Consider the following 143438-nt stretch of genomic DNA (forward strand, 5'->3'; position numbering starts at 1 on the left):
ACCCACTCCAGTATACTTGCCTGGAAAATTCCATGGACAAAGGAGTCTTGCTGGCTATAGTCCATGGGGTCACAAAAGAGTCAGATACAACAGAGCCACTGAGCATGCATGCACTAAGTCAATCATGGCTCAGACAGGGACCTCCCAGCTAGTGGCAGCCAGAACAAATTAAAAAATCACTCACAAATGAGCTGGTAATTATTAGAGGGATTGAATGAACGATTTGTGTTACAATGTTTATTCGTAAGACGAAATGCCAGCATAATTTTAAGTTAGAGACAGAAGGTAGGAGTCTGTTTTGGATTTACGTAAGGACCAGGTGGCACATATTTTGCATATTCCCTTACGCTGGGCTCCTCCCAGGAATCCTCCTCAGGGTCCCTCTTCAGTCCTGCAGTCACTCAATCCCACTTGGCTTTGTACCTGCTCTGACCTCAGAGTGGGGAACCTTAAAGATAGTCAGGCCTTTCCTGGGTCAAAGGCAACTTCTCCTGCATAGCGCTTTGGTGTTTTTATGCTAAGTATCCTCTGTTTTTCTACGTTGAGCCCTGTGATGGTTAATTTTATGTGTCAACTTGACTGGGCCACAGGTTGCCCAGATATTTGGTCAAACATTATTTCAGGTGTGTCTGTGAGGGTGGTTTTGGGTGAGATTAATATCTGAATCCACAGATGCTGGAAAGCTGATTACCCTCCTACAGTGGTAGGCCTCATCTAAATAGTCGAAGACCTGGGTAGAATGAAAAGACTGACTCTTCTGCAAGTGAGAGAGAACTCCTCCTGCCTGACTGTTGAGCGCGGACATCAGCCTTTCCCTGCTTTTGGACAGGAACTGAAGCATCAGCTCTTCTCGGGTCTTCAGTCTGCTGGCTTTCAGACTGGAACATTCACCATCAGGTGTACGTACATGTCTCTTGATTCACAGGCCTTTAGACCACATGTGCATGTCTCCAGTTAGCTGTTTCTCTGGCGGACCCTGACTAATACCAGCCCTAGCTCCTTAGGCTCCCTTTTGCTCTCCCAGTTTTGGTGTGTGTGGTGTCCGTCAAGGGTTATGAGGAGGAAACCCTCCCACCCCAGGAATCTGTGGGACTGGCATTACACCTCTTGTTTCTGCTGCGTCCTTCCCCTCTGGTCACCTTCCTGTCATGCTGCTGAGTCCTGCTCTGGGCTGGGCAGAACGATCCCCAAAAAGATGGTGAACTGGCCCAGATGGGTCATTCCCAAAAGCACTCTCGGGGGTCACAGGGAGACTTCCACAGGGCTAGGCTTAGTGGGTGTTGATTTATGTTGCTTTTCCCAAAGATGAGAGGCTCAGCAGTGTCAGGGCTGCTAATCCGTCTCCGAATGGCTCCTGGCTCAACCCACATGGAATTAAATCCAGAATTAAAATTCAGAGCTTGTTCTGGACTTGAAGGGCAGACTTAGCTGTTTTCCTCAGGGATAAGGAGAGGCCTGAGGCTGGCTTGGGAAGCACTGTCATGGTTGTTTGGAGCCCAGGGGCCGCTGGAATGGTGGATTGTCTGCTGTGTGTTGAGAGGAGACAGAGGTGCTGTCAGCAGGGGTTTACAGATGTAATGGGGGAGCCTGGAGGGGGCACAGGAGGCTGACGGGCCCTCAGACAGGAACAGCCTCCTGGTCTCCCTCTTCCGGAATGTCAGCTTTCCCTGTAGCTGGGGTACCCCTACTGCTGTCTTTGAAGCTGCCACCTCCCCCTTAGCTTTGCTTTGCATGTGTGCATGCTAAGTCACTTCAGTTTTGTCTGACTCTTTGTGACCCTACGGACGGTAGCCCACCAGGCTCCTCTGTCCATGGGGATTCTCCAGGCCAGAAAACTGAAGTGGGTTGCTATGCCCTCCTCCAGGATAGCCTTGTTTGAGTGTGTTCAAAAAAAAAAAAATTCAAATGGGTAAAATTGAAGATCTAACTGGTTTTATTCAATGATTCAAGAATGCAGCAGCATCCCACCTAGTGAGTAGAGGATGCTCAGAGGAATTACACAAAATGGATGGTTTTCATAGACAGGAGGGGGGTGAGGCAAGGAAGCTCTCAGAAAAAGACAAGAAAGGATTGTTTCAGATCAGGTCACCTTCTTGGGGGCAGAGGCAGGGGACGAAGGTCTGTTATGCAGGTTACCTCGGTCATCCTTTGGTGGGGGAAATGGAGATGGCCCTGTGATAGATGATCTCACTGGTGCTGAGCAGGAAATTCCAGACTGGCTGAGTACCATCACCTTCCTGGGGAAGGGCAAAACTATAGCTGTCAGGTCTGTCAGCAGAGGCTTTAGTACACGTGATGTCATTTGGGGTCTTGGGGTTTCTCTTTAACAGGGGGCGTCTGTTTCTTTCCTGATTTTCTGGTAGTGCTCACAGAGGCTGCCTGTGGCCACGATGAGAAAAAGGCAGGAGACAGGGATCCAGGTGGGAAGCTGATCTATTCTTCCTTCACCCCAGCAAGCCTGCTTTTCACTCTACTCAGCCGAGCCGTTGGGCCTGTGCCCGGCTGATTCTCAGTCCAGTTTCCCCAGTGCCCAGGGCATAACCTAAGCCTGGGGGACCCCACACGGCAGAATCCACTCAAGTGAGGAGGTGGGTAGTGGGGTAGATAATTCTGGAAGGACTATGTGGGTTCAAGTCCCAGCTCTCCCCTCTCAGGAGCTGTGTGACCCCATGTCAGTGCATGTGTATGGGCCTCACTTTCTTCCTCCCAGCTTTGGGAGTTGTTCCAGTTAATGTCATTTACAGATTGAATGAGTCAAGACCATAAAGTACAGAGTCAGATTTATCATAAGCACTCAGTTATGTCAACTATGACATCATAATAAACCGTGCTCAATTATAGGAGGGCCACCATGTCCTTCTTCATTGCTCAATGAGATGATGTACTTGCCAGGTGTTGCAAGGGTCCTGGGCCAGTTCTCTGAATTCTATTTCCTTCCTTTTCTCCTTAATGAATGCCCTTTTCTTTCATTGTTGGTTGTAAGAGACTCACTTAATCAATAAACCTGCAGAAATGTAATCAGGAGAGGAGGCATCCTGGTCTAAGATGTTACCTTGTCTTGAAAGGCTCAGCAGCAGGGGCCAGGTCCTCCTTGGCCCCAGGTAACTGTCCAAAGGCCTGGCTTTCTAATGGTCCAGGCCCCAAAGGCCTTTCAATGTTAGCATGACTCCATGGCATGCTCCCCACTGCTGCGGGACCAGGAGGAACTCACAAAAGGGGAACCCCCAGCCCTGGCACAACCAGCAGCCTGACCTGGGGCCTGCCTGGGGCAGCCAGTTTCTCTGCTCTCCCTTGCTTCTGAGTGAGCACCACTTTTCCCTCCTGATTTGCCTCCCTTTTGCTTGGGTATCTGTGTTGAGTAGTTCTGTGTGTCAACTTGCCTGGGCCCCAGGGCACCCAGACATTTGGTAATACATTATTCTATGTGTTTCTGTAAGGTTATTTCTGGATGAGGTTAACATGTAAATCAGGCTAAGTAAAGCAGATTGTCCTTCCTATACGGGTGGGCCACATCCAATCAGTTGAAGGCCTGAAGAGAACAAAAAGGTAGACCATCTCATGAGTAAGACCGAATTCCTCTCATCTGACTAAGATGTTGGCTTTTTCCTACCTTCTGAGGGAACTGAAGCACTGGTTCTTCCTGGCCCTTGAGTCTGCCAGCTCTTGGGATAGAACTTATATCATTGGCTCTTCTGGTTCTCAGGCCTTCAGACTCGGACTGGAGCGACACCACTTGCTCTCCTTGGTCTCCAGCTTGCCGACTCACCCTGCAGATCCTGGGACTTGTCAGCATCCATGTCACGTGAGCCAATTTAGTGGAATAAATCTTTGTATGTGTATGTGTTGTTGCTCAGTTTTGTCCAACTTTTTGCAAGACCCTGGACTGTAGCCCGTGAGGCTCCTCTGTCCTTTGGGTTTTACATGTAGGAATACTGGAGTGGGTTGTCATTTCCTTCTTCAGAGAATCTTCCCAGCCCCGGGCCTGAACCCACATCTCCTGTGTCTCCTGCTTTGGCAGGTGGATTCCTCACCACTGTGCCTCCTGCGAAGTTCCTTACTATGTACATGTACATCTTATTGGTTCTATTTTCTGAATTACCCTGACAATCACAGCACCCTACTCTGGTAGTGCAGGGACCTTCCTTCCAGGCTCCACAACCCTTTCCCCATTTCTCCCGTGTGGCCCAGGAGCCCCGCTGCTGAAAAGGCTACTAGCCCTCCCAAAGGGGCATGTCATTTGATACCCCTGGGCCTCTGACCCCTCCTGATCTATAAATACCCACATGTTTCGGGCGCTCTGCTTGGCATCAGCAAGAAGACACTGCCAATCCCGACTCCATCCTGGCTTCACTTGTTAGAGGGAAGCAGAAAACGTGATGAATAAAATCCATCCGAGAGCCCTGACCTGGGTGTTGATCAGACCTTGTGTCAGAAGCAGCAGTATTACAATTAAGTAAATGGATGACCTCAATTCAGAGGCAGTGTTTGTTGAATTGAATCTTCAGCAGGTTAACTTTCCTCAGATGAGTAAAAATGATATTTGGGATTAAGTTTTCACTGTGCTGAATGCATTACTGGATTTCTGCTCCACGTCATTGGAAAGGGGACGTAACCTTCACTGAGGAGGTCTGTGGGGACCAGGACAGGTGGCTGGCTGTGGAGCGCGGAGTGACCACAGGGGATTAAGGCCGCGCACGACTCATTTCACACTGAGAATAAGCTGATTTGTTTTTGTTTTTCAATAAGCCTTATTAAACTGTCTGCCACTCACGCTGGATCTGCAACAACATCACGAGGCAGGGCTTGGCTGGCAGAAAAACCACTTGCCAACAACTGCGCCTTCCTGCGTCAAATCAGGCATGACCTGGAGAGCATCGCTGCTGGGGGCCAGGGAAGGGCCGGAAGGCGCACTCTTGGGGAGCCGTTGCCAGGCTGCAGGGGCCACTGTACCAGGTCAGGTGGGCACGGCTGGCTTGCCCTGCTGGTCTCCCTGTGTCTGTCAGTCTTTATGGAGCTCCTCCTAGTGAGGCTTTCCTGACTGTACTTGATTTCCTGTTCAGATACCCTCACTTCCCCTTTCCCATCCTCTCCACTGGCCCCTCTAGAGACCCTGCCTTAGTGGTCTCTGGGGGGCTTCTCTGGCGGCTCAGTGGTAGAGTCTGCCTGCCAAGGCAGGAGACAGGGGTCCGATCCCTGGGCCAGGAAGATTCCACGTGCAGAGGGATAAGCCCCCGTGCTGTAACTACTGAACCTATGCTCTAGAGTCCAGGAGGTGCAATCACTGCGCCTACACGCTGCCACTATTGATGCCCACGTGCCATAGCGCCTGTGCTCACAGTAAGGGAAGCGACTGCAATGAGAAACCGGTGCCCCACAACGAAGGCTAGCTGCGACTCGAGAAAGCCTGAGCAGAGCAACAAAGACCCAGTGCAACCAAAGCCAAATTTAAGAGAAAGTATGTTCTGGGAACGTTCGAGCATCCTCTGGATCCTTTCAGGAGACCCAAAGGGTCAAAACTCTTCTCATCAGAGAATACTATGCTGTTATTTGCCTTTTCCCCTTTCATCCTCTCACGAGTGTGCGGTGGGGTTTTCTGGAAGCCACCCGGTGTGGAATGATGTCATCCCCCTGATGGACTGTGCACCTCTGTGTTCTTGTTTGCTGCACATGTCTCAGCTCTAATTTTGAATGTGGAAAATGTCAATAGATACAAACCCCATGAGCCCTATGGGATTCTTCAAAATTCTTTAAGAGTGTAAAGACTAAAAAGTTTGAGAATCTCTGTTCTGTATCTTTCCTGTTTTTTTTTCCTTCAAGGTGAAGTACCATGTTTACTGTCATATTTATGTATGTTTTAACCTTTTAACACATATAAAACTGATACTGTTTTGTTAGGTTCAGAAGTATTTTTAAAATGTGTAATCAACCAAGTTTTTGTGTTATATCCCAACTCCATTTTCCCCATGAACTCTATTTTTATTATGTGATTTTAAAAAATTGTTTTAATTGTGGTAAAATATACATAACATAGGGCTTCCCTGGTGGCTCAGATAGTAAAGAATCTGCCAGCAATGCAGGAGACCGGGGTTCAATCCCTGGGTTGGGAAGATCCCCTGGAGAAGGGTACGGCAGCCCACTCCAGCACCCTTGCCTGGAGAATTCCATGGGCAGAGGAGCCTGGTGGGCTACAGTCCAGGAGGTCACAGAGTCAGACACAAATGAGTGACTAAAACTTTCACTTCCTCTGCTTTTAAAGCTATGAGGACTTAAATGCTCTGTGCCTTAGGCTCTTCCTCTGTAAAACCAGGATGAACCACCCTCATCTCTGGGTGGTTGTGAGGATGAAGAAAGCCCCTGCAGGGACGACAGGGAGTTGTGCAGGAGGTGTCTGGCTGTGTGAAGGCCTGGGGCAAGGGAGAGTCTGGTACAAGGAGGACTGGAAGGTAAGGAGGGGGCAGCACCTCAGTTTGGCAAGTGAGGAGCGGATGGTGAGGAGCGGAGAGAAAAGAGGAGGAGAAGCCATGTCACGATGGGTCTCATGGTACTTGGAAAGTTTGGACTTTGCTCAGAGGCAATAGGAAGCCACAGAAAGTTTTAGGCAAAAAGGGACAGTCAGATTTGCATTGCATAAAGGTCCTTGGACTACAAAGCGATCCAACCAGTCAATTCTAAAGGAAATCAGTCCTGAATATTCATTGGAAGGACTGATGCTGAAGCTGAAACTCCAATCCTTTGGCCACCTGATGTGAAGAACTGACTCCTTGGAAAAGACCCTGATGCTGGGAAAGATTGAAGGCAGGAAGAGAAGGGGACGACAGAAAATGAGATGGTTGGATGGTATCACTGATTCGATGGCCAAGCTTCCAGAGTTCGTGATGGACAGAACTGGCATGCTAAAGTCCATGGGGTCGCAAAGAGTCGGACACAACTGAGTGACTGAACTGAACTGAAAGGTCAGTGTGAGCGTGTGTGGTGAGCGCACTGGTAGGGGACACGGTGGGAGATGGTGAGGACACTATTGTGGCAGCTGGGAGAGTCGCATCTGGGTGTCTTGACAGCAGAACCCCAGAGAAAGGCCCTTGGCATCTCTGATCTTTCCTAGAAGTTTCTCTTCCCTGCTTCGTGTTGCCTCTTCCTTTTAATGTACAGTCTCCCAAAACTTCATCATTATCCCGAGCAATCCTGGACCCACTATCAGCACTCACCCCCTCTCGAGGTAAGCCAGACGGTTAGCAGGACAGAGACCACTCCCTGCCCCTCGAGCATGCCCCATGGGGTGCCTCCATTCAAGGGCTTATCAAGGTATTCAGAAACAAGCTGGCTGTCTGGCTAGGGTATCTTTGCCAAGAGAATACGAGCTGATGCAGTCACTACAGTGGTCGGTGGTCGCTTCTGGCTCCTCCTGTCCTCTGGTGCCCCTCCCCAGGGGCCGTCGGACCATCTACCCAAGAGAGATCGCTGTCGTAACACAATGCAGAGAACAAGAGCTCAATTTTTGCCTTTTCAGTTTTGAAAGCCAAGGTCCAGTGATGGAACAAAAGATCTGGAAGGCTGTGTGGCCAACCCAAGCCAATTCCCACATGCCCAGGAGAGAAGATCCAGTGAGTCCCAGTGAGGACTGGGTAGTCGGGGGGTGAAGGGGAGCAAGAGGCTGAGGTGGGCTTGTCCTCCTTGGCTGAGTTCCTGTGTATACTATGAGCGGGGAGAGGGGAGGCAGGGAACACAACAGAACCTAAGTACGTTTGAAGATCTGTGAGCAGAAATGAGTACGTGCCCAGCCAAAGGACGCAGGAAAGGGCGTGGGTCTGTGCCCAGGAAAGGGGTTTGGATTCTGTTCTAACAGCTTTGGGAAGCCAGTGGGGATGAACCAGGGCTGATGAAGTCTGACTGGCAGTTTTTAAAGACACTTTGGAAGAACTGAATCTGAAGTTCCAATACTTTGACCACCTGATGCAAACAGCTGACTCACTGGAAAAGACCTTGATGCTGGGAAAGATTGAAAGCAGAAGAGGGCAACAGAGGATGAGATGGTTGGATGGCATCACCGATGCAACGGATATGAACTTGGGCAAGCTCTGGGAGATGGTGAAGGACAGGGAAGCCTGGCAAATTGTATTCCATAGGGTTACAAAGAGTCGGACACGACTGAGTGACTGGACAACAAAGACACTCTGTTCGGGGTGGAGAATGGAATAAAGCAATGAACCTTTTGGTGTGGAAAGGAGAGAAAACTTTTTGTTACTTACAACCCACGATCCTTCCTAGGAGAGTGAACTCCATTATGTGAAAGACCCTTCTGTCCCCCTGTCAAAAAATCTAGGGGCAGAGGCTGGAATAAATTGAATTTCAGTGTATAAGAAAAGGGAGGGATTTTTATTTATTCTTGGCAACTGTTCTTCTGAGACAGGACAGAAATATGGAGAGAAAAGGAAAGATCAAATAAAAGTCCAAAGATCACAGCCCCAATTTAGAAATGTTTGGGGGAATTTTTAGCAACAGGCATACTGAACTCTGAATTTTAAGTTATACGTACCTTAAAGTGGGCTTCCCAGGTGGTGCTAGTGGTAAAGAATCCCCCTGCCAATGCAGGAGATGCAAGAGATGTGGGTTTGATCCCTGGGTTGGGAAGATCCTCTGGAGAAGGAAATGGCAACCCACTCCAGTATTCTTGTCTGGAAAATTCCAAGAACAGAGGAGCCTGGCGGGCTACAAAGAGTCAGACACGACCCTTTGGGATCACAAAGAGTCAGACACGACTGAGTGGCTGAACACAACACATCTTAAGCTATAAATCCTTTCAGTTCCCCTAAAGTTTCGGTAGTCTGCATGCACAGTAAGAGGGTGTGTGTGTATATTACAGAAAAGGGCTTCATCTGGATTAACACGGCACAGGAAAAAACAACATGTGTGGGATCATTAACAGAATTTCAGGGTTGCTCAGACTGTGGAATCAGTGGTGTCCCTAAAACTTCAACTACTCACCCTTCTCTCAGAAAACACGGCAGGGCGCTGACCTGGGAAGATCTGTAGAATGGAGATTGGAAGCATTATTACTTAGAATTTAAGGAGCAAGTCATCACCAGCTGGTATCTGATCTGTAAACACTTAGGTGTTTATAAAGTAATTTTATGTTTTACCTAAAACTGACATGACATTTTAAAAAAGGCTGTCCTTGAGAAATTATCACCCTCTGGTTTTGGAGTTGAAGATTATTCTGAGTAAGAACTGCAAGATCTTCTTAAGAAGTGATCAGGCGGTGTCTAGTACAATTTAAACACATACTTCCTCTGACTCTGCAATAAGGACTCTGCCCTACAATATCAAAACCCCAGAATGTCAGGAGAGATGCATAGTAATTATTAGAGGATCCTTTATAATAATAACAAAATATAAACAAAACCCCCAACAACAACAAAACCTAACCTGGAAACAACTTGAATGTCCATCAACAGAAGACTGGTTATTAAAATCATGGTTACTGTAGACTGAATGTTTGTGTCCTCAAATTCGTGTGTTGAAAACTAACCCTCAACATGATGGCAATTGGAGCTGGGGCTTTTGGAGGGTGCTTGGTCATGAGAGTGGGGCCCTCATGAGTGGGATTAGTGCTCTTATAAAAGAGACCCCATGGAGCTCCCTCCCCTCTTCTGCCACATGAGGACACAGTGAGAAGGCCATCCCTGAAACAGGAAGCAGGTCTTCACCAATCACTGGACCTGCCAGTACCTTGATCTTGGACCTCCTAGCTTCCAGACTGTGAGGAATAAATTCCTGTTGTTTATAAGCCACCCGGACTGTGATATTTCTGTTACAATGGCCTGAAAGGACTAAGAAGACAATGGTACATCCTCACAAAGAGATGCAACAGAGCTGTTAAAGAAGAATGGCCCAGATCCATCTCATGAGCTGGAATAATACCTGGACATACTGCTATATATATATTTTTTTTAACAAAGCAGGTTTAAGAATACTATGTTTCCCCATTTCATCTGGGAAAAAAAACCCAGCAGGTCAATGTGTTTTTATAAGCATTAAAAAAAAATTAGTGTACATATCAAAATAGCAATCCTCAGACAGGATTAAAAGGAGAGAGGGATGAACTTAAAAATATATATACCTATATAAATCTACTTCTGCTTCATTGACTATGTTAAGCTTTTGACTGTGCAGATCACAACAAACTGTGGAAAATTCTTCAAGAGATGAGGATACCAGACCATCTTACCTACCTCCTGAGAAATCTGTGTGCAGGTCAAGAAATAACAGTTAGAACTTGACATGGAACAACAGACTTGTTCCAAATAGGGAAAGGAGTACGTCAAGGCTGCATATTGTTACCTTGCTTATTTAACTTATATGCAGAGTACATCATGCAAAATGCCAGACTGAAAGAAGTAGAAGTTGGAGTCAAGATTGCTGGGAGAAATATCAATACCCTCAGATATGCAGATGACACCACCCTTATGGCAGAAAGTGAAGAGGAATTAAAGAGCCTCTTGATGAAAGTGAAAGAGGAGAGTGAGAAAGTTGGCTTAAAGCTCAACATTCAGAAAACTAAGATCATGGCATCTGGTCCATCACTTCATGGGAAATAGATGGGGAAACAGTGAAAGCAGTGTCAGACTTTATTTTTTTGGGCTCCAAAATCACTGCAGATGTTGACTGCAGCCACCCTTGCTGGACCCTTGCTCCTTGGAAGAAAACCTATGACAAACCCAGACAGCATATTAAAAAGCAGGGATATTACTTTGCCAACAAAGGTCTATATAGTCAAAGCTATGGTTTTTCCAGTAGTCATGTATAGATGTGAGAGTTGGACTATAAAGAAGGCTGAGTGCTGAAGAATTGATGCTTTTGAACTGTGGTGTTGGAGAAGACTCTTGAGAATCCCTTGGACTGCAAGGAGACCCAACCAGTCAATCCTAAAGGAAATCAATCCTGAATATTCATTGGAGGGACTGATTCTGAGGCTGAAGCTCCAATACTTTGGCCACCTGATGTGAAGAGTTGACTCACTGGAAAAGACCCTGATCCTGGGAAAGATTGAGGACAAGAGGATAAGGGGACGACGGAGGATGAGATGGTTGGATGGTGTCATGAACTCAATGGACTTGAGTTTGAGCAAACTCCAGGAGATGGTAAAAGACAGGGAAGCCTGGAGTGTTGCACTTCATGGAGTCACAAAGAGTTGGACATGACTGAGTGACTGAACAACCATATGATACTTTTATATTGTGTGATTTGGTTCTATACTTGCACAATGAAGTAGGAAAAAATCCTGAATTACTCTGAGCAAGTGCTATCATTCCAAGCAGTGAGGTGAAGGGGTGTCCTGGGGTTTTGTGCATACCTGATATTTCCCTGGGGCACAAAGCAGGACAACACAGTACTTGATTCTCTAAGGGGCCACCCCCAAGTATTGCCTTTTGCACAAGAGTGTGTGAATATGGGTAGGTAAGTGGGGGCGGGGGAGGAGGGGTATAACTTCAGCCAGTCCTTTTAAACCCATTACCCTATGCATCTTCATCCACAAACCCTCCTGAATAACCAAGAGTTGAAAAAGGACAGTGTTGAAGATGTGGTTTCTAAGATGGAAGCTGACTTTCCTTATGCAAACAGAGTAGGTGGAAAATTTGACAAAACCTGGAGATGGCTGGCAGAGTCCCAGGAAAGCTTAAATTTTCCTGGTAGAGACTTAAGTTTTCCTCATCCTGTTGCATGGAGAATCCAGCTGGCAAAGGAATCCCGAGTAACATGGGCCCCTGCTGGCCATTTTTCTTTCCCTCTTCTTCCCGTCTCTCCACTTCCTCTGTGTGTGTGTGTGTGCACGCGCGTGTGTGCACACACGTGGGTGCTCAGTCATGTCTGACTCTTTGCAACCCCATGGACTATAGCCTGCCAGGCTCCTCTGTCCATGGGATTCTCCAGGCAAGAATACTGAACTGAGTTGCCATTTCCTCCTCCAGAGGATCTTCCCAATCATAGGATCGAACCCACATCTCTTGCATCTCCTGCACTGGCAGATGGATTCTTTACCACTGTGCCACCTGGAAAACCCTGAGGTCTATCTATTTCTGCATTTCCTGTCTCCCCACTTTCCTTCTCAGTCTCTACTTCCTGTGTCTACTTCTTGCCTGTCTCTCCTCATCTAACCTGTCTTAACTTGCCGCTTAATGCCCCGGGGCTGGCCTGGGAGTGCAGACCCCTCTTGGTCTCAGCTCTTCCAGAGTTGGCCCCTTAGGGGGAGGGCTGTGCCACGTAGCCTCCTCTGTTTTCACAAGGCAGTGGGACTTGGAGTTTTATCAGCTGGGTTTCTTTCTTGATTTAGTTTTCTCTTTGCTCTACCCCTTATCAGTTCCAGTGTGAGGAAGGCGAGGAGGCAGACATGGCTTTGGGAAGCTTCTTCATCAGGTGAACCAGGACTTGGACTGGAAAGAAAAGGCTGAGAGGGGGTCCAGGCTCTGCAAATGGGGCTGGGCAAGTTCCCTCGGTTTCCTCAATCCTCAAGATTTAACAAGAGGCAAGTGGCCACTGGCTTTTCAAACAGTGCCTGCCAGGAAGGTTTGTAAAGCACACTCCTTCAGGGTCCTGGCTAGAGCTCCAGCAGACTGGGCTTGGGCCATTCAGTATAAAAAATATTAAATGAACAATGACTCTCTGCACACAAGTGGCAACTTTCCACTTGGGGAGGGGGTGAATTTTCCACTTGAAAATCTAATGAAAACCAGTCATGGTGAAAAACCCAACCAAAGAATGAATTTCGACTTTCTTTTCTTTAAGAAGAGACCACCACCAAGTTCTGGGTGGTTCTCTGTGGAATCTAGACTCAGGGAGAAGAGGGGACTGTGACTTTTGGAGTCCCCCAGACTCCCATTGGAAACTGGGCCTTGGGGTTGGACAGGAGGCTGAGTGGGGTTGTCCATGGCTGGTGAGGCAGAAAACGTGTTCAGTCTTTAGGGGGGTGTGGGGAATGTCTGGGCAGAGATTTTTGGAACATCTAAAAATAGTGGGAAACTCGGAGTTAGAGAGCTGGAGAGAGACAGGAACTCAGCTGTTTTAATAAACTTGACACATTCTTAGCTGTTTCTTTTTTAATTCCTGTGCTGAGGTGGCTACAGGAGGAATCTGGGCTGAGTCTAAAATGCTCCAGGTGTGATATTCTCTGTTCATGGCTTAATGAGACAAATGGCCTTTCCTTCTCAGCATGCTGCCTTCACTGGGGCACTGGATCTAGACGGATCCTCCCATCCGCCAGAAACCCCTGCCTCCAGGAACCTTCTGAACTCATCCCACCCTGGCTCTCCTCCTCCATCCTCCAGGGCACTGACAACATGACTCATTTCTACTGCTTCTATGTCCTGTGATCTTTTAGATGCTCTCTCGCTTTCCACTTAACATTTGATGGCTCCCTATTACTTCCAGAAGTTTCAGTTTTTAGGTTGCCATTCAAAGCTCTTTAAAATCTTGCCCCTGCCTCTAGCTGCATCTGCCATCACTACCCTGAAATCCTCTTAACTTCCAGAATGAAGCCAAGGATGTATGCCCCATGTGTACTCATTTACACCCAGGTGCTTTTGCATATGTGCTCCTGCTCCAGGAGTTCCTTTCCCTTCTGTTTTGCCTGCTGTGGATTCTCTGAGTCCTTCAAGAAGCAGCTCAGATCCTGTTCTGCCCTTACTGCTGCCTGAACTACTTTGAAAAGTCAGTCCTGAGCTCCCAAGGCAGAGTGGCAGGCTCCAGTGGGAGTGCTTTGGACACCGAGTGGCAGTTATTCAGACCACGGCCACATACATCCTTCAGAGTCGCAGGGTCCTTGTCTGTAAAATGGAAATAATGGGACCTCCGGCATGAGGGGAGGGGAGGGTTACAAATGAAGCAAAGTCTGCAAGGCCCCTGGAAGCACCCTGTTAATTGCTGATTTGTTGTTGTTCAGCTGCTAAGTCGTGTCCAACTCTTTGCCACTCCATGGACTGCAGCACACCAGGCTTTTCTGTCATTCACCAACTTCCAGAGTCTGCTCAAACTCATGTCCGTTGAGTCGGTGATGCCATCCAACCATCTCATCCTCTGTCGCCCCTTCTCCTCCTGCCCTCAATCTTTCCCAGCATAAGGATCTTTTCCAATGAGTCAGCTCTTCCCATCTGGTGGCCAAAGTATTGGAGCTTCAGCTTCAGCATCAGTCCTTCCAATGAATGTTCAGGACTGATTTCCTTTAGGATTGACTGGTTTGATCTCCTTGCAGTCCAAGGGACTCTCAAGAGTCTTCTCCAGCATTGCAGTTTGAAAGCATCAATTCTTCATGGTCCAGTTCTCACATCCATACATGACTACTGGAAAAACCGTAGCTTTGACTATATGGACCTTTGTCGGCAGAGTGATTATATTACTAGATGGTGGACATTTGGAGAATTTTAACATATGAATTTGGGGGGATACTGTCTAACTCATAATAAAGGCCTGTCAGGAATCCCACCCCCTCCAGGGAGCCTTCTGCAGTCACACAAACTCATCTCACCTCCCTTCTCTGGAACTCCGACAGCCCAGAATGTCTGAGTAACACAGTGGTCAGGGCATGCCTGGCCACCTTGGGTGTTCACATTCTGTCTTTCCGAATCCGGACTTAACTTCAGGTGGATAGCATCTGTGATTTTTTAAAACAAGCAGAGCACGGCAGAAACTCCTATCTGATGGTATCAGGACTGGAGGTTAGGAGGTAAATTGAAAATCTGAGAAGAATGCCTGCAAAAGGCTTCCTAGCATCATGGGCCCAGCGGGCAGTGGACGGCAGGTTTACATGGGGCTGGAGAGCTGAGGTCAGCCACTGTAGGGTTAAATGGAAGCAGCAGCCCCCGAGACGAAGGAAGACTGAGTGCAAAGGGGTCCAACCTTTGGGTTGGGGGTCCAACCTCCCACTGAGAGTACATTTCAATTTTTTTTTTAATTATGTTTTTAATTGAAGTATACATAATTGCTTTACAATATTGTATTGGTTCCTGCCACACATCAACATGAATCAGCCATAGGTATACCTGTGTCCCCTCCCTCCTGAACCTCCCTCCCACCTCCCACCCCGTCCCACCGCTCTAGGTGGTCACAGAGCCCTGGTTTGAGCTCCATGAGTCATACAGCAAATTTCCACTGGCTATCTATTTCACGTATGATAATGTATATGTTCCCGTGCTACTCTCTCCATTTGTCCCACCCTCCCCTTCCCCTCCTATGTCTGCAAGTCGGTTCTCTATGTTTGCATCTCCATTGGTGTATGGAGATTACTTTAAAAACCAGGAATAAAACTACCATATGATTCAACAGTCCCACTACTGGTCATATACCCTGAGAAAACCATAACTGAAAAAGACATATACACCCCCCTTTCACTGTAGCACTATTTATAATAGCTAGGACATGGAAAAGCTTCCCTGGTAGCTCAGCTGGTAAAGCATGTGTCTTCAATTCAGGAGACCCTGGTTCAATTCCTTGGTCAGGAAGATCCACTGAAAAGGGATAGCCTACCCACTCCAGTATTCTTGGGCTTCCCTAGTCGCTTAGTTGGTAAAGAATCCACCTGCAATGTGGGAGACCTGGGTTTGATCCCTGGGTTGGGAAGATTCCCTGGAGAAGGGAATGGCTACCCACTCCAGTATTTTTGCCTGGAGAATTCCATGGACTGTATATTCCATGAGATTGCAAAGAGTCGGACATGACTGAGCAACTTTCACTCTCACAACTTGGAAGCAACCTAGATGTCTATCAACAGATGAAACCTATTATACAGAATGAAGTAAGTCAGAAAGAGAAAAAGCAAATATTGCATAATATCACATATATATGGAATCTAGAAAGATGGTACTGATAAAGCGATTGAGAGTACATTTTTAAAACAAACAACCAGCAACACTCCAGACCATTTTAGACTTCTTTTATCTGATACCCGTGTGTCAAGGGAAGGGGCCACACAACATGGGGGCTTTAAAAGTGGAAAAAATCCTGGACCAAGTGAGGAGCCCCAATGGAACTTGGCTTCAGAGAAATAAGGTAGTCTTCTGAGAGTTAAACTATGAAACGAATATAATAGTTCAGAGCAGAGAGGAGCAAAGAACTTTGTTTTACCTGATTCATAGTATTAACATAACCAAAGGAGAATGTGGTCCTCAGAAGCATGCGTGTGTGTTAGTATGAATATATGTGTATATGTGTGCTGTTGTGTGTGGTTGTATGTATGTGGATGCCCGAGAGTGAGCATTTGTGTGGTTGTGCATGATCATGTGTGTGTGTGTATACAGCTAAGCAGACCCAGGCAAGGGACAGCAAGCCTTAGCAAAGCCAAGTAGTGTGTTCTTGCCTTTCTCCAGGGGAAAAAGAGGGCCCCTGGGCTAGGAACTTGAGTGGTCTGTGCTGAAGGTCTGTCCATTCAGGGAGATGGGTACATCAGTGGTATCAAGTTGTACAGTGCGATGCCTCTGTGGCTAATATCATCCCCATCAGCCAATGCTCCAGTCATTGGATTTTGAGCTCGTTCAGCCACTGACTGTCATTGGACTTTCCAAGGACTCTCCCCACAGAGAGGGGATGTGCCCATGAGCAGAAGTGCTGACCCAGCCCATGGGGACAGAGACTCAGAGCCTGGACTGGCGTTGGCCTGCCTAAGAATGAATCCCAGCTCCTCTTCTCACTAGCTGGTGTCCTTTGGAAAGTTTCCTAACCTCTTTGGGCTTCAGTTTCCTCATCTTTGAAGTGAATTTAATAATAGTACCTGCCACATAGACTGTTGTGAGGATGAATGAGATGATCCATGTAAAAAGTTTAGCACCGTGGCAAGTATATCCCAGGCTTTTTAAAAAACATAAGCTATTATCATCCTAATTATAAATATTATAATAAATAAGCATGTGTGCATACTAAATTGCTTCAGTCATGTCTGACTCATTGTGACCTTATGGACTGCAACCCACCAGGCTCCTCTGTCCATGGGATTCTCCAGGCAAGAATACTGGAGTGGGTTGCCATGCCCTTCTCCAGGGAATCTTCCCTATCCAGGGATAGAACTGGCATCTCTTACATCTCCTGCATTGGCAAGTGGGTTCTTTAGCACTAGCGCCACCTGGGAAGCCCCAATAAAGCCCCGGTTTTATTTTTCATACATCAGTCATGTGCCCTCGAGAAACTGATCCCTTCCCACGGGCTGGCTGTGCAGTAAACTTCATGAGGACATTCTGCTTCTTCATCTGGACCCCCAGGGCTGGGCGCTGGGTCTGAGATAACAGATGCTCACTTAGTGTTTGTTGAAGAAATGATTGGGTGTGTTAGTGGTGGTCGGGGGGAGGGGAGTTTGGAAGCCCATAAGTCCAGGGATTCTTTACTGCTGAGCCACCATTAGCAGGCAATGCAGGAGGCACAGAAGATGCAGGTTTGATCCTTGGGTTGGGAAGATCCCCTGGAGAAGGAAATGGTAACCCTCTCCAATATTCTTGCCTAGGGAATCCCAAGGACAGAGAAGCCTGGTGGGCTGCATTTCATGGGGTCGCAGAGTCGGACATGACTGAGCGACTGAACAACGTCAACAAGGTCCAGGGGTGCAGTGAATTCATGAAGGTATGCTCCCTACACACTTGTGCCTGGTGACCAGTCTCTTTTTCCCTGGGGATGGCTGACCCCAACCTGCCCCACACAAGGCTCACTCTTAGGGGAGAGAGCCGGGGAGTCTGCAAGAGCTCCTGGTGCAGTCACTCAGCCAACAGGCCAAGGCTGTCGAATTGAGTCGTCTACACCTGCTATCGTTTTAGAGCCGTCCAGAGGCAAGTGGAAGTGGTGCTGAGCCACGACACATCCTCCCATGCCTCGTTACTTATTCTCAGTGGGTTTCGTGGACCAGCAAATCGCCCTCAGCTAGGAGCTTGTTAGAAGTGCAAACGCCCAGACCAGACCTACGGAATCAGAGCTTGCATTTCAACAAGATCTGCAGGGGCCGTGTGTGCGTATTAAAAGCACGAGAGCGCTGCTCAAGGGCAACTGCTACAGGGAAGCCGCGGTTCAGTCACCTCTGGAAGAGAAGCCAGTGGCACAAGAGTCACTGTTTCTCCCCCACTTCAGAAAGTGCTCTGGGGTCTGAGCAAACAGATGAAGCCTCTGAGGGCGTGCACTCACACTAGTGCCTTCTGGCCACAGGATCGCCCTGCTCCTTTCTGAGACTCTCATTCTTCTCAACAGTCTTGCCTCTCCCCACAATGGTAATGAGAAACCTCTGCTGTTTGTGGATGGAATCAGTCTTTGTTTCCTGGAAAAGTGTGTTTTTAATTCAAGGAAGCTATTAACACAAGCGGTACTGCTGTGAGTTTTAAGCACCCCTCTGTGGTACCACCCCAGGCAGTGGCATGCACCCTCTGGCACTTAAGGAGAAAAGGGGATGCTCAGATGCCCAGATGATCTCCGCCCCCCTCTTCCGCATCTTTCTGCATCTGCCCAGCTGTGCAGACCTGGCATCCAGGAACACCCTTCCTGCACTCTCCCCACCGCTTAACCTGCTCAGAAAAGAAGACAAACATATGTCAGCGACAACGCAGTAAAACCCAGTGTAGCCCAAGAACCCCTAAATCTTCCAAACTGCTGTCTGCACTTCTGCTAACGTTATACCCTAGCATGCCTGAGGGGACCCGCCCCCCCGGGTCCAGCCCCAGCACCTGCAGTCCAGCACTGCTCATTCTGGCTGCTTCGGGAAATGCCAGGTCTCCAGGTATGAGGCTCCTCCTGGCTGCCCCTTCCAGAGCTGGGGACAGCGAAGGAGCCAGGGCCGACATGGGTTGGAGAATAGAAAACGGAACCCAGAACTCTCACAACTCTTGTAGGGCTCCTTTAGTTTGCACGTGGAAAACCAACCTACCAGCCAGCAAACGAATACATTCTGTGAATTGGACACGGGAATCCCAGGGCAGGACAAGGACAGTTCCCGGTGGGTAGGGTTGTGGCAAAACAGTGGCATTTCTTCCCCAAGCGGCCCTATGCTGCAGAGCTAAGCTAGTGCCAGTCGCTCAGTCGTGTCCGATTCTCTGTGACCCCACGGACCACAGCCCACCAGGCTCCTCTGTCCCTAGGGTTCTCCAGGCAAGAACACTGGAGCAGGTGGTCACTGCCTTCTCCAGGGGATCTTCTCGACCCAGGGATGGATCAAACCCTCATCTCTTGCATTGCAGGCGGATTCTTTACTGTCTGAGTCACCAGGGAAGCCCTCTGTGCTACATATGGGAACCCAAAAGAAAGGTTTGGAATTTTCCGTGAGCAGCTAGAAACTGTGCTTCTGTCCTCAGGCTCAAGTTGAAAACAGTGGTTGGAATTCTCCCTTGAACCAGAGAAGTTCCTTGTGGGTGATGTGACATCCTGGTGGTGTCCTGTGGCCCCGGCGTTTGCAAAGGGCTTTGTGAAACAGAGGCTCTGCGGGGCCCACTTGCTCCTCCTAGGTGCAGACAGGCAAGTGCTTTGCCTGCAATTCTTTTCTACCCTGGAGTTAACTCCTCCAGAAACAAAGTCATTTAAAAATTCATTTCTTAATGGAGGATTGATCATTTTAAAGCATCCTGCCTCTTTTACCAACTGACTCTATAAAAAGACAAAGCATGATCATTTCTGTTCTACCGCTGACTCCCCCAAGCAAGACAGTTAGTTCGGGGGTCTGTCGGGAGAATAGATGGCATGCTCAAATTGGAAAAGATGTGGGTGGGGTACAGAGAAACCAAGGGAGGCAGTGGAGGATGCGGAGGCTAATCCCTGACTGTGGGGCTCTTACCACACCTGGATCTGAAGGAGCAAGCGAACAGAGTGTTACAGAAATGTGCAAGCAGACTGTCAAGTGGGGAGGGTCACTGAGAGGAGCTGAGATTTCAGCCCAGGGGTGCAGCCAGTCGGAGCATACCTGTGAGAAGGCAGTCAGAGGCATCCCCATTTCAGCTTCACTGTCCTCCCTGCTTCCAGTCTTCTGCTGAGCGCTCACCCTGCCCCCCATGTTGTCTCAACCTGATCAGGAGCCAGGGCAGAGGGAACCTAGTCAGGTGGTACAGACAGGTCAGTGTGGCCAGGCCGAGAGTAAGGTGAGAAGGGTAGAGGGAGATGGTGGAGGGGCCAAGAGATGATACCAGCACAGGAGGCATCCTCACATTCATCCTAAACCCCACCAACTAATACCTTCTTAAGGCTGCAGCCACATAAACATCTCGTCACTTGCCCTTGAACTGTCCACTCGTGTCATTATCATGCTCTACTGTCTAGTTATCTAATCTGCCAAACCCGCTTGTAAACTGGGGACAGAAATTGCATCTTACTTTGTACCCCCCAATTCGCCCATGGCCCTGGGTCCCTCCCCTCGTGCATGCATAGGTACTCAGCAAGTGTGTGTGTGTGTGTGTGTGTGTGTGCATGTGCACATCAGCGAGGATGGACTAGGTTGTATTGCAGTAACAACCACCAGATCTTAGCAGTTTTACACAGTGAATGCTTCCCATTCATGCTGTCCATTACAGGTCAGCAAGCGGTGATCTGCATGATACAGTTGTTTTAGGACCCAGAATGGCTTCATCTTTCTCTTTTTTTTTAACTGTCTTTTTGTATTGGAGTACAGCTGATTAGCCATGTGATAGTTTTAGGTGGACAGCAAAGGGACTCAGCCATACATAAAACGGTATCCATTCTCCCCCAAATTCTCCCCCTACCCAGGCTGCCAGACAACATTGAGCAGAGTTCCTTGTACTGTACCGTAAGTCCTTGTTGGTTTTCCATGTTGAATATAAGCAGTGTGTACATGTCCATCCCAGACTCCCTAACTACTGCTTTGTCCCACCGAACGGCCTCATCTTGACACACACATCCACAACCACAGCAGAAGAGGGAAGACAGAGTGAATTACACACTGGCCTGAGGTTTCTGCCCAAAGTGTCACTTTTGCACACATTTCATTGGCCAAAGCAAGACTCATGACCACATCTAAGTTTACACATGGGGAAGCAGAACCCTTGCACCCTCAGAAAGCAGACAGCCTGAACTGTTTTGCAAACAGTCTCCACAGTGGTCAAGGGTGGTCTCCATTGGACAGTCCTGGAGGAACAATTGAGGTTTTGCATTTAACTGAACAGTAAGTGTCAATAAAAATCAAATGACTAAAGAGATCTATGCCTTTTGACATATGCAGTTCAAATAGGTCAGGTCAGCAACAGCAACAAAATCAGAAGAAAAAAAGAGTCAAATGAGGTGCCCAGGAATTATGGAAATCAAATGATTTTTAAAATGGACAGACTGGTTTATATCACAATATTTTATCTCTGGCTCATTTCAACACAGAAATTGCCTGTGCTATTTGATATGAACGGTTACTAGGTGTGGTTTCTTGTTCTCCCCCATAACTCCATCAGGTTATGTCATTATGTTCTAGATTCTCATGGCCTTGGCTATTCTTTAAGACAAGTCGATATGGATATGCTTGTTGATTCCCATGCCTTCTTTGGCTCAGCTTCAGGGAGGATGTAGCTGCTGCCACACTCCCCTCTGACTGTGTGGGGAGCATCCTCCAAGAATGGTGCCCTCTACCATCCCGAGGCATCAGGTTATATACTTGCCCAATCCTGGGCCCCCAGGTAATTCCTGACCTTACAGCAAGTCACTTCATTTCAAAATTAGGAAAGTGTGAAAAAAGTTTCCAGGTCTGGGCAATGTCTTTGCTGAATGAAAAAAAAAATTTAAACCAAGTTCTCAGGATTGTTTTCATAAGTAGAAAAGCATATTCACTCATCTTCAGAAATTGTCCACACCTGAGAACTGTTTGGGTGATGATCATGGGCACCTGGGCTTACCATCAAATTGTCTTGTCTGCTCAGCTTTCTCAAACAAATTGCCTTCAAAAAACACGAGGAGGCTGTGACTAAAGGTGTAAAAGATAATTACATTTAAGAAGACAGTGTCTCCTCTCTGTTCCCTCTCACTCTTTGTAATCTGTTGCACACCAGGAACCCTGGAAGCAAAAGCCAATACTGCTTCTTCAAAACAAACTGTCAAAGGAATTTTGAAGGCTGGACTTAGTGAACAGATGTTTCATTTCTAATGGCAAACCAGATCTTTTGGGATGAACATTGATTCACAAGATCTCTAGGGGCCTTTGGGGGCGGGGGTGAGAAAAGAAGCATGAAATTGACCCTTGTGATTCAAAATGGTCATGACAAAATTTCCACAGCAGCAGTCTCAGAAGGTTATGGAAGGGGACTGCTTGTTTGTTGTTTAACCACCAAGTTGTGTCTGACTCTTGTGATCCCTTGAGCTATATACAGCCCGCCAGGTTCCTCTGTTCATGGGATTTCCCAGGCAAGAATACTGGAGTGGGTTGCCATTCCCTTCTCCAGGGGATCTTCCCAACCCAGGAATCGAGCCTGCATCTCCTGCACTGCAGGTGGATTCTTTACCACTGAGCCACTTGGGAACCCGGAATGGCTGGCAGGGTCCTTACCTGGCTCCCTGGGGTGCTGGGGTCAGTTCAGCTCCAGGACCTTCTACAGGGTCTTTTTGTGGTTCTGCCTCTCATCTTCAGTTTTTTTTCATAATTTAGAGTCTGATTTGACCTGCCAGAGAGGGAGTGAGAATCATCAGAAAGAGTTGCTTCTACTTCTATAATTCCTTTATCTGATTATAAAAGTAGTACATGTTCATCACTGAGAATTTGGAAAAATCTGAAAACAAACCAGAAAAAGGCATCCATATTTTCCCACTCAGCAATAATCATCATTGAAATGTCTGATGCCTCTCTCTCGCCTTTCAGCTTTGTCTTTACTGATTTTTAAATTATGTATTTAGATTGTTCATTCATATTCATTTTTTGAGCACAAACTATTGTCCTGTTCTCATCATTAATGATATACTGGTAGGATAAATGGAAAAAGTCTGTTCTTCTGGAGAGAATTATTAAAATCTCAGGAGCAGAAAAAAAACAGGAAAATCACCAAATATTTGGAAATTAAGTGGAACTTCAAAACAACCCATGAGGCAAAGAGGAAATCCAAAGGAAATAAACAATTACATAGAATTTAAATGAAAATTAAAATATAACATCAATAAATGTGAGGTGCAGCTAAAGTGGAACTGAAAGGGAAATATATAATATGAAACGCTTACCACTTTAGAAAAGAAGCATCTCAAATCAAAAATCTATGTTCTCACTTCATGAATCTAGGAAAAGAACAAAATTAGACCCAAAGTAACCAGAATGAAATATTAAAGGTTGGAGCAGAAATCATTGAAATTTAAAAAGGAAAACAATAGAGAAAAATCAATGAAACAAAAAGTTGGTTCTTTAAAGACATCAATAAAATTCATAAACATCTGCCAAGGCTGACATAGATATAAAGAAGACATAGATGATCAATATCAGAAATGAGACAAGGGTCACTACGAATCCTGCAGCCATTAAAAAGGTAATAAGCAAATACATTGAGCAAATTTATCTTTCATAAATTCAACAACTTAAAAGAAATGGATCAATTCCTCAAACACCACAAACTACCAAAACTCAACCAAGATAAAATTAATAATTGGAATAGCCATATAACCGTTAAAGAAATTGAGTTTGTAGCTTTAAAAGCTTCTGAAAAAGAAATCCTCAGTTCTATGCTGGAGAATTCTTCCAAACACTTAAAAGAACTAACATAAAATTTACATCATCTTTTCCAGAACATAGAAGAGAGAACAGTTTCCAACTCATTTTATGAAGCTAGTATTACCCTGTTGTACCCAAACCAGACAAAAACAGTACAAGAGAAGAAAACCAAGAGACTTTCAGTTTCCGCTGTGCCATCTATAGAACTCAGCAGTCGCCACTGCATCATAGTAAATAAAAAGCTGAATAAACTGAAATATCAACAAATCTTCTAATATTCATCAGCGAAATGAGGCAGATTTCTGCTCCAAAAATTGGAGAAACAAACAGGAGGATACAGAAAATCACAAGTTAACAGAGCAGAAATCAGCGCAGCGGTAGGAAAACCTGAATTGTAATTGACAAATAGTTGGAGGCTCAGTGTGGACAAGTCTGTGAATTAAACTCTCCACCAGTTTAATTCACAGACATGGGGGTCCCTATGTTTTTGTGAGTCTTCTCTTCAGAGGATCCACCAGTGCATAATGGAGAAAAATCCCCTTGTGCTTCCAGCAGGGGATGGAAAAAGGAACCACTTTGAAATGTGCGGGAGAACTCTGTTCTTAACAAGCCTGTCCTCAAGCAAAACTATTTACTAGAGACCAACTTGCTGGGGTTTTATCAGAGCCCAATTGACCTAGGTGGGGAGAAATACTCAGCTCTAGCTTTCTCAGCCTTCCAGAAGGAAAATACTAATTTCAGTGTTCTCTAGCCATGCTGTCCCCACCAAAGTTGAGGGAGAGAAACAGATGAATTGGTCAAGTTCACAGACCAGGAGCATGGACTCACCAAAAGTCTGAGACCTAACCATGGGACTAAAGGACGCTTCCCCTCCCTGCATGTCTTACCAATACATTGCTAAATGCCTCTTTAAGGCAGTTCCTTTTACCAGTACATCATGTCTGGCTTAAAAAAAAATTACAAGGCATACTAAAAGTCCAAAAACAGTTTGAAGAAACTAAACAAGCATCAGAATCTGAGTCAGGAATGTTTAAATGATCAGACTAGGAATTTTTAAAAATTATCATTCATACGCTAAGGACTTTAATAGAAAAAGAAACCAACGTATAAGAAAGATGGGTTGTACAAGTGGGAAAATTCTAAGAGTCAAAAAGAAAAGCTGGAGATCAAAAACATTGTAACAGTCAAGAAGAATACCTTTAATAGGCTCATTAATAGGCTTGACATGGCTGATGACAGAATCTTTGAATGAGTATATCTCAACAGAAACTTCTAAAACTGAAGAGCAAAAAGTAAAAAAGACTAGAAAAAGTACAACAGAATATCCAAGAGCTGTGGGACAACTAGAAAAGGTGTGACATAAGTGTAATGGAAATACCAGAGGAGATGGAAAGGAGAAAGAAATGGGAACAATATTTGAAGTCACAATGACTAGGAATTTCTCTGAATTAATGACAGACACCAAACCACAGGAAGCTCGTAGAACATCAAGCAGGGTAAATGCCCCCAAAAACAAACAAACAAAAAAAACTACACACAGTATACATCATGTTCAAACTCCAGGAAATCAAAGACAAAGAAAAAATTTCTTGAAAGAAGCAGTGGGGGGCACTTTATTTATAGAGAAGCAAAGACAAGAATTATTCCAACTTCTCCTCAGAAAACATGCAAGAAGGAGGAGGACAGAGCAGCGTATTTTAAAGTGTTGAGAGAATTTACCCACCAATCTAGAATCCTATACTCTAGAAAGTATGCTTCAAAGCTGAGGGAGAAATAAAAATTTCCTCAGATAAACAAAAATTGACGGAATTTGTTACCAGTAGACCTGACTGTCAAGAAATGTCAAAAGTTCTTCAGAGAGAAGAAAAATTATATTGATCAGAAACTCAGATCTATATGAAGAAAGGAAGAGCACTGGAGAAAGAATAAGGGAAAGTAAAATAAAAAAGTTATTTTTGTTATTCTTAATGGATCTTATAAATGCAGTTTGTCCAAAATAATAGCTACAACGTATTACATTATGTATAAGGATATATAATCTAATACACATACACTCATGTGTGCTTACATATAAGCAAATTGAATGATATTAATGATACAAGGAATGAGAGGAAAGAGTCGAGACTTTTTTTGTTGTTTTTGTTATTATATGTCATTTTTGTAGTTATTATAAGGTACTTGCACTACCTGTAAAATGGTGTTTGAAAGTAGAGGACTTGAAGTAGTTGTAAATCTATATTGCAAATTCAAGGGCAACCATTAAAATGATTTTTTTTTTAAAGGAAGTATAATTGAAACATTAAGAAAGGTGAAAGAGAAATTACTTAAAATATTCAACTAAAGCCACAAAAGGCAGAAAAATTGTGAAGACAAAAGCAGAAACAAAGAACAAGGACATCAAACAGAAAACAGTCACATATATGGTATCTGTTGCTGTTCAGTCATTAAGTCAGGTTCCACTCTTTTGCGACCCCATGGACTATAGCCCACCAAGCTCCTCTGTCCATAGGATTTTCCAAGTAAGAACACTGGAGTGGGTTGCCATTTCCTCCTCCAAGGGATCTTCCTTACCCAGGGACTGAACCTGAATCATGCGTCTCCTGCATTGGCAGGCGGATTCTTTGCCACGGAGCCACCAAGGAATCCCTACATATGTGGTATATATTAATTCAATTATATCAGTAATCTCTTTACATGTCAATGATTTAAATATTCAAGCTAAAATATATTGTCAGAATGGATTAAAAAAAAGAGCTGAACTATATGCTGTTTGCAAGAAACTCACTTTTATGGATTAAACATAAAAGGGTGGAGAAAAATATACTGGGCTAACATCAATTAAAGGAAAGGAGGAATACCTATGTTAATTTCAGACAGACTAGGCTTCAGAGCAAGAAAAGTTATCAGGAATAAAGACAAGCATTACATAATGATAAAAGCGTCAACATTTTAAGAATATATAACAATTCTTAATGTGTATGTGCCTAATAACAGAGCATCAAAATACATGAAGCAAAAACAGAACTATAAGGAGAAAAAGAAAAATCCAATAATATAATGGAGACTCTAACACCTCTCTATCAAAAACAGATCCAGCAGGCAGAAAATCAGTAAGGACATAGTTGAAGTCAACAGTACCTTTGGTCAACCTCATATAACTGACATTTATAAGCAAGTTCATCCAGCAACAGCAGAATATACATTTTTCTCAAGCTCACATGGAGCATTCACCACGATAGACCACATCCTGGGACATAAAATACACTTTAACAAATTTAAAGGAAAAGGAAATCATGCAACATCAGCTTTCAGACAACAGTGGAGTTAAACTAGAAATTAACAACAGACAGAAGGCCAGAAAATCCCCAAACACTTGGAGGTTAAACAATACACTTGTAAATAACACATGAGTCAAATAAGAAATCTTAAGAGAAATTTTAAAATATATTTTAATGAAATGAAAATGCAATTTATCAAAATTTGTGGGATGCAGTGAAAAGAGTGCTTAGAGGGAAATTTGTAACACTGAATATATGTATTAGAAAAGAAGAAATATAAAAAATCAATCATTTAAGCTTCCATACTATAAAACTAGAAAAAGAGCAAATCAGCATAGGAGAAAACCCAGGTGACCTTGGATGTGGCAATGACTTTTTAAAATACAATACCAAAGGCACCATCCATGAAGAAGTAATTGATAAGCTTGACTTCATTGAAATTAAAAGCTTCTGCTTGATAAGGTAATGTCAAGAGGAGGAAAAAATATTTGCAAAAAATGCATTTGATAAAGGACTATTATCTTAAATATACAAACAACTCTTAACACTCAACAATAAGAAAACAACCAATCTGATTTAAAAATTGGCAAAAGATCTGAACAGATCTCAGCAAAGAAGACATACAAATGGCAAAAAATGTATGAGACCACATTCCACATCATATACTACCTCAGAAATGCAAATTAAAACAATGAGATGCTACTACATACCTATAGAAATGGCCCAAATCCAAAACACTGACAATGTACACAGAAGGACTTGCCCAGAAATATTTATAGCAGTTTTATTCATGATTGCTAAAACTTGGAAACAACCACGATACACTTCAGTAGGTAAGTGAATAAATAACATTCCAGACACGACTTTGTGACTGAACAACAAAAATCCACCCAATATTCCAGATAGTTGAATATTTTCAGTGCTAAAAAGAAAAGAGATATTTGTCTGTTTGTTCACTAATGAATCCCAAGTGCCTGGAACTATGCCTGGTACACAGTTCCTGGTGTATATTTTTTTATTGAATGCAAGACACTCCATTCCTTAGCCCGCCAGCCGAGGGGACTATGTCATGCCAGGATTACCCAGCAGATGGCGGCCGAGGAACACTAGAGAGAGCTGGGAGCCTACACACTGAACGCAAGATTCCTCCCAATTAAGTCCAAGATAACAACCGGCAGACAAAATCAAGTCCAACTTACTCCTAACACAGACTTGTATTCATGAAGAAGAGGCTGTATGTAGGAGGTGAGCTGCTGAGCTGATAAAGCCTTTATCTACTATCAGAGGTTGTTTACACACAATTCAGGGATGAAAAAATGAAAACAGCTGTTGAGAAGAACTGAAGTCAGAGTCCTCCCACGGTGGGAAAAAAAAAAGCAGTGAAGAAAGCTTATGGTCATGGATCTGCATCAGTCCTCCAAAGGATGGAAAAGTGACATATGACTGCTATACCACCAAAGGACAGAAATGACACTAACACTTCTTCCTCTGAACATTCCCGAAGATGCCCTCTTACAAGAACCCGAGTCTCCCTCTGCTCCAACATCCTCTGAACCCCTGCCAATCTGTGCTCTTCCTGGGTGCTTCTGTTACCCATGCAATCAGGGAATTGAATTGCAGGGGTAACAAACCCTTCAAAAGCCAAGTTCAAGGTGATTCTTGGATCAAATTCAGCCTCAGAATGTGACAGCTTAGGGGGAGGATCCGAGATAGATACTGCTTATGAATCTGAGTCTGCTGACCCAGAACTATCCCAGCCAGCTGGTCAACCTGCTTACTGCTATACTGATAACAAGAGCTAGCATTTATGTTTCCTGTGTGCCCTGCATGTGCTGCGCGCATCACCTGCATTTTCTCATTAATCCTTAGAGCATCACTTCCAAGTACACACTGTTCTCTGTATCTCACAGGTGACACAAGAGACGTGTTATTTGCCCCAGGACCCAGCACGTTGCTTACACGCTCACCCTTAATCCCTGGGAGGATGGGAATCTGCTGAAAGGCACCAGAGACCCCGATGGACCTCAGAGAACATTTAATCCAGCCCCTTCTCTTCAGACGGAAGAACTGAGGACCAGAGTGGGGAAGGGACTGACCCAAGTTCACGCAGGGATCTCGGAAGCCTGCCCAAGCACTACTCACTGAGAACTACCCTGCACCTTAACATTCTTGGCTAGTGTTAGGAAAACCTCTTCATCCCCGAGTCACAGGCTTTATTTAATTTCCCCCAGACTCCAAATGTGCTTCAGTCCTGCTGGCACTAAACACTCTGTGTAAGATTGTGTCACAACAATATAGCTCTTGTTTCAGGAGTTTCATCAAGTAGCAGACTGTCCAGCCAGGATCACTCATGAATTCTGGCTTTTGCAGCTGGTGTCTTTGGCCAGAGCCACTCAACCTGAGCTGGTTTGCTCGTTGGTTAAAGGAGAATACCAGTATTCGTGAAAGGGTGTGTTATATTCTAGGCCAGTGCTATATAATACAAATATAAAACGAGCCACAAGTGCAAGCCACATTGTAATTAAAATTTTTCACAGTAGCCGCATGAAATGAAGTAAACAGGAGCGTCAAAGCACTTGACATGCACACATCATTATTAATTTCCATAATTTGTTTCATTTAAGAATCTGTCTGCCAAGTAGGAGATGCAAGTTCAAGTCCTAGGTCCAGAAGATCCCCTGGAGAAGGGACTGGCAACTCACACTAGTATTCTTGCCTGGGAAATCTCATGGACAGAGCAGCCTGGCAGGCTACAGTCCATGGGGTCACAAAGAGTTGGACTGAGGCAGAGTGGGGATCGCAGGTAAGGTAGCTGAGACACAGGGGCCTGGGCTCTCCAGAGGTTCTGGGGGGAGTAAGGACCCACCTCTTCTCCCTACATGGGGAGATGGTTGCTTCTAAATTCATCTTCTGTGTGTCCCCATTTAAGCATCCGTTGGGATTTAGCTGGGGCGAAAGGAAACCATCAAAGGGGCTACTAGGGCATGTGAATGAACTCACATGCATCCAACAATCAAAGCACCACACACCAACAACTGAAGGCCTCCATGGCATCCCCTCGGACCAACAACTGGTGAGTTGCCTCCCATACCCCGCAACCATATCCCACATCCACAACACATGTACCCAACAACCAGCATGCTTTACACACACACTGAGAGCTTTTACTGCCCCATCCAACCAAAAGGCTTCCCCCCACCACACACACACATTCTCAGTAATCAAAGAGCTTCACACACCCTCTTAATAATCAAAGCACTTCATACCAAAGAGCTTCACACACACACACTCTACCAACCAAAGGGTTCACACACCCACTCACACTTTCCCCACAACCAAGCACTTCACACCCCCCCCCCCCCCGAGTTTTACTCCCCTAACCAAGGTGCTTCTTACACACCCCCAAGAGCAAAACGCTTTACTCCTCCACACAACAGCCAAAGCTGTCCATACAGACACCCCCACCAAAGAAAACCCCAAGTACTTTGATTTGTTTGCCACAGCAGCAGGTACTTGAACACCAAGACGTTCAACTGCGACTTTCTTTTCAGATTAATGAGCAGAGAAAGATTGGAGGAGGGAGGGGGAGGATGGCGGGAGAGAGCAATTACACCCGAATCTTTTCTCTGTTGATTAGGGATTCCTTCTCCAGCCTGCTTTGGCTCCAGCTAAATCTTTTTCTAATGAGATGTGGCTTATCCAGATCAGGGCGCTGAGAAAAAAGTTGCAATTAACTTTAAGAAGAAAAGAAGTGAGTGAGAGAAAGAGAAGGGAAGGGGGAGGGCGAGGCCGGGAGATGGTGAGTGGGGGCAGGGAAAGGGGCGGGGCTGGCATTCCCGGAAGAGCTGGGTGTACCCCGGGGGCACAGGACCCAGCTTCCATCAGCTCCTTTGATTGCAGACTTTAGGAGCAATCCTTGATGATCTTTATGCCTGCAGGATTGGCCTCTGGGGTGCTCCAGGCTCAAGTCAAGCATTGGGAAGGCTGGGTCTTCTCTGGGTGGGGTGGGGGGCTGGGGTCCAGGGCCTGCACCCCTGACATCTGGCGGGGATTCTGGGGAAGAAGGGCCGTCTCAACTGCATCTCTTTCACACCTGAGCTGTGCCTTCTGTTCGCTGACTCCTGCAAAGACACGGGGCCTAGGTCACAGGTTAGGAACCTCTATGACCCCCGGGGGTCCAGCCAGCATGAACTCTTTTCTCAAGTGCTGACTGCAGCACTTGACCCTGGCAGCCAGAAGCAGTTCTGGACTGGGTTTGTGGTACTGACAGCCAAGCTGGGGTCTCCCCAACTCACCTCACTGGTCCTACTGGGAGTGGGGTCCCGATCTCTTTTCCTGTGAGCCACAGAGAAGGGTGGAGAGGGTCTGAGATTGAAAGAGAGGTTTCATGTAGAAATGTGAGAAAGCCTCCAGCCCCTAGAAGCAGCACAGGTTTACCTTCATTTGCTTCTCTGTCCAATAGCATCAAGCTCGACCAAGTGACAAGCGCAGGAAAGCACCCCCTCTCCCTGGCGCTGGGTTTCTTCATCTGCTAAGAGATGTAAGGGGGTGAGGTGGGCATCAGCTCTTGCGAGATCTCCAGTCCTGATGCCCTGAGATCTCGCGAGAGGTGCAGACACACACTAGAGATCCCGGCGAGAGGCAGAGGCTTAGTTTCTTCATCTGCTAAGAGATGTAAGGGGGTGAGGTGGGCATAAGCTCTTGTGAGATCTCCAGGCCTGATGACCTGAGATCCCGCGAGAGGTGCAGACACACAATAGAGATCCCGCGAGAGGCAGGGGCAGCCTCTGGAGATCGGGAGCCTCTCATGGGTGATTCAGGCTTTCCATGCTCTGCTTTTTGCGCCCACAGGACTCTTCCACCCCCTGCCGTTCTTATCCAAGTGGAGACTGGGTTTCGCCCTGTTTGGCAATAAATACTGAGCACTGCCTAAGGGCGGCACGGTCTTTTCCCATCTAATGGACTTCCCCTACAAATTAGGAAGGGTTTGTATTGCTGGAGACTCAGTGGGAAAAAGTGAGCTGAGGTCCTTGAATCTTGCCTCACCTGACAAGCTTCCTTGATTCCCAAGGAAGAAGGGCCTCTGTGTGTTGGAACCAGACACACGGTTCCCTCGGCGGTATGTTTGGGTGACCTCTTACCAAATAAGCTATGGAGATGACACTGGGCCAGGGGACAAGGGAGCTAATGCCGCTTTTCCTGTGCCTAGCTTCCAGAGAGATCAACTTCAAGGCCCAGAAATTTCCTTGAGTCTGGTCCCCTAGATTCACGATCAGCCCTCCTTTGTGCCTCTGTCTGTCCTCCACCCTGTTAGCTGAGGAAGACAGTCCTCGCTTTCTCCTATCTCTCTCTTTGGCTGTTGGCAATCTAATAAGCATATGTACTAGAAATACTAGCTGGAGTGTTAAGTTAGAAATTCTTCTTAAACATATAGTAAGGTCAGATGAAGGGGAAAAAAAAAACCCAGAAAACAAAACAGAAAACCCCGAATCAGAAATTGGACACAGGAGGGCAGATGTAGACTGAACAGGAAGTGCTGGCCCTAGGCTAAATGAAACAGCTGTCACCATTGTTCTGGACTGAAAACTGCCTTTGCAAACTCCATGCGGGCCAGGCTCAGAAAGCAGATGTTAGTAATTACAGCACATGAAACGCAGGGCACAGGATTAGGCAAGTGACGAAAAAGAAATGGTACCAGTAGATTTATAACTCGCTCCGGCAAATCTGTTTGGGCTGGTGGGGGTGGGCATGGCAGCCTCCCTGCAGACGCCCCCAGCCAGTCCCCTTACTAGTTTGGCATTTTGGCTTCTGGGATTATCTCAGAATGGAGGGATTGTTGAAACTGTTTTAGGGGAGTGGGCTGTGGGAGACCTTTCCTGGCTACCTTTCTGGGGACCCTAGGCCTATAGGACTACAGCCTGTTGCCTCTGATCTGAAGAAAAACATCAAATCCTAAAATACCCAACCCAAACACCAAAGGGCAGAACAATCACTCCTAAATGAAATCATCCCTGAATATGCATTGGAAGGACAGATGCTGAAGCTGAAGCTCCAGTACTTTGGCCACCTGATGTGAAGAACTGACTCATTGGAAAAGACTGTGATGCTGGGAAAGACTGAGGGCAGGAGGAGGAGGTGACAGAGTTTGAGATGGCTGGCTGGCATCACCGATTCAATGGACATGAGTTTTAGCAAACTCCAGGAGATAGTGAAGGACAGGGAAGGCTGGCATTCTGCAGAGCATACGGTCACAAAGAATCAGACACGACTGAGCGGCTGAATAACAACAGCAACAACAACAGGCAGACGAATCCTGGAGTTGGATGCCTCACTGGTAAACAAGACCTCAGGGACACAAAGCCAGGCAGCCATCTTCAGAGCTCTTGCTTTACCAAGGGGTTCATGTTTAAAATCCAGGAGCTCAAGTTCTTTGCAGCTGAAATTGATTCACACTTTAAAGTCAGCCAGCCCCCAGCGCCTGGGAGGAGGCAAGAGAGAGCCGGGAGAATGTTGGGACAGTTGAAGAAAGTAAGAAAAGCAAGTTTCTTGGGTTAATTACATAAGTAGCAAAGGCAGAGAGTCTTCGCATGTTTTCTTGAACATTCTTCAGTGCTTTTCCATGTGAGCCAGAGTTGTAAAAAGCAAAACAACACACACTCACTCACATCCACCCCAAAGCCTCCCATCCCACCACCCCCTAGAAAGGACGTCTCTAAGAAAGGTTAGAAAGAAGGTAAAGCATGTGTTTGCCATCTTTACGCCTGATATGGAAACCATATGCTTAAATACACTAGCAAACATACTTAATATAACACTCTCTTTTATTAAATGTGGTTTTATAAACGCTCTCCCCAGCCAGGGCACCTTTGCCGTGCTGGAGGCTGGAACTTGGCAAAATAATCTTCCCGCTGTTACATCTATTGATACACATTTTTTGAAAATGAGTCTCGGACCCTTGGAAAATAGACTGGTTCTGATTATTATTGCAAGCGGGAAGGGGCACACAAGGGCATCTTTTTTCCTCTGATAAATTAAAAGAACTGTAACGGGTGCTTTCTGCAACCTGTAAAAGGGCAGAGCCATCTGTGATTCATTTAGCAGCTCCTTACAGAAGATTTATTTGATTAATTCGGTCAGAAGAGAGAGAATATGGATTTTCCCCTGCTCTGAGAGACGCATTCGCACTCACACTTGCACACATGCACCCACCCATGGGCAGACATCTCAGGAATGAAAAATGACTAATCGTGTTATTGGAACTGGCCAACGCGGGGCCCTGGTGGTGAGATCGAAGGCTCCCACCCTGCTGATGGGAGGGCCGGTTTCAGAGGAGATTTAATATCCTTAGGCCCAATGCCACCAGAGGGTGACCCTAGAGAAAAATAATACTGTGGACCCTGAATCACATTTACTGGGCACTGACACTGGTGCCAGGCTCTGTGCTGAGCTCTTTGTATGCATTACCTCATTGCATGGTCTCAACCAGCCCTCTCCAAGGAAGCACTATTTCATTTCTGCTTTACAGGCAGGGAGACTCCCCTATTCCCAGCAGGCCTCTGCTCGAAATTCTTTACAATTTTTTTAGAGGGTATTTTACTTTCTCCATGCCTCTACCATGCAGATGGAGGCCATGTCCAGCATCAGTCTCATGGCAGATAAACTTTAACGCAGTCATCTGCCTTGACTGTGCTTCATGCCCTGTGGATTTCAGTTCAGTGTTGACAGAGCAAGACGTTCTTTAGAGTTTATTTCTAGTCTCAAGGTGGAGAGCTGGCCTTGATGTTATCTAACTGGCCTTGGGGGATCTCTAACTGGCATCCCCAAACTCCATAAGCAATTAATGGTCTGCAGACCACTGCCAATTCCCAATGGGTGGGAACAGACTTTGAGATAGGTCTTCAGAGATGGTAAAGAAGACAGCACAGAAAAGAAGACTCAGAAAATCATACAAGATCTGAGCCAAAGAGGACTTTGGAGATCTATGTCAGGAGTGGCAAGCATAGGGCAAGAAAGGTGGCTATGCCCTCCTTCCCAAGCTCAGAGCAGACATTGCTAATCGATCCCAGCTCTCTCTCTCTCCTGCTAACCCCCCAAATCCTTCTCAACCTAGTGATTGTCTGGCTTCTCTGTCTGGTATTCTCTGCATCCACTGCAGTGGAGCTGGTGGTATAGTGGAAGCCAAGGTACAGTGGGGTCAGAAGCCTCTGCCTTTTGCCAGGTCTCTGAGAATCCCCATGGACAGAGGAGCCTGGCAGGCTATAGTCCATGGGATTGCAAAGACTTGAACATGACTGAGTGACTAAGCATGCACACACACACTGCTCTCTCCCAGGCTCCTCACCACATGGGATGGCACTGAAGCTGCTCTGCAGGTAGGATGAAAGGTATCCCTGGGAAAGTGTAGAAGACTGAAATTTCACTGCAACTTTGAGAGTCCCTTGGACTGCAAGATCAAACCAGTCAATCATAAAGAAAACCAGTCCTGAATATTCTTTGGAAGGACTGATGCTGAAGTTGAATCTCTAATAATTTGGCCACCTGATGCAAAGACCTGACTCATTGGAAAAGACCCTGATGCTGGGAAAGACTGAAGGCAGGAGAAGGAGATGACAGAGGATGGGATGGTTGGATGGCATCACTGACTTGACAGACATGAATTTGAGCAAGTTTTGGGAGTTGGTTATGGATAGGGAGGCCTGGTGTGCTGTAGTCCATGGGGTTGCAAAGAGTTGGACATGACTGAGCAACTGAACTGAGCTGAACTGAACCCCTAAACTGGGACAGACTTGGAGAGCTTGAACCGGTTTATGATTTGGAGATTAAGATTCTAGAAAGAAGTGGAAGGTTTCGCTTTGGAGACATGAGCATCTGCAGACTCTCTCCACTGCAGCCTTTCCCACCTCCCTCTCACTTTCTGGACCACAGGAAATGCCTAGATCAAAGACAACCAGGATGCAGAAGGCCAAAGGTATTGAGCACTTGTCCGGGCTGGTTGCAGGCTCTCCCCCGTGTCCTCAGACTTTTCTGCCAGGCAGAAATTCTCTCTGGGAAAAATGATGGTTTCATGAATAGAAGGAGGGATCTTCAAGCTCAGAATTTCTGCCTCTCATGGGGACCTTTCTTGCTGGTTCCCTCCTAGGATCTGAACTAAAATCTTTCTCTACTTGGTGTGGCCCAAGAGGGAATCTGAGGCTCATTACCTAGTTCCAAGAGGGAATCTGAATGTCTGATTGGTAGAAACAAGCCTTTCCATAGAAGTGAAGCTGAGGATCAGGACTGATGCTGAGGATCAGGACTGATTCGGAGAATCAAAGAAACCTGAAGGCCAAGCCAGTATTCCTAGCTGTGTGATTTTGAGCAAGCTAGATAATCTCTCTGTGCTTCAGTTTCTTTCTCTGTAAAATAGAGGTAATAATAACACCTGATAAAGGTTGTTGTGAGGATTAAATGATATACAGCCCTTAGAACAGGGACTGGCATCTAGTATTAAGGAAGCATTATCTTCCAAATTTCCATCAACTGATGTATGGATAAACCAGATGTGGTGTATCCATACAATGAAATGTTATTCACCTATAAAAAGAAATGCAGTGTAGATATATGGATCTAGGCAGTACAGATACAATGTGAATGAACTTGGAAAATACTACAGTAAGTCAGAGAAGCTAGACACAAAAAGTCACATATGGTATGATTCCATTTACATGAACTGTCTAGAACAGGTAAACCTACAGAGATAGAAAGTAGATTGATCATTACTCAGGGCTAGTGGGGGGCTTCCCAGGTGGCACAGTAAAGAATTCACCTATCAATGCAGAAAGACACAGGAGATGCAAGAGGCATGGGTTCAATCCCTGAGTTGGGAAGATCTTCTGGAGTAGGAAATGGCAACCCACTCCAGTATTCTTGCCTTGGATATCCTATAACCAAAGGAGCCTGGCGGGCTATAGTCCAAGGGGTTGTAAAGTCGGACACAGCTGAAGTAGCTGAGCATGCATACACACAGGGCTGGTGGTGGGTGGAAAGATAGAGAGGTGGGGTACCTTTGTGGGGAGGCTGAACATTGTGAAGGAACTGAATTCTCCTCCATTCCTGCAAGCCACCTATAGGTGCCACCATTGTTTTTAGAATTAAGTATTTAGGGGAAAAAAAAAGACAAATGGCCATGTATGAGGGGCACTGGGCAGTGTCCAGTGCTGGGCTCTCGACCTCACTTGGCCACTCACCAACCATGTGACTTAAGGAAACAAATTTAACTTCCTGGGACTGCAGGGTTTTCAACTATAATATGAGACGATGGAGGCTGTGATCTCAATGTCCCCCAAGCAAAAACCTTCAGCCTATAATAATGGTCATAGACTGATAATGGTCAGTGATGATGATGATGGTCCAAACATTTTTTTAAAATTATTTTTTATTTTTGGTTGCACCGAGTCTTCACTGTTGCACACTGACTTTCTCTATATGCAGCGAACGGGGGCTGCTCTTCACTGTGGTGCACAGGCTTTTCATTGCAGTGGCTTCTTTTGTTTTGGGGCACAGGCTCTGTGGCTCAGTAGTTTCCGCACTCAGGCTCAGTGGTTGTGGCACACAGGCTTATTTGCCTTCATGGCTTGTGGAATTTTCCCGGACCAGGGATTGAACCCATGTCCCCTGCACTGGCAGGTGTATTCTTATCCACTGTACCACCAGGGAAGTTCAATGGCCCAAATCTTTTTACCAATTAGGAAAACCCATCTGGCTGTTCCAAAGCTGTGGGTACAGGTTCCTTGGAGTAGAACTTGTCCCTTCTGTTCCAAGGGTCTTGAGTTATAGGCTCCCAGTCTGATGCTCAGAGCACAGAGGCCAGAGAAGGACTTCATTATCACTTCCTCCTGATTCTCCTCCAGAAGGAAGTATTAATGTGGTTCCTTTCTTTCTTTGGGGATGGAGATATTGCACTGGCTAGTGTCCCTCAAAAAGTTCATGTCCTCCAAAAGCTGTGCATATGATCTTACTTGGAAATAGGGCCTTTGGGGATATAATCAAGATGATGGTCATAATGGATTAGGGTGGACTTGATCAAGTGAGATAGTTGGACACCATCACTGACTCAATGGATTCAAATTTGAGCAAACTTTGAGAGATAGTGGAAGACAGAGGAGCCTGGTGTGCTGCATGCAGTCCATGAGGTCTCAAAGAGTCAGACATGACATAGCAACTAAACAATAGCATGAACAATCAAATGACTGGTGTCATTATAAGAAGAAGGAAGTTTAGAAACAGAAATACATAGAGACAGAGGGAAGAGAAGGCAAGGTGAAGATGAAGAAGGCAGAAATGGGAGTTATAAGTGCCACAGCCAACAAATAACCAAGGATTTCTAGCAATCACCAGCAGCTAGGAGAGAGGCATGGAAAAGATTTTCCCTTGGAGGCTCCAAAAGACACCTACTCTGATGACATCTTGATCTTGGACTTCTAGCCTCCTAAATAGTGAGAAAGTACTTTTATTTTGTTTTAAGTCACACAGTTTGTGAGGGTGAAAGTTACTCAGTAGTGTCTAACTCTCTGCGACCCCTTGGACTATAGAGTCCATGGAATTCTCCAGGCCAGAATAGTAGAGTGAGTAGCCTTTCCCTTCTTCAGAGAATCTTCCCAACCCAGGGATTGAACCCAGGTCTCCTGCATTGCAGGTGGATTCTCTACTGTCTGACCCAGTTTGTGGTACTTTGTTATAGCAGCCCTAGGAAACCCATGTGGGGCTGGGGATTCCTATTCTCCCAAGTGTCAGGATCATCCTGGTGAATATTGGGAGGCAGTAAGAGAGAATGCTGTCATGTGGACACTGTTACCTTTGTCCACCCAATAGGATCACGTGACTGCTTTATCAGATGATGCTTCCCCCTGGCCCATGATGTTAGTAGAGAATTAGGCAGCAGAGACTGGGAACCACATTCTCAGACTGGAATAGAATAAGGCTGCACTTGAAACAGGGTTTCCCCATATAATTTTTACCATGATTAATCTTGCATTGCAACCTAGTACACACATCCACAAAATGAAGTTCATGTAACAGTACTTCTTACTTACACTTTGATATTTTCTATTCTGTATTTTTAAAATGTCGATTTTTGTCCCATAAATTGACTTATAACCCACCAGTTGAGTGTAATCTACAGTCTGAAAAACACTTTGAGTTGGAGAAGTGTGGAAATGGTAAGATCTGCCTCTCTAAGCCTATTCTCTTCATATTTCTTTACACTCAGGAAAAGTCTTACCATGAGCCACCTTATTCATTCATCAAACACTTATTAGTGTCTACTCAGGCTTTGAAAGGGTTGGGGGCAAGGAGAGAGAAGAGATACCAAGATATAAGCAATGCTAATAGAGCCAGTCTCATATGCTCTGTATTGCATTAAGCATATTATATGGATTTTTCTCATTTAATGCTTAGTCATTAACTGCTGAGTCAGACACTTAAGAAAACAGAAAGACAAAGGTTTGAATTCTAATCAGTCCAACCTCAAAGTTCAATGAGCTAAACCACTTGACTCTTTACGATAGAAGGAAAAAGGCTCATTTATGAAAGTTTGAAAAAATACAGCAAAAGTTGACTTCTCTTCCTAGCCATGACCACTGTCAACAGATCAAAGGGTGTCTATTCAGACCTTTCCCTATATGTTTACATGAGTCCAATGAGAAATATAATTCTCTTTTTAGTTTGTACTCATAGGAGTTTATGAGAACTGATAACACTATTCCAGGATTTTTCACCCCTGCCTATTCCATAGACCAACTACTCCAGTTTATACCTTCTTGCCCTATTTCTGGATGTTAAACTTATTCCTAAATTTTAATTATTACAGAAGTACTTTTTTGTATATGGGGCTTCCCTGGTGGCTCAGTGGTAAAGAACCCACCTGCCAATGCAGGACATGTGGGTTTGATCCCTGGGTCGGGAAGATCCTCTGGAGAAGGAAATGGCAACCCACTTCAGTATTCTTGCCTGGGAAATCCCACGGACAGAGAAACCTGGTGGGCTACAGTCTATGGGGTAGCAAAAGAATTGGACATGACTTAACTAACAACAATAATTTCTCTACTATGAATCTTTGTTCACATATGTGACAGTTTCCCCAAGGTAGATTACTAGAAGAGAAAGAAAGTACTAAGTGGAAGAATATATGCTTTTTAATAAATACTGCCAAATTCTCCCTTCAAGAGTCTATATGATTTATATGTTCACCATCAGTGTGTGAAAGTATGTTTTCCTGCAGCTTCACTACAGAGGATATTATCAATTATTTCAACTTGTGTTCATCTGATGGGTACAAAAATATTCTCCTTGTTGATTTATGTTCCCTTTGATTACATAAGTTGAGCTTGGCATCTGTGACAAACGTGGAATCTGCCGTATACACCAATATCCAAACACCGCTCAACCTTCCCAAATAAGAGTAACTTCTCTCAGGGTTATCACAAGTCACAGAGCACCTCTGGGCAGATTAGTTAAAGGGGCTTCTTCCCCAAGACATGTTACTTCTATCTGTTGGAAAAGTGTTATAATACATTGATTATTAGACATTTTATCCCAGTCCAGAGAAATGGAACAAATATATAAATCTACCATACCTAAGAGGTGATTGGCACCTCCTTGCTGGGGAGGGGAGGGTGCCCTGCTGCAGTGCACAACCTGCCCAACTGTACGGAGTCATCCTGCTCTTAACTTCTGGACAGTCTCCTTGGGTACACAGTCCCCGTCTGCATCCTCTGGCAGAAACCTGGTGTGAGTAATGAGCCTCCGGTCCTGGCTTCTCCACCCCCATCTCTCTGGTTGACTTTAGATTTGTCCTAATATCTTGCTCAACCTTCATGACATCTTATTCTCTGTCTTCCTCCTGAATGAGGTTTAAAGGAAATTTTTGCCTGTAGGGAGCCTTTGAAGAGTCAGAAGTTTCCTTGCAGATGTGTTTTTAATACTATGGGAGTACATTAAAGTTGACATGATCTAACAGCATTCACTGTGTTTTTTTACAGGCTGGTGGTTCTGGGCTCATTCAGACAGCCATCCGGAAGTGTACCAGGCCTGGGCTGTGCCTGCCCTTGGAGGGCGCACCCCAAGGGGCAACCCCAGGATTTCTTGGCATCCTGTGCCATCTGGACTTGCTTTGCACAGTCACAGAGTGGCTCGTGTGCCCACTCCATGTTTCTGGGGCCAGAACCAAGTGAACACCTTGGAAGTTGTACTATTCTTCTGCCCTAATTGGTCTCAGTGCGGAGCCTGGTGTGTGGGTGGTCTGCAGTGAGCTACAGCAGTCAGAAGAGACAGATAAAGGCCTGCCATTCCTCAGGTAACCTGGCAGGGGTAAGGATGCAAGGACAGGGATCTCAGAGCCACAGGGTTGACTGAGATTTTTCTGTAGACTCCTAAGCACTTCTGCAATTTCTAAGAGTCTCATGACATGGTGAAGATGCTCCCGAAAAGATCACTTGGGCTGACTGATACTTCACATTCCTTTGCAGTGATCTGGAATGACATCAGCTGGAAGTGGTGACGCCGATTCTCTCGTGGTGGTCAGAAGCTGCCAGAAGGGCAGGACTGCAGCTAAAACTGATGTATTAAAATAAGAGTGTAATTAGTGCATGATAAGTACATTTGCTGGGTAAACAAACAGCTTTCAAAATGTAGAACTATATGGAAGAGTAAAATAATTGAACGTGTTCTTGGGAAGGAAGAAGCCCTTACTTTATGTAATAATAAATACTTTCGAATAGCACCTTTGTGCCAGGCTGTGTTGGGGCTGGAGACAGTGAAACCGGAGAAGATCCTTGTTCCCTAGTGTCTGATGTGCTTATAGTTAGGAGACAGAAAACAGGGCTACAAAAGTGATCGTGCTTAGGCACTTAGTAAATGGTAGTTAGCTAGTTATTTTTTATATGGTAGTTATTAAATATCCTACAACAGGGGATTGATTTAGTATATTTTTAATATACCCACACTTTATTTTGTAGTCATTATAAACATGGTTTTGAAGAATATTTTATGACATGGAAGAGAGCTCACAGTTCATTCATTCATTCATTCATTCATTCAACAGACATCAGTTGAGCACCTACCCGATGCCAGGTTCCATCCTGGACTCTGGAGACAGAGCAGGGGGCAGCACAGGTGAGATCAGACAGGCTCCCTGTTGTTCTGAAACTTATATCCTATTCAGGGGGACAGTTAATAAAAAAGTGCAAAAATACCCAAACAGGAAAAGGTCAGGTGGAGACAGCAAAGAAAGTGACATGGTTGGTGCCTGCAATGCAGGAGACCTGGGTTCAATCCCTGGGTCAGGAAGATCCCCTGGAGAAGGGAATGGCGGCCCATTCCAATATTCTTGCCTAGGATATCCCATGGACAGAGGAGGAGCCTGATGGGTTACTGACTGTGGAATCGCAAAGAGTCAGACACGACTGAGCAACTAACGCATAGGGGAGAGAGGAAACTGCTGTGGCCTGAGTAGTCCAGGAGGGCCTCTGGGAGGAGGTGACCCAGAAGGAACAATGGCCAAGAGGGAGCCAGGAGGAGAAGATAGGGAAGCTTTATGGAAACTTTAGGTCAGCTAGCCTTTCTTTAGCGTCACAGACTGGGAACCTGAGGTGACATGGCTTGGTGGGGATGTCGGTGGCAAAGCCAGGATTAGACCTTGAGTCTGGGCTTCCTGGACAGACAGTGCTCTTCCTACGCTGTGTGCCGGTTTGACTCTCATTAAATGTCCAGTGCTTTTATGGACCTAGGGCCACACAAAGGATATCTCTGCATCAAGCAGGTCTCAAGGGTTTCTATAAGTCCTACAGTGTGCGTGCTGCTGTGCCCAGAGCCGTGAAGAGTGTAACAGGCCAAACCAGGAGGGACCCACATCCATCTGCCATGTGGGAAAGTGAAAGCAGCCATGCCAGAGCGCACGGATGTGGGTACAGCATCCTGAGATGCTGCCAGCAAGCAGTGATCGAAGGAGGAGAGGTTGCCGAGGCCAGGCCGGAAGACTGAATTCTCATCCATCCACAGACAACAGCAGCCCCCACTTGGTCAGCCCCCAGCCCCTGGAGGGGAACAGGGTGAGGAGGGAGGTCTTTGGCCCTGCACCCAGGGATGGCGTGTCCCAGACCTTCCAGAAGCTCCAGCCAAGGGATGCAGCCACAGGAATGATACAGGACCAGCCTCACCCCTGCTCACTTCTGTTCCTTGTTGCTCTGCCATACCCCCCCCCATTGGCTTTGATCACAGTCTCACTGAGCTTGGCTGGGCTTCGAGGTCTCCTGCTGTGACGCCCCAGGCTGGGACTCCAGCTCACAGGGACTCTCTCTCTCTCTGTATCACAGCCTGGATCTGCCCTCCTGCCTGCTGGGCTGTGGCAGCAGCACCCCTAGGGACCCAGGGGGAGGTAACAAAGGAAAAAGGTAACTTTGGGTCAGATTGAAGAGAGGTTTGCCAGCCAAGGGCAGCTAGGCAGATGCACTTTGGTGGGCGATGGAAGCCACCTCACTCCTGGCTGTCTGAGTGGCATTTAAGACCTAAGAGAGGGTGGTTAGAGGTAGTCATCAGGAGTTCAGGCACCAGGTGGGAAGACCTGTTCACATTCCAGGATAAGCCATGTACTCCCCGGGTAATCATGGTCAAGAGCCTTAACCACTGTGGACCTCAGTTTGCTCATCTGTAGAATGGATATAAGAAGATTTGCTTCAGTATCTCAAGCACGCATTGCATGCTCAGTCATGTCCAACTCTCTGAAACCCCATGGACTATAGCCTGCCAAGCTCCTATAGGATTTTACCCCCAAGGACAGATTTTCCCAGCAAGAATACTGGAAGTGGGTTGCCATTTCCTCCTCCAGGGGATCTTCCTGACCGAGGGATTGATCCCATATCTCTTATGTCTCCTGCATTGGCAGGTGGATTCTTTACCACTAACACCACCTGGGAAGCCATTGCCTCATAAGATCTGCCAATGCCTGACACACAAATGACGTGGGTTCTATCCCAGGGTCAGGAAGATCCCTTGGAGAAGGAAATGGCAACCCGCTCCAGTATTCTTGCCTGGGAAATCCCATTGACAGAGAAGCCTGGTGGGCTACAGTCCACAGGGTCGCAAAAGAGTCGGACACAATTCAGTGACTAAACCACAAGGTTGTCTTGAGAATTGAGGATGTATACGCGGAAGCACTTGGCTCACTGTAATCAGTCTAAACTGTAGCTGTCAATGATGCTGAAGTCTCAGCTGGTTTGGGGAGGAATCAGAGCCAGCTCTTTCAAAGCACTCCCACAGTGGTTCTTGGAGCCTCTTTCTTGCCTTCGGCATGATTGGAGTCTAACTCGCTCTCTTGCACCCTGTTCTCTTTTCTCTTCTGGCTCGTGGCCCGGATTGGATGTCACTGCTTCTGAGGGACAGCCTTCATCCTCCTGTACCCAGCCTCTTTCTGCTGTGGTTCCTTCTGCTCTTAGCTGCCCCATGGCTCTTCCAGCCCTGCTCAGAGTCCTCGATGACTCCCCATGATGGCAGAGGAAATAGCAACCTCCTCAGCTTTTCATTTGGCTCAGCTGGTAAAGAATCCACCTGCACTTCGGGAGACCTGGGCTTGATCCCTGGGTTGGGAAGGTCCCCTGGAGAAGGGAAAGGCTACCCACTATAGAATTCTGGCCTGGAGAATCCCACGAAATATATTATAGGCCATGGGGTTGCAAAGAGTCGGACACAACTGAGCGACTTTCACTTCACTTCACAGCTTTTCATTTAAGACCCTTGGCAAACTGACCTCTTCTTAACTTTCCAGTCTTAGGTGGATCTGGGTAGTTTAAGCCTGAGTAGTTGGAATCTAGGCTTTGCTGCATCTGGACTGTGAAACCCTAGGGAATGTATATAACCTCGGTGCACTTTGGTTTTCTTATCTGTGATGTGGAAATAATTATCCCTGCCTTATCAACTTCACAAGGATGTTTGAAGGTCAGAGTGGGGATGGGTATGCTGACTCTACCTTGAAAGTGACTCACAGCTTCTGGACCACAGTGGAGTCCTTTGTTCTTGCCATTCCCTTCACCTGGAGTGCCTAGTCACCCTCAGTTACCATGGACCACATGGGCGCATCCTTCAGAGCCCAGGGCAAATGCCATGTCTTCCCTGAAGTCACTCTCATTACGCTGCCTGAAATGATCTCCCCTCTCCTGTTTCTTGTATTATGTTGCTTTTGTGTGTTTGCTGTTTTAGTCAACTCAGTTGTGTCTGACTCTTTGAGAGCCCATGGACTGTAGCCCACCAGGCTCCTCTGTCCGTGGGATTTCCAAGACAAGAATACTGGAGTGGGTGGCCATTTCCTACTCCAAGGGATCTTCCTGACCCAGGGATCGGACCTGCATCTTCTGTGACTCCTGCATCTCCTGCGTTGGCAGGCGGATTCTTTCCCGCTGAGTGAGTCACTGGGAAACCCAGTCATGTTGCTTCCTTGCTCTCAAACACCGTGAGAGGCCTCACAGTACCTGTCTTCCAGTACCTGCCTCACCTCCTTAGACAGTGAGCCCCTGGAGGACTGGACTAAAATCAGCTCTGGTTTTCCCATAGCAGATCATATCCCCCACACAATTGGTGCTTGAGAAGTACTTGTTGAAAGGATAGCTGACTGGATGCATGAATTAATGAATTTCGGTAGATGAGATGCACTGGAGGGGGAAGAGATGAGTCTGATCCCTTTGGTGGGGCCTGTTATATGGCCCAAATTTTCACAAACAGAATGGATCCAGGGTGCCCAGACAGGAAGGATTTAGGGGTAGAAATGGGATGGCAGGCTGGTGAGGGACAGCTGTGTTCTGAAGAGCAAGCACACGCGTTCGCTGGAAGGGATGAGCCTCCGAGCACAGCGGTACCCAAGATTGCAGATGAGTGCAATACCTCGCTCCTCCTCCTGAGGGCGCCTGCCTGGCTGCGGGGGGGGGGGGGAGCAGAGGGGAGCGGGAGGGGAGGGGGAGGAGAGGGGAGCGGGAGGGGAGGGGGAGGGGGAGGGGAGGGGGAGGGGGGGAGGGAGGGGGAAGGGCGGGCCGGGGAAGCGTGGGTCGGTCTGGTAGCTGGGCAGGTGACTTCTGGCGACCTGATGAATTTTGTTTGCCACAGAGGAGCACCTAATTTATTATCAGAGGCTGAAACACAGGGAAGGAACAAAGGGCCCTGGGGACATTTATGACCCAGCTGCTCCTTGCTGTTCTCAGAGCCGCCCTTTCTGACTTTGTAGGAGGCAACGATCCTCCTCATCTACCCCCTCACCCCAAAATTTATAATCTAGGGCCACACATTCCTCAGGCAATGTCGAATCTTAAGTATTTTAATGCCTGATATCTATCTCCGTGTGCATTTTAGTTTTATCAGGGGCCAATGGAAAGTTTTTTTGGATATCTCTTTGAAACAGATGTCAGCAAAAACTTCCAGCACAGATCAAGGGCAGGTTAAGGCCTTTGAGATGGGTCTGAATGTCCCTTTAACATCATTCAATCTAATACCCAACTATACCTCCAGTCATTACCCTGTTTTTATAAGAAGCTCTGAACCATATGTTCGGGAACCAATTAAGCATACACATCAAGCCCTGGGATCAGGTGGAGCTCTGTTTAAATATCTTAACCTTTTATGATTATCTTAATTTAGAGAAAATTCAAAACACATTCAGAAGTCTTAGAAAATGAACTAACTAGGAATTTACTGGCCGGGTTCTTTTCTTGATGTTGGGATCATTTCTTTACAAGCCTAGCCTGGATTCCTGGGGAAATCTTCTGTAATCACAACTTCTCCAGAAATGTAGACAGGGGCGGGCCTAGGAAGCTCAGAAAGGGCCACAACTGATTTCTTTACCTTCTACTGGCGAAGCAGCTTCTCCCAGCCCCAGACCCTGCCATTCCCCTGCCCCAGCCCCAGAGGTGTCCTGCTTCCCAGATGGAAGGGGAAGAAAGATAAGCGGACTCTGAACGTGGACGTTTTATCTCCTTTAATAAAATTAATGAAGTATGAAATGAGTCGGCATAAAATACTTTTGCAACCCCTGTGGTTTTGGGGGAGCGATGGAGTGGGGGGAGTTCAGGGCAGGGTCTGTGGTATAAACTGCACAGATCTGACTGCACATGTGATAGTCACCCTGCTTTTCAATTCCAGCTTGATTCTGGGGGTGGGAGTGAGGGCTGGGGTGGTCAGCGGGTCTGTCTTCATGTCAACCTCAGGTAAAGGAGATGCATGTTTAAAAACATATATGACTCCCCATCTGATGGACTTATAATGAGGTCTTACAGGCTGTTAGCTGCTCATGCCATACATTTTTATTGAGCACCTACTATATGCCTGGTTCTGTCCTGGGCAGTGGGGATTCAGTGAGCAAGAAAGACACAGTCTTAACAAGGATCTCAAACTGTCTCCAACACAGGTGCCCAGGTAGAATAACAGGACCCAACTGGGTCTCAAAAACCCTCTTTCTGGTGAGATGAATGGAGAGAGTAGTGAGAACGCATATACACTACCATATATAAAATACATAGCCAGTGGAAATTTGCTCTATGACTCAGGGAACTCACACTGGGACTCAGTAACAACCTAGAGGGGTGGAAAGGGTGGGAGGTGGGAAGGAGGTTCAAGAGGGAGGGCATCTATGTACACCTTGACTACTTCATCTTGATGTATGGCAGAAAGCAAACCAATATTATAAGGCAGTTATTCTTCAATTAAAAATAAAATAAAATTTAAAAAGCCCTCTTTCTTAGGATTAGTAAACCTTTAGAATAGGGTTTCCTGATAAAATACAGGATGCCTTGTGTTAGTATATCCCAAGCATGGTATGAGACACATTGATGCTAAATAATTATTTGCTGTTTACCTAAAATTCAAATTTCACTGGGTATGCTGTATTTTTGTTTGATAAATCTTGCAAACCTACTATAGAAAAAGGATGAGGGGTAGTATCTCAATCTTGGATGTTAAGTACAAATTTTGGAGGTAGGCAAGCAGAAAACAACCTTGTGCCAAGTCTCTTTACCTATGTTATTTCATTTAGATCTCACCACAACTCCATGAAGTAGTTTTTATTATCATCCTCATTTTGCCCAGTAGACAGAAGCTCAGGGAGGTTAAGACTCACTCAAGGTCACCCAGCTGAACCTCTAGGACACTTTTGCTGAACTTGGAGAGCTGGGTTCTTTCCATGGCACTCCAGTGCCACGCTGATGGCTATCTTTACAGAGTTCTTATTTTCCTAGCCTGCCCTGGCTTCTCTCAACTTCTTCCCCCTTTAATCCACAAACGTTCAAGGAGAGATTCACTCTCATCAGATCAATGTCACTGCCGTAATGAAAACCACCACCCAAACCCACGAAGGATGAGATCTGTCGAACCCTAATGAGAATGGTTCCGATTATGCAAAAAGCAACCTCATGGTTATTCTAATGTTACAAGTAAATATAAAACATTTAGAAATACTTGGCTTGGGCTGTTTTTTTCAAGTACAGATGTCTGACTCCCTGCCAGTTTGTTATTAAAAATGCTACGGTGGTTTGGGTACAAAGATTGCTGTAAAAATAAAAGCTGATGCACTCCGAGCACTCATTTTGACTTTGTAGGGAAAGTCAGCAAGGGCGAGGCCGCAGCAGATGGTGGTGAATGGCGCCTCTCAAGTGGGGACTCCAACCTTCATAGCTCAGCCGCTCCTCCCTGAAAACCCTGCAGGAACTTCCCATGGCACCTCAAATCCCAAATGGGCTCCCGCCCCATCTGCTCATCCTCTCCCTTTCACTTACTAGCTTCTTCCAGCTCCCCACACACTTGCACTTGCTCTGTCCTCTGCTCACCATGTTTCTCTCCTGGCCACTGTTCATCTAGCTGGCTCCTTGGGCTCCATCCTTCAGGTCTCCTCTGAACACCTTCTCGGATCTGGTTGTAGTTCTCTCACCTCCCATCACTCTTTATCACGTAACTTGGCTTCTTTCCTTTGTTTCTCTTATAACTCTAAAATGATCTTGATGACTTTCTGTCTGTCCTACCAGAAAGTAAAGCCCAGGAGACGGGGACCCTGTCTGTCTTGTTTACACACCTTGTTCCCAGCACATAGAGCAACAGGAAGGATGGTAGTCGCTCGATAAAGGTTTGGTGAAAAAACTGACTGGCACCTCGAGCCTTGCATTGTGCAGTCTCCTCTTGGTTCATGGACGGGGCAGCTTCTACAAATGTAATCAACTCATAGAAAACACTGAACCTTGGGCGAATCTTAAAACTCTGTGAGCAATGCTTTTGAGGCCAATGGGAATTTCCAGGATGGTGCTCCAAAGCTCAGCAATGTGAAACACTTGAATTTGCCATGGCATTTTCTTATGTATAGAAGGAGAAATGTCAAGAGATAAAAGACTGAGGGGGTTCAAATGTCACCCTAATATTCTCCCTATTAAAAAAAAGTATATATATATATATATACTCCTTATTTCAGACAAATGTGGTGATGTGACCAGAACAGTCTTGGGGACATGGAGGGGGAGCATTCCCTGGAGACTTCGCTCCTTATGCTGGCGCTCAACACTCCTCACACACTTGCGTTGCTGTCCCTTCCCTGATTCCCTTTCATGCTTCTCTTTACACAGACTGTTTTCCGTGGGTCCTGAATTGTCTGTCATGCCTCCACACTTCCCTGCATGCTTTCTCATACCTGTCCTGTGACTCTCACTGTGCTTTTGACCTAAAATTCCCTTCCTCCATCTGTGTGGGTCCAAAGCGTGCTCACCGGCTGGACCTGGTTGCAAGATCATCTTCTCCATCTTTTATTACATCCTCCCTCACCTGTCCATGACCTCTCTCTCCTCTGAACTCCCTGAATTTTTTTGCTTTTCTTTGTCATGTTCTACTTGATATCAAGCTTGATTTCAAACTCCTTAAGGGCAGGAGCTAGGCTTCATTTTTGTGTCCTTCACTGCCCCCAGCACAGTCCTTTTTGTGATGAGTTAATGACATTTCCTGAACACACACAACCTCTGATCAAGAATGGGGTGGTGTCAAGTCTTCTTTCCCAAGACTGGAGGAAGAAGTCATGTGACTCATGAAATGGGCAATAGAAACCAGTGTCCGTGGGACCCCCACGTGTCCAAACAAGAGGTCCAGAAAACAAACAGAATTTTCCCTTTTTCATTCAGATGTCTTCCTGTTGGGTGGCCAAAAGCCCGAAACAAAATTCCTAGGCACCCTCAACCCTCTCCGCTTCCCATCTTTCATAAATGTTTTATTCCAAAACTCTGTCCAAATAAAAAATCTCCAAAGAAAGTCAAGTACTAACACTGAGCACATGAGTCTGAGAACTAGAGATATGAGTGGAAACAAAGACTCTGCTTTTGCCAGGTAAATGTTGTCAAATACAGGAACATGCAAATGTATTTATCTCAAGTGGGTTGTAAACAGAGTGTGCATTTCACATGGGGTCCAAATTCACTTGCAAGAAGATGGTAACTGGTTTTGGAGAATCTCACACACATTAAGCCAAGGATCCTCCCTTTCTGCATGATTCAGGAGATTTGGAAATGTTCTGCGAGCAATGTGGTTTTAAAATGAAGCCCAGTACAAGCTTTTGATCTATATGGGATAGTGTGTGTGCATGTGCAACTCTACTGAACCGATGGCTAAATTTAAACACTCCTCACGTACAGAATCTGGATTTATTGTTTTGCTTTGGGACACACACATCTTTTGAGTTTTCAACATCTATGGCACATGGAGAGGTGCGGAGGTAAGCCTGTGATCTTTCTAAGGCCAACACCCCAGTGTGGGCTTGGCCACTCTAAGGGCATTGTGGTACTTTCAATAAGCAATTGCTGTTAGAGAGTGAACCAGTGAAAATCTTTCCCTGAACTCATCGTGGATCGCAACAGGAGGAAACACTCCATCACTGGAAAGTGACACTAATGTATTCTATTAGATTTGCTTATCATGTTAAAGAGCATATTAAAAGGAAATGTTTGGAAAAGGGATGCCATAACATGGTATGATGGATTGAGAATTCCTAATTTGGAAAAAATGTGCTAAGACAACATGATTGATGTGAGTGACCTACTTTATTTTATAAGAAAGTATGAGCTGCCTCGGGCTCATTGGTACACATATTTGGAAAAAGTTGTTTTTTTTCCACATTAAGTTTTTATTAACATTTTCAAAAGAGCAGAAACACCATAGAAGGATATAAGTTGTGACTTGTCAATGCAGATGTGTTTGTAGTCATTTTCTGCTTAGAAAATGTGTCCCCCTTGCTGGAAGGGTTTCTGAATTAAGAGTCTCTTGCCAAACGAACACCTGATGGGGAGGAATATGACACCTTTTTCTACTGATAAAAAGTGACAGGGAAGGGGTGTTTTTATGTAAAACATAAATGGATCTTCTGCTTCTTGTAGGTAGCAAACTCTTAGAATACTTAACATTTCAGGAGCAACCTGGCCACCTTCCTGCTACACAGAGGAAACGAGATCAAAACTGAATTAACCATTTTATTTCTACTTGAGAATTCGGAACCCCATACTGAGGCTCCCCATTATTGAACAAAGCTGCTAGAGGTCAGAAACTTTCTGGAAATCAGGAATTTTGGGTTATCTCAGAAAACACAAATAACTGTGAAGGTTCCAGTGAGGGCTGGTGGCTGACAGAATACTCTGCTACTATTAAAAATGGTACTAGTGCATTTAAAAACTTAAGAAATTCATATGGTATAATGTTCATTGATGAAAGGGAAATATGAAGAAGAAATATGTATTGATAAGTGGAGATGGGAGAATAAACTTTCTAGAGGGCAATTTGTCCACTTCATCACAGAAACCTTAGATTTCTGCATGCCTTTGGATACAGAAAGTCCACTTCTAGAAATTTCTCTTAAAGAAATAATCATGAATATTCACAAAGATCTATGTCATAAGATGTTCACTGTAGATTTATAATATTAAAAAATGGACTCTCAGTGTTCAAAGATAGGGGATTGCTTAAATAAATTCATACACCTAATGGAGCCATTAAAATGATAATTTAGAACTATAATGTGAAATTTTATTAAGTAGGAAAAATGGGTTAGAAAACAATATGCATATTATGATGCTACTTGTAAGACTCTATAGACATGTCTACTTAATTCTTAGACATATATGCCTGTTTATATCAGTAGATATATGTATAATGTTATATATATTATGATACTATTTTAAATATATATGTGCATATATATAACATGTATTTTTTTGAAGCGCATTCATCACAATGTAAAGAATGACTAAATCTGAAGAGTAGATTTTACAGATATTGCTTGTTTCTTTCCTTTTGTATGTTTTCATTTTCTACAAAAGACATGCTTTATTTTGGTAATAAGTAAAGCAGTTATTAAACGGAAAATCCAAGAGACTCAGTTGATTACTTAAAAGAAACAATAAGAGACCTTGCAAGGATTCCCAGACACAAGCTAGTTTTCTCATATAATAGTAGTAACAGGTTAAAAATATAAAATGAAAATTATTCCATTCACCATAGCAAAAACAAAACAAAGCATAAATCTCCCACAAAACTGAAAATACAATGACTTCTTCATATAAGAAATATCTGAGACCTGTTTAGAAACATACTGAAGTACATCGAATAAAATCAAATGCAGTAAATTACTCTTCTGCTTGGGATTGGTAAATATTGTGAAGATTTCAATCCTTCCCCAAATTAGTTTGTAATTCTCATGCAATTTCAGTAAAATTTCTGATTGAAAGAACAGACAAGTTGATTTTAAATTTTATCTAAGCCATATACATGAGAATAGACATTTTTTATAAAAGAAGAAAAGGAAGAGGATCGCTTTATTGGGTTTTAAAAGCTATTACAAAGTCAGAGTAATTAGGCAGTATGATAATTTCGTGCCGTGTGTTTTGTCACTCAGTCATGTCTGACCCTTTGCGATCTCATAAACCGAAGCCCAGCAGACTCCTCTGTCCATGGGATTCTCCAGGCAGGAATACTGGAGTGGGTTGCCATGCCCTCCTCCAGGGGATCTTCCCAACTGGGATTGAAACCAGGTCTCCCACACTGCAGGCGGATTCTTTGCTGTCTGAGCCATCGGGGAAACTTATGGCAATGTTGTAGGAATACCAGATAGAGAAATGGATAAAATAGAAAATAGGATAGAACAAGACAGATAAACGAAATAAAATGTATATATGGGAATCTATATATGACAAAGATTGTATTTCTTGTTAGTGGAGAAGGACCGGATTTTTCCATAAACAATGCTGAAATAGTTATCTATTTGGAGGGTAAAAAAGTCGGTTTTCACCTTATGCCACATTTACAGAAAAAACAAAAACAAATATATTAAAGATGTATACATTTTTAAAAATGATATGAAGTTGGAAAGGAAACTAAAAAATAAGAATTCCATAACCTTGAGGATGAGAAAGGTTTTTCTTGAAAAGAGACAAACCTCAGACTCCAGAAAGGAGAAGACTAACAATTTTACCGGCATAAGTATTTAAATCTTCGGTGTGGGGAACACCACCCCCACTCCCACCCCCTGCCCCCAGCCCACGGAAGCAAGTTCCCTTTGTTCCAGATTGGCTGGGACACAGGGCACCCGTGGAGTCTTCTGCGCCGCTGAGGATGACTTTTGATCCCCATCCTCTGACTCAGTGTCCAGGGTGCCTGGGCTTGCGCCAGCAGCTCTGGAGCGAAACTGGCCTGGCACTTGACTGGCTAACACCTCTAGCTTTCTGCTCTCTCGGGGCTCCCTGGAGAAGGGCACAGAGCTGTGCCCTGTTTCTAAGTGGTTAGAGGGCAGGCCTCTAACCACTGAAGGCCTGCTCTGTCAGCCCCGGGTCTGAGTCACACCTGTGCCCCCACGGTCTAGCCAAGTGCCTGGCAGAGAGTAGTGCTGAATCTCAGTGGATTCTTACTGAATCCTTACTGAATCTCAGTGGGTTGACTGTAAGGCCCAGGTCTGTCTCCAGTCCTGCTAGAGCTCACCCTGACCCCACTACCCCTGTCATCACTCAGACTCTTTTTTTTCTTTTTTCTAAATAACATGAATGTGGTTCATCTCTAGGACCTGAAGCCACCCAACATGGCAAGGGGCCCTGCTGCCAGCTTCGCTTCAGAACAAAGGGGCTAGAAGAACACAGGCCAGCTTTCTCCAAGAGATTTAGAGCCAGAGGTGGCAGAAAAGTGGAGGAGGATCTCCCTGCTTCTCTTCTGAGTCCACCTTTCCAGCAGTTTCATCAGCTTCAACATCCCCCCCACCAAGAATCTGACTCCGCCACAGCTCCTTACGACCAAGGACCTTGCTTTTCTGCTTCTTGGTCCCAGCACATGGCAGGTGCACATCAACAGTGTGATCTCAACAACTTGCCACAATAGAAATCCTAAGCTTAGGAGCAGCAATGATGTTATAGGCCATACAGTGTGGCTCCTGACATTGAACTCAGAAGCAGCAAAGACCTGCCGAAGGTCACAGAGATGATGGAAGAGATTCAGCCAGGATGCTTGACCTGATTTTCAGAGATTGACAAAGTTAAAGCTAGCTCACTTGGCTTGGTTTGGGAACCAGGGGACCCTGTTGGGATCCACCTATCCCATACCAGATCCCCTGTGTTGGCTCTAGCTGAAGCTCAGTTACTGCTGGAAGAGGCATGATGCTCTCATAATGAAATCATGTCTTTAGCAAAGATCCTTGAGGCTACTTAACTGAAATAATTACATGGGCCTCAAAACTGGGAGACCAAGCGTTTCTATTCCAACATCCCATGATGCTCTTAAAAAAAAGCTTCACTATAAACTGCAGGTGGGTTGGGGAGAGGCAAAATTTCTGAGCCAGGACACAGTGTTTTAATTCCACCTTTTATGTTTTGGCATCATCTCATTTATGTGTATATCTCTCTGTAGACATATTAAAACAACATTATAGGAGATTAAAAGAGTAACAATTGTCATCTGTAATCATACTGCTATAACTTAATTGTACCCACATGCATGTGTCTCCTTATTTAATTATATAATACATGAATGCACCCTTGTTGTCAGAAACTACCATCGTTAAGTTGTAAAGAGCATAAAGAAGGCTGAGCGTTGAAGAATTGATGTTTTGAACTGTGGTGCTGGAGAAGATTCTTGAGAATCCCTTGGAATGCAAGGAGATCCAACCAGTCCATCCTAAAGGAAATCAACCCTGAATAATCATTGGAAGGACTGATGCTGAAGCTCCAATACTTTGGTCATCTGATGTGAAGAGCTGACTCATTGGAAAAGACCCTGATGCTGGGAAAGATTGAAGGCAAAAGGAGAAGGGGTGGCAGAGAATGAGATTGTTAGATAGCATCACTGACTCAATGGACATGAATTTGAGCAAACTCTGGGAGATAGTGAAGAACAGGGAAGCCTGGCGTGCTGCAGTCCATGGGGTGTCAGAGTCAGACATGACTTAGCAACTGAACAACAGGTTTTAAAATCCCCGGTCCACACCATCCCCAACCATGTCAGCTCTCCTACCCTAAAATAACCCAGTTGCCAGTTGTGTATCTTTCAAGAACTTTTCCCTGAGTTTACATGTAAGTATTCACATGGAACTTTATATTAGAATGAGAATAAAACACAGATAGGTAGTGTTTATTTGACATATTACTAGGGTCATACCATGTTTTATTCTAGAACTTGTTTCCCCTCACCTTTAACAGGCTTTGGGAATCTTTCCATAACACTACACACAGATAGCTACTTCCATCTTTTAACAGTTACACAGTCTTCTATAGTATGGAAGTATCATAATTTTTAAAAAACCTGTCCCATATTAAAGGATACTTGGATTGTTTCCGATTTTTCAATATCCCAAACAGTATACATATAGACTCATTTTAGCTATAAGCTTTCTGCCTCTCTCACATCATATGACCGACGAGTCTTATTCATGTCAGCAGAAGGTCCTACTGAGGGATGTCAGAGGTTTTGTCTGTTTTCCTCACTGCTATGTTCCCAGGGCCCAGAACAGTGACTATTCAGGCTAAGTGCACAATAAACATTTGTTGAATGAATAATTGACCATAAAGGGAGGACACAGCTGAAAATCACTTTCACAATTAATTGCCTGACACTTGTACTTTACAAAGGCATTTTTACTCCCCAGTCATATTCTAGGGCTTCCCTGATAACTCAGTTGGTAAAGAATCCTCCTGCAATGCAGGAGACCCTGGTTTGATCCCTGGGTTGGGAAGATCCCCTGGAGAAGGGAAAGGCTACCCACTCCAGTATTCTGGCTTGGAGAATTCCATGGACTGTATATAGTCCATGGGGTCGCAAAGAGTCGGACACCACTGAGCAACTTTCACTTTCATCATATTCTAGCCTCAGAACAGTTGTGTGAGGTCAGTAAAGCCTGTATTGTTATTACCCTCAACTTACTGATGGGGGGAAAAACATAAAAAATTTGATGTCTGGGCACATTAAGTTTTCTAGTTCCCCAACTAGCCCTTGAAGGCAAGGATCATAATTCACTAAATTTTTTAACCCTGTTAATTGCAAGTCAATTGCAAATTTCCTTATAAATGGTAAATGCACAATATTGGTTAAATGAATAAATGATCCCCTGATACCATAAATGTTAAGTGGCCCCATCCTTGTGAGAGCACATGGCTTCCTAGCCCACGCTCCTTTCAAGATGGCCACCAAGCTGTCCTGAGCCAACTTCGCCACCTGGTGGCTGTTGGGGAAATCGCCTTTTCTTTCTTCCCCAGGGTTTCAAGTTAGGCTTTTTCCTCCATCGCTACTGGCTCAAATCTACCTCTGACAATCCTCCTTCTAGGTTTACATACCTCCTAAATCTCCTTTCCTTTTCTCTTTGGAATTGTAAGCCTTACCCTACTCTACTCTCTCCACATTATTTAAAAGTAAAGGACAACCAACCAACCAACTCCAATCATGACTGAGAAGTCAAACTGTAAGGCTCTGGTAGCAGTGAAAAGGGAAGACATATATTTTGAAGTAGACACAGATTTAGGGCCATTCAACCTTCAGAGTGCTCCAGGACCCCTTACAGTCTCTCCATAAGTCTTCATCTAATTCCTTATCCCATCAACTCTGCCTGCTTTGAAACGTGTTTTCCCTTGTCAGTTAACATTCACTTCTATTTTTCTGTTTTTTAAAAAATTCTGACAACCTCTACCCAAACACCTATAAGATGTCAACATAGTGCCTCAAAGGTAGCAAGATATGTTTTTGGAAAAAGAAAAGAATTTTGCTTTCTTCCTATTTTTTTTAATGTGGCACACAACCATTATGATTATGTTTCTACCAAGTGTAAAATTCCAATATCTTATGAATAGTTCACTTAGTAGACTTTGGGGGAGGAGAAACTTGGAACTTTGACCATCATTTATAACATCGTTTCTATGAGGTACAAATATACTGAGTCCTACACAGTGATTAAGAAAGAAACTTTTGGAACATAATCTATTTGAGAGTTAAGACCTTCAATCTCCCTTTCTGACTCCAGCACAGATTCTTATTAGGCTCCAAGGGACACACACACACACGCATCCCCACCACCTTACCCCCCTTTAAAAATACCGAAAATCCAAATAAATCCCTTCCACCCCTTCACCTCCATCCCCTGCCTCTATCAGGAAATGCAATGCCTCACTGCAAATAGAAAAGAGTAACAACATCAAAGAGGGAGAGTCTGGTAGATGGTGGGCCCAGCAGGATCTTCAGATTGTATTCCCTTTTTAAGGCCTTTTGGACTTAACTGCTGGCCTGCAGAGGGAAGCAGTGCTGAGGGCTGGTGCCCTGGGAGGTGGGTAACCAATCCTACTACCTTCTTCTATTTAGTTCCAGATATTGTGTTTGCCTTGTCTTAGCTCAGCATTTCATGCTTTCTTTTTCTCTTTCCCCATATTCGTAGTTTGGTCTTTTGCTATAGTATTTTTCCAGAATGCTTTCCTTTCTTTTTCTTTATTGAGGCATAAAATTTCACAGTAAAATACACAGGTCTTAAGGTCGCTGAGTTTTGGCAGGTATGTGTCTGTGTTACCATGGCCCAAATCAAGATATAGAACATTTCTAGGATCCCAGAAAGTTCCCTTGATCTCCTTTCCAGTGACCCTTCTCCCAGAGGCAACCACTCTTCTGAATTCTATACCCAGTTATGAACTTCATGTAAATAGAATCATATAGTATATTTCTGTGCTTTCCTTTCCTTACCAGAACACTGGCAATGAAAAGGTATAAATATAAACTTCTTTTCTTTTCCAAGATCGTCAAAAGTTAGCATCCCAAATGCTGACAGTAGTGACCTCTGGGCAGGAGGGGTTTAAGTGATTGTTACTATCTTCATGATATATTCTAATCTAGTATGTGTGTACGTGTCAGTTGCTCAAGTGTGTCTGACTCTTTTCAAGCCTGTGGACTATAGCCTGCCAGGCTCCTCTGTCCATGGAATTCTCCAGGCAATAATACTGGAGAAGGGTAGCCATCTCCTTCTCCAGGGGATCTTCCTGACCAAGGGACAAAACTGGGTCTCCTGCATCGCAGGCAGATTCTTTACCATCTGAGCCACCAGGGAAGCACTAGTCTAGCATACAGATATACATATAATTTTATAATAATGAGAAAAAATAAAGCTTTTTCATGGGAGGTGGGGCCATGGCTCTTGGGGACAGTGAAGACATGAGGTTCAGAATGAGCGTGGGGATAGAGCCCTGGCCACCTGAAGGCTGAAAACACACTCCCTGGCTAAGGACTTGCTAGTGGCAGGGGACATGGTACATCGTCTCAAAGTCACAGACGCCTTGAGCTATTTTCTATCTGGAGTCTCAATTATCCCATTAGATGTGGAATTATTTGCTCAAAGGATTTCTCCAACCTCCAACTATTCTGCTTAAATCTTAGCAAAGAAAAGCATTGTCCAAGCAAGAGTTAAAAATGCTATTAAAGTCATGAAAAAAACACACATATGCAACTTTAAACTTTTGATCACACATTTGAGAGATGCAAGTAAAGCAAATTGTAATTGAACAAAATATACAAATAATAATACAGCAAAAATTGTAGATAAAATCTGTACACTATGGACTCTAACATTTGAACTCAGATAGCGGCAACTCCTTGTTCTGTTTCCTTGATGGTCTTGCGATACAGATTGGTATGTACATGGAGAAAGAATGTGTGTAAGAGGGGCAGAAATGAAGAAAAAGTTTTGAATCCCAAAATAACATTCGCAGAAATACTTAAAACAAAGAGAAAACAACCTAGCAATTTCACAACAGAATACAAGGCCTAACTCCGTTGGTTAAATGGTCTCATATGTGGTATCTGTGGAGCTGGGAGGCTTGGAACGAGCCAGCTCAGGCCAGTGCCAGGGTTCTGCGTGAACTGGCTGGGCAGTGATCATGTACTGATAGTTCAACCTTATTGAGCCTGTTTCTGCTTCTTTAAACTGCAGTGATAGTGTCCGTACCCACCTGAAGGGGTTGGTGGGAGGGATGACTGAAGTGAGGTGTGAACAAACTCCTTATGCACTGTATATACTAGCCATATGCCAACTGCTTATTGTCTCTTCCAGAACTGGAATAAATGCTGTGGAGAGAACGGGGGATCCAGACTCTGGTGGACTCAGGAGCAAAGTGTTCTCTTTTCTTACCCTGTAGGACTTCCTTACTGGGGAAATGAGATGGTGCGGTGGTGGGGGTGGGGTGGGATACTAGAATCAGATAGACCCTTTCCTTTACTAGCTGTGTGTATCTTAGGTGAACCCCTTAACATTTCAGAGCCCCAGTTTTCTTATCTGGAAAGTGAGAAGAGAAGTATTTTGATGGATTGCTCTGAAGACTGGATGAGATAGGTCCTTGTGATAGGTGCTTAGCCCAGTACCCTTGGCAGGTGCCATGAGTGATAGAAATGGACCATCTCATGTAAGGTGCTCTGGTGGCAAATGAAGTTCAATGAAAAAGATCCTTTCTTGTTCCCAGCACTCGTGAGCATCTGCTCCTTAAACCAGGATGGGGGGGGGGTGCGGGGTGGGCTCAGAGCAAGGGGCAGAAACGTGGAACTCTTAACACTTCCACAATTAGAACAAAGTTTTCTATCACACTGGTCAGGGGCAAGACAAATCACCTGGATGAAGGAAATACTACAGATGGGCCAGATGTGCTGAAGTCCATCTGGGGGAGATCCACATGGTTGGCACTGTGATCCACCCTTCATCTGGAAGCCCTGGCATCCTGTGCGTGTTCAGACGCCTCCCCAGGCAGCCAGGCTCTGAGACTGCAGCCTGGGGAGGAGGAGGGGTCAGTTGTTTTATTTTTAGCAACATGAAGACATTTTCCCACTTCCTGGTCCCCAGCTCATCTTAGCAAATACCCCAGAGTCCAAGCCAGGGACCGAGTCGCGAGGGCATAGCCTGCAGTCTTCCACGTCGGCAAAAACCTTTCCCTAAGGCTGGGGACTGGACCAGATCAGAGGAGGACTTCGGGTCTCGCTGAACCCGGGGTTTTGCCTGAAGTGGGAAGCCCATCTCTTGGTCAGATTTTAGCCGAGTTTCATTGCTTTGTTCCACAAGGTGTTCGCCAGGTAGCCATTTGGGAGATTTCCTTTCAAGAAATAAACAGCTCGCCACACCCTGCCTCCTGGCGGTCTCTGAGCCCTCTGGTCCTTTCTCCAAGTCTTCCTCCCGCCCCCCATTCCCCCTCCCCCTCCACTCCAATTTCTCATCCGGACTCCCAGGCCTCTGAAGTAGACCCCTCAGGTTCATCGGGCTGTAAAGTCGGGGCGTTTCTCTTTCCTGATGCTTTAGTCGGCACCACTAGACTTCAATGATCTTTTTTCCTCCCTCCATAAACTGGATCTCCGGCTAATAACCTAGGGACATCTGAAATCCCGATTCCGTTCCACCTGGCCCCAGCCCTCCTGCGGGAGCTCCCGACTGCCTGCTTTCTTCGGCTCTTAATAGATGTTAGAAGCGGACCACCTGATCTGCAAGCGGTCTAAGCCACAGACAGCTTTTCCAGGCGCGGGGTCGGCGGAGGGCGGCTGCAGGTTGGACGCGTGCGCGCCCGCGTCGGGCGCCGAGGCCGGAGCCGTCATTCCGGCGTCTGGAGCCCAGAACCCGGGGTGAAAGGCCTCCGCTGCTCTCGCAGACGCCGCAGCCGAGCATATGCTGCACTCTCCAAATTCATTTTTAATTCATGACATCAGTGTAGGGACCACAGGAGCCTCTAAACAGCCCCTCTCAAAACCAAAACAACCACGCGAGCGGGGAGAGGGGCGGCCGCCCAGTCCAGAACGTCGGCTCCTGGGTCCCCAGGGACTGGGCATTTGGAAGCCACTTTCCAGAGCGAACCTGCTGTCCCTTATGGCAGAGTTCCCTCCCTCCCCCTACCCTCTTCGGCCCCTGGAGCCGAAATTGGACTCCAGGGTTATTTGTTATAAAGACATGGCTGGTGTCAAAGTGGTTTCGATTAGGATTTTTTAAAATAGCGTTGCATGAAAACGATCAAATATGTACTTGCAGGAAGATTAAAGGCTTCCCTAAATACTTTCACACACATAAAATAAATATATTTATATGTACTTATATATTCAGAACTATCTACATACAGTATAATATATAATGTATAAAAATGTTAAATAACTGATGCAGTATTGTAATATTAGAGGTTAAATATATTCCAAACAGTACATAATATGATGAAATTCATTTAGTATATATTCTATATTAAACAATATAGAAAACAAACGGCCCGTATGTAAAATGTATTATATTAGACAGAGTAGCCTTCTCTGAAATATCCAAGGTGCTGGAACTGGGTGTCGCTGAACCCCAGCTCAGCACAGGGCACCTAAAAGGAAGGAGGGAGGCTCACGGTGGTTCCCGGGTGCTGATGCTGCCAGCCCAGCTCCCCACAAGACACCCAAGTGTCTTGGACTGGATCAGCTCCTTATGGGAGTGACGGAGTTAACAGATTATCTCTTAACCGGAGGAGGTCAGACTCCAAATGGGGGGAGACACAGATTTCCTAAAGGAGACCCGAGGGCATCCATTCCCAGGACCACTGCAAGCCCTGAATCTGGCCTTCTGTACAGCGAGTGTAAACGTAAGTGTTCTTTTCTCAGGCACCTAAGACAACTTTAAGGGCCATTTTCCAACGTAGGCATTTAGAGGCAATTTGGAGATTGAAACGGATCTTTATATGCAAGATGTGAACGTTCTGGAGGCCCTTTAAAGTTGTGGTTAGAAAGGCGGTGAACAAACCCGCGGATGGGCTGCAGGAGACGACTCAAAGCAAAGCAAAATGCAGTTAGAAATTTGATATTAACCGCGCACTCGCCAGTCCTGCAGCCTAACTATCATCGCGGCGTGCTTACTCTTCTGGTGTTGGGGGAAATAGGAGACACACTGACAGCGAAGTCACCCTTAAAAATCATCTCGTTTAGACGGAAAAAAATAGCTCAGCGGCTTACTGGCAAACTAAAACAATGTGCGTGGGAATTCGTTTTTCTCCGGAGTTACCCAGGAGCGAAACCTCAAAATCAGTAGTGTGGAAGATGGGGGAGGAGGGTGGTAAACGAGGGCGGTTTTCGATGGAAAGGAGCGGCCCGCCTCAGAGCGGCCTCTGGACCCCAAGCCCCTCTTCCCGAGCCCCTGTTCCCGAGTCGGAGGCCCGGGGCGCACGCCACTGGGAGCGCCCGGCGGCGGGGCCGTAAGCGGCCCCGGGGCGCGCCGCCGCGCCAGAGCTTTTATTTGCAGCCTCTTGAACTCTCCGTTTCCGGTTCTCTTCCCTTCGAGCGCCCTGTCGTGGAGTGTTAGACAAGCCCTGTCGTCTGCGGGCTCTCACCTCAGAGTCAATATTATCTCAGATGGGCACAATAGACTGGAATGAAAAGCTAATATTGAACCAATGAGGTCCCTGCCCGCGCCGCCGCGATGCCACCCTTTGTTGCGCAGCCCGGGGCGAGCGGCTGGCGGCCGAGCTAAGTGCGGGGCGGCTGCGGCCCGGCCTCTCAGGGTCAGCCCCCCCGGGGGTGTGGCTGGGTGGGGGGACACACGGGACGCAACTGAGCTTCGGACAGCCGGCAGTGAGGCCTCTCTCTCGCCTCTCCTCCACCGCCAGGGGCTTGGCGGGGTCTCCGGAGAAGCGGGCAGCACCGCATAGCCCCCCTCCCCGAGCTCAGACATGGAGGGGACGCAACTAGGGGAGCGGGCCTGGTGTGCCCAACCTCCGGGTGCCCTCCCCTGAATGTCAGCGTGGTGGGCAGCCAAGCAGCTTCGGGGCCCTAACCTTCAGAAGGCTCCTTCCGGATTGTCCTGGGGGGCCGCCTGTAATTCAAGATCGCCAGGGCCGGGGCCCCTCAGGAAGGGGGCGATCAGACCCTCCCTGTGGGCCTCTTCGGAAGCTCCCATCTCCCGGCCACTCTTCTGTCCCCTGGCCAGGCCAGCTCCGCGCAGGCTGGGCAGAACTAGGGAGGCAGAGGTCGGTCGCTAGGCCAGGGACTTCGGGGCGCCTTGCTGGCTGCGAGGGGGCCTCGGGCCGCGCTCCGGGATCCCCGACGCCGGCACAGGGCCGCTCTGTGGGTATCCGCGGAGGTTTCAGGGCCGCTTTGAAGAGCAACAAGAGGGTGTGGAGCGCACGAAGTCTCAGCCCGGTCAGCCCCTGCGCTGACTGGCCGCAGTGAGGCCTCCGACCCTCTGATCCTAAACTCGGGGCTTCAGTCCGCAGAAGACTAGCCGGAGGAAGCAAGAGGGTGTCGGGTGAGACCTAAGGTGGAAACAGTGGCCTGGAGGACAATAGTGGGCAAGTGAGTTCGAGCCAAGTGATGGGGTTAGGCGCCTGGACTGGCTTCGCAGCGTGCTCTGTCAGCCTTCTTTTCTGCCATTTCTCATTGGCTTGAACGCATTGACGTTGGACGCTGGGGAGCTGGGAGTGGAAGGAGCCCGGCTCCAAGGCTCCTTGCAGATGACCTCTCTGAGCCTCAATTTTCTCATCTGGAAAATGGATATCATGACTTTTTATACCAGATTACGAGGTTCACTGAGAACTGGGTGTACGCAAACATGCATTTAAAAGCTAAAATTCGTTACAGGGAGAGGAATTGCCCTTCCAAGTCTTCTCCAATATCCTCCCAGGGTTTCTTGAAGAGCTGCATCGTCCAAGAGAAAAAGCTTCCAGTTTCTTTCTTTCCTCCAATGGCCATGATCTTTCTAAGCCCTAGTCCAGCCCCCAGAGCCCAGAAAACGAGGAAGTACAAGAAGAGGGACAAGTTCCTGAGAGAGGGCCTGGCGCCCCTCCGGCCTTTCAGAAACTGCCCCTAGGTTTGAAAGTGGATTGCCACTGACACCCCCAAGGATGTCCTTAAAGGACTGGGCCCCACTAGTTACAAGGCCCGTGAGGGGTGTCAAGAGCGGAGTCTGAAACGAAAAGACGGCAGAGAAGGTAGCATATGAGTCAGCAGATGAGTTCCCCGCCGCCCGTGCTGGTCCTGTGACCCTGTGCTGCAGGTCATCTTATCCGGCCGCAGGCAGCTCCAGCAATAGTCGGTGACCTGGCGGCCCAATGAAGCCAAAGCTTTTAGGACTGTTGGAGGGGAAATCAACAACTCTAGACACCCACCAGCGGGGCGAGGGCAGGGGAGAGGGCGCTGTCTCCACCCCTGACCGGGCAGTCGGCTGAGCTAACGCGTCCAAGGTCCTTAATTCCTGTGTCCGTCGGTCTGCCCCCACGCCTATCCTTGCTTGGGTTTTAGACTTTCATTTGAAGGTAGCCAAGGGAAGAGAGAAACCTAAACTTCTTTGATCTGTTTCTTTGCTTTCAGTAGTGAAAAGGGACCGCCTGTATGTTGAGAGATTTGACGAGTCTCAGCGTCGTGAAGGAGGTAAACGCGACGGTCAGGTCCTGAACTTTCCGCGTCAGTGCGGAGTTGCTGGCTCCTGAAACGCTGGCTCTCAAAAGGGATGGATCTCCGAGACCCAGACGCTGGCAGCCTCCTCCTAACATCCGGAAAAGGATAGAGCGTGTTTCCTGAAGTCGTCTGGGGCTGCAGAAGCCTGGACCTGGGTCCAACCCTCCTGGGAGGGCTCGGTGCCCACCCCCCCGCAGTGGACGCCTTTAACAGTTACACACCGGTTTCGAATGAACCCCGCTCGGATTCCACGACTTCATCTCATGGAGGAACCGACTTGCCCTGGGACAGATAAGGGCTCCCGGAGAAAGGGGCCGGTCACCACGGCCGCCCTATCCGACTGCCTGATCAACTGCTACCCCAGTAATAACCACCGGGACCGTTGTCTCGGGGTCTCCTCGGCCGGCCGGGAGGGGGCGTGACGTTAGGGGAATCGCACGCGAGACCCCCACGGGAGAGAACCGCACGGGAAAGCTCTCTACCCAAGGCCGGGCCAGCTCAAACCACCATGGGCCCATTGTGAGCCACCGTGGTCAGGCTGCAGGATCGAGGACCTGACGCATGAAGTCGTGGTCTCATCTGCGCGGTATCGCCCCGACAACAGGTGATCGGGGCCTCGCTGTCCTTTTTGGAGCACAACCGGCGCTCTCTTCTCCTTTGCACTCTTCCGAAAGAAGTCCTACTGGGGTGGAGCTGGAATTCAAGGGTGGGTGGTGAACTCTGAAGCGGAGGGAGGAGAGACGCATTTCCAAGCTGCCCTCTCTTCCTCTGAGCCAACTTTGACGTTCTTTCCCGGCTTAGGCTGCGGTCGCGGGAAGGTCTTGGCAGTGGGGCACACGGGGGCTCAGCCGCCGGCGGGGATGCGACTAGCGCCCGGCCCTCGCCACTAGGCGCCGCTGCGCGCACGCGGATACCCGCCCCGGGCCGCCGCGCCAGCCCAGCGAACGGCCTCGAGGGAGGACAGCAGAAAGGGATTTGCCCTAGTAACAGTTTTAAGAAATGTTTTTAGGATATTAATTTTTTTCTTCGTTGTCCCACCGCCGTCCTACGCATATGGAATGTCCGCGTGGCTGGGAATCACAGTGGGTTGGAGGAATTCTTGGCCGGGTCCCAAGGATCTCCCCATCCCGGACACGTTTCTCATGCCTTGGTCCCGGGAAGCGGCTTCCCCTCCACCGACGTCCGCGCTTCCCGCGCTGCTAGGCGGGCCCACAGTGCAGCCTCATGGTACCGCTCACCCGGAGGCTCCTAACTGCCTCGACCTTTAGCGGAGTGCCGCAGGGACAAAGCCATCGCCTGACACTAACATTTGATAAACGGTAAAAAATAAAAATAAAAATAAAAAAAGACCCTGATGCTGGGGACAATTGAAGGCAAGAGGAGAAGGGGGCCACAGAGGATGAGATGGTTGGATGGCATCACTGACTCAATGGACATGAGTTTGAGCAAACTCGGGGAGATGGTGATGGACAGAGAAGTCTGGAGTGCTGCAGTCCATGGGGTTGCAAAGAGTCGGACAGGACTTAGCGACTGAACAACAACAACTGTGCCAAGCATTAGCTCACTTACTCCTCTCAAACAACTAAGATCCTGATATTTCCTTTTCAGAAAGAAAACAGAGACTCAGAAGGTGAAGGTCACACAGGTAGTGGCCCAGGCAGCACCTGGCGTCCATCCTGGGTTGCAGGAAGCTATGCATCCACCCCAGTTGTCAAACAGGCCCGGTAGGAGCCTGGCGGGGGGGGGGAGGGGGGGGGAAAGCACTGCTGTTTGCGCCTCTAAAGGTAGGGGGCCTGCTGGGAAACTCAGAGCAGATGGTATGGGAGAGAGGACCAGAAATCTCTGCCCTTTGATGTCTCCCTAGGCAAGAATGCAAGCCTCTCTCACCCCCAGCGTCCCCTTAAAGAAGTCCCTTGCCTTTAGGAGAAGATGGAGGGGAACATGTCAGGAGCATGAGGTGAGCAGTAGCTTATGTTTGTACAACTTTATTGTTCAGTCTTGAAGCCCAGCAAGAAGCCTTGGAGGGGTGTAGGTAATAATCACATTAATATCAAAGACAGGGACTACCTTTATTACAGCTCATTCATTACATGCTAGACATTAAGCACTTTGCTGGGCTTATTCTGAACAATCAGCTAGGCTTATCGTTGAGCAATCTCAAGAGCCAAAATGTAACAGGCACTGAGAGGTTAGGTAACCAGCCTAAGATCATCCAGGTCTGGCTTTGGGAGGGTCAGGGGTGGGGGCAGGTTTACTAAGGTGTAACTTACATACAGTAAAACTCACCCTTTGTTGTGCATAATGCTGAGTTTGTAAAACACACACACACAGATGTATAACTGCCTGCCATGATCAGGAGGTAGAAGGGTTCTATCACTCCCTCCACGGCCTTGCAGGCAGCACTGGCCATGATTTTAACGGATGACAAAATGGAGTTTGGGAGAGGTGGTGGTGTTGCCTAAGATCGCTCGGTCAGTAAGTGACAGATTGGAGACTTGAACTTCCATTATGTGCCTGCCAGATCAGCTGCCTGCACAGTGCAGCCTCCTAAATCTACTGAACTCAACACTCAGAAGCTGGGGGTGTGGAAGTGAAGAGCCTCCAAAATCCGCCCCCCCACCCCACACTCTCCACTGCTCACACCGGTACTTAAGCAAACATCCACCCTTCCAGGAAGGATGAGGAACAAAGAGAGGCTGCATTCTGCAAGGCTGGGGAAGCCCCATGTAAAGAGAACAGCAGCCGCTGGGTCCAGGGAGCGGAGTCTAGGGGCAGCCTAGGCTCCGGGTCCAGACAGACTAGGGTGCCCAGCGACTTGATGCGCCTCCACTGCCAGCCTGGTTAATGAGTTACTTTTCTAGTTAATTCCCCTGCACGTCGCGGCCGGCAGCGCCAACTCTTCCAAGCTCCTGGTCCTGGCGCATGAATTAGCATAGATTACTCTCCCCTTCCAGGACTTCCGAGTGAGGCCCCTCACTCACTGGAAACCCGCTTCTTCCTCACAGGGGCCCAGGAAAGGCGTGGGGCCAGCAGGGAACAGGGGCAGAGGAACTGGCGCGTCTTTCTGCTGCTAAGAAGGCCGATAGAAGATTCTCTCAGTCTCACCCACCTGCCGATAACTAGAGCCTACTGGGGTAAAGCCAGCCCCCTCCAGGGCAGTTTGCAAGAGGCGGGTGGCCTATCTCTTGTTGCAGGCTGGGAGAAGCCTGGGTCCTCTGCCCTGGCCAATTGGTCATACTTTGGGAGGGAGACTGGGGGTCTGGGATCTAGACCACTTACTTTCTTAGGACACTTTCTGGACACATCTTGACCAAAGCAGGCGAAAGCATTTACGGTGGTACCAGTAAAACTTGAGTGTTCAGCCTGAGAGTTTAGAAGAGATGGCTTCACCCTTCCACCCAGACACTGGGTGGAGGCCCTTGGCCTTCAAGATTGTGTCCTCTTATTCTCCTCAGCTAAGATCACTAATACTGACTGTTCAACGAATGGCCATTCCCTGCTTGCAGACAGCGTGGGCTTTTAGTATCCCCAGTTTCCATTTGGAGCCTAAGGCCGAGTTTGACAGGTCTGGTCTGCAGGTGAATCTGAACCTCCAGCCCTCCTGGAGATGTTTCTATGGAGAATGGGGTCCTCTCCCATAGACTCCAGGATCGGGGATCTACAACCCACCTAAACTGGGTGCTTCTTTCTGGGAACAGAGGGCTGACCTCTACTTCTACCCCAGATTGGCTGGCTAGTGCAGCCCAAAGACTTCCAGTTTTCCTTGTGGCTTCAGGCTCTCTGTTGGCCTGAGCACAATGGGGCTTGTGTCCCTACAGCCTAAGAGAAGGAAGGTTTTCTGAACTGGAGATGATATTTTTGGTGGTCTGTGGTTTAGAACCCAGGGAGATAGTATTCAAAATGCACCCCACCCCAAAAGTCTGGATCCAGCACCCTGTTTCCTTGGGTCTGTGGGAAAGGATGGGGGGATGCCACAAAGCAAGGTGGAGAGAAATTGCTAAGGGTGAAAACACAGCCAAGAGCCTTGCCCATAGCTGGCATCAGAGAGCTGAAGTCTGAGGCAGGGGCAGGCTTCTTGGGACATGAACACAAAGCTGAGGCCCAAGACTGTGCCGTGTGTGAATGTGTATATGTGCCCTGGGAAGGCTGGGAGGAGGCAGCACCATGATCTCTGCTGGGTCCTCACTAAGGCCAGGTGCCCAGACAACCCCAGAAAACACACTCCTAACCCCTTTCTTGCCTAGAGTGTTTTCCAAAGGGGTGTTTGGACCCTCCTCTCACTGCACCCCCAATACAGACTATGCCTGGAATAAAGAAGAAATTGACATGAACATAAATACACAGCAGATGAATCCTCAGAGGATCAGGGGTGACCCCAGGACAGGGAGCGGATGGCTGGCAAGGCAGAGGAACAAGTTCCCAGACCTGGGGACTTATGACTGATGAATCTAGGGGCGGTGCAGTCTGACTTACAGGACTTCCCTCTTCTTCCCCTCCCAATCGACATTTTTTCAGTCTCACGGGCAACCTCATCACCAAACACAGGCATTTCTTCGTCCTTAAGCAAAATGACATGGGCCTCCAAGTAAGAGATTTAAAGGATGCCAGATTTTTAAAAAATCATTAATTGTAAACGTGCAAAATACCTGCTGGTACTTCACTTTAGAAGAATGTAATTGGCAAAAAGAAAAAAAAAGAAAAAAAAAAAAAAGAGGCGGCTGATGAATAGATAATAGATCTTTAACCACCAATAAACAGAGAGCAGCGCCAGCAGTCTGGGGGATGTGATCATAATTATGCTGCTGCGTGAGCCAATGGGGACGAGGGAACTCGGCCCTAAAATCATCCCAAAACCGAAGGCAAGCTCGAAAATGCGGACACGGCCTAGGACTGGAGAAACGATCTGCACTCCCTAATTGCAAGCCCTGGGTTTGCACAGCAACCCACCCCTGGGACGACAGATGGCAGAATAATAATAGAAATAGTGACAATAAATAATAATAATGACAACAACACTGACAAAAATAATAACGACAACCTAACGGTAATAGTAACAGCACACCAGCCTCTCCCTTGACCTTGGACCCCTAGTCCCAGATATTGCAGAAGGAGCTGTTTGGGGGAAGGAGATGAGCCCCTTCCCGGAAAGGAAAATCGAGACCCTGTGGGGGAAGTTGGAAGCGCCCAGCGACCCGGCAGGGTCATCCACTCCGGTCTCAACTTGGAAAAGAACGAGCCGCGTCAAGGATGGAGAGATCGGCGACCCTGAGATCTCGAGGCTCCGCGCGGTTGGAGGACCCCCAGCACCCCTCCACGCTAGGCTCCCTCCTCACCTAGGAAATCGTCGGGAGTTTCGCTGACCGAACAGCTCCGTTAACCCTCGCCGGGAATCCACCCCTTCCCGCTTACCCTCGAAGGCTCCCGGGGTGATTCCAGCTCCCCAGACGCGGGGCTGCGGAGGGCAGCAGCGCGGAAGCGCTGGGCGCGAGGAATATGTAGGGTCCGCGTGTCCGTCTGTTCCCCCAAGCCCGGGATCGGCAGGCTGGGGAATCCGGGGGGCCGCAGAGGAGGCGGCGCCGACCGGGGACTCTGCAGGGACCGGGGTGTCCCGGAGGGAGTGATGGCGGTGGAGAGGAGGCGGTGGCCGAGGGGGAGGAGGTGGGGAAAGAGGAGGAGGGAGAACTGGAGGAGGAGAAGGAGGAAGAGGAGGAGGAGGAGGAGAAGCGAAGGAAGAGGAGGAGGCGAAAGAGGAGGAGAAGAAGCCGCTGCGCCGCCGCGGGAGCGAGTGAGCTGGGGGCGCGGGGCGACGGCGCCGAGAGGCCGGGCGGCCCGGCGGGCGCAGGAGGCACGGCCGCGGCAACGGCGGCGACTCCGTTCCACTCTCGGCCCGGATCCAGGCCTCCGGGTTCCCAGGCGCTCGCCTCCCTCTGACGCACTTTAAAGAGTCTCCCCCCTTCCACCTCAGGGCGAGTAATAGCGACCAATCATCAAGCCATTTACCAGGCTTCGGAGGAAGCTGTTTATGTGATCCCCGCACTAATTAGGCTCATGAACTAACAAATCGTTTGCACAACTTGTGAAGAAGCGAACACTTCCATGGATTGTCCTTGGACTTAGGGCGCCCTGCCCGCCTTTTGCAGAGGAGAGAAAACTTTTTTTTTTGCCTCCCCCGAGAAACTCCCCCCCCCACTCCGCCTCTAACTTCGACCCCCCCCGCCCCCCACGCCATCTCGCAAAAAAAAAAAAAAAAAAAAAAATTACCCCAATCCACGCCTGCAAATTCTTCTGGAAGGATTTCTCCCCCTCTCTCCAGGTTGGGCGCGTTTGGTGCAAGATTCTCGGGATCCTCGGCGTTGCCTCTCCCTCCCCCTCCCCCCTCCTTTCCTTTTTCCTTTCCTTTCCTTTCTTTCTCCTTTTCCTCCCCCCACCCCCACCCCCAACAAACAAGTCCCCGATTCTCGTCCGTTCTCGCCGCGGGCAGCGGGCAGCGGGCGGCGGAGGCAGCGCGCCGCGGTCGCCGGGCCCCGGGAGCCCCGGGCGCCCGCTCCTCGGCGCAGCATGTTCCAGCCGGCGCCCAAGCGCTGCTTCACCATCGAGTCGCTGGTGGCCAAGGACAGTCCCCTGCCCGCCTCGCGCTCCGAAGATCCCATCCGTCCCGCGGCGCTCAGCTACGCCAACTCCAGCCCCATAAACCCGTTCCTCAACGGCTTCCACTCGGCCGCCGCCGCCGCCGCCGCCGGCAGGGGCGTCTACTCCAACCCGGACTTGGTGTTCGCCGAGGCGGTCTCGCACCCGCCAAACCCGGCCGTTCCCGTGCACCCGGTGCCGCCGCCGCACGCCCTGGCTGCCCACCCCCTGCCCTCCTCGCACTCGCCACACCCCCTCTTCGCCTCGCAGCAGCGGGACCCGTCCACCTTCTACCCCTGGCTCATCCATCGCTATCGATATCTGGGCCACCGCTTCCAAGGTACGTGCCACGTCGCGGGGCCGCGGAGCGCTTCATCCCACGCTGCCCTCGGCCTGCTCCGGGTGGGCGCCCGGCGAGGCCTGGATGGAGGTTCTTCCGGCTCGACCGCCCGCGCGCTGCGTCTGGAAACTGGGCGGCGAGGAGTCGGGCATGGTGTTGGTCCCCAGTCTCCGAGCTGCAGCCGGTTTGGGGGCTGGCCTGCGGCCGCTTGCTCCTTTAGGGAGGGACGCAGAGGAGTTGCCTCCGAATGCTCTCTAGGCGGGCTGTCCTAGCCTGCTGGGAGTGCTGGCCGCCGAGGAATCCGTGGCCGCGGGGTGCCCAGGCTCTCCATCTCCTCGGCTCTGCTCTCGCCGTCCTGGCTCCTAGGGGCGCGGGCAGGGCCCGGCCTCAGGTTCGCCTTCCACTGCGTGTCCGCCACCCACTCCGCTCCCCTGCCTCCTAGACCCGCGACGTCTCGGTCTCTGACCCTCTTCCGGCAGCGAAGAGACCCTCACGCCCCCGGAGCAAACTCGGGGGGTTGTTTTATCCCTCTTATTTCGGAGGTTGGGGAGCGGCGGGAACCGCGCGGGTAGGAACCTCTCCGAGGCTCGGCACTCTCGCGGTGACCTGCTGAATTCCGGCGCCGAGCCGCCGCGGCGGGAAGGCAGGTTCGGTCTGATTTTTGTTTTTGTTTTTCCTTTAAATGAACTGGGTCGGAAGATGGGCTAGAGGAGATGTTTGGCTGTTTTCCTTTCTTGCTGTTTTTGGGGATTTGTTTTTTTTTTTTTTTTTTTCCTCTGGAGGAGGGAGGGTGTAGGAGGAAAGTTAAAACTCCAGTATAGGGGACAAGTAATTAGTTTGGCGATCCGAGCGGGGCAAAGACCTACCTCCCGAGGCAGCCGATCAATACTCGGCGGCTCGTCCATTTGTTAACCCCTTGCGTTCCTGCCAGCGCCTAAAGTCGGGTAGACCCCCCTCTTGCTTAATTTCAAAAACCAAACCAAACAAAAAAAACGTTTTACCTTTATTCCCAGACCGGATTTTCCTCCATTCCCCCCTGAACTGTCGGTTTGTTTTTCTTTGGGTTTTCGGTGAATCGATTTCCCACCCCAGTGAGTGAACCTGAAACTAGCTTAGCTCGAAAAGTTTAGGGCTCTCTTTCCTCATTCTCCAGCAGCCACGGTCTTGGTCCCCACACCAGACTCGGAGTAGCTGGGATCTTCCCGGGCCGCGGACAGTCCTAAAAGGTGCCCGCAGCTCCGTTCCCACCCGCTCCCCCCGCCCCCCGCCCCCGGGTTACGACGCCTTCGCTCGCGTCTCCTAGTTCTCCGGAGCAAGGCAGCGGGGAAGCCGGGACCTCGGGGAGGAAGCTGCAGCAGAAACTCTGCGCACCCGCCGGAGAGATTTCTGTAAAGCCCGGGCTGCAACGACACGCCGGGCCTCTGAGCTTTTCCGGAGGAGAAAGACTTTTAAAATGTGTACCCGAGAAAACTTTAGATAGCGGCTCATCACCTCGCCGCCCCTCATCCCCGGGGGCAAAGTTTTCTCCGAGATTAGAAAAAAGAGAAAGCCGTTTCTTTGGGTGCAGGGCGCCAATCCCCGGATCCGGCCTTGCTGCCCCTTCCTCGATCCCCGGGTGCCCGGCGCGGAGGTGACGAGGCCCGCGGCGCCCGGGGGTCTGCAAAGTCCGCCGAGGACAACTGCTGGGTGGCAGCCGCTCAGGGCCGGGCCCAGCGGACAGGGCCAGGCGGCTGGACCGGCGTTCCCTTCGCGCGTCGGGCCCCCCTGGGCCAAGCCGCACCGGCTACGTCCGCGAAGGCCCTGAGCGCGCGGCCAGGTCAGCCCGGCTCCGGAGAAGCGCGCGGCCCGGGGTAGGACGGCCCCCTCTAACAGGACTTCTGCTGTGTTCCCCGCAGGGAACGACACGAGCCCGGAGAGCTTTCTTTTGCACAACGCGCTGGCCCGAAAGCCGAAGCGGATCCGCACCGCCTTTTCCCCGTCCCAGCTTCTGAGACTGGAACACGCCTTCGAGAAGAACCACTACGTGGTGGGCGCCGAGAGGAAGCAGTTGGCGCACAGCCTCAGCCTCACGGAAACTCAGGTGAGCGGGCCCCGGCGCAGCCACCGCATCCCGGATCCCCGGACACACGCAGCCCGCAAAGTGTGGAGGGCCTTCCGCCAACAGGCCGGGAGTTACTCCCACGCCCTGGGTTCAAGATGTGTAAGATTCGAGGGGCCCTTGGCTTCCTTGGGCTCCAGCACCGGACTGTAGGAGCCGACCCGCTGGAGGTTCCGGGGGGTGGGGTGGGGGGGACCGGCTTAGGTGCTCTTTCTGTGGGGCCGCGCTGGACTCGCGGCTCCTGGCTGAGACACCGCTGCAGTTTTGATGAGACTTTCAGTGGGAGTCTGGGGGCTCTAGGCTGGGAAGAGAGGGCTGAGAGTGGGTTAAGAGCGAGGTCTTTGCTGCCAGAGGCTCACGGCTCACACGGACAGCTCCCAGTTACTCCCCTTGAGGGGACAGGAGGATCAGGCCACCGAGCCAGGCATCCTGGGTGCGTCCCTAAGTCGGAGAAACTGAGACAGGAGGCTGCGGAGAGGGGCTGCCTCAGGGGGCAGATCCTTGCTGCGCAACAGGGTCCCCCGGCGGGCCAGGCTCCGGCCTAACCCCGGGGTTGGGGAGGGGGCTTCGGGCTACAGTAGGCGCTACTGTACGCGGGGCCGCAGGGCGGGGTCAAAGTTCCCGGCAAACAGTAACATTTTCGGGCAGATTAAGTTGTAACACTTTTCCTGGGAGGCGCAAAGAGGTCGAGGCTTTTGTTTTAAAACGTCCCCCCAGACAAAACCGATGAGGGCCTCGCGGGTTGGTGCGGGGCCCGGCACAAGGCGCGGCCCGGCTGATTTCTCCTGGATAGCCGAGGCGGCGGTGGTCTTTGTCCGCCTCGCTGCCCACGCTGCCTGGAGTCTTTGTGTGCGTGTCAAGCCCGGAGCGCACCGACGCGCGCCTTGGGCGAGCGCCGGGGAGAAATGAATCGTCCTCCCCCTCAATTAGCAAACTCAAAGCAAATTAAACTCAGCCTTGTTCCAGCTCTGCTTTTTCATGGGAACACTTTGGGGGACTGGGGGCATTCGGGAAGAGCAAGCCGGGACCTGGGCCTGCCGACTCAAAGGAGAAAGCCCAGCGGACTTCAGGGGCTTAGGGGTACTGCTGGCAAAGTGGGGACAGCCCCGGGGCGTGGAAGGCGCAGTCACTACCATTTTCCTCACCTGCCCCTCGCTGCTGAGAAGCTTGGACAGTGCCATTGTGTGGTCTGGTCAGTGTATAGGGACCCATCACCAATCTCCCCAGGGACCGGTGCAACCCAGTCCCACATCAGTGCTCCCCAGACTTCTAGCTGCCCTCTGGGGAGGCCAGGCCACCAGCCCCGCCCTGGTGGGAAGTGATGCGATGGAGTGGGAGTTTGGCCCTGGCCTGTCCTGGAGCTGGTCAAGAAGAGGACAGAGGGGGCTCTTCCCTTGTCTTTCTCAGTTTTACTTCCCCTCTATCCCACGGTCTTGCGGAAGCTTTCACTTTTGAGCCTCTTTTCCCAGCTGAAAAGATTCAGCTGGGTTAGTCCCCAGGGCCCTGTATCCCACCGTCTGCCCTGGTTTTCCCCCCAAACCCCCACCCCCGACTGTCTCCCACAACTGCTCCTGCTCACCTGCAGGAGCCCTGGGCACAGAGGAGGAAGCGCAGGCAAATCCTGACTGCCTACCCCAGGGCCCAGGCCTTGCAGAGGAGGCGCTATATTTAGGCAGTGGCTGCGGAAGCCAGCAGAAAATAAAAGCCAGCAAGTTCGGCCCAGCAGCGGGAATGAACTCTTTGCGGCACTGATTAGGTAGAGGGAGTCAGGGACCTTTTAATTTTCCTTTACTTAGTTTTATAGAGGCTTCCCAGTGTTTGCCAGGCTTTTGCACTTAACGGGGATGTGGATGTCTTGAGCTGGTTGAAGCTAAAAGGGGCACCGAGCACGCGGAGCCGGCCGGTCCAGGGGAAAGGTTTCCCCAGGAGGGCTCAGAAGGGCCGGGATCCAGGCTTCCCCGGGCCTGGCAACAGGAGGAGCTCTGTTCCCCAAGGGAAAGCTGTGGGGGGCGGGGGGTGAGTGGGGGGTGGGGGTGCCAGTTAACAGGACGCGCGGCCTGGGGCACTGGACTTTCCTAGTCTCAGCCCAGGGTCTGGCCAGGCCATAGAGGAGGAGGTAGGAGGGCGCTGTGCAGGAATGCTAACGCGTCTTCTCTGCCACTCCTTCAGGTAAAAGTATGGTTTCAGAACCGAAGGACGAAGTTCAAAAGGCAGAAGCTGGAGGAGGAAGGCTCAGATTCGCAACAAAAGAAAAAAGGGACGCACCATATTAACCGGTGGAGGATCGCCACTAAGCAGGCGAGTCCCGAGGAAATAGATGTGACCTCAGACGATTAAAAACACAGACAGAACCCCACCGAAACGGACATCACGGAGCAAAACAGAGACAGGGAGAGGAGGGGAAGACGGAAAAAAAAAAAAAAGAAAGAAAAAAAAAAAACCCTACAAAACAAAAACCGCACACACACATTCACGGAGACGGGGAGAGGGAGTCAGAGAGAGGAGCCGCGGCGCGACGCAGACGGGCGGCAGAACGCAGGGTCCCGATCCGAGGCCGCGCCTAGATGGCAGAAGACAGGAGGCTCCTTGATGTGCACGCTACCCTTGTCTAAAGAGGCAGCTGAGTGAGTGAGGCAGAAAGAGAAACAGAGAGAGAGAGGTCCTAAGGTGGCAAAGCCGAAGGCGCTCTGACAAGGGGAGCTGTCAGTCAAACGCCAAACCAGCGAGACAAGATGATTGGCAGGTATTCCGTTTATCGCAGTCCGATTTATTTTTTAAAAAATGATGATAATGGTGATGATAAAAAAAAAAAAACCCAACCAGGCACAGGACTTTAAAATTTTGCCCTTCGAAGTGTTTTTCCCCCCCAATCTTTAAAAATAATTAGTAATAATAACAATCGAGTTTCCATATCCAGCCCCATCCCACACCTGTTCAAAAACTTGAATTGCATGTAGCAGTTGTTGGGCGAATGGTGTCTAAAGACAGAAAATGAATTGTAATTTTCTTTTCCTTTTAAAGACAGGTTCTGTGTGTTTTTTATTTTGATTTTTTTCCCAAGAAATGTGCAGTCTGTAAACACTTTTTGATACCTTCTGATGTCAAAGTGATTGTGAAAGCTAAATGAGGTAGGCTCAGCAATAGCGGTCCTCTTTCAGAGAAATGGGGAACAGGATGGGGGGCTGGGGGTGGAGGGGGAGGGTGCCCATAAGAGGAGTCAGAACTTGTGCTGGGAAAAGAAACAAGAAAAAAAAACCTAAATTCTATTTCTTGGACATTCCCTTTCCTAACATCCCGAGGCTTAAAACCACAAAGTAAACTTCTCCTTTTAGTCATTGAAGATATTGGCCAAGTTCAACCATTTGCCGTAAAGGCCATTCCAAACTTTAAATCTATATATTGCAAAAATTGAAGGACTGTAGTTAGCGGGGATGATGTTAAGTGTGGCCAAGGACACTGCGGCAAGTTTTCAAGCACTGAGTTTCTATTTCAAGATCATAGACTTACTAAAGAGAGTGACAAATGCTTCCTTAATGTCTTCTATACCAGAATGTAAATATTTTTGTGTTTTGTGTTAATTTGTTAGAATTCTAACACACTATATACTTCCAAGAAGTATGTCAATGTCAATATTTTGTCAATAAAGATTTATCAATATGCCCTCAGAGTAGTCATCTTGGGAAATTGAAGTGATTTTTTTTTTTAAAGCATCTTTTTAATTTGAGTGTGGTCCTTCCCCAACTAGGCTCAAGAAGCCCAGGCTCACCACCCACAAAAGGGCCAGACTGATGGATTCTTGGGCATTTTAAAGAGAGAAGAGGGTGGAAAAGGGAGAGGATTAGGAAAACTTAAGTCCTTCAGAAAAGAGATGGAAGAAAAGTTTTCCATCCAGACCTCTGCCCATTGCACGGCCTAAAGAAGGAGTTTAATTTGAATTTCAGGTTAAACATGCTTACTACTCTTAATCTCTAGTTATTAAAAAAAAAAAACACGACATATAGCTATGCACTGAAGAATATTCCCCCAAGATTAGGGAAAACACTTAGCAGAATCAGAAACCTAGGACTTTTAAGCTGTGTTTCTGACCTCAAACCCCTGAAATATGTCTCTTCTCCCTCTCTTTTTCTTCCTCCTACCCTTCCTTCCTTCTCTCCTCCCTCCCTCCCTTCTTTACTTCCTCTCTCCAGCCCCAATCTGCTAAAGGTGATGAGACGAGCCCAAGGGCCTTAGCAGCCTTATAAGGCAAGCATTCTGAGAAACCTTCAACTCTAAATTTTAACAGTAAAGAAAAAGTTGTAACCAGTCTTGGAGGAAACTTAGCTCCCCCCACCTCTTTCCCCCTTCTGGGGGTACGAGGTTGTTTTTGCATGCTTCATTTGCTTCTTATCCTGATAGGCTGCATTAATCAGTTTTATTTCCATTGATAGAGAAACCTCGTCTGTTCTGTTCGAGCTACAAAGCGTCCTGCGAGCTTTTGTGAAAGTGCAAATCAGTTTAAGCAATTATCATACCAGGAATATGAAGGGGAAAGAGGAGGCCTTGCCCAGTGGTCTCCTTTAATCTCTTAATCCACGGATCCAGGGGGGCTGCCTGGACATAATTTAGGACAATCTCCCCACCCTTTACACTGTGATAAGGCCAAGTTACAATGCAGGGCAAAAATACAAGCTTTGTTAACATCCTGCCTTGAAAAGTTAAGATTAGACATTCTGTGCACGTGTGGGGACTATAGGGCACTATGGAAATTTTTCTTTCTTTTTTTCCCTCCCCTCCTCTCTTCTAAAGTAGATTTTCATTCTTGGTCTCTCTCTCTCTTTTTTTCCCTTTTATCTCTGCCTTTCTCACCCCCTTTCTCCCTCTCTGTTTCTCTGGAGAACTCTGGGTGTTTGTAGGGGCATTTCCACACAGACTCCCTGGAAAGGTGTGGGTGGACTGGGGGAGACTCGGCTCTGAGGATGCTGGGCGAGAAGGGGCTGATTGAGAAGAGGGGTACTCTTCAGGAGAGGGGGACAGGTGCTGCCCTGTATATCCTGGGGACTCAAGTGGGGGATTCCAGCCACTTGGACAGTGGGATCTCTGTGGCCAATAGCTGTCCTCTGTGCTTCGCAGTCCCTGCTGCAGCACCTTCGCACCTTTCCTTTAAACAAGTTACCTTTCCCTTCGACCCACTTCCTCAAGCCCAGAACGCCTCAAATACGGAGCACAGACCTGTTAAAATTCAGACTAGCCTTTCCTGAAGAAAATTTCTCATCTTGACAAAAGGCTTATTTCTGCAAGAAGCATATACTTTTTTTTAAGTACCAGAAAAGAGGGAGGGTGATGAAGATTTTTTTTTTTTTTTGGTAAATGTCCTATGTAGTGTAACAGCAATAAAATCATCAGAGAATACTATTAGCTTTGAAAAAAAAAAAAAAACTAAAAGCTTTATTACAAACCAAGCTTTGAAAATAGGGGGGATTAGGCGGCTGAAAGGGTCCCACAATGGTAAGAAGAAAAGGTTTCATGCTAATGAGGTTAATGCCCTTTGTATCTCGGGCCTCCACATCTTCATTACGCGCTATCTCCGGCTGCACGGAGCGGCTCAGAGAGCCGCAATCCACTCCAACGCCCCCCTTCCCGGCCCAAAGAAGGATTTGATAGCAGCTCTGTTCAAACTAGATAATTATATCTTTTCAAGTCGGAATTAAGATAAAGAAAGTGAAGCAGAGGCGGCTCGCCTTGATCCACTGCAAACAAATTTGGCGCACTTTCGAGTCCTTCCCCCGCCTCAAAAAGGCTGGACAGTCAGCTTATTAGCCGCTCGTTTGCTTTATTAATTCATCTATTTAAAGTGGCAGGATTAGAGGGTCTAATGTGGACGCGGGCTGCCGTGGCGCCGAGGAATATAAATATTTGCGAGATGCCATCCCACGATGACTATCTGGGCGCGGGGCGCGGGGCAGGGTGCGGGGCGCGCTTGCTATGCGGCTGCGTCCGCGTCGCAGTGCGCGCGTGCTGGGCTGGAACCCCTTGGGGAGGGGAACGTGGGAGCTGTGTGAGGCAGGTCTGTGTCCTTCCTCGTGGTTCATGGGTACCAGGCCTAGATAACCCTGGCAGGGCTCAGTGGGCATCCAGGGTCAGGTTCGGCTTTTCTCCCTACACCTGGAGCTGCACGCATGTTGCCTTGCGTCCTGCCTGTTATCCCGGATGGGCATGTAGGTTACACATCTGATCGATGACCCGCTCTCTTGTCGATTGTGTGCGTTCACCTGAGCAGAGTGAGTTTAGGGAGCCGAGAGGCATGGGTTCTCCGTTACATTTCCCCGAGAGTCAGACGGAATGTACAAGGCAAGGGTGCCCCAACCTCATTTTCCTTCCTGCGAGGTACACAGGAGCTCGGCGCGCGTTTCTCATTTGGGGTCCAATTCCTTAGGGCCGCAAAGGGCCAGGTAGGAGCAAGCAGAGGTGGAAGGTGGGGGAAGGGCGTGCATTCAAGGCATCAGAAACTCATGAGAAAGGAAAAGCCTGGGACCTCCGGACCGTCACCCCCTTCTGCCTCTTGTTCTGCGTGTCCGGTACCCCCGGCTCGCTCCAGCTCTGTTTCTGGCAGCCGAGCGCAGACGGAGCGGGAGCTTTGGCGGCGGCCCGGAACCTGCCGGGCCACTTTTGTGCTAGGGGCGGATTGTGGCAGGCAGAGAGCCGCGCCAAGCGGGCCAGGCAGAAAGGGGGCTCGGGCCTGCGCGCGGCCTTGGAAACCTCGGCTCCTCCCCGTCCCCGCCTCGAGTCGCAGGAAACAAAGTCTCGGACGCGCAGGCCCATTGGGGCGGGGTGGGGGGGAACTCTGGCGGGTCGGAGGCCTGGCCCAGGGCCCCGCGCCGCCGTTGGGGGGATCTGGGCTGGGCTCCCCGCATGTGGGCAGTTGCAAGTCGGAATAAGGGTGGGGACGTGAGTCAGGGCGGGAGGCTGCGCTTGTGACTTTGTAGAGGTTGAGTGTACCAGTTAGGTCTGTAAAACAGTTGTGTGTCTGAGCCAGGAGCGAAGTCAGGGTGTGTAGGTGCTAATTGTGCTAACTGCGTGAGTTAGAGGCCGGAGAGGCCAGTGCTGCGTGTGTAGATTTGAGAGCGTGTCCAGGTGATCAGCTTTCCTTGTGCGTCCAGATTGTATGGAGTTCGGACAGGAACGTGCAGCTGCGCGGCTGTAATTAGCGTGCTTACGGAGGTGTAGAAACAGAGTTGTGCGTAAATTCGTGTGCCAGCGTCGAGTGGCCGTGAGCCCCGCGATAGCTGTGGATCTCGGAGGATGGGAATGACCTCGGTGTGTGTGGCTCGTGGGAACATTTCTCCGTGTTTGGGTGGGCGTCCCGGGTGATGGCGTCCGTGCCGCCACCAGGGCGGCACTTATGTGTCTCGGGATCCAGACGTGCGTGTCTAGTGAGAAGGCTCGGGTTTGGTTATTGTTTCCGCAGCGCACCACTCGCCCCGGAGTTTGGCAAACAGCTGGGGGTTTTTTGGTAACTGCGCATTTTTCCAGGCCGGCCTTTCTTATTCCGGCAACCAGCTTTTGGTTTACGTGGGTGCTGCCTCCGAGCAGCGGCAGGCCCGGCGGGAGAGGAAGCGGGCCTGCCGGGTTCGGCGGGCGGCGGTGCCCCAAGGCTGAGTTGCGGGACCGCGGGGCCGCGGGCGCGCCAGGTCCGCGGCTCCGCTCCCGCGCCAGCCGCTCGGCCGCCGTCTTCACTTCCCCCAACCCGTCCCTCGGCGAGCGGGAAGTGGGAGTTTTGAGAACCCGCTGACCCCAACCGTGACCCTGCTTGGGGAGGTGGCTTCTCCCGGCGCGACCCAGGACTCCGGGAAACCCGAGGCTGTGACACGCTTGAAAGCGAAAGGTCCATTCATCGGCCGAGCCTCGGCGTCTAATTGGCCTTTTGTTTGTTAGTGCCTGTTGCCTCGCGGGGGGTTGGGGGAACTTGGGAGGGCCTCGCCGGGACTGCAAGTAGGGGTGCCTGGAACTCCGGGCTGGGGTCCGGGTAGGGCAAAGGCGCGTCGCACTCTTCGGAGGGGGCGCCAGAGCGCGCCAAAGATCACGCCCACGTGCAAGGATGCGCGGCTGGAGGCTGGGTCTCCGAGACCCCCCGCGGGATCCTCCGAGCTGCTGGAGACCCACGGACTCGTCTCTGCCCCCATCTCCACCTGCATGTAGACTGAATCTCCACGCCTTTCCTCCGCGCCTTCGGGTTTTCAGACCTGACTTCCTGCCTCCCCTAAGTTCCCAGCTCAGGCACTGGCTTTGGGACTGCGTTGGGCTCACGCCCAGACTTTCTCCCTGCTTCTTTCGCCCAGCTCTAGCTGCCTACTTTCGAGCGGCTCTGGGTCCCCCTACTAGGCGTCAAGTTGGCACTCTGGTCCCGCCTACACCCAGTTTCGCTGGGTGTAGAATTTTTTTTGGCCGCCAAGGAGGTGGGAATTGATCAACTGTTGGGCGATCAGATCGCGGAGGAAGACCGCGCGTCTCCACCACTCCAAATTCCACCCAGCTCTAAATCAAGCCTGACCTTCCCTCTCCCTGTCTCCCACCCAGTGGAGCAATCAAGCCTCCTCGGTCCCCCCTCTAACCCACATCTACTGCACACCGCCATAGAGTCCTACAGAGAGCGCAGGGACAAGGTCTCCTCTACCAGCATAAGCCCAGAGACCCAGACGCACCTGATGCGCCAGGGAGATGCCTGGAATGGGGATGGGGTCGCGTTTGGAAAGTGATCCCGGGCCCCCAACCCACGTCTCTCCTCTTTCCCGGGCGAGGACGTGCTTTGCCCGGCAGTGGTCTGGCTGCCCGGCTCCCGGTCTCAGCCTGGCCCCAGGCCGCCCCTGCCCCCAGCTAGCTCCAGGTCCTATATATAGCGCGGGTCTCCACAGCCCTCGGCTGGACCTTGACGTCAGGAAGAACTTGATCTTGCCTGCTTCGCTCCTGCTTCTGAAACTGATCCTTGAAATGAGAGAACAGACTCTACACAATTCCCATGGCCTTGACATAAGGTACAGCGATAAATATACACCACTAATGAGCAATTACCATATAATCACCTTCCAATTAGCTCGCATAATGATGAATTAAACATTCTAGCAGGCGGGATTAGGTTTCTTACTTTGTATATTATTTACGAAGGCTATAGCTTCTGCAAAGAACCAAATATCAAATTAGATGGGGAATTTTCACTTGGGGGTAATTATGCATTCAGGCCAGCGGCTGTATTCTGGTCACTTGTCAAATGAGGCCTCCTGCAAGGTACTGACCAGTTCGTTTGGGCGTTTATTTCCTCCGTTTCCTCTTTTTCTCTTTAGGCTGCAATTGCCTTTCCTTTTCCTTAACCGCCCTGGCGGGAGCGGGGGAGGCTAGGTGGATGGGGGGAGTGTCGCTTGGGACGGGGAGGCGGGGTTAGGGGAGGGAGGTCCGTCTCGCACCTAGGATGCGGCTCAGGCGTCCAGGCCGTCGCAGCGCAGGTCTCCTGGGCCCTGTCGGCTCTGGCTCCAGCTCCTTTCCTCCGCGGCCGGGAAGGACGACCCCGGGCGCACCCCGGGAGCCATCCGAGGGCTCGGAGAACAAACGCGCAGGCAGGGCGCTACTGCTGGCGCGGGGCCAGGGTGGCGGCCCTCATCTGCCTCCCACCCCCACCCCCCGCCCACCTCCACGCCCGGCTTGCTGCTGTATCCTCGGCGGGTTCTCTCCTAGGCCCCCCGGGGCCTCCATGAGGTCTATTCTCCGCTTTACCCTCGTCCGCACCCCAGTGACAGAGAGGAAAAGAGGGTGCGTGGGGAGGCATAGCGAAACAAACAACAAACCTCCACCCGCCCAGAGCCACCTCTCTTGTTCGGAAATGAATTTTGGCAAGAGATTAGCTCCTAATCTGATCTAACGCTGCTGACATTTGGGGAAGGAGATGAAAATGGCAGCTCAATTTCATTCAGAAAAGGGGTCACTTCGCGGGGCCTCGCTATGCTCCCCAGAGAACGTGGGTGCCCCTCCTCCCTCTCCCCTAAACCAGAGGAGCTGGTCTGAAGCTGGGTGGGGGTAGGGAGGCGTCCGGAACTGTCCACCCCCAGCCCTGGGCTCAACCCTGTCCTGTCCCGGCTTGAAAAGTGAGGCTGGAAGGAGGGAATAGGCTGAGGCGTCGCCTTCTGTCCTTCACCCCTCACCTTCTCCTTGTCTTCAGAGCACCCTACTTAAGGATTGGCCAGGGAGGGGGGTGTCCTAGGCTCCCGTCCAGAACTTTTTAGGCTGGAGAAGTCATGGGAAATAGCAATATTTCAGACCTCATCAGCGGTGACATGGTTAAAGTCAGGTGTTCCAAGACCTTTTCTTGCGCTTCCTGGGCAGGTAAACATGCACCTAGGAGAAAGAAGGTTGGACCTTGCACTCCCGTTGGGTCCTAGACCTGCCTTATTTAGAAATCATGGATCTCACTAGCCTCTCCCAATTTGGCTCCAAGAGGAGGCCGAGAGGTGGGAGCTAGGACTTTCTGGAGGCAGAGGCCACCCCCCCACCCCCACATGTTCTTGGCCACCCAAGGGCTGCATCGTGCCTAGCTTCTCCCTCCAGCTGGAACTGTGTGACCAGTGGCCTTATCCTGGTTCCGGGCAAGGGGGGCAGGTAGAGTGACTTTTGGGGGGCACCTGCCTGATCACTGGATCTTGAGGCAGGATTCCTGTCCACCCCGACCCTTCTAAGGCCCTCTGTGTGGGGTGCAGGACCTGGAATGGGGGCTGAGGGCATCACCTTCAGCCTGGATGAAGGACAAGCAGAAAGATCTGTGCCTGGGCCCCTGGGAGTGAGCCTGGTAAGGAAGGGATTTTGTGCCTGAGGATGGCCATGCACCTCGCGTGTGATACACGAGTGGCCGTATATGGATGTGGCTTGCACAACATGTAACCTGAGCATGTGGACACATACATAGATGTGTAAGTGTGCACACGGCCTTGGGGTGAAGGGGCTGCTGGAATACATACAAAACTTAGGAAAAGGCACTCCTTCTGGGTGGATGGTTCCCTGTAACTTGAAGAGTGAAATGTGGGCCGATTGCAATGAACAACCCCTACTCCACTGTTGCCCCCAGACTGCTTATGACATACCCAGCCTGTATGCCATACACTCGGACTCTGGTGGGGATTTTGTGTGTTGGGTGTGACATTTTATTTATTTTTGTCTGTGCTGGGTCTTCATCGTTTTGCCGGGGCTTTCTCTAGTTGCGGCAAGTGGGGGCTCCTCACTTGCTTGGAAGGTGTTGTGGTATGCAGGCTTCTCGTTTCTGTGGCTTCTTGTGTGGAGCATGGGCTCAGGGGCTCAGGTTTCAGTAGTTGTGGTACACTGACTTAGTTGCTCTGAGCCTGTGAGGTCTTCCTGGACCAGGGATCAAACCCATGTCTCCTGCATTGGTGGGCAGATTCTTATCCACTGCATCACCAGAGAAGTCCCTGGGTGTGATATTATTGAAAGTGCCTTTATGATTGAGGCTCAGCTTTGGGCCAAGCCATCCCTCCTTCACTGGCTGGGCACTGCCCCCTTCTCAGTGTGGAGGTTTTGGATGTACCAGCCACCTCTGTCTGCCACAACGACATTCCTAAACATCATGTAAGAGGCTCGTAACTGCAGGTGCCTTTGCACTTGTAAGTGAGGCTGAGGATCAGAGTGCCTACGTACGGATGAATGAGTGTGAGTGAACGTAAACAGTTGTTTGAGTTTGTGGGAGAAGGCTGCAAGCCTGTGTATGTGTGTGTGTAGTGGTGGTGAGGAAAGGAGCATAAAAATACCTGGTGACATGACAGTTGTTTGAAACATTGCCTGCCTCCATGCCCCTTCCCTCCAGTTATGAAAAAATACAAGCTCAAACAGTAGTAAAGTGAATTATTTAATTTATACATCCCCCATCCTCAACAATTATGTGGTGAATTGAATTGTGTACTCAAATTCATGTACTGAAGTTCTGTACCCTAGGATCTCTGAATATGACCTTATTTGAAGACAGGGTCTTTATAGAGGCAATCAAGGTAAAATGAGGTCATTAGAGTGGGTCCTAATCCATTATACCTGGTGTTCTTCTAAAAAGAGGAAGTTCGGACCCTGATGCACAGAGAAAAGCTTATGTGAAGCCATGGAGGATAGGCAGTCATCTCCAAGCCAAGGCAAGAGAGGCTGGAACAGATCCTTCCTTCAAGCTTTTAGAAAGAACCATTCCTGCAGACACCTTAATCTTGGACTTCCAGCCTTCAGAACTGTGAGAAAATAAATTTCTGTGTTTTAAACCACCCAGGGCATGATACTTTGTTTCAGCAGCCCTAGCAAATGAATACAAATTATGAAATCAAGGTCACTCTTGCTCCATCTGTCATTCTGGACACCTTATCTTTCACTAGTGACAATTTTAGGATGTACCTCAAATAAGATTCTTTTAGAAGCTTAATCACAATACCATGACTCCTTAATTATTCTCCTTTCTATGAGGTGATGGGCTGATTTATGAGTAGACAGGTCTGGATGTAACTCGTGGCCTGGGGTGCAAACTCCCCTAGAGTATAGTGAAAAACAGCCCATTTGAGACCCAGGGCAGGGCCATCTGTAAATGCTGGTGCCCTCCTCTCGTTTGAAGGATTTCCCTTCCAAAAAGTCTGTGTGTGTGTGTTGAAGGGTAAAGTAGGTATCTTCCCTTTCCTTAGTGGGGACCATGGATCTTGATGTTGCCCGTCTGACCAGACTACAAACTGTGGCAGGACCTGAGGAGACTCGGAGGGAGCTTTGCTCCCTTGCCTGGGGTCTAGGTGTCTGCAGTCATGAACCTGCTTCCCTTGGGTGCTGGCATCTTTGGCCACTGCTTACCCTGCCGTGCCCTCGTGTGGAGTGCCCATGGGGACCAAGCTGCAGCAGGTTCCCAGGACAGAGGGCAGAACCCGAGCAGCGCTCCTGTCACTCTCTAGTGTCACTTCTGCAGACCGGGAGGGGCAGCCCAGGAGCGTCCTCCTCGTTGCTCTCTGGACAGATCCAGGTGGACCTTTCTGAGCTTCCTGACACCCCGGTGGCTCCTAGGGAGCAACTGGGTCATGGCTACCTTCCTCCAGCTTGCTGGGGGCTGGGGCCCTGGAAGCCGCAGTCGTGGGGCTACAGCCACTTGGAGGGGAGCCGAGCCTGGTTCCCCATGTGGCCTGGCTGTGGCTGCATTGCTAAGCAGTGTCCCTGGCAAGTAATTACACCCATACCAGCTCAGTTGCACCCTAAGCAAATTAGGTGCTTGTCTGAAGGTGTCATGAAGCAATGGTGAGTGCAGTTTAGCAATTGCCTTTCCTCTCTGGGGCAGCAATTGCAGACAGAGAAACCCTTTCCAACGCCTGCCGGAAGCCTGTTTCATTTCACGACCTGCCCTGTTCTAAGTCCAGGCCAAGAGAGATCTCAAGGCCAACTTAGGATTTCTAAATATTGGGGGAGAACCTTTGGATGTCTGGATGCTCAACATAGTTAGCATTCTTTAGGAACAAAATACCCTACAAACTTACTATTGTTTCCTTAATTGTATGTCTTCAGATATAAAACTATCCCTTGATGTTGGTGATGTGCAGATTAATTATCCCAAACAGTTTCTTTTGAAAGTTAGGAAATATGTGTCTTGACCTCCTTCTCCATTTCAAGAGAACCATCCTCTCGAGTTTCCTCTAAAACCTTGTCGCTAGAGGTAGGGGGAGAAATGAATACCTCTGGGGTGTGGTGGGGCCAGGTTGGTCAGTGGGCTTTTGGGGCCTTGGAGGCCTCGGGGTGGGCAGGGCCCCATAACTTTCCAGACTGGCCCATCAGAGACCGACCTGCAGCCCCAGAGGCCCGGTGGGGGTGGCGGAGGGAATGCATGCAGGTGGGGATGGAACAGTTGTGGTGTTTGTCCAGGGTCTCTGGACCTTCCAGTCAGGATGGCCCTGTGACTTGCTGAACATTCTTGCCCCACGGCCACCCCCAGTGGACCACCTCTCACTTTCTCCCGCCCTCTTTTGTGTGTTGAACCCTCCCAGCGGCCTCTGAGAAGCATGCCAAGGTCAGACAGCAGCAGGTACAAGGCCTGGCCTGAGGGGGTCCACAGGGCTGCAGCCAGGAGAAGGGCCTGGAGCTTTGTTAGGTGTGTGTGGATGACACTGTGGGTGCTGAGGGCAGAGCCCCCCAGAGAGCTCTATGTGTATCTGTGTGTGAGGGAAGGGTGGGTGTATGGGTTTGCATGGGTGTGTATATGGATATGCATGTATATGGAGATATATGGGTATGTGGGTGTATATGGATGTATATGGGTATGTATGTATATGGAGGTGTGGGGGTATGTATATAGGTGTGTGTATATGGGTATGTATGTGTGTGGGTGTGTAGGTGTGTATGTGCATTGGGGAAATGGAGCAAGGATGGGGAGTTTCCCTGGGAGGGTTTCTTTTCAGTTCTTGGTCTCAGTCTTTCCTCACAAGGGCCGAAAATGCCTCCCTCTGTTCCCTTACTTGTCGTCATTAGGCCTTCCACCTCCAGGAAGCCTGCCTGGATTTTCCAGCCAGCTCTCTCCCTGTACAGAGCCTGCTGTCATTTCCTCCTGCTGTGCCTGTTAGTTGCCTCTCTCAGCAGGTAAATCCATCTCTCCAATGGGCTCTAAGAATGTGTGTGGGAGCAGGACTGGTCCTCATCTTTCCTGGTGGCTCTTTGGTGCCCAGCTGTGGCCAGAGCTGCTCAGTCCTTCCTCCTCTAGCCCTTCTGCTTCTCTCTCCTCCCAGTTCCCTCTCTCAGCCCCATTTTTGGTTTCTCCTTCTCTGTCATTTCTGCTTGTCTCCATGTATCCATCTTTCCGGCTTCATTCCAAAAAATACTTGAGGTGAATATAATTAAATTTAAGATACACATTTACACCGAAGCACCCATAGTGATGGCACCATTTGGCCACCTGATGCAAAGAGCTGACTCATTGGAAAAGACTGATGCTGGGAAAGATGGAAGGCAGGAGAAGAAGGGGACGGCAGAGGATGAGATGGTTGGATGGCATCTTCGACTTGATGGATATGAGTTTGAGCAAACTTCGGGAGATAGTGAAGGACAGAGAAGCCTGCAGTTCATGAGGTTGCAAAGAGTCAGACATGACTTAGTCACTGAACAACGATAGCAAGATACATATGAAATATAAACCAATTATTAAAAAAAACAGGAAAAATTAACACTGGGAAAACCACAAACTAAAAGAGTCAAGAGGCTGGGGGTGCGATTTGGAATGTGGATATGTTACAGGAGCCTGTCACAGTTCTGCGACAGCAGTGATGGTGAGTGAATGTGCTTCGTGCTGGGCTTGGACCTTTATGTGCCTGATCTCATTTAATCCTCTCACTAGTAACCCCAGAGGTGGGGACTCCTGTACCCCCATTTGATAGATGAGGACACTGGCTCAGAAATCAATCTTGTCTAAGGCTACAAGGCCAGTATGTGACACAGAAGAGGTTTGAGCTGAGGTGCTGTGGGCCTCTGATAAGCCCCTCTGCAGCTTGTAGCAAGGAGTGCTGGGTTCAGCCTGGGAAGGACAGAGCACTCGCTGGGGGCAGCAGCGGTCAGGAGCATCCTTGGGGAACAGGATGGTGGGAAGGGTGGAGAGGAGGATCAGGGGGTCTTTCAACCCAGGAATGTCACGAGGTGAGTGAGGAGTGATGGGGATGAAGGCTGGGTCAGTACAGGGGCCTCTGGGGGGTAGGCAGTCAGATCCAGGTTCTCAGAAGGAGGAGGCGGGGCGGAGTAGACACAGACCCATCCAGAGGGTCCTCGGAGCTGAGATTCCACCTGCCAGGGCGGCCCATGTAGCCTGGCTGCAGAAAGTGGAAGCCCTTATCAGCCCCCCTTGCTCCACAGGAGGAGGGGGCCTCATCCAGAAGAGGGAAAACAGCCTTGTGTTGGGGCACACCTGGCGGCCCCAGTGGACTGGGCATCGGGTTTCAGAAACACTCGATAACATGCCTGGGGCAGTTCCCCGGGGAGGGGTCTGTGTGCCCCTCTCTGCCCATATCCAGTCCCCTCTCCTGGCGGCTCACCAAAAGACTACTTAACTTTCCTGAGAGCAGGTGAGCATACAGTACACTACTGTTGGGACAAATGCTGCTGAGTTAAGTGGCCGGACTGAGCTGAGGTCTGAGGGAGAAGAGGAGCAGGGGGCGTGGCGCGGTACACAGGGACGAGCCACTCAGGAGGAAAAAGGGCAAGGTGTCTTATCTCATGGGGCGAGTAGAAAGGCAGGGCTTACAAGGTAGAAACAGGATCACTTCTTGCCACCCCTGTCTAGGGCATCAGTCTTGGAAAATATCTATGTGGTGGGTTTAAAAATCTTAGCTGAAATGAATGACTTGGGTGCGAGGAGAAGTGGCTGGTAGATGCAGCTGCTCTTGTCTTGAAGGGAAAGGGTTCAGGCCCTGGTGATTAAATGGTTAGGACTCTGTGATTCCACTGTGGGGGACATGGGTTTGATCCCTGGTCAGGGAACTGGGATTTCACATGCCCTGTAGCCAAGAAAGGAAAAAAAGGAAAAAAGATATAGTCCATCTTAATGGACTCTCACTTGTGATAGCTGTTCAGATTTCCGAAAAACTGACTGTGGTGGTGGTGATTTTGTCGCTCAGTCGTGTCTGACTCTTTTGACCCCATGGACTGTAACCCACCAGGCTCCTGTGTCCATGGGATTTCCCAGGCAAGAATACTAGAGTGAGTTGCCATTTCCTTCTCCAGAGGATGTTCCTGACCCAGGGATTGAACCCAGGTCTCCTGCATTGCAGGCAATCTCCTGTGTTGCAGGTAAATACTCCATGACTGAGGGCTTCCTTGGTGGCTCAGACAGTAAAGAATCTGCCTGCAATGTGGAAGACCTGGGTTTGATCCCTGGATTGGGAAGATACCTTGAAGAAGGAAATGGCAACCCACTCCAGTATTCTTGTCTGGAGAATTCCATGGACAGAGGAGCCTGGTGGTCTACAGCCCAAGGGGTTGCAAAGAGTCGGGCACGACTGAGCGACTAACACTTCCACTTTCTTTACTGACTGAGCCACAAACTGACTGTAGAACTCAGTTTATTTAGCATGAGGAAGCCTGTTTCCTACCATGGTTAAAGTGCATGTCTTGGCAACCTGTCCTAGAGGCCCCCAAGTCTGAGATGAATTGGTCCAACCACTATGGACAGGGTACTTAGCAGCTGTGTGACCTGGGGTAAACTTGGCGTCAGTTTCCTCATCCAAAAATGAGGGCAGTAATAAGACTTATAACATGAGGTTGCCATGTAAATTAAATGAGAAGAGCGTGCAGTAAGAACTCAATAAATGCTGCAATTATTTCTACAGTTGGGGAGCAAATGATTGCCCTTGAATTCTCAAGGATTCATCTTTCTTTTGACTGTGTCCTGCTATCAGAAAGAGTCAGTTTATGTTGTGGGATGAACTGGGGCTGGAACCAGAAGACCTGATTTCACTTTCAGCTCTTTCTGATGGGCTATGTGATTTGTGAAGAGGGAAAGAGCCCTTTCCCTCTCTGGGCTTCAGTGGTCTCACCTAGGCAGGACCCTCTCAGCCTGATAAGGCTGTGACATACCTTGAACATCATGTGTAGAATGGCCTCAGAAGGAGCCTCTGACCAGCCTCACAGGTGGGTCTGGCAGGAAGGGTCCTAAGCTTTAAAAATGGTGGGGAAGGTCATGGGAAAGTCTTTTCTTTTAGGTAGTTCACCTAGACCTCTAGTGATTCTTTCCCTGACCTGTATGCTTTGCTCAGAGTTGGGTAGAGGCCCAAGCCCTGCACGGTTTTAAAGTTGCACACACACAGAGCACCATCCCAGTGGGCATGGGGGCACATATGTGCATACATGTCACACGCATACTCACACACAGAGCTGCTTCCATGGTGTGTGTGGAAACCACACCCCTTGCTCCCACCCAGGGTGTGGTGTGGTTGGTGGTCTCAGAGTGCCTGGATCCTGGGAGCAGTGTTGCCAGATTTAGCAAATAAAAATGCAGGATGCCCATGTAGATTAGAAAGTAGAGCTCCAAAAGAGCTGAATTTTTGTAATTTATTGAACTTTTAGAACGTCTTTGCCAGCCCTGACAGAGTACAGGACAAACTCAGCAAATATGCCTTCTGGGGAATTCCCTGGCTGTTAGAACGTGGTGCTTCTACTTCACGGGCTGCAGCTTTGATCCCAGGTCTGGGAACTAAGATCCCCAGTGTGAGAATAAAAGAAAAAAAAGGTGTGTTCTGTGTATACAAGATACCTGGCAATCTGTCCTGGAGGCACCAAGAGTGAAATGGACTGGTCTAACAACCATGGGGAGCTTCCTGGCTTGGAGACAAGGAGTTACATGGGAAAAGGTCCAGGGCAGGGCTTAGAGCTTTACTGGGCCAGGGGACCTGGCCACGCCATCTCCTGAGAGCTGATTCCCCTTCCTCTCTCACTGAGCAATGTCCCACTCTCTGCTCACCTTTCCATCAGCCTGTTGTTTGGGTGAGTGGTTGTGGGATGCTGCTATTCCAGGGTGAAACTGACTTAGGGAAGTACCACCTTGTTGGGAAGAAGAGACAGTTGGAATGACCCAGCTCAGCCCCTCTCCTATCCCTAGCAGGGGCCTAGGCTAATGACAGCCCCTTTTCAAATTTGTTGTTCATCAACCTGCTGAGTGTCCCTGCATTGCAGTGACAAATGTTGCTGCAGAAACAGAAAAAGGCAAGAGAACGGTTCCTCCTCCCAGAGTTGGGATGTGTCAGCATTTCGTGTCTGCACTGCCTGATTGATGGAACTTGACATTCCGGGCTCATTAGTGCAGGAGCCCCTTCCGTGAGCAGCTTGCCATTGGGAGGTCACAGCGAGCCTTTCACTTTGGCTTCCAGGGGAAAGTTGTCCAGTAGGTAGGGCTGACCCCTGTCCCAAGGTGTCCCCTGCTGCTTGACTGAAGCCCAACCAGGCTATGTGTCCCCTTCTCCAGGGAGGAGGCCAGCCATGGGCCACCCTTCCCCCCGCATCTCCCAGGTCAAGACCCTTGATTATTGGGGTGGGAAGAGATCTCAGCAAGTCCTACCTGACCATTGGCATGGGGGGAAATTGAGGTCCAGGGATTTGCTCAAAGTCATCGAGGGTCTCAGGGAAAGAGTGGCACAGAGAAGGGCATGGGCTCAGGAGGCAGAAAGACGAGCCTTGAGCCTTGTGCTGTGACCTTGGATGGCACCTGCCCTCACCCCACAGGAAACACATGCAAAGTGACCATAGCTGAGCCCGGTGCAGACAGAGGGCTCCGCCTCTGCTGGTTATCACCCTTCTTCTTGTGACCATCCTTAAGCCCAGATCCCCTGACTTCGTACAGGGTGGCCTGTCAGTTCCTGGTGAGTCCTTTTCTCTGCCTTGGTGAGTTGCCCAGAAGAAGTCATGCAGTGGCTCTCCTCTGGCTTTATCCTGTGGCCTGGAGCTAAATGGTGGAGACCAGGTCACTGGGAGGCAGGGCTCCAGCAGATGGGAAAACGCTGCCTGTGCATCGCAATACTGTCATTTTTGTGCTCAGTTGGGCTCCAGAAAAACCCCAGCTGTATGAATGAATGATGGGAGGTTTGCTTGTTGACTTCTTAGAACCTAGGACCGCTCTGGAGATTGCTGAAAGCGCATGAGTTTTGGAGCCAGAGGGCTTATTTTTTCATCTGCAGTAGGGGTATTATTTATTCTACAGACTCAATGGGAAGATGCAAGCAGTGTGTTGGTACATGGCAAGGGATTCCAAGGGGCTTCCCTGGTGGTTCAGCGATAAAGAATCTGCCTGCCATGCAGGAGAGGCAGGAGACGTGGGTTCGATCCCTGGGTTGGGAAGATCCCCTGGAGAAAGGCATGACAACCCACTCCGGTATTCTTGCCTGGAGAATCCCGTGGACAGAGGAGCCTGGTGGGCTACAGTTCATAGGGTTGCAAAGAGGCGGACACAACTGAAGCGACTGAGCACGCGTGATTCTGAAATGGAAGCTGCACCGAGCTTTCCCCACCTCCATCTGCACAGACAGGCGAGTGCTCCCATCGTATCCCTCTCAAGCCTCTGGACAGGCAGGAGATGCACTCTCACTGTGCAGGTGAGGAACTTGAGGCCCTGAAGGGGAAGTAGATTTGTCCAAGTCATCATCTCAAAACGAGGGCCTCAGGCCAAACCTCTGGGCTCCCAGGCCAGTCCTGCTGTGTGTACTGCTGTGGTGCTTCTGGATGAAATTAAACCAGTCAGCAATTTCTCAGCCCTTCTCTTCACCTGCCCTGGGGGATCAGTTGCATTTTCCTCTTTCAAGGTGCGAGCAGCCCTTAGGGTTGAAAGTGCATTGGGTTTCCGCCCCAGGGATCTGGGTCAGGCTTTAAGGACGGCTCTAGGAAAAAGGGAAGTGGGGGGGGGGGTCCCTCACCATAGGATAAGGTATATGGGCAGGGGGCTGTGACCTCAGGTCAGGGGTCCTCTTTAGGTTGGCTTCCAGGTGAGCTGATCATAGTTTCCCCCTTTGGGCCTGTCACACAGCCCTCACCACCTGGCTTGGCATCCTGATGATGAGGGTTTGATGAGCTGGCTGCGGAGAGCTCGGCTGCTGGGGCCATTCTCCCAGGCCTGGGGGATGTATCTCTCCCCTGCTCAGGGCTCTTGAGTTTTGTGTTTCAGGCCAACCTGCTCCTCATATATCTGTTTGGAACCAGCAAGCCCCTGAGAGCATTTTATTGGGTTATTTTGAATGAAGAGTTTTAACAGCCTGCAGTGCAAACATAGAAGCCTTTAAGGAGAGAGAGAGTAAATGAAGCCAGCAAAGGGGAGAAAGGAGGAAATCCCTACTGAGTTTTGGCTCAGGGCGTGATTGTGTTGGTGACAGGAGGCTGCCTCATCTAGGACAGGAATGACAGCTTACATCCCCATGGCTTACAAAACACTCCGCCCCACGTAACTCTATGTAAACCACACAACCACCTTGAGAGGTAGTGATTTGTTTTCCTTATTATCTGGTCTTTACGGACGGTAGAACTGAAGCTCAGAGAGCTGCTGAGACTCGCTCAAGATCACACAGCACAGAACAGGCAGAACTGGGATTCTGGGCCAAGCCTGGGATTCTCTTCCTGACATCACAGTACTATCCTTACTCATAATCTTTTTTTTTAAATAAAAAAATTTAAGCTTTATTCAGATATAGTTGATCTACAAAATTGCATATATATAACATACATCTTTATGAGCTTGCTTTTTTTTTTTGACCAAGCTGTGTAGCATGCAAGTTCTTGGTTCCCCCACCATGGATAGAACCCGTACCCCTTGCAGTGGAAGCACAGAGTCTTAACCACTAGACCTCCAGGGAAGTTACCCTGCTCCACCCTAGATTTTGTTTTCCACGTTCTAGTTAAGTGTCAGTAGTGGGTACTGATGATGCTCTGTTCAGATCCAGGATCCCCCACCTAGGACTACCCGCCGGCTTCCGTGTGCTTTGCTTCCCATGGCTCTTGACTGTCACCTTCTTCAGGAGGCGTCTGCCTTTGAGCCGTTGAAGCTGTTTGCTCAGGCACAGGACTGCAAGTGCTTGAGAGCTAACTGGATGCTTCATAGCCCATGAGCGACTGGAACCAGCTTCTTCATCTGCAGGCAGGTGTAGTTTGCACTGTAGAGCTCCCCGAGGGATCAGGCTGGTGCTGGGATTCCTCTCGGATGGCATCCTTGCTTTGTTTCTCTCTCTTCCCTCTCCTCTTTGCCCACTCCCTCTCTCCAGTCTCTCCTGGAAGCACCTCCAAATCCCTTGCAAATAAATTCTCATCCCAAGATCTGCTTCCCAACCTGACCTAAGAAAGGTGCTGAGCAAGGGTCTGGGGATCAAGACTGTGAACAGAGGTGGGGTCAGGGAGGGAGGGATGGGTCCTTTGCTAAAATCTGATCTTGGAGAAGAGCCTTTAGTGAAGCCGTGGCCGGCAGAGAGGTGGGGAAGAGGTTGTCTGAGAATGTGCTAGAATTATGATTGTAGACGGCTGAGATCTCACCCACTCTTCTGAATGACGGAGGTGGGAGGTTGGGGAGTGGACCCCGGCTATAGGTAAGAGCACAAACGCCTGGGTCCCCTCTTGGCTCCAAGGCAGAGATTAGCCGGCAGGGTTCTGTTTTCTTGTTGTTCCGTCACTAAGTCGAGTCCACCTGTTTGTGATCCCGTGGGTTTCAGTACGCCAGGGTCTTCTGTCCTCCTCTATCTCCCAGAATTTGCTCAAAGTCATGTCCATTGAATCGGCTTCTATTAGGGAGTGCTTTTAGGAACAAAAGCTGCAAAGAGGTAAGGGAGATAGGATTGGGCAGTGGGGAACTGGGCGGCAAGGTGATTGTAACAAAGCCCCCAGCTTATCTGTGGCGACCTCTGGCATGGGCTGGTCCTTTAGGGACATCCTGAATCAAGGCTGGGGATGGGGTCTTTGTATCCCCCATGGGCCAGTCACTGGACTTTGGTGCCCCCAGGGAGAGCAGCTAGGGGTAGGCAGCAAGGTCTGGAGAAGGAATCAGCCATGGGGGATCCAGGCTGCTCAGCATCACAGACACCTGTTGACTGACGGTTGACCTGTTCTCAACTGGCATTTTCTTGTCACTGGTTCATCCAATCTTTGAGTGGAGAAGGTGCAGGAAGGAAACCTGCCTGCTTTCAATTCCATTTAAGCAACATGAATTTCCTCAAGGCTTTCAGAGGCCCTGTGGAGGATGAGAGGTGAATAAGGCGAGGTCTTTAGCCTCACAAAATTTCAGTTCCCATCAGAGACACAAATTTTGCCTCTGAAAACTGAAATGATAGCTCAGAAGTACTGGTGTTTTAATGGCTAGTGTTTACTAAGCACTTAATGTGTGCCAGGCACTGTGCTGAGGACTTTATCAGCATTAGCTCAGACATCCTCTCAGCGATTCTTGATGGCTAAAGAGTCTTTCAGCTTCACTTCACAGATGGATTCACTGACTTTCCCCTATAGGTGACTTTCCCCATACGTACATGGTCAAACTGGGGATTTTTAACTCAAACATTTGGACTCCAAAGCCTGAGCCTGAGGAACCACCCTCTACTGTCTTTGTAGGAACTGAGAGGATGCTGGGGTTACCTGTAGAATTTGGTGAGGAGTATCAGGGAGGTCTGCCTGGAGGTGGTGGCACTGGGTCTGATATTGAAGCATGTGTTTATTAGGGGAGTGGGGTTTGCTCCAAAGTCACACAGAGAGAGGGCTTCCCTGATGGCTCAGATGGTAAAGAATCTGCCTGCAATGCAGGAGACCTGGGTTTGATCCCTGGGTCAGGAAGTTCCCTTGGAGAAGGGAATGGCTACCCACTCCTGTATTCTTGTCTGGAGAATCCCATGGACAGGGGGGCCTGGAGGGTTACAGTCCACGGTGTCACAAAGAGTCAGACACGACTGAGCAACTAAATTTCACTTCACTTTTCCCGTAGAGAGAAGGCAATCCCTCATTGTATGCATGATTAATGAAATATTTTTTCTCTGAGAAGTCTCTAAATATTGATCAGTAGAAGCCTCATGGTTTAATGGTGCCCCCACTCCTGAGTGGAAGAGGAACTCTCTTGTCCACTTATAACTTTTGCAGTTGCCCCCAGGTTCCAATAGCTACATCCTGTCTCTGCACTCACCCAGTGATGTACTGGTTAGTGTTGAAGAACTGCTCTCTGAAAAATGAAAGCAGAAAAACAAGACGAAACCACTCTGACTTGTCGTGTTTGCCATGCTATGGTGTAAGTACTTCCAATCTGGCCAATTCGTGCTACTAACACGATGCTGTTGAAGGTAGGGTTGGGGACATCGTCGTCTGTCAGCGGCCAGCATGAGCTGCCTCTAGTGAACCACTGCCAACCCCGCTCAGGGCTCCGACATCTCTGTTGCCAGAACTGGATCCTAAGCATCCAGCTTTTACAGAATCTGGAGAGAGGAATGACTCCCTGGGTCTGCTTGGCTGTGACCCAAGTGGCAACCCACTCCAGTAATCTTGCCTGGAAAATTCCATGGGCAGAGGAGCCTGGTGAGCTGCAGCCTATGGAGTCACAAAGAGTCGGACAGACTGAGAGCCTGAGCAGTGGGCGTCGCACTGGCAAGCTGAGCACATGGGTTTCGTTGTGTGAGTCCGCTGTTCCCATGGGGTGGACGTTTCGCACCCCTCCCCTGGGGCACCATACCGCCCTACCCCACCTTCCTCTGTGCTTGATGCCCTGAGGTCTGGATCTGCACTGGGCCCTCTCTGATGCCACGCTAACTCCTCACAATAGAGAGTATTTTACAGTTTGCAAAGTGCTTTTTGCCGCCATCTGTTCATACAGTCTTCCCAACAAGCCTTCAAAGTTGACTGTGTAGGTGCAAGTACCATCCATTTACAGAGAGGTCATTTAAGACTTGGGGGAGGTTTACAGATGTGCTCAAAATCTTCCCTGGTGGCTCAGACTGTAAAGAATCTACCTGCCATACAGGAGACCTGGGTTTGATTGATGGGTCAGGATGATCTCCTGGAGAAGGGAATAGCTACCCACTCCAGTGTTGCTGCCTAGAGAATCCCATGGGCAGAGGAGCCTGGTGGGCTATAGTCCTTGGGGGTCACAGAGAGTTGGACACACACTTTTACTTTTCATGGCCACACCTACCAGTACCCAGTGGCAGAGCAGGATCTAAACTCCATGGTTTCTACTGCCCAGTCTAGCACATTTTCTTCTGTTTTGGGCAGATTGAACATCACAAATATTCCAGAATGCATCATAAACTGAAAGCTGGATTACAAACCACATGCCTACATTTATCCTTTTAATTTAGAAATGTTAATCTTTCAAACGTATACCCAGTTTTTCATCATTCCCTGTTCAATTGTCAGTAGTAGATGAAAAGGGGGAGATTTGGGAGGAGCAGGGAAAATGACACTGATCTTAGGTGATCCTGTCCTTCCCTGGCTGGTTCATTCTCTCCCTGGCCTTTCCCAAACCCCAACACTGCAAAGTCCAGGTGACCATGAAGAGGTAGGCAGAAGTAATATTTCAGCCCAAGGTGTTTTAGGTCAACAGCTCCAGTTGTCAAGATGGCAGAGTTATTTATTACAGGAAACCCCTGGCAAGGATGACGTATGCTTTTCAAAGAGATGGCAATAAAGTCACTTTTCCCTAGAGCATGGGACTTCTGAGGCTGATCTGCAAGTATCTGAGGGCAGCGGCATTAACATTCCTGCAGGTGATGGAATCTGCTCTTCTGGTTAGGAAGTCTTGAACAGCACGCACCCGGTCAGGCCAGGGAGATTTATACCCATGACTTCACTTGTGATCTGTTGTTTTCTCAACTCCAGGATGGGAAGCTTCAGTGTTTAATTAGGCATCCAGGAAAGGTAAACTGTCTCTCTGCCAGACACACCCACCTACACTGTGCGAAGTCTCATCTTTGTTTTCTTCGAGTGCAGTGTTAATGCAAGTTTGATGAAACTTTGTTGATGAAAGTTTGTAAAACTTGTTTGATATGGGGGGACTTTACTAAAAATACATATTCCCAAGTTCCCTCCAATCTGATTTAATAGATGCAGAGATTGGTGCAAAGAAGCTATACAGCAGCTTTAACAAGATCACTTGTAATTCTTATTACAAGAATCACAATAAGGTCAGATTTATCTAGGTCTTTTTTTTTTTTTTTTTTTTTAGTTGCTGAGTTGTGTCCAACTCTTGTGACCCCATGGATTATAGCCCACAAGTCTCCTCTCTTCATGGGATTTCCCAGGCAAGAGTGCTTGAGTGAGTTGCCATTTTCTTCTCCAGGAGATCTTCCTGACCCAGGGATTGAACCCACGTCTCCTGCATGTCCTGCATTGGCAGGTGGATTTTTTACCACTGAGCTACCTGGGAAGCCTGGAGGGCCCATTAAAAACAGTGCTAACCTCCTTGTCTGGGCCTGAAAATTTGCATTTCCAACATGCCCTTGGGTGATGGGGATGCCGCTTGTGTGGGGATGACCGTCTGAGAGGCGCTGATATAGACAGATCCTGGAGCCAGACTTGACTTGTGTAGCCTCAGTTTCAGCATCTGTAGTATGGGATTGGTCATAGTATTTACCTCTGAAGGGTTATGGCGAGGATTACCTGAGTTAGTGATTGTGGTTGTGGTACTGGAGAAGACTCTTGAGAGTCCCTTGGACTGCAAGGAGATCAATCAATCCTAAAGAAATCAACCCTGAATATTCATTGGAAGGACTGATGCTGAAGCTGAAGGTCCAATACTTTGGCCACCTGATGGGAAGAGCCAATTCATTGGAAAAGACCCTGATGCTGGGAAAGATTGAAGGCATAAGGAGAAGGGGGTGGCAGAAGATGAGATGGTTAAATAGCACCACTGTCTCAATGAACATGAGTTTGAGCAAACTCCAGGAGATAGTGAAGGACAGCAAAGCTTGGCGTGCTGAAGTCCATGGGGTCCCAAAGAGTTGGATGTGACTGAGCAACTGAACAACAATAGCAACAACCACAAAGCTCTTGCAGCAGTGTCTAGAACATGGTTAATTAACATTACATCAAAGCTTGTTAAATAGATAAATGCCAGCTTAGATTATAGGTACCTATTCATTCATCCACTCAGTGACTGCTCAATGACCCCTACCCTGTACTGGAACCAGCAGAAGTATGGGACCATGTAGTGGTGTGGAAGGCAGACACAATTCCTTCTCCTTCCACGGTGAAAAGCACTGAACTTCCTGGTTATGGGTGATGCATTCTTCCAGCATGTCATTTATCTACTCAGACCTTGGAAACAATACTGTGATCAGCACAGGACCCTGTCCTATGGTCCTAGCTCCCTGTCCTTTGTCTACAGAGCACCCACACGTCCATCTGTGCAATGGTGTAACAGCTATGTCCTTGAGGATGGCTTGCTTCATAAGGATGGCTGTGTTTCTGTGGCTCATCCCTGCTGAGTTCCCGGCACATGTGCTGTGCTTGGCACATTGTAGCTGCTTAATAAATTTGTTGAATGGATGGATGGCTAGATGACGGATGGGTGGATGATGATGGATGGGTGGTTGGATGAGGGATGATGGAGGGGTGGATGGTGCACAGGAAGCAACCCGGGTCACTTAGCAGCCTCTCCCAGGGGACCACTGCAGTTTCCTTACAAGCTTTCTCATTACTGTTCTTGGTCCTTTCAATCCGTTTTCCTCTCTGCACCTGCGGAGAGGATTCTAAAATCCAAGTTTGCTCTGCTCACTCCCTTGCCTGAAACCTCCCCCCTGGTACTCTCTTTAAATAATTTCTTCTATGGGCATGTGTAGTCCAGTCTTCATGACTTATGAATTAATTCATATCTTCATTTACAAATAATCAAAGCCACAAGGCTGCCAATCAGAATTGTTGATTAGCCAGAGATAAGAAGTGCTAATAAAATTTCAGCTCAAAGCAAAGAAACTTGGTATCTTACCGACCTTTGCATATTTACTTTACATAGCAAGGTATGGTTCCTGCAAAGCTTTTAGAAGTGCTGAAAATAGCTCCTGGATACTCCTTCCCCATAACTGCCTACTCAGACTCTCAGGGGTCAGAGATGCCTGATGGGGAAACCACGTGATTAGGGGAAAAGGGCACACTTTTTAACCTGGAGTTGAGGCTCACATACTTGGCTTGATCCTCCCTTTTGGGTTTTGTCTCTTTGTCCCATTGGCTGTCTATTCTTGGGTGTCTCCTTGATCAGGTGGGAACAACTTGAGGGTCAAAGTCTAGTCTAGTACAACTTGAGTTCAAAAACTATGGAATAAAAGACCAGCACTGCATAATGTTGGCTTCCCTGGTGGCTCAGAATCCATCTGCCAATGCAGGAGATGCTGGGCCCTGGGTTGGGAAGATCCCTTGAAGAAGGAAATGGCAACCCACTCCAATATTCTTGCCTGGGAAATCCCATGGACAGAGGAGCCTGGTGGGCCCGAGTCCACAGGGTTGCAAAGAGTCAGACACAACTGAATAAATAACACACACACACATTTTACTAAAAGGATCAGAAGGATGCAAAGCTTCTGTGTCAAGGTGATTGCTTGAGACCCGGAACTTACAGGGGACCCTGAACAAGCACACAGGTGGTGACAGTGTTCTGCAAATCCCAAGGGTGACTACCGATGTGGATGGTCAGGGGCTGACTGGGAAAACAGAAACCATGTCAGGTATTTATAACAGAAAACGTATAATACAGGGAATCTGCTACACAAGTGATCTGGGGCAGTCTGGATGGCAAACAGGGTTCAGTGACATCCTCGGAGGGGAATCTGGGAAAGGAAGTCATGCCCACCCGAAACTGGAGAAACGGAAGGAAGAGACCGTGATTCTAGAACCCAGTGTCCTGGGAATCAGGCAGGCCTGTGCAGTGAAAGCTGGAGCTGCTGCCAGAGAAGACACCCCAGGCAGAGGAGCAGGAGGGGAAACACATGTGTTCCTCCTTTCCCCACCCTCCAGTCGCTTTTCAGTGCCTTCCATTGGCACAAGAGTTTGGGGAATGAAGCCTTCTGGCTCATCCTGCTGTGACAGAGGGGAAGGATGTGGGGTAGACCTGTGAACACAAGGCCCAGGGCTGGCCCAGCATTCTAGCATAGCCTGCAAGTGGATACTACACTAAAAGGCTTGGAGAAGACCTCCAGGCTGTGAGAAAGTCATTCATTAGCTAGAATAATAATGCCAGCCATTTATGGATAACACCAGGTACCAAGTGATACTTGATTTCACGGACGATTTTATGACAACCTTGTGAAGCAGATGGAGTCTTATCCCCATTTTATGGGTGAAGAAACTGAGGCTCAGACATTAAATAACTTGCTTTAAGTCTTAGCCACTCTGTGGTGCAGTTGGAGCTGGAAGTTGGATCTGTATCTCTCATTACTTTGCTTCTAACCACCACCCTTAAGAGCTTCCCTGGTGGCTCAGATGGTAAAGAATCTGCCTGCAATGCAGGAGACCCGGGTTCCATCCTTGGGTCAGGAAGATCGCCCAGAGAAGGGAAAGACAACCCAGTTCAGTATTCTTGCCTGGAGAATTCCATGGACAGAAGAGCCTGGTGGACTAGATCACATAGGGTCACAAAGAGTCAGACAGGACTGAAACGACTTAGCATGCTCCACCTCCCTTAGCTATTCCTGGGCTGAGTGAGAGGGGAAATAGCTGATCAGAATTCCCTGCAAATCATTCACAGTTTGTGGATACAATAGTCTGCAAGTGAACGGAGTGATAAAGTATCTAGAATTTTCACTCTGTGGATTGGTTCGGCAAATTCTTCTTCTCAGCAAATCCTTCTGTTGGTATTGTGAAGTGTCGAGTTAGTGGCACTTCCAGGCAGAATTTTGGCCAAATATGGACACTGGGCAGATCCTTCTCCTGACAGTCAGGTCCCCGAAGTGGGAACTTCTAGTGAGCAGAAACTTGAACAAACCTTATTCTGCATTGTCTTTTTAATTTTTTTGGTAGCAGTTCCAATGGCTGTGTAATAGAATCTCATTATATTTTTAATTTGCATTTCCCTGCTGACCAAAGATGTGGAACATCATTTCGTGTGCTTATTGCCCATCTGTACATCTTCTTCAGTGAGGTGTCTGTTCAAATCTTTTCCCATGGGTTTTTTTTCCCCCCATCGAGTTTTCTTCTTATTGAGTTGTAAAAGTTCTTAATGTACTCTGGATGTATATTCTTTGCAAGTCCATGGAATTCTCCAGGCCAGAATACTAGAGTGGGTGACCGTTCCATTCTCCAGGGGATCTTCCCAACCCAGGGATCAAACCCAGGTCTCCCACATCGCAGGTGGATTTTTATCAGCTGAGCCACCAGGGAAGCCCCTCTTATTGAGTTGTAAAAGTTCTTAATATATTCTGGATGTATATTCTTTGCAAGTTATCTATCTATCTATCTATCTATCTATCTATATGTATATGTATCTATCTATCATCTGTTTATCTAGACAGTGAATCTTTTCTTGTATCTGTTGTTTGATTATTTTTTAACAGTGTCTTTTGAAGAGCAGAAGTTTTTATTTTGATAAAATCCACATTATCTTTTCTTTTTATGATTGGTATTCGGTTTTGTGACCTATCTAAGGAATCCTAGACTACCTCAAGGTCACGAAAAATTTTCTCCTATCTTTTCTTCTAAAAATGTTACAACTTTAGCTTTTATCCAGGCCCATGACCCACCCATTTAAAGCTTATTTTTTGGTGTGCATAGTGTGAACTCTGGGTCAAGATTAATTTTTTTTCTCTATTTGAATATCCACTTATTCTTCTGGTGCAGTCCCTGGCACTTAGCAGGTATACCCTAAAAAATCTTGTTTTCTAACCTCCCCTTGACCTAATTCCTGGTCCCCTGGGAAGCTCCATGACCAAATGAATGAGATCTCCCTTTATATGTGTTAGGAGAAGGTAATAAATCAATTAAGGTGTTCAGCAAGATAAAAAAGAAAATCAGGACATCTGCTCCGTCCAGGTGGTTGAAATCAACGCATTTCCTGAGGAAGTTTTGCCCAAGTCCCCTCCAAAGTGTTCTGCTGTTTTAACTTCTAGAAGAGTTTAATGATAAAAATATGTCCTGGACACACGTTTCTGTCAAATATGGAGCCCAGCCAATAACGCTATTTTCAGACCTGACTGTAAGAAGCTGGGGACTCTGGGTACCAGAAATGATGATAAGTGTCATGATATCTGCTCTGACAGAGGCCGCTGCCTGGCCTCAGGGCATTCTCCTCTGCAGGAAGATGGACCCCATCCCTGTGCTGTCTTTCTAACCATGTCAACCTTATTCTCATGTCATCTACTGTTGACCTGAGCATGGAGAACCTCCAGGGAAGGTGTGGGTCACCTGCCAGAGCAAGGCTACTGACCCACTTGTTACCTGTAGCTCTGGAATGATGAGCTGGCGTGGGGAAAGGGGAAAGATGAGGAGGGATGAAGTAAGGGAAAAGTAAGAAAAAGAAAAGAACAATTGAACACAGTTCTTCACTCTTCTCTAGGAATGTTCTACATCTATATACTTGTCAGAACTTCATGGTAGACAAAGGCAACCTCTCTGTCCTTTGACTATGAGACTTGCTTTGGCTAATGGGATGTTCACAGATGTAATGTGAAGGAGAACTGAAATGTGATTGCTCCGCTGGCTTTCTATTTCTGTGATTCTGCTGTTGCTGTGAGGTGTGTGTGCCCCGGCCAGCCACCGCCCTTTCAGTTGAAAGCCCAGAATGTGACACGTGGGAGAGAGCAACCCCAGTTGAATCACAGATTTGCAAATAAGAAAAGTGAGTATTTGCTGTTAGTTGTTGATATTTTGAGGTTCTTTGTTACGCAGTGGTATGTGTTAGTAGCTGACCAATACAGAGGTGAAAGCTAGCATGTGGGAGGTATCATGTTGATAGGAAGTTCCAGTTTTTCTTTGTCAGGATTTCAGCTTGGTCTGACAGCCCTCAGCTACCTGCTTCTTGATTTCTTTGGCTCCCCTGGTGGGCTTCAGTGCTCTGCCTCTCAGAGGAGTTTTTGGAATATGGGTTCAGTCAGACCTGTTTTCAGTTACCGTGTATGGTAGGTTGTTGGAGTAACAGCCCCCAATAAACCTACCATTTTCTGTGTCAGTTCTCTCATGTTGCTCTTTCTCAGAATGATTCTGGGCTTGGCTGTGTGACTTGCCTTAGTAGACACTAGCAGATGTGATATAAGCTGAGTCTTATAAAGTGCGCATGCATTGGGCTTTCAACCTCCTGCTGCTGGAAACTCATCTGCCATTTTGTGAAACAGCTTGGCCAGCCTCCTTGAGGATGAAAGACCATGGCGAGAGAGGACCCAGCCATACTAGGAGCCTTAGGCATGTGAGTGGGGAGATCCTGGACTGTCTGGCTCCTAATGAGGTGCCCAGGCCAGAAGAAGTACCAGCCAGCCCACGGGATCATGAGAACTAGTACGTGTTTGTTGTTTTAAGCCACTTCATTTTAGCGTGGCTTGTTTTGCATCAATAGCTAACTAATATACCCAGGCAAAAGATAGTTTGGAAAACCAGAGGGGCATCATTCAGGTGTATACACTTTGTGTTTTGTCTGACTCTTTGTGACCCCATGGGCTGTGGCCCACAGGGCCCTCTGTCCATGGACTTCTCCAGGGAAGAACACTGGAATGGGTTGTCAAGCCCTTCTCCAGAGGAATGTTCCTGACCCAGAGATGGAACCTGGGTCTCCTGCATTGCAGGCAGATTCTTTACCATTTGAGTCACCAGGGAAGCCCGCCTGACACTTTGTACACTTACTATGTTTTTTACTGTGCTGTGGGCTGGGCTTGAGATCTTCAGGAGGAAGCAAGTTTTACTATTCAAATGCGGAAACAGAAGGCAGATGGCCTCGCAGGGGCTTTGTCGAAAGTGCAGTCAAGATGTGTCCCATGAGAGGTGGATGTTGACGCTGTGGGGAGCAGCATGTCTAAGGCTAAGAAGGGCAAGTCAAGGAAGCATTGAGTAGTATGAGGGCAGAGGTGTGAGCTTCATGTTCAAGGTAGACTTACTGTGAGAGCAGCAGTGGGTGAAGAGAATGAAAGGTCCCAGAGGTTGGGAGATGCCTGCCCCAGACAGGAAGCTCTTGCTCCTAAACTGTAACATCAGGATAATAAGAATATTGCCTGACATCTGTTGCACACTCTCACACCTAGTTTCTCATCTGATTCTCATGATCTTGTGAGAGTAGGTGGGCCAGATGTTCTAGCTCCATTTACCAAAGTAGAACTGAGTTAGAGTAACCCGCCCCAGGCCAGATGGCCACTAAGGGGCAAAACTGGAGTCTGCTTGAGTCTAAGGCCCATGTATCTCCATCCATTACCCCCAAATCTTCCAGGACCTGGACCCCAGCACTGGTCCCACAATCTCCCTGGAAGGTTCTGAAGATGCAGGATCATGGGCTAAATAGCAAGGAGTGGGATAAAATGGCAAGAGCTGGAGGGTGGTCAGGCCAGGGAATTAGGCTCATGGGAGTAGGGTGGGAGTGAAGGACCCTAAAGGGAGGAAGGAGAGTTGTCCAGCGAGCAGGAAATACATGACACTAGTTAGTGAACAAACCAACCTCTCCACTGTCCATTCACCTGACTATAAACCAGCAATTCATCTTCTCATCGACCTGTCCACCCATCTATCCATCCAACTCTTCAACCACCTACTCAACCAATCAACTATCTATCCACCTAACTATTAACCAACTACCCATCCATCTGTCCTTCCATCCAAACAGTTTTTTGTTCAGCTGTTCAGTCATGTCCGACTCTTTGCAACCCCATGGACTGCAGCACACCGGGCTTCTCTGTCCTTCACTATCTCCTGGAGTTTCCTCAAACTCATGTCCATTGAGTTGATGATGCCATCCAACCATCTCATCCTCTGTTGCCCCCTTCTTCTCCTGCCCTTAATCTTTCCCAGCATCAGGGTCTTTTCCAATCAGTCAGCTCTTCACATCAAGTGGCCAAAGTATTGGAGCTTCAGTTTTAGCATCAGTCATTCCAGTGAATATTCAGGGTTGATTTCCTTTCCAAACAATAAACCTTTCAGATAATCCCCCAACCAGCTAGCCTACCTTCAGACAACCAAGAATCCAACTAGTCATTAGTTCCTGCTGTGAGCAATGCAGGGTGCCAGATGTTGAGTCTCACTTGACTCTTTCCCCCACCCCCCTTAGCTCCCACATCCAGTCCATCAGTAGTTACTTAAAAATATATGCCCCAAAATTATACTTCAAATCTGCCTCCTTTCCATCTCCATTGCCTCCTCCCTAATCTGGATCATCATTGCTCCTTGACTCCTGAAATAGCCTTTTATCTGGTACTCCTCGTTCTGCTCCTGCCATTATACAGTGAGAGGGATCAGATCCTTCTCCGGGTTGAGCCATGGTTTACTCATCACACTTGGCAGTAAATCCAGGCTCCTTACCAGGTTGATGGCACCCTGGCTGACAGCTCCAATCTCGTCTTCTACTACTTCTTCCTCTATTTACCCTACTCCACCCTCTCTGGTGTCTTTGTCTCTCACCCTCATAAGCTTGTTCCTGTTTTAGAATCTTCTCCTTTGCTTTCTACTCTGGAATGAACTGCCTTCAGGTCTCAGCATGCCGGGGCTTCCTCGGACTCCGCTTCAGATATCATGTCATCAGAGAGACTTTCCCTAAGTGCCTGCTAAAATGTTAGTCACTCAGTCGTGTCTGACTCTTTGAGAGTCCATAGACTGTAGCCCTCCAGGCTTCTCTGTTCATGGAATTCTCCAGGTAAGAATACTGGAGTGAGGTGCCATGCCCTTCTCCGGAGGATCTTCCTGACCCAGGATCGAACCCAGGCAGATCTTGCATTTCAGGCAGATTCTTTACCATCTGAAGGGCTACATCTAATTTCTCTTTCATCATCCTGTTTCATGGTCTTCAGAGCCCATGTCACTGGAGTGCATTTATTTAAACTCAATAATAAATGAAGAATAAATAAACTGTGGGTTGTCTGTTTCCATATTTAGAATAAGCTAGATAGAGCAGGGCCTTGCCTGTCTCACTCACCTCTGCATCTCTGGTGCCCAGAACAGCAGCTGGCACCTGCAGGACCTCTGGCAGTGGCAGTTGTGGATATCACAGGCACCACCTGACTTATCCTTGCCACCCAATTTCTTTTGTCCCAGAGTGCACTTCTCAGTCTCCTGTCCACGTAAAAGATGTCCTAGTTTTTCCAACAGAAGGCATGCTCACTTATTTGTCTCCATCCTCCCCGTGGGCCCCCTGAGGGGTACCCACACCATAATGAGCACCCAGGCTGGTGCCTGTGAGGAATCTGCCTACCAGCTTCATTTTCACGGCCCACCCTTGTGGGGTGTTGGTTTCAACCATTTTCATGCAAGGACATCCTTCATCTTTCTTTTTGGGGGCTTTGCCCCCTTGGGCCCTACCTCACACTCAAAGCACTCTCCTTTTGGTGTGAAATTAAGGAGATGGAGTCATAGCAGAGCCTTGCAGGGTATGACATGATTGAAGTGCAGTAGTGAACACCATCTTGCCAGGCATGCGGTAGTGAATGTGACCTAGTGCTCAGCTGTCCCGAGTGGAGAACTTTCCAGGGGGCTAAGTGTTTTCATTCAAGCTCCAATTTGCAAAATATACTTTTAGTAGGATTATCTTGAAATGCACCATCCATGGTATTTCCTTATTGAGAAGAACTCATGGAGCATAGTTAGGTCTTTGGCTTTCAGGTTTGGGGTTCTCATTTTGAACAGGAATCATTTATGAGCCATAACACTGTGAACCCAGTGACCACAAGACCAAATGGACACAGGCCGCAGAAATGAGGCCAGAGATCCTTAAGTCTGCTTTCCCTTTTTTTTCAGACAGACTTTGTATTTTGAGCAGTTTCAGCTTCACAGTCCCTAGAGAACAGTTAGGGTAAATAGGGCTGGATCACCTTGGGGATGGTGTCCTCACTCAGGGAAACAGCCACAGGTCTCCATCAGTAGCTGGAGACTCATGCTTTGAAAGCAAGAGAGAAGAGAGAAACCATGTCCTTCTTGAGTCATTAAAGCCTGGCCACACCCATTGCCTTCAGGCTTGTAGGGGGCCATGGACCATACTTGGAGTAGCTGTCCACACATCTGTGTCCCTCCACAGCCCTGAGAAATGTGTTGTGCTTAGAGAGGAATGTAGAGTGGTAGGCTTGAGGTCTGGGTGGGTGGGGTGGTGGTTTAACAGTAAAACTTCTCTGCTAACATCTTTTTTCTGGATGTAGGACCAGATCTGGGATTCTCTCATCCTTTACCCCTAACCTAACCTTGCAGGGCTGAAGTGACCCTATCTGGCAGCCAAACTCACAAACTCACCAGCAATCACTGATGTCTTTCTGATTAGTGAACACGTAGTAGACCAAATGGGAGTCCTGGACAGGGGCCGGGGGCGGGAGGTTGTGGGGGTGAGGAGGAGTCTTGTCAGTGAGGCATCTGGGGTTCAGGAAGGAGGCTGTGTGTCCTCTTGTCTGAGTCAGCACAATGCAGGAATAAAGTATACTGTAGAATTCACCCCAACGTTCCTGGGAAGATCAGAATATTTTGAAGACTAGCAGTAAGTGGTGGGGCTGGGAATCCTGCTTCTGCCCTTGACACAGTCATGGAAGGATAAGGTCTCTGGACTCACGCATAGAGTTTTTTTTTGTTTGTTTGTTTTGGCTGAGAGGGATCTTAATTCCCCAACCAGGAATCGAACCCATGCCCCTACACTGGAAGTGCAGTATCTTAACCCCTGGACCACCAGGGAAGTCCCACAAAGATCTAGATTTAAATTCTAGTGCAGCCACTTTCAGGTTGTGTGACCCTGAATAAGCAACAATCTCCTTCAGTCTCAGTTTTCTCATTTATGCAATGGAACTACTAATACCTACTTGTAGGGTTTCATGGAAATTATATGAAGGGTGGAGGTGAAAGCCTGGCAGAGGTAGATGTTCAATGCATACTAGCATTTTCAATCTTTTCCTGCTTGTAAACTCAGCCTGCTTCTTCTTTTCTTTTCTCTTTCCCTTTCTCTTCCCTCTCTCCGAATCTCTGTGTGAACCATATGCAGATCACTTAAGCAGTCTGTTATTACAAACCTGGTAAATTGACAAGAAAGCATGGCAAACCTTTTATTTCTCTGAAGCCTGAGTGCGTGCATATGTATAATGGGAGCCTGGGTGAAAGTGAGTTTAACTTCCCCAATTCTAACCGCAAACACACTGTAGGTACCGTTATTCCTGTCTATTCTTTGTATCCTAGATGATTTATTTTAAGGCCTGCTATAAAAGCAAGGCATTGCTTAATTGTCTAGCTATAAAATATGTAAAGTACTACACTATTGGGGCTCATTAGCTAAAGCGGAGCTGCTGTTTAGAAATCCATACGGTGATACTTGTTAATGAACGCTGCAAATGATGCTGCTAACTACCTAAAGAGTAATAATAGATATGTCATCTCGAACAAACAAGTCGCCAGTCCCCAGGGGGTGAGGAGACATTGGATCATAATTAGACCGAGGGGCAGAGCAGACACCTGTATTTTTGTGGATGTGACTCTCCATGTGCTTTTCCATCACTCCTTCCCGGTCTGCAAAAGTGGAGTGCCTCTTCCGACTCTACCCTCAACTGGGTGGAGGCTATTTTCCTGCTGATGATGGAAGTCACCGCTGCGTGTTCCTGAGAATCAGAGTTCCACTTGCCGAAACGTGGGGCCATTAGGATTCTTATTTACAGGTGGAGTGGTACTTCCAGTGGGTCTCTCAATCTCCTGAGGCTAAAGATGAAGCTCATTACCGTTATCCACTCCACGCTCTGAAGACTGAAATAAAGCAGAGTGGGTGTAGGGGGAGAGGGAGTATTGGGGCACCAGAGTGTTAAAAGCCATTTGGTCCTTGGAAAACAATATGGCGGCGCCTCAAAAACTAAACATAGAATTACCATATGGCCTAGGAAGTCCACTTCTAGGTATATGCCCCAAAGAATCAAAAGCAGGGACTCAGATAGATATTTGTACACCCAGGTTCATAGCAGCACTCCACAATAATCAAAAGGTGAAATAACAACCCAAATGCCCATCGATGGATGAATGGACAAAATAAATGTGATAAGTACATACACTGGAATATTAGATTCTGATACATGTTATAGTGTGGATGAACTTTGAAGACTTCATTCTCAGTAAAATAAGTGAGATACAAAAATATAAATACCGCATGAATCCACTTATGTTTAGGCACCTAGAATAGTCAAATTCACAGAGACAGAATGTAGAACAGTGGTTATCAGGGGCTGGGGGTGGGGAAGGCATGGGGAGTTACGTTTAATGGGTGCAGAATTTCAGTTTAGGATAATGGGAATGTTCTAGAGCTGGATAGTGGTGGCAATTGCACCACAGCATGAATGTACTTAAAGCTACTGAATTGTGTGTGTGAAATGGACAAAATGATAAATTTTGTGTCATGTATTTTTTTTTTTTGCCACAATAGAACAAAAAGCCAGTGGGTTCTAATTTAAGTGTGATCAGATGTGGCTAGAAACAGGGCCCGCATTATGCCCTGACCATTGGTCTGGTGACACTGTCAAAGCTAAAGAACAAAGGCAGCACCAATCCCAAAAGCATTTCTGCAATAACCAAAGGCCATGACATTGAACCAGAGTCAACTTCTGGTTGCCTCAATCCCAGCATCCCCATTCTCGCCTAGTTCACTATCTACAAAGTATCTCAATGCTTGTCCATGCCTTTGATAACGCCTTTGTCCCACATCCTCCCAGCCATAAGATATTTATTTAATTATGGAGAGAATGGTAACTCTACAGTAAGAAACCTGGAGACACCAGATGAACTAAGGATCAAAGTAAACCTGACAGTAATGTGATAAAGCAACACTGTTTATCTCCCCGAATGGTGCACTGAGATGGCATAATACTTTTACTATACGTTTTTCCTGCTGAAAATGCAGACTCTGAACCTGGTCATGAGAAAAACTTGGACACACTCAGATTGAAGGACATGCCGCAACGTAACCGCTTTTTCTCTTCAAGCTAGTCAAGATGATGAAAGCTAAAATCAGAAGACTGTCCAGATTCAGTGAGACTGAAGAGAAATGACAAGTAAATGAATGCGTTGTCCTGGATTGGCTTCTGGGCCAGGGAAACAACAGTGGTGTGACAGTTGGTGAAATCTGAGTAAAGTCTGAAGATTAGATAATGCTGTTTTATCAATGTCAATTTCCTGATTTTGATAATTGCACTGTGGTTATGTAGGAGAATGTCGTTTTTTTTTTTTTTTTTTTAAAGAAATACACATTGAAGTATTTAGAGATAAAAGAACATTGTGTCTCCACCTTGCTAGGAAAGATTGAAGGCAAAAGGAGAAGGAGGTGGCTGAGGATGAGATGGTTAGATAGCATCACTGACTCAACAGACATGAATCTGAGCAAACTCCAGGAGATCTTGAAGGACAGTAGAGCTGGGTGTGCTGCAGTCCGTGGGGTTGCAAGAGTTGGACACGACTTAGTGTCTGAACAATAATTGCCTCTACCTTACTCTCAAAAATTCAGAGAGAAAGTTAAACTTATACACGTATAAGTTTGTATACATTAGCGAGAAAATGGGGAAAATGATAAAGCAAGTTGGGAAAATCTTAACATTTGGGGAAGCTGGGTGAACAGTATATGGAAATTCTTTATACTACGTTTGCAACTTTTGTAAGCCTGACGTTATTCCAATAAGAATTTATTTTTTCGAAAAAAATTTATAAGCATTATCCTACTATGTAGCCACTTGTTTCATTTAATTAATTTATTTGTCTAGGCCACTGTGGGAGGTCACTACTGTTATATCACCCATTTCAAAGGTGAGAAAATGGAGGCTCAGCAAGATTCAGTAACTTGCCCAAGTCTCAGTGCTAGTAAATGGCAGAGAATTTTTTTAAAATGATTTATTTATTTATATTTCTTGTTGCACTGGGTCTTTGTACCTGTACCTGTGTGTGGGCTTTCTAGTTGCGCCGAGCAGGGGCTACTCTTCATTGGGGTACAGTGGTTTCTCTTGTTGGGGAGCATGGGCTGTAGGCTCCTGGGCTTCAGGAGCTGTGGCGCTTGGGCTTGGCTGCTCCGTGGCACGTGGAATCTTCCTGAGCCAGGGATTGAACCAGTGTCCCCTGCATCGGCAGGTGGGTGCTTATCCACTGTTCCACCAGGGAGGTCCCCAAATGGGGGAGTTTTGATTTGAGATTTGATTACAGGTGGTTTCATTGCAGTGCCTGATGCTTCCACAGTTCACAGCAGGTATCAATTGTGTCCATTGCTAGGTGCTCTGCACATGATGCTTTATGTAATTCTCATGATAACCCTTTGCATAGGCAGTGCCATTCTGATTTTTTGATGGGAAAGTGGCTGCTCTGGAAGGCTGAAGGATGGGCAAATGTCCTACAGCTAAGAGACAGCAGATAGGGGATTTGAACTCTGGTCCTCTAAGGCCAAAGCAATATGTCTTGTCCTTCCCGGCCAGCTTCAGGCTGGGAATTATCAATAGAGTATCCAGATCCTAGAGCTCCTCAGGATGGTGGCTGTGCTGCCTTGTGGAAGAACCATCCATCAGCTACAGTAAGTCTAAAAGCTGTAAATTTTCAAAGATGTGGCCATGCATTCGCAAGTCCAATGACATAACTTAATTCAAGTGTCTGGTGTACATTGTCACATGTGTGCATCCTCTGTAGGAGGTCTTGCCTTTGTGTACTTTACTGTATACTACTGTACAGAGTACAGAGTACAGGATCTTTATTTCAAGCCCAGGATGTCTGGAAGCAGCAGTGATGTAGCTGGTACCGCGAAGAAACACCAAGCAGTAACGATGGAGACAAAAATAGGAGTAATTGAGAGAGAGGAACGAGGCAAAAAGATGGCAGAGCTGTTGGACTGTACTCCTGTACTTTTCAAGGCCCTGTATTGTAAGATTAAAAAAGTTTTCTTTGTTTTTTTTTAATGTATTATTTGTGTGAACAGTCTCATCAACCTATTACAGTACTGCATAGCTGATCGTGTTAGTTAGATACCTAGGCTAACTTGGTTGGACTTACTAATAGATTGGACTTACCAGCGTGCTCTTGGAAAGGAGCTCGTTTGCGTGTAGAGGGCTTACTGCACAAGCTGGGCTTTATATTCTGGGGAGCTCCATGCTAGTTGCGCAGTGGCAGGTGCTGTCATTGACGGGGATACGCAGTATCACCGCAGCTGGGAAGACTCCTGGGGAAACTTCCACAGACAACACCATCCACATAATGATCTGACCCCCATGAACTGTACCCGACTCTTGACCCACTCTCAGTGGGAGGGGCCGGGGCTGGAGATCCTCTTCTTCCAAGAGCATGTCACCGTGGCTTGAGGCACGTGGACCCAGGGCCTTGTTAAGAGAGTCTGCAGTCATCACAGAGCGCCAGACTGGGCTCCCTGGGTTATATAGTGACTATATATCCATCAGTTCAGTTCAGTTCAGTCGCTCAGTCGTGTCCGACTCTTTGCGACCCCATGAATCGCAGCACGCCAGGCCTCCCTGTCCATCACCATAGCTAAAGCTGTATATCGCTAGCTATCTATTTTATACATGGTTGTGTATATATGTCAATGCTACTGTGATGGGGGAGGGAAGGGAGGATCAAGAGGGAGGGGATGTATATATATATATATGTAATTATGACTGATTTGCATTGTTCTACGACAGAAACCAACACAGCAGTGTGAAGCTATTTTCCTCTAATTAGAAAGATTTTTAAAAAGAGAGAGTCTGAGGGATTTATCCACTGCTCCAGGCCTGCCTCCCTCTCCGAGGGGCGGCTGTGGACAGCATTTGCTCACAGTTTTGGCAAGGCAGCCTGATCATGAGTTAGGTATAAAAATATTCAGGGGAAGACAATGACTCATAATTGGGGAATTCGAGGGGACACACGCGATGTAATGTGGTTCTAGCACAAAATCCAAGGGGCCGCCAGGGTGTGAAAGACAGGGATCCGTGGATGAAGAGGCCCGAGGGGGGACTATTAATTCCCGCAAACAGGCTGTAGATGTCACTTTGATATTTTCTTAGATTAAAAATATGTGTGATGTTCCTAGATGTGGGTCTTGGAGTATGCAAATAAATCAACTTCCAAAACAGAATCTTAGCCGGTTAGCGCTGGCTGGAGCCCACAGGTCACCGAATTCAGTGGCCGTATTTTGGCCCGAGGTGGAGGAAGTCCCATCAGTCCTGACTCCCGGCCCAGCGCTTTTTCTCACTAAGTTCTCTCAGCCGGGCCTCCCCTCGGAGGCCTCCCCAGCTCACCCCAGCCTGCATTCCCCAAGCTGTTTTGCATTAGAATTCCCCTGGGCCAGTGGCTCTTACACTTAAAAAAAAATTGTATCCCACAGTAAGAAATACATTTTACATTGTGGTGCAGTACACACAGACACACACACACACACATATTCACACACAGACACTGGATCAGCAGTAAGTCAGGGTCCCAGCAGGAGACAAAATCCCTCCGAGTGGTTTGAATAAAGGGGCTTATTTGAAGGGATGCTGACGGAGGCGTGGGCCAGTGAAGGAAAACATGGCAGAGGAGACGACGCGGACCCTAGCAGCAGTGGGAAGTTGTTACCACCCCGAGGGCAGAAGGGATGAGATGAGGAACAGTGCGGGATCCTGAAGAAGACTCCTGGCAGGAGCTGCGGTCCTGGGAGATGCGGTCTTCATCAGAGGCACTGCGCTGCAGCAGGGCTGGTGTGCACAGACACTGCTGGCCCATCCCAGGCGGCGCCAGTGGTAAAGAATCTGCCCGCCAATGCAGGGGATGCTGGAGACGATCCCTGGGTCAGGAAGATCCCCTGGAGGAGGAAAAGCAACCCACTCAGTGTTCTTGCCTGGAGAATCCCATGGACAGAGGAGCCTGGGGGGCTACAGTCCATGGGGCTGCAGAGTCAGGCTCAACTGAGCATGCACACAATGCAACTCACAGTCCATGTGGCCCCTTTGTGAGCATGTGAAGAAGGGCACCCCCCTCTAGAGAGACATCCAAGTTGGCACACAGCCTGGCACACAGGAGAGCATCTCTGTGCACCTTCTTCCTGGGGAGGTAGTCCTGTGTCAGAGCGTGGGTGGTGAGTTGAGTTTGGGCTAGTGCATGAAGGCCAACTTGCCAACTGTCCCCTATGGCCCTGTACACATGTGCAAAAACAGAATAAAATTTTCTGAAACAGGACTCATTGTTGGTTGCATTGCATCCATGTAGCTTAAGTCCCCTTCCCTGATGTCTCACTTGGTAAAGAATCCACCTGCAATGCAGGAGAACTTGGTTTGATTCCTGGGTTGGGAAGATCCTCTGGAGAAGGGATAGGCTACCCACTCCAGTATTCTTGGGCTTCCCTTGTGGCTCAGCTGGTTAAGAATCCTCCTGAAACTGTTTACAATAGCCAGGACATGGAAGCAAGCTAGATGTCCATCTGCAGACAAATGGATAAGAAAGTTGTGGTACATATACACAATGGAATATTACTCAGCCATTAAAAAGAATGCATTTGAATCAGTTCTAATGAGGTGGTTAAAACTGGATCCTACTATACAGAGTGAAGTAAGTCAGAAAGAAAAACACCAATACAGTATACTAACGCATATATATGGAATTTAGAAAGATGGTAACAATGACCCTATATGCGAGACAGCAAAAGAGACACAGGTGTAAAGAACAGTCTTTTGGACTCTGTGGGAGAAGGCAAAGGTGGGATGATTTGAGAGGGTAGCGTTGAAATGTGTATATTATCATATGTGAAGCGGATCGCCCGTCCAGGTTCGATGTGTGAGATAGGGTGCTCAGAGCTGGTGCACTGGGATGACCCTGGGGTATGGGATGGGAAGGGAGGTGGGAGGGGGGTTCTGGATGGGGAACACATGTGCACCTGTTGCTGATTCATGTCGATGTTTGGCAAAAACCACTATAATATTATAAAGTAATTAGCCTCCAATTAAAATTAAAAAAAAAAAAAAAGAAAAAAGGAATCTGCCTGCTATGCATGAGACCTGGGTTTGATTCCTGGGTTGGAAAGATGCCCTGGAGAAGGGAAAGGCTACCCACTCCAGTATTCTGGCCTAGAAAATTCCATGGACTGTATAGTCCATGGGGTCACAAAGAGCGACTTCCATTTCACTTCACTTCAGCTTAAGTCCATTCCGTTCTTTCATGAAAAAATGCTGGTTTTGACATGACTAATGGGTGGTCTTTGCAGTTTAAAAATATGCTCTTAAATGCGGGTTGGGGAGCTTCCAGTGCCCAATGACCGGGTGTAGCATTGTCTTCAGGGCACAGAATGGACTTCACCGCCGTGCTGCTCACCCCCGGGTCTAGACGTCCCCGGGGAGCCCAGGCTCCAGCACAGGTGGGTGGTGCATGGAACCTGTGCAACATTATTGTGGCTTTGCTGTTGGAAGGCTCTGGGCTCCAATCTGGCCTCCATCATGAGTGGTGTTGGCTGGGTGACCCAACCTCTTTCACCTCAGTGTCCTCATTTGAAAATGGGCGTGATAATTATCCAACTCTTAGATTTCTATGAGCATTAAATTACACTGGATGGAATCAGTAACACACATGGCACATTAACACCCGCAGCCCCCCCGCAAATATTGCAACAGTTGTTACTGTGATTATGACTCCTAGGGATTCTGATTCTTTGTGAGGAGTCTTCTCCCACCCCTGGGAATGGCAGGCAGAGACTCTGTTTCTCAGGCAGATGTTGACAACTCAGGGATTGGCTGACCTGGAGTGAGAGCTGGCTACCAGCTTCGGTCTTTCTAAACTGTGAATAAAATAGGCCAAGGGTCAGCTTCTATGTACCCTGGGGCACTCAGAGGATGGGAGAGGCCCTATTATAGTCACTGGGTGTATTTTTACAGCATTCTCCTGGTTTCTGAGAAGCTGGACTGAAAAGTCCAAATACTCAAAAATGTTTTCTGCACTTAGTTTTCATGAGGGAGAGATACACACAAATAAAGCAGCTGAGAGTTGGGGTTTGTGCAGGAGAGCAATTTCTGGGGCAGGTCTTGGAGGATTAGAGACGCAGCCCCACCCTTAGTCCTTCTGCCGGGACCATCACAATCAAGCTCGATAACCCCTTTCTGCAGCGCCGCGCCGCACAGCAAGGGCAGAGTCAGCGTCACTGCCTGCAGCCTTCGGAGAGGACAGTATGCCCCCTTTCCCCTCTGTGTGCATGTTCAGTTGACTCTCTTCATGGCCCCTTTGCAAACTGTAGCCGGCTAGACTCCTCTGTCCATGGACTTTTTCGGGCAAGAAGATTGGAGCGCATCGCCATTTCCTACTCCAGGGGATATTCCCGACCCAGGGTTCGAGCCCACATCTTTTGCATCTGCTACGTTGGCAGGCAGATTCTTTACCACCAGTGCCACCTGGGAAGCCTCGCCCCCTTTCCCTACACTTTGTTTAACCCAGTTTGGTTGTTCAGGTCTCACCTTTGAACTCCTCTTCCAGGAAGCCTTCCATGACCATCCTAGTATAGCCAGGCCAGCCCCACCTCTGAGTTCCCTCCTAACTGCCCACCCCCAAGCCTGCCCCCCCCCCCCCCCCACACTGAATTCCCTCAGAGCTAACCCCTCCCACACTTAATGGGAAACTCCTTTAGCTCACGGAATCCTTGAGCATGGGTGGGACTGTGAGTTACTTGGGGGCAGGGCTTATCTTGATTCACCTCTGTGACCCCAGTCCCAGGTAAGCAGCTTCGCATGTGGCAAGCGAGCACTGATCCAAGGCTTGTGGAATGAATGGTGTGAAAAACATTCAAATGAATGTTTTTTGAACTTCATGTCATTTTCCCTGTGTGCTGTGTGCTGACTACATTTGGAGGAGTCTACTTAGTTAAATTAAAACCAAATGCAAACCCTGATCAAATCCCTCCCACCCAAACTTGCTGATTTGTGTAAGTGAAACATCAGTCAAAAACTTTGGAGATGAAAACAATCAGAGCACCGTGCGTCCTCATTTTTTATTTTCTTCTTAGCAACTTAGCCTAAGGCTTGTAGAGTCTTCTTCTCACCCAGACCTGTAGGTCTGGGATTCATTCACTCACCTTCCCCTCACAAATAAAAATAGCTTTGTTCTGATCACCAAAGTAATATATATTTATCGTAAACAATCAGGCAATACCTGGGGAAAAAAAAAACAAGGAAGAAAGTAATAATTACCTACAAGCCACTCCTGAGAGATAACTCCTATTATCAGATAGTGGGAGTGTGATCTTCTAGATTTTTCCTAGTGTCTGTAAATGCATACACACATTTAAAAACACACGTCATCATCACCTCCACAGCGCTTTGCAACATGTTTTTGTCAGTGAACATCACACTGTGACAGGTTTCCATGTCAATAAATACAATTCTGGGACTTCCCTGGCGGTCTGGCGGTTAAGAATCTATCTGTGCTTCCATTGCAGGGAGCATGGGTTCCATTCCTGGTTGGGGAGCTAAGATCCCCCACATACTGTGCAAAATAAATAAATACATTAAAGTATCTTAAAAAAATACATTTCTGAGTCATGTCATTGTTTTCAAAGCTCCTTTAAGTTCTATGCATTACATGGATTTATCATAAGAATCTCTCACGATGGGACATCTAGCTTATTTTCAGTCTCTTTGCTATTGGAAACAACACTGACTGTGGACATAAGCATGTACCCCTAAATTTAGGAGGAGAATGATATTTTGTGTCCTGTGAGAGGCTTGACGATATGACTGTTTATCCCCCTACTAAATAAACTAATTAGTGTGTAGATAGCCTTGAAGTGAGAAAGAGTGCTTTCTCTTCTGCCCAGATGATAACCAGTCTTATCAAAGGAAGATGAAGCCTTTTGCAGGGAGACTGGGTGTTTTTTCAAGTTGGTGAAAAAACCCAGCGAGTTCAGGGAGGACAGCAGTTTTCCCTGCGGCCGTCACGCCCGTCTTAGGGGCTGAAGCCTTCTCTCTACCAGTACACAGATGTGTGTTTTACTCTCTGGCATGACAACCTACTAGGGAAATACAGACAGAAAGCCCCAGAGAGCGAAATAAGACGACATAAACATGCCTATGTCGAAGAAGGTGAGAATTAAGATCAAGACCCAAAAATGTTCTATCCACTTCCTCCCCGTTCATGAAAAAGGGTTTTCTTCCAACAGCCTGTAATCAAATGCGAGAGCGTGCACCATGATACAAAGGCACTTACATTGGTGAGCTCCAAGAAAAATCCTGGTGATGTAACTTGATTGTGTTGACAAATTAACCTAATGAGAATAGTTTCCCATTACGAATTCATTAAGCAAAAATGTGCAAAGTAGGTATTTGCAGCCTGTTAACCCTTAATTGGCCCAACACTGAAAACACTTAATTGTGACATGTGTCACCAAAATCCCTAATGTAGCTAATCACTGGTAGACTTCTGAAATTATACATTTTAAATGATGAGCTTTAATTAAAAATTATTTGGGATTATCTTTAGCCTCTGCTTTAAAATGAGCAGCTTGGGTACACTTGAGAAAATGGTGGTGAAGACAATAGCGTGGGGAGGGTTGCTGTCTGCTTGTAAATCAAAATTCTGCTCAACGGGAATGTGGAGATAAGACCCAAGCAGTTTTCAAATAAGCTTCTAACATTTCAAAGTGGTATGATGGAGAGTGTTGGACCACAAGAGATGAGAGATTTTGCTCTTTGAAGGCTGTGTGATCCTGGATGCATCATTTCTCCATTTTGGGACTCAGGGTTTTGATTAGAAAAATGTGGGGATCGGATTGGTCTGGTACACACAGGAGGGAGATGAAAATAAGTATTTTAATGCAGCCATCTCCAGCCTTTTTGGCATCAGGAACCTGTTTCCTGGAAAACAAATTTTTTCCATGGACCGAGTGGGAGGGATGGTTTTGGGATGATTCAAGCACATTACATTTATTGTGCACTATATTTCTGTTATTATTACATCAGCTCCACGTGAGATCATCTGACATTAGATCCCAGAGGTTGGGACTCCTGTTTTAATATATCCATTGGCTCAAACAAAAGTCAAGACACAACAGAAAATCTTCTCACTTGATGAGTCGATGAGCAAACGTGATATAAACTCTAAAATGTGCCCTGGAAACTTAAAAAATGGAAACAACACAAGTGGGGTTCTATTCAATTTTCTTTCTGGCTTCTGAATTCAGAACACTTGCTGATACAGATAAGTAATTGCTTCCCTCCTTCCTTGGTGGTCCCAGTAGGTGGGAAGGAAACTTTTCATCCTAACCAACAAGCCCCATATTGCAAAGAGAATACTTTTCTTGAGTTGGGAAAAAAAAAAAAAACAATTAAATTCTGGAGTTGCGCTAATCTTCTCAACCCCTTCTATATCCTGCACAATCCATTTCAGTGTTCAGATACAAATTATAGTAGCATCTTTTGGTTCCCTGGTGACCCTTCATCACGTACACAATTTTAATGATCTATATTCTAAGGTGGTTGAACAGTGGTCTCCCCCAAGAGACCTGGAAGTCTCCGAGGTGTGTGTTCAAAAAACACAGCTGGTGGCAGGCCTGGAAACCTCAGTGGGGTTGATCGTGGAGTGGGTGGGGGAAGGGAGGAGGTTGACCTGATGACCCTGTCTGCAAGGAGTGTTGTGGCCACTTCAGCAACATGGCAGCCTCTGGCATGAACTACAATAAAAAGAAGGATGTTGGGAAGCGGGTGAGGATGGACTGGAGTGGGCTGAAATGTCAGAACTGTCAATCAAAGGGAATACGGGTATTCTTTGGTCATTGGGATTCTAGACCAGGAGCAAAGTAGACCAAGTTCTTTGGGTGAGGCTTACCTGAGGTCTGGTGAGGCCCCCTGTAGGTCAACTGAAATTCACCCATCAGTGATTCAATGCCTCTTGGGTACAAGGGTTCACCTGGGCCTTATGGGTCCACTGGGAGGCCATGGGGCCTCCAGCCACTTCCTCTTTTCCATCTTAAATCCCTCCCTCCCAGCCAACTGGCTCGATATAAACAGACCCTGGCAGCTCGCTGATGAGCTCTAGAATTTCATTAGCCGGTTCTCGTCTACGGCCATACTACCCTGAACGCACCCGATCTCGTCTGCTAGCCTGTTCTCATCAGGCTTCTAGGACCATTAACCTCTACTGTTTGAGTTTAGCAGTTCCTCAAATTACCCTCCTTGTCAAAGGTATGGACTCCCTGACCCCTGGGCTCTTTATGCTCCGACTGGGCTGTTTTTCCAGACCTCCTCCTGGCTGGGGCAAGCACCGTGGCTGCGGGTAAGAGGCACAGCGTTTCCCTGAGGCTGGGTTCCTCTCCCTTCCCAGTGAGGGGTGAGATGGATCACCGTGAGGCACCACTAGCAGAACATGAGATGAGGCCCCCGATCCCATGGGCTTTATGCAGGCTGCGGAGGGCTCATGACTCCCAGGATCCAGGCACGTGAAGAAAAGCCAGAGGGAAGTCTTTTGCAAAGCTCGGGATAAACTTTACCTCCCCTGCTATCAAATGAAACCATATAACCAAGAGAAACAGGTAAAAGCTGAAGGTGGAACTTCCCTGGTTGAAATGAGGAGTAGGAGTCTCTAGAGAATAGAGAACATGTAAAAAAATTATCAGTCACTCAGAAAATTCATACTCCTTTAGAAAAAAAAAACAAACATTAAAAGATTACACTAAAATCTACTCACTCTCCTTGACCAGGCTTGCTTCCCTTGAGCCCTCCCCAAAGGTAACCACATTATGAGTTGGTGGGTATTCTTATTAGACCTGTAATACACACTTGCAGGCAAATCTCTGTCTCCCTCCATAGCACTGCCTTGAGTGTGTTTTATATCAAAGTTATCAGACTGTCAACCTGTATACACTTGGCACATTCCTTTTAACTGCTGTATAGTATTCTATTGAACAATTATTCCTCATTTTGCAGAGCAGCACTTAGGTTACTTCTATTTTCCCTGGTCACTAACAAAGCTTGTGCATGACTTTCCAGGCACAGGTAAGAGAGTTTCTCTCTTGAGGAAAGCTTTTCTAACAACTTGGAAATCACTGTATAAGGAGGGATATTGGTGGGGTGGGTGGTGGAGATGGGGAGGGAGGGGGAAGGATGAGGAGAGGAGCTGGGCTTACATCAGGTTCTGAAAGCTGAACCAGGGTTTCAAATAGATGGAGAAAAGAAAGGGGGGTCTGGAGCGGGGAGAGGCAGATGGTGTGGTCAAGGTGCCAACCCAGAAGGTATAGGAGGTTGGTGACTGGTGCCAGAGTGGGGGCTGGGGTGGCATGGAAGAGGATGCTTTTTTGAGGGTGGGTCAAGAACAACTCACAGAGGTGTTTGCAGGTGTCCAACTGCAAATGTTGGACCCAAGGCTGGCTCTTTATTAGGCACCTAGGTTTACTTCTGTCTTAAAATTGTCAAAGTGGGGGCAGGGCTGTGCCAACATCTGTCTTCTTCCCTCTGACTCTGTATCCCAGGCCTCTCCTTTCTCTTGCCAACATGCTGTCACTCAGCTGTCACCCATGCACAGCAGTAGGGAGGAGCCAGCAGCCAGCGTCACCGGCCTCCCTAGGGGTTAGAGGTCAGGGCCCATCCAGTGCTCACAGGACCCTTAGGAGACATGGAGAAGGACACTGCAGGTGAGCTCCCTCTGGGTGATCCAGGGAGGATCCATCACTTGGGTGCTGGGTGCTACCTCATTGCTTCATGGTGATGGAAATCATGGCCATGGCAGGGAAGCATAGCCCCTAAACTACTGTGGGGATGCTGGGGGAGGCCCTTCCATGTTGGTCCTGGGAGTCGTCACAGAAGTAAGACCCTGGGAGGGACATGGAAGCCCAAGAAGGGGGTTGCAGTGAATGTCCCTTCTCCTGGAGGGGTCATCACTCCTAAAGCTCATTCTTGCTCCAGTACAGTCTTTTCTAAACTTTTTAAAAGATTTATTTATTTTTTTTATGTGGACCATTTTTGAAGTCTTTACTGAATTTGTTACAATATCTCTTCTGTTCTATGTTTTTCAGTGTTTCGGGTGTGAAGTGTGTGGGACCAGGGATTGAACCCGCAGCCTTTGCACTGGAAGGTGAAGTCTAAACCACTGGACCACCAGGGAAGTCCCTCCGGTACAGGCTATTCAGCAGGAATCCTCTGACTATGCCTCTTTGCCCATGAGCCTTAGCACTGGCTCCTCAACCTCTTGATGTCTCTCAAAGTGGGCCTAGGAGTCTGCGTCTTGCCTCCTGGGTGGGAGGGTCTGAAGACCAGTGGGGAGTGGAGACAAGGGGTGACAACATGTAGGAAGTCTCAACTGTACTTATGGCATCTGTAAGCATCTTGGCCGTGGCCTCTATCACCAGCCCCTCTGAGGTCAGCACACGTTCCAGGCAAGAGGTCTGACACCTGGTGGGCTTCCAGGAGAGAAAAAGGCCTGAGCCCCGGAGCTAAGGTTGGAGGATGGAAGGCAGTGGGGTTTGAAAGGAAGCTGGGGCTGCTGGCCTCAGGGATTTCCACTATCTTCTGTGGGCAATAGGGAGCCACTGAAGGTTTTAGAGTAAAAGCAGCAAAGTACCTGCTAAAGAAACATAAGATGGATTGGGTGGGTGGGGAGCCTAGTTGGGAGAGACTGGGTGGTCTGAGCGTGAGTAACAAAGAGCTGAGCTATGGGACATTAGAGCAGGAGAAAAAGGAGGAAAAGCTGCAGAAGAAATTCTGGAAAACTCAGTAACTGCACTGGAAATCAGGGAGGTGATACATGCCCAGTGGGATGATGTGGCCCAGCTCCTACTGGCTGCATTTTCTTTGGGAAAGCCATCCTAATTAAGGTGACTTTTGTCAGGTGGATGAGTAATTAAAGGAGCAGAACTTCTAACCTTTGAGGCCCTTAGCAGTCCCAGGTCAAAAACAATGGTCTGGTCCTTGGAGACAATTAATGCCAAGGCAACGCAAGAGAGGCCTCCTCCACTACACCCATCTCCGCCCCCAACTAGCTGTGCGCAGGGATGAAACCTGTCTGGATCTTTGTTTTCTTATCTGAAAAACGGGCACAGTGCTATCCGCAGACTTTGTGGAGCCATTAACTGGGCTGATGGGTGCCGTGGGAGTTGAATGCAGAGCCTGGCATACAGAGACTACGTAAATGGCAGTTGTCATTCATGACAACAGGATTCTCAGGTGGCTCAGTGGTAAAGAATCTGCCTGCCAATTCAGGAGATGCAGGAGACGTGGGTTCTATTCCTGGGTCAGGAAGATCCCCTGGGAGAGGAAATGGCAACCCACTCCAGTAGTCTTGCCTAGAAAATCCCATGGACGGAGGAGTCTGCTGAGCTGCAGTCCTTGGGGTCAGGAATAGTTGGACATGACTGGGTGACTGAGCACACACAGATTCATGACAACCTGGCTGAGGCTTTTCTCCAAGCTTCTTCCTTTTCTCAGCACTTCTCAAGAGTCCTGTCTGATTTCAGATGAGTCTCTGCTCTCAGGATATCCCACACGTCACTTTGTCTCATCCCATTAGTCAATCCTGAATTCCCATGAGGACCACTCAAGGGCCATTTGAACTGCAGGCACTCACAGTTCCACGGGACTCTCCCCAGCCAGAGCCCTGTCTGAGGTCACCACTTCCACAAGGGCATTGGGAGTCACTGCCTTGCCTACCTGTGAATTTCTCTCTCCCTTTTTCCTGGCCCGTGATATTGAAAGTGCGTATTTTTCTTGAACCTGGGTCAGGCAGTGGCTAGTTTTTTTTTTTTTTTTAAAGAATTTATTAATTTATTTATCGCTGTGATGGGTCTTCGCTGCTGCTCGCGAGCTTTCTCTAGTTGCAGCGAGTGGGGGCCACTCTTTAGATGCGGTGTGTGGGCTTCCATTGCGGTGGCTTCTCTTGTTGTGGAGTATCGGCTCTAGGGTGTGCTGTCTTCAGAAGTTGTGGCACCCTGCTTTAGTTGCCCCATGGCATGTGGAATCTTCCTGGACCAAGGATTGAACCCCCGTCCCCTGCACTGGCATGCAGATTCTTAACCACTGGGCCACCAGGGAAGTCCCAGTTGTGTACTTCTGTCTGTAATAAAACCCAGCAATTTTGCTGGTCCAGCACAGCCAAGTTTTTAAGACAGTGACCTTGCCGAAAGCAGTGACATAAAAGGACATAAAAGTAGTGACAACCTTATTAACACTTTCTCCAGTTAGCACATAGCTCTGAATGCAGTGCCCTCAAGTGTCCTATGTGCTCTTCTTATCATATTGGCACATTCTTCCCAGCACTAATGAGGTGATGCTGGTGTTTAGCTGAAAAGGGAGGGGATTAACCTTGGGCATCTCTGCGACGGAAGGACCCCCAAATGAGGAGAGGTTCAGGGGCATCTGGGGTTCAGGGAGGTCAAGGGAATACACTGATGAAAAGTCTCTCTGTGGAAGAGGAACGTGGTCCAGGGCTGAGACCTACAAGTTCTTGGAATGTGCCTGATGGAAAGAGGGAGGCTGGGTGGGTATTAGGGCTTCTTCTTTTTGCCAAGAATGGAAATGAGGCAGGACATCAAAGTCCACTCAGCGCCTGGTGGCAAATTCCTGGCAGAGGAGTGAGCTATTTTGTCTTGTGGGGAGAAGTCTGCCTCCTCAGCATATCCATTAGGATTCGCATGTGTTCCTGGAGTTACTGGAATGTGGATGAAGACAGGTGCACACATTTGAGGCCTAGTCATTTGCCTGTGCGTTGATGGCTGGAGGACTCGGTTTGAGGAATGCAGAAAGGGTTAGTGAGCACAAGGACACATGGACACATGTGCAGGGCAAAAAGAAACATGTGATCAAAAACCCTTGCCAAACAAGTCACAGAGTTTATGGTGGGAGGTGACTGTAGATGATACTTTATTGTTCTATTTTTATCAGCTCAGCAATCATTTCAACCTTCACTGGGAAACTCACCACCCCCCACCTCCACCCAGAGAAAATGATCACTTTCTGTTCTCAAACCATGAGAATGAACTGACATTACTCCCTGATCCAGGGTAGGCGCATGAATCAGACCTGGCCAATCAGAGCATTCCACTCCCCATTGGCTATGGTGAATGGTTCAGGGTTAGGGCAGATGACCCAAGCCCATCTAATGAGGCTGAATTCAGATAATATTGTGAATGAGGAACATTTTGTCTACTAGCGCTTAAGTCTGGAATTAATAGCACTCATGTGGGGAAGCCTGTCTGAAATAAAGCAGAGAGGAAAGAAGAGTTTAGAGATGAAGAGACACAGATTTCCTATAATATTGATTGAGTACCTGGATTCAGCCATGCCTGAAGCCCACTTAAACAATCAGTCATATAAGTCTCCCTTTTTTGACTTGTGTTTATGTTCCTTCAACCTTAAGAATATTGGCTACTTCAAAATCTTAGAGGTAGACTAATCCAATTGCCTCTACTTGAATACCTCTATGGATGGGGAATCTCATTCCTCTTTGAGGCAGGAAAACCTCAATTTAGAGCAGCTCTCTTGGGACTTCCTGGTGGTCCAATGGTTAAGAATCCACCTGCCAGTGAAAGGGATATGAGTTAAATCCCCAGTTTGGGAAGATTCCACATGCCAAGGAGCAGCTAAACCTGAGTGCCAAAACTACTTAGCCTGAGTGCTGCCACTATTGAAGCCTGCGTACCCCGGAGCCTGTGCTCCACAACAAAAGACACTGCAATAAGAAGCCTGCAAGCTGCGATGAAGTGTAGCCCCTGCTCACCACAACTAGAGAAAGCCTGCGCACAGCAATGAAGACCTAGCACAGCCAAAAATAAATATATTTATTAAAAAAAAAAAACTAAGCAACTGTTTTTCAGAAGCATGAGCTTGGGTGCAACTCTTCTGGAAGAAATTTTTAAGTCCTGCCAGTTTGTGACTAACATTTTCATTAATTCTTTCTGCCACAGTCCAACTTCAGTGCAATTCAAACTGTTCTGACAGGTACCTGGGGATGCAGGATGTGTGAAATTGGTAAGCAGGCCAACTTAGAAAAGCAGATAGCTGCTAGGCGCTCAACATCATCCAATCCCTACACTGGAGCTGTGAGCTCATGACCAACTAAACCAGGTGCATGAACCTCTGGCACTGTCATGTTACCTTCCTATTAGTTTTGCAATCGTTTTTCTTGTCTAATAATGAACTGATATTCTTTAAGAGATGACTTGGTTAGATCTTGGCCTTTTTCTTGCCTACTTATTGATACTTTGCATGTGAGATCCAGGGGCTTCCGTAGTGGCTCAGCGGTAAAGAACCTGCCTGCAATGCAGAAGATGCAGTAGAGTCGGGTTCAATCCCTGGGTCGGAAGCTCCTCTAGAGGAGGGCACAGCAACCCACTCCAGTATCCTTGCCTGGAGAAGCCCATGGACAGAGGAGCCTGGCGGGCTACAGTCCACAGGGTCGCAAAATGTCAGACATGACTGAAGCGACTGAGCACTCACAGACAGGTCAGATCCAGGCTCCGAGAGTGTCTGAGAACTGCTGTTAATGCAGCTGGTGGAGTGCTTGCAAAGGGTCTGCACGGCGATGTCCTAGCTCTTTCCTACAAGGGACCAGTGGGTGAAAAGGGCTTGCAGGTGCGAGGATGCAGATATACCCACAGGGTGGGGCAGGTTGCATACAGCAGCCTCATCAGTCCCAGGCCCTACTGGCTTCAATATAGGCAGACTGAGGCAAAGCTGAGTTATGTCATTCCCCAGTGAAGACCGTGACATTCATTGACTCCTACTGCATAACAGAACTGGCAAATTTGAGGGGTAGGCCTTGGTTCTTCCGCAATTTAAACATCCCAGGACCTGTCTTTCTCTTCTCTGTCTCTGCTCTGCTTTCCACAGTGTCGTCTTCATTCTCAGCGTAAGCCCCACATTCACATCTTTCTTGAGACCAGCACTCCCAGACTGAGATACTGCCTTCTCTGGCCCTCATCTAGCATATACTCTCGGAAACAAACTCTGATTGGCCAATTTGGGTCACATGTTCTCCCCAACCAGGTGCTGGGAGTTGAGCATGGCGTACTCTGATTAGCTAGTCACCCTAGAAGAAGTAGGTGTGGCCTCTTGATTGACAACTCTATCAAAGTCCAGTGGAGTCAGTGCCGTTAACTTACAAAAGGGATATACTGCATACCCCCAAAGTAAGTGAGATCTTCTATATTCATGGTATAAATTTCTTTTCACCTTTCAAGGCCATCAGATTAATGTTGGCTGCCCAGTAGTGGACTGGAAGCCTACCACTGGTTAGCAGGGTCTGCCATGGGGGTAAGACGTGGATGCAGTGGACACATGCTCTGTTCTGTGCTGCGTGTGAACTTCTAGGGCGTGAGAGGCTAAGTTCACATCGATTTAGTTTGGAGGGAAGCTCCTAAACACACACGAGAGTTGCTGATCCGGAAATCCCAGGGCACATCATTAACTTGCTCCCAGCCTCTCTCCCCATCCCATTTCCCTGCTCCACGGGAGCGGTTCCTCCCTTCCCATTCAGGGCCTCTGCTTGGACTGGGGGAGGAAGCCAGATACTCTAGCTGAGGACCTTTCTCTTCCCCTAGTGGTGGAGCAGAGGTTCTCAACTAGTCTTCTTGGGAGGAGGGGCTGTCCTGGGGCCAGGTGCTTCCTTTTTGCTTTCTTATCCTAGTTGGAAAGGAAACAAAACAAACACAGGAGAAGAGAAGAGAATTCTGTAGCAATTTGGATGCTTTACTCTCAGCTGATTCTTCTCTGCCAACCAACTGCATCCTGGCTGGTGAAAGAAGAAGGGAAGGAGCCAGGCCACCTGGGGTTGAAAGCCATCCTTGACTCCCTGAGTGGGAGTCGTTGGCACCTTTTCTGGGCTCCTTGTCCCCATTCCTGAAACAAGGGGTCAGTCCTTTACAGACTTCTCCAGCCCAGGCCCTCTGGAGTTCCATAATAATTGTTGCTCTTTTGTCTTCCTTATAATGGTTTTTCATACAGAGCCATACAAGTGGTTCCTTCTAGTCACACACACACAGGTGCAATCCCATACATATTTTTAATTTATTATTATTCAAAAGTTAAAAAAATTGGACCACATCATGCAGATTTCAAGATCTCAGCTCCCCAACCAGGGACTGAAGCCTGACCAGAAGAGTGACAGTGCTGAATCCTGACCACTAGGCTACCGGGGAACTCCCCAGATTGTTGTGTTTTTTTTTTAAACAAAGGTAACTTTCAATAACAAAGAGAACTTGGACCCCACTTGTTCCAGATATATTTGACCTCCATTTGCTTTACTCTCACTGGGCGATGGTTTAACTGACCCCCAATCCATTTTCAGTGATCATAAAACATGAATTCAAATGCCAACTGTGCCTTGTGACTTTTTTTCTTTTTTTGCTGGGTGACCTTGGGCAAATTCCTTTGCTTCTCCAAACATGATATTCTTCCTCTGTAAAGTGGGGTTGTCCACTTATTGGGCTGTTGACATTTTCAAATATTTAATAAGGGGTTTGAAAAATCATAAAGAATTGTACAGGAGACAGGGATGAGCTGTTATTAAACTCTCACTCAAAACTGGCCTAAGAATGGGCCAGAAATTCCTTCAGGCCTGTTTGTGCTGTGCCTTGCACGTAGCAGACACGTGGCAAATATTTGTTGAATGATTGGAATCCCAGGGGCTGCTGGAGTTGTGGAGGATCTCCACACAGCACATGGGCTGTGCTACTTTCTGTCCGAGAGCAGGTCTCTGATGGGGCAGCTGGAAGGGTGGGTCGTGGGCCTGGACCAGGGCTTTCTGGTACCTGCTTGGCGCCAAGGCCACTTAGTCGCCCGTCATGAGGCATCTGTCAGCCAAGGTAGGAAGATGGATTTCCAACAGCCGGTGGGGATGGTGCTGGTGGTGGAGCTTGTGTTTTTCTGCTCGTGTTGTAGCTGTTTTTCCTCTTTTCTTTTGGGAATAAATTACTGTGGCTTTATAGCCCTTACGAGGGGTTCCTGGAAACTCCAGTTGGATGAATCCCAAAAACTGAATTCTTTTTCGAGTTTCCAACTCCCTCAGATCCTCATTTGGAAGGAAAATGGGGTCAGTCTCCTTGCTTTTTGACAGACACCCGATCACCCTCCACACAGGGTCACCTCTCCTTGATCTTGGAAATCTTTTTTTTTCCCCCCCAAAGGACTCTCAAGGACATGGCTGAGCCACTCAGAAACACAGCCACTCCCTGAGGGTGAAGAGAGCACTTTGGAAGCCATGTCACCTTCATGACCAAGTGATCAAACCAATCAGGACAGAGCTGGGGGGTGGGGTGGGGTTGAGGACTTGCCCAGTCTCCTTGTCTAGTCCTGTATTCCTTTCTCCTAAGAAATAGGCATTGCCATCCGTCGAACGCTTTTGCACCCATGTAGGTTTCATAAGCGTCAGTGATGCTCTATTGTCAATTAAATTAAACAACTCCTCTGTCCCCGCCCCATCTTAGAAGAACACTCTGTGCAGCCAAACATCTGTAGCCCAGGATATGCAATCTCCCTCTGTGTCATTTTGCTCCAGACAAAAATGGTGGAAAAGCTGAAATTTATGCCTTTGGAATCTGAGGCATTAACCATTGTAAATCAGCCCTAGGTGCCCAAAGGTAGCAATTACCGCTCTCATTAATAGATTTCCCCAGCCTCGCTCATAAAACAACTCTGGAAATGTCTCAGGGGACAGGGTGGGGGAAGTGTGCCCGGGGATCATTAACAGTCAAGTACCCTGGGTGTAGAGGGAGCCCGGAGCCCTCTCCCCGGGGCCGGCCCGGCGGACGTGAGAGAAACTGCACGCACACAGGGGCCCCCAGCCAGGACCGGGGAGCCGCTGGCATGAGGTGGGCGTGTGGGCTGAGCAGAAGCCCCCACATCTGTGCAGTCCCTCCCAGGCACTGGGAAGCACTGGGTCTTGAAGAGGAAAGGGCTGAGGAGGCAGGCTGGGGGGCTGAGAGAAGGAAGGGGGACACAGGGCTGGAGGGGGAGAGGCGAGGAAGGCGCGCATCTCCATGACTACCGGTGACTTTCTTCTCTTGGGAACCGCAGAGACATCTTGCCTTCAGTAACCACACGGGGACAATGGGAGCCCAGGACTGGCCCAGGGTCCCCTGGCAAGTCAGTAACTAACTCAGTCATGACCATGCAGAAAGATGCAGTGGCCTGCCCAGAGTGTCCGGCGTGGACCCTTCCCGTCTCTGGTTGGTTGTAAACTGGATTTGCACCCAGGCAATGCTTTCTTCTGCCTGGTCTGGATACGGAAGGGTGCTTGAGCTGCGGGTGTTACTTGTTCACTGCTAGGCCTCCCAGGTCCCGAGGCTGGGCTGCCTGTGGGGAATGGCCCACCGTGGCTGGGGCAAAGCGGGGAGGGCGGATTTATTATCTCTAGTCTCCGGTGCTTCACGGGTCAGGTGACATGGCTAATCCTTAATTACACCTAATGTTAAAGGTTAGTCCACCTCTGGGATGTTTCCCAGCTTGAAGGTGCCTATGGAAAATTAGTTCATTCGTAAAACAAAGTGTCAGATTACAGACCCAAATGGTTTCCCCTCATCTCTGGTGGAGGCGGAGTTGGGGTGGGGGGACGCTGCTGCTGAGAAACATCCCGAAGCTAGCCTCCTGACTCATCCGTTACCTCTAACAGGGTGTCAGATGAATGATTCCCTTCTAGAGAGATAGTAACTGTGCCCAGAGGAAGGGCGAGTTCAAAGGGCTTCAGAAGCATCGGACAATCACTCAGACCGACAGAGGTCAGCGTGAGGAAGATGAAGCCCAGGGAATTTCATGCTGATGGTTCAGCTTCCCTGTTCCTCCACAAATGCCTTCCCACCCCCATGCCGCTGTGCTTCGTATGATCAATGGAGATGTTGCAAAGTTGCTGAGAAGTGCTGGGGCCCCTGACTAACCCAGGTGGGCCCAGAAGTCATCACAGCGAAGTGCCTGCACTCCGAGGCAGTTTTGCTGGGGCCAAGTTCTGCTCGCTCTAAAGATGAGTTCCCATCAGTCCAAAATATATTAACTCATCCTGCAAGTATTTCCTGGGCCCTCACTCTGCCACGTACTATTCTAGAATCTGGGGATGGATTGCAGTGACCAAACGGACCAAACAAGAACGGCTCCCCTCCCAAAGCTTCCATTCTAGTGTTCGAGGGCACAGACAGAAAACAAATGAAATGTGTTAGTAAAATGATAGTGTTTTCTGATGGTGATGAGGACCATGGAGAGAAAGAAAGAAAGCAGGGGAGAGAGATAGAGGAAATATTGACCCGAGTGTGTGCTGTATGTTTTGATAGGGTATTCAGAGAAGCTCTCACCCAAAGTTGAGAGTGGTGCAGGAAACAGAAGGAGATGAGACAGTAAACCAAGAGGAGATCTCAAAGAGCAGACATTCCAGGCAGGGAACAGCAAGTGCAAAGGCCCTGAGGCAGTAGGATGAAAGTGTGTTTGAAGAGCAGCAGGGAGGCTACGTGGCTGGAGCAGAGAGAGTCAGGGAAGAATAATAGAAGACGAGGTCAGGGAGAGCAAAGGGCCATGCATTGGTTTCTGTGCCTCTAGCTTGTGCTCAGCATTCCCTGACCTTGACCACGGATGTGACATGTTGGCTGTGTGTTTTAGAGTAGGGGTCAGCAGACTACAACTCTTTAGCCAAATCTGCCCACCTGCCTGTTTTTGTTGATAAAGTTTGACTGGAATAAAGCTACACCCATTCATTTGTGCATGCATGCTAAGATGCTTCAGTCTTGTCTGACTCTTCGCAACCTTATGGACAGTAGCCCGCCAGGCTCCTCTGTCCTTGGGATTCTCCAGGAAAGAACACTGGAGTGGGTTGTTATGCCCTCCTCCAGGAGATCTTCCTGATCCAGTGATCGAACCCACGTCTCTTATATCTCTTGGATTGGCAGGTGTGTTCTTTATCACTAGCGCCACTTGGGAAGCCCACCCATTCATGTACATATTGTCTATAGCTGTTTTCAGGCTTTTGGATTGGCCAAAAAGTTCATTTGGGCTTTTCCAGAAGATGTTACGAAAAAAGTCAACTGAATTTTTTGGCTAACTCAATAGAGACTCATAGTAGTAGTGACAGTGGATGAACTGAAAGCCTAAGATATTTACTATTTGGTCCATGTTTTAGGGCATGGGCTTCAGAATTAGACCACATTGGTTCAAATCTCTGTTCATTTATTATCCAAGTGGCCCTGGGCAAGTTACTTAACTTCTCAGAGCTTTATCTTTGTGAATGTAAAATGCTGATAATATCTATCTTATAGGGTTTCCTGAGATTAGATTAAACCACTAATATGAAATGCACATAGTTGATAAATCCAAATACTCCTTAAGGAGTCAGCAGTGGGTGCCTCATCCCTGACTCATAGGTTCAAGATCTTAGCAAAAGGCTTCATTGGTCTAAGTCTCAGTTTCCCTATCTGTTAAATGGGGATAATTATTTATGAAACTAAAACGAAATACACTGTGTGGCTTCTAGGAAGCACACATTAAAAGGAAGTTGCTGCTTTTAGTTTCATTAAATTACCCTCCAACATCTCCTTTGTGTGGGGCCATCTGCAAGTCCTCCAGGATCTGGGAGAAAAAAATCCAACATCTGTCTGTATATCTATGTGCCACTGTCCTGCTGCTGGCTCCTGGAGCATACTCCAGCTGACGGTGCCTGGAAGGGAGTGCGTATTAAAAAACCCTCCCTTCCCCACAGCTTGGCATCTGGCCTAAACCCACTGCTACCTGAAAGAGTGCCAACCTGTTCAGCACGTTTGAATTTGCAAATAATCTCTTATTTACTCTCAGAGTATCCACAAAGCTGAGGCTTGTCATGGGTTTTTATTATGTGGTAATAAGTACTGTTGGGGAAGATCTATCTTTGCAAAGCCCAATTAGTGTATTTATTTATTAGGCTCTTGTATCATCAGGTAAGAGTAATAAATAAGAGGGTCATTATAGGATTCTGCCCACTGAACCCAGTTTGAGCATCTGCCGATGGGCAGGGGTGGATGGCAAATGGTAAGAATTTGGGGTGGGACGGTGGTTGGGGCTTGGGAAACGTTGATTTTGTTGGACTTTGTCATGCCGCTTGGCTGTGATGACAATCCACTTGAGTTATATTGCATTAAAAAAAAAAAGTGGCGAGAGTCCAGTGGTTGAAATGCAGACACCCACATGTATTTATATTTGCAGTGGCTGGGCCATGTGTGCGGTGATACAGCGAACGAGAAAGTTGTGGAACTGAAAATAACATATGTCTGTCTGAAGTGCCAGAGGAAATTGTAGCACAGGCGAGAAGGGGAAGGGTCCAGATTTAGAGATGGGGGAAGAAATATGCTCCTTGTTCAACCGTGGTGTTTATACACAGCCCTCATTTCTGCTCACACATAATGAACAGCCACAAAACTGACAGGAAAACAAATGCAAAACTGGGCAAGTTGATTGTTTCTTCGAGAGTTGGTTGGAGGAATGGAGTTCTGGATTGAAAATAAAGTTCTGGCAGATTGAACTTTGACCCCCACCCCACCCCCTTTTTGCGGGTTTCTGAGTTCCTGGGATCTGGTTTGTGAGAACGACGCCGTGGATCGTGGCTGAAGCAGGTCGAGGTGGACACGGTTAGAAAGGAATTCATCCTTCACCACAAACCTCCTTGACTTAAAAATGATTAAAATAAAAATCTCCGAACCAATTACTTTCAGTCCCCTGAGAGCCAGAGGATCGTTTAGGGTTTTTCTGGACTCAGGGACCCCTAAGATCACATTTCTCTTCTGGCAAGGGTGTTATTTTTAAGCCATGGTTACCAGCCTCCAACTCTTAGTTCCATGTGTCAATATGTATAAATAGATGTGACTAAATTAAAAAAGAAATAATAGGTAGAATTCACATCTTTGTTTTTTTTCTTTCCATCTTCATGAAAACAAGTAACAGGTTTGACTTCATTTTCCACATTTCTCTTTGCCGTTTTGATGTTATCAGATGCAGCCCAGTTAACCTCTGAGTCTGACGTTATCAGACTCAGAGCACATATGATCTTCACAAACAAAACTCCATAGAAAGACTCAGTCTCTGACACCTCTCAATGGGTCTGTGACTCATTGCCTTCAGAGCACCCCTGAATCCCAAGCTCAGATCCAGCTGGAAACCTCCCACCATGGCCCTTGGCTTGAAACTAGACCCTCCATATTTTAACATACAAGATGGCCAAGTCACTTACATCTAACTTCCTTACCTCAGTGTTTTCATCTGCAGAATGGACATAATACTCTTGCCACCTGCCAGGATCCAGGAGAGGATGGGAGGAGTTGGAGAAGCACCCTTGGTGGGACTGAGTAGCTCTGAAGTGAAATAGAGCCCAGTGGCCACTCAGCAATTGTTTTCTGCTTCTTTCTCACCTTACTGGTTAAATGTGACCAACATGTGGTTTCCATGCCCTTATCTCCCTTCTGTTCAGATGTGAGTTCAATTTGTCAGGCATGCTGGTCCCAGAGACCTGAGCCTGGGGGCTGAGCTATGGCAGCTTGAACCAGGCACCTCCCCTTGGTTTGGTGTGTTACACCTCATGACAACTGCCAGAAAGGCACTGCTGGTCCCTTTTCACAGATTGGGAGACTGAGGTGCAGCTGCTCCTTTCACACCAGTTGAAACTTAACTCTAACACTTGCGGCAGTTTAAAAAAATACGGTTGTTACAACCAAAGACATATGCAGCTGTCTGTCTGTGGAGAAGGATGAGGCAGGCAGGCAGAAGGCAGGGCATTCAGGTGAGGGTCTTAGGAAGAAAACACTGGATCCTTCCACATGCTGGGTAGTGGGTCTAATAGTGTCCCCCTTACCTCGAAAAAAAAAAAAAATTTGTGTCTGCCCAGAGGTCAGAATATGCCTTTGTTTGGAAATAGAGTAATGAACATGTAATTCGTTAAGGCTCTTGAGAGTAAATCATCCTGGATTTAGAACAAGCCCTAAGTCCAATGACTGGTGTCCTTACAAGAAGAGGAGAGGGACACAGCCACAGAGTGAAGGAGGCCATGAAGACGGGGGCAGAGACTGGAGCCAGAGGACGCTGGGAGCCGCCAGGAGCTGGAAGAGGCAAGGAAGGATGCTCCCCTGGGGCCTCTGGAGAGGGCATGACCCTGCTGACACCTCGATTTTGTACTTCTGGCTTCCAGAATGGTGAGAGAACAAATTTCTCTTGTTTTTCTTTTTTAAGATTTTTTATTAAAATGTGGACCATCTTTAAAGTCTTTATTGAATTTGTCACAATATTGCTTCTGTTTTATGTTTTGTTTTTTTTTTTGACCACAAGGCATGTGGGATCTTCGGTCCCTGACCAAGGATCCATCCTGCACCCCCTGCATCGGAAGGTGGAGTCTTAACCCCTGGACAGCCCAGAAAAGCCCCAATTTCTATTGTTTTAAGACACCAAGGTTGGACAGTTGGTTAGGACAGTCCTAACACACTAACACTTTCCTGCTGTCCTTCTGGTGAGCTGTTTACATTTGGTCACCAGAACTGAAGGCAGGCGGGAACTCATACTGAACACACACAAGGAAGTGTTGGCTCTGTAAAGGGAAACATTAAATCTCTTTGGTGAAACAAAACAAAAGGCTGAAAAATCTCTTGTCTTTCCTTGGAGCATGCCTTAGAGACAGGATCCGTGAATCTGCGAGGAGTCTGGCAGTGTAGGGTATGGGATCGGGGCAATGATGTAAAATGATATGATTTATTGCTTTGTTGAGCAATATTTTCAGCTGTGGATCTTGCTTTCAAGCTTAACTTATTGCCGAAACAACCGGCAGGCCAGGGGACTCTGAACACACAGAAAATATCTCCAGTGACAGCAGAAAGAGCTTGGTTGATGTTTCTATGGGGAAGGGGGGAGGCTAGTGGTTTGAAGACTTGATTATGGAAACTCTGCACAGGGAGACTGGATGACATCATCACTAACATGACCCTGGAGTTTGGGGAATATTGAAGTAGTTGGTGGAGCCTTATCTCCAAGGGACTGATATGAGAAGTCCTTTTACAATGGGACAGCACTGGGATGAGCATCTAACCCCAACAGGTGAGTGGGAAGTGGTGTAATTAGCATTTTTGTGGTAATTGAGAGACCTGAGAAGGGTCAGCCCAAATGTGAGGCCACATTTTGAAGAGGACAAATGACATGATAGATGAAGGAAGATCAGCCAAGAACAAATTACAGCAGTTCAGCTGGGAGATGACTAGAGCAAAATCTAGAATCTTGGCAACAGTTGTTAGGTATCTGGCTATCCATATGTGAGTATATGCGTGTGTGTTATATTTTTAAAAAGAGAGTGAAATATAACAATTGCAAGACTCCACTAATGCCCCTGCAGAAGTTAGAAATGGTAATCTATATCCAAAAGGACACACGCATTTCTAACTTTGGGTGGAAGCTGTTGCTGGGGTGGCTTACCGTCGGGAAACTGGTGATCTGTCACTGAAGGGGGTGAGGACAGACCTGCTGGGGACAGGGGAGGGTCTAGTCCAGGAGAGGGTGGGAGAGGGTTCTCTGGAGCCAAGGGTTTCATGGCTGAATGTCTGCCCCTGCAGAGGAAAGACCACCTGCTTTCGTCCATCTCTCTGCTGGAGTCCAGGGAATTGGTCTTCTCACCAGGCTGTCCATCCATGCCCAAATCACAGGGGTCAAGAATTACTCAAGCTGATGAAAATGAAAATGTGATTTAGGATGAGATAGTGGCTCCCACATTTTGAACAAGACAATCTAGGCCAGTGGCTCAGAGCCCGAACTTTGGAGTTTGAAGCCTGAGTTCAAATCCTGCCTCTAGATATATGAGATCAACCTGTTTGAGATCTCAGAGCTGTTTGACGCCTCTGAGATCACGAGATCAGCATAGTGTATGTGATTATCACATTGCTGGATAGGAGAGAACCGGGTTCTAGAAACACAGGTATGCTCAACAGAAAAAAGTTCTTTGGTCTGTCCACTTGTGTGCACCAGCATTGTAGGAGAGGGGATTCCATGAATTGCTCCATAAACATGCCAAAACTTGATACTACCTTATTAAAAAAAAAAAAAAAACTGTTCTGACAGGTCTATAGCAGTCTATAATTATGATTTTAATGTGCATTTACTTGATTGCTATTTATTTGAATACTCTATTTATTTATAAGCTGTGCTGGGTCTTCACTGCTGCGAGAACTTTCCTCTGTTAGCTGTGTGCAGGCCTCTCACTGTGCTGGCTTCTCTTGTTGTGGACCACAGGCTCTAGGGCATTTGGGCTTCAGTAGCTGTGGTTCACAGGCTTAGTTGCTCCACGGCATGTGGAATCCTCCCTGATCAGGGATTGAACCCGTGTTTTTCTGCACTGATAGGCATATATATATATATATATACATATTTTTTTTTTTTTTTTTTACAATTGAACCACTAGGGAAGTCCTTATCTGAACACTTAAACAATCTTTTTTTTTCCCATTTAAGACTTTAGCCCTTCTTCTGTGCAGTTGTTGACTTTTTCATAATGGGTTCCAGTTCTTGAAATACTATGGATATGAATTTTTCAGGCTTGCCTTCTCATTTTCTTTATGAAACAGACATGAACAGAACAGAAATTTTTGTTATTGAACCGAAATTTTCAAATCTTTTAAAGTAAACTACATCTTGGTAGATGCTAATGATGATATAAGATTGAATCATTGCAGGAATTATTTCCTTTGAAATATTATTTCCTACATTGGATTTCTTAAGTTTTTATTCTTAATTGTGGAGATTCTCAAATTTAATGAAGTCCAATTTATCAATCTTTTCCTTTATGATTTTTGCATCCTGTTAAGAAAATCTTGTCTATCCTTTGGCTGTGAGGATATCCTCTCATGTTATTGTCTAGAGGCTTCATTGTTTAACTTTCACAATTTAGGCCTATGTTCCCATTTGGTATTGACTTTTATGTATGGTGGAGGTTGGGGTGACCTTTGCTTCTTCTTAATCCAGACATTCATCTTGACCCTGCAGTATGGGTGGGTCATTTTTCCTCCATGCATTGCAAATGAATGTTTACTGTAAGCTTCCCAGGTGGTGCTAAAGAACCCATGTGCCAATACAGGAGACCTAAGAGACACAGGTTTGATCCCTGGGTCGGGAAGATCCCCTGGAGGAGGGCCTGGCAACACATTCCAGTATTCTCTCCTGGAGAATCCCATGGACAGAGGAGCCTGGTGATCTCCAGTTTGTAGAGTCGCATAGAGTTGGACACGACTGAAGTGACTTAGCACACACGGACAACCATATGTGTGAGCCTCTGTTTTCTGAACTCCGTTCTGCTGGCTCGGTGAATACTTCAGGGATGAAGAGTAGATGCCCTGGGCCTCACGTGCTCCTGAAGAAGATGGAGGTTCTGAGCTTTTGCCTTCTGAGGAGCTCCTGTGTTTTCTCGGCTGAATCATTTGGCTCATCTCTGCCCTTTGCTGACTTCTTCCATGTATGTGTGTGCTTAGCTGCTCAGTCATGTCCGACTCTTGCAATCCCCGTAGACCTTAGACATAGATACAATTAACTGGCTGACAAAATTATCAAGATAGCAGAGGCTTCCATAACATACACCACCTTCCAGGTTCTCCTCTAAATACACTTTAACTCATTTTATCTTTACACAAAGACACGATGTAATTACTACTATTGTTTTGCTTCCGAACTGGGGCTTCAAGACCACATGGGTGGTACATACAAGATCTGGAATTTGAACCCAGGGGTTCAGCCCTGGAGACCATGTTCCTAAGCACAGTGCTGGGCTTGCTTTCAGCCAACAGCAGGAAATGAAATGATAGAGGTCACAGTCACCCTGGCCTAGGAATAAAGACATCTGAGCTCTTATCTTGGGTTCTATTTATACATCTACTGGATGGACGTTTCAGACACATCGATTAATCTCCTTGAACTAGTTTCCTCAACTAGAAAGTGAGAAAGTAGAGTGTTATTTTCGGCTCTGACATTTTACAGTATTGTCTTTTTGGAAGATTCCTAGAAAGACTGTGGAGTTTTTGGAGAGGAGACTGGTTTATAATGGAGACTAGGGTAGAGACACAGATGGGGGAGGAGCCCAGAGGGAGTGGTGAGGGCTGGCTTGAGGTGGGGAAGGAGGTGGGGAGGCGGGGGCAGTGGGAGAGAGAGAGGAGGGAAAGTCCCAGCCCTCCAACCTGGCTCTTCCCATCTGCTTACCCCCTTCAAGGACCCTCCAAGCCAGCCTATCAGGTTACACGATGGAGGGGGTGGTGAGGCCTAGGGGCTAAGTTTTCTAATTGACCTGCCTCCTGGGAATTTGTTTGAGAGGCTCCTGTTTGTTCCCAAGGCCATGGTCCCTGTGTGAGTCTCCTGGGGGGCAGTTTCTCTGCCCAGAGCTGGCTAATTGTTCACCCACCGTGTTCACTCTCTGGTGAAAATCACACCAGACTCTTCCACATAGACACCAGAGGTCCATGGGGCTGTCTCGTGACCTTGGAGGCCGTCACAATCCGAGGCTGGGGGCCTGGGACAGTCTTTTATCATTAACTTCTGGACAGGGACATTGGTAGTGGTAGTGGTAGGGGAAGAGGAATGGTTAAAAGGTAACTTAGAAATGCCACACAAAGGCATTTTAGACACAGTTTATTTTAGACAAATTTAGAAAAGTCAGATACACACAAAAAAGAAGACTGAAAAAGTGATCTGTAAGCACTTAATCCAGGGATAACTGTAGATCTTTGTAGATCTTTCTCTGTCTCTGTATGTGTGATATGTGTGTGTATTTATGTGTGTGTGCTAAGTTGCTTCAGCCATGTTCAACTCTTTGCAACCCCGTGGCCTCTAGCCCACCGGGCTCCTCTGTCCTTGGGATTCTCCAGGCAAGGATATTGCAGTGCGTTAGCATGTCCTCCTCCAGGGGATCTTCCCAACCCAGGGACTGAATCTGCATCTCTTATGCGTTAGCAGCCAGGTTCTTTACCACTGATGATACTTGGGAAGCCTATATATATATATATAGTGCATACATACAAGTATACATATATATATTAAAAAAATAAAAATAGATTGTACTCTTCTGGAGCTAGATTTTTAAATTTGGCAATATGTTATAGGCATCTCCTCAATCACTCAACATGTTCTTTCATCTTTAATAGTTGCATGACAAGCCATAGGAGATAGTTTCCCATGTTTGCTATTATACATTGATGAACATCCTTATTCACACATTTTCGAATGTGTGAATTTCCTTAGGAAATTTTTTGAAAATACTAGAATAAATATGCCCCTGTGATTTTGAAAGATAATAAAGTTCTTAATCCTGTCCTTGTCATTATCAATAAATATGTATATGGTACTACTAACATTAAAAATTATCTTTAATTGAATGCTTTAGAGATTACCAACTCTCTCAAGGCCATCTCATTTAATTTTCTGAGTGGTGTATATCTATTAGGTCCATTTATTCCCATTTTACAGCTGTGAAAATTGAGGCCTCAGGAGGGGAAATGACTCCTCCAGGTCACCCAACCTAGAAAGGGATGGGAAGCATGGCTGAGCTCCATCCACTCTGCTGGGCTCCTTGCACCCAGCAGGGCCTGTGAGCCCTCCCAGAAAGAGGCCTCTGCTTGTCATTGCTCTGGACAGGTCCCAGCAAACGGGCTGGAGATTGACACCTGTCAAAGGAGAAACCCAGGTAATGCCTGCTGGGGCATCAGAGCAGCCTTCCTGGAGCTGAGCCTCCAAGTGGGGAGAGAGGGAGCCACAGAAGAGAGCAGAGAACACTGCAGGCAGGGCGCATGGTGTGAGCAGAGGGCTAAGTCCGGGAAACCCGACGCCCCTCCCTCCACTTGCTCAGGCCCCTGGGCTGAGATCAGCTTACAGGAGGCCTGTTCCAGCACCTTTGCCAGACACGGACAGTAAATGCGCAGTGTCACAGGCCATGGGATAATAATGGAAGTTTCGTTTTCTGTTAAGCAGCCTTGTGTATATTTACTTTATTTATTTTTTTCCTTGTGTATATTTAAATCATTTCATTATACAGATAGAAATATTTTCCTGATTTTTTCTTTTTGCCTTACAATGGTAATAGCCTTTCCTCTGATTATAAGAATAGTATC

General features: G+C 47.9%; 1 protein-coding gene and 2 long non-coding RNA genes across 8 annotated transcripts; 2 read left to right on the forward strand and 1 right to left on the reverse strand.

Moving 5' to 3' along the window:
- Positions 1–1933: 1933 nt before the first annotated feature.
- LOC136160156 (uncharacterized) lies at positions 1934–71009 on the reverse strand. Of its 4 annotated transcripts, none has more exons than XR_010661562.1 (6): positions 70143–71009; positions 23140–23193; positions 22478–22589; positions 19904–20031; positions 8983–9024; positions 1934–2237 (listed from the first exon to the last, which is right to left on the reverse strand). It is a non-coding gene; the product is annotated as an uncharacterized lncRNA (long non-coding RNA). The 4 variants fall into 4 exon arrangements; XR_010661561.1 differs by lacking the exons at positions 1934–2237; positions 8983–9024 and adding exons at positions 15221–18518; positions 18678–18873; XR_010661563.1 differs by lacking the exons at positions 1934–2237; positions 8983–9024 and adding exons at positions 15221–18518; positions 31336–31426.
- Positions 71010–71243: 234 nt separating this feature from the next.
- Positions 71244–77534, forward strand: EMX2 (empty spiracles homeobox 2). 2 transcript variants are annotated; one of them, XM_065923408.1, is made up of 3 exons: positions 71244–71776; positions 73672–73856; positions 76044–77534. In XM_065923408.1, the coding sequence occupies exons 1-3, from the start codon at positions 71368–71370 to the stop codon at positions 76209–76211; spliced, it is 762 nt and encodes a 253-aa protein (XP_065779480.1). In that variant the 5' UTR covers positions 71244–71367; the 3' UTR covers positions 76212–77534. The 2 variants fall into 2 exon arrangements, with proteins under 2 accessions (XP_065779480.1, XP_065779481.1); XM_065923409.1 differs by lacking the exon at positions 73672–73856.
- Positions 77535–131083: 53549 nt separating this feature from the next.
- Positions 131084–137802, forward strand: LOC136158338 (uncharacterized). Of its 2 annotated transcripts, none has more exons than XR_010661328.1 (3): positions 131084–131187; positions 137263–137511; positions 137645–137802. It is a non-coding gene; the product is annotated as an uncharacterized lncRNA (long non-coding RNA). The 2 variants fall into 2 exon arrangements; XR_010661329.1 differs by having other exon boundaries at positions 131140–131187; positions 137293–137511.
- Positions 137803–143438: the final 5636 nt, after the last annotated feature.

Source organism: Muntiacus reevesi, chromosome 2 (genome assembly GCF_963930625.1).
Source record: "Muntiacus reevesi chromosome 2, mMunRee1.1, whole genome shotgun sequence".
Lineage (NCBI taxonomy): Eukaryota > Metazoa > Chordata > Mammalia > Artiodactyla > Cervidae > Muntiacus > Muntiacus reevesi.

Coding starts and splice junctions, on each gene's coding strand:
- EMX2 (XM_065923408.1), top strand. CDS start 71,368: ATGTTCCAGCCGGCGCCCAAGCGCTGCTTCACCATCGAGTCGCTGGTG. Junction 71,777..73,671: donor TCTGGGCCACCGCTTCCAAG/GTACGTGCCACG, acceptor TGTTCCCCGCAG/GGAACGACACGAGCCCGGAG. Junction 73,857..76,043: donor TCAGCCTCACGGAAACTCAG/GTGAGCGGGCCC, acceptor CCACTCCTTCAG/GTAAAAGTATGGTTTCAGAA.